A 131,368-nucleotide genomic window follows, 5' to 3' on the forward strand; every position below is an offset into this window, starting at 1 on the left:
CTTTGGGCTGAAATAAAAGGACTCTTGAGAGTAACTTGAATCAACATGGCATCAGTAAAGATAACTACATAAGTAAGTGTGGAAATGACAACATAAATATAAATGCTCTGTGTAATTATATTTTTCCTATTTGATTTAAAAGACAAGTGCATAACACAATAATTATAAATCTGTATTGATGGTCACAGTATGTATAAAGATTGATTCGTATAATAATAACAACATAAAGGAGAGGGGAAGGAACAGAGCTTATATAGGAACAAAGTTTTTCCACATGGCTGAAATTTAGTATTAATTAAAATTATTGATTGTTGGGAATTCCCTGGCTGTCCAATGGTTAGGACTCCACACTTTCATTGCCGAGGGCACAGGTTGGGGAACTAAGATCCTGCAAGTCACATGCAAGGTAAAACAAAATGTTAGATTGTTTTAAATTAAGATGCTAGTTTTACTACCCAGAGAAACATTAAGAAAAAAGATTTTTTAATATCGTAAACAAAATGACAAGAGAATTGAAACAGAACACACTAGAAAACATCTACTTAATACAAAAGAAGCTGATAATAGAGGAACAGAGAAATGAAAAAGACATGGAAAATAAATATCAATTAGTAGATGTAAATCCTACTTCAGAAATCATTACAACAAATGCTAATGAATTAGGCATTCCAATCAAAAGAGAGAGATTGACAGAATGGATTTTCCCAAAAACATGATCCAATTATAAGCTGTATACAAGAGAGTCTCTTTAGAAAGTTAAAAGATGAGAAAAGATACAGAATGTAAATAGAAACCAAGAGAGTCAAGTGGTTATACTGGTTTGAGTCAACATAGACTTTAAGACAAAAACTGTTACTGGAAACAAAGGACACTTTATAGAGGTATTTAAGGAAATAAATAGGACAATCCAATAGGAAAAATGATTATACAAACATATTCACTTAACAATAGACGTCTATAATACAGTGAAACGAAACCAGACTTAAAACTGAAAGGAGCAACACATAATTCAACAATAAAAGTTGAAAACATCATGTCCCACTTTCAATAATAAAACAACTAGGCAAAAGAAAAGCCAGGAAATAAAAGACTAGAACAACACTAAAACACGGTTAGATCCAGCAGACGTCTGTAGATAGCATGTGGTCTCTTCCTGGACCACAGATTGAACCTGTGTTCCCTGTACTGCAAGGCAGGTTCTTAACCACTGGACCACCAGCAAGTCCCCGTGATTACTGTTTTAATGATTTTTTTAGAGGAAATTTAAAAATTTTAGAACAGTTTTAGATTTACAGAAAAATCGCAATAATGCAGCTTGCACATACTTCAAAACCCAGTTTCTTCTATTAACATTTTGTATTTAGTATGGCACATCTACAATAATTAATAAATGAATGTTGACACATTATTATTGACCGAAGTCCATACTTTATTCAGATTTCCTTAGTTTTTACCGAATATGTTTTTTTCTGTCCTAGTATTCTAAGATATCAAGTTCTCTTTCATTGTCATGTCTCTCTAGGCTCCTCTTGGTTATGGGCTTCCCTTGTGGCTCAGCTGGTAAAGAATCAGCCTGCAATGCAGGAGACCTGGGTTCGATCCCTGGGTTGGGAGATCCCCTGGAGAAGGGAAAGCCTACCTACTCCAGTATTCTGCCCTGGAGAATTCCATGGACTGTATAGTTCATGGGGTCACAAAGAATCAGACACAACTGAATGACTTTCACTTGGCTATGGCAGTTTCTCAGACCTTCCTTGTTCTTGATGACCTTGCCAGTTTTGAGGAGTGTTGTTCACCTTTTTGTAGAATGGCCCACGTTCGGGATTTGCGTCATGTTTCCTCATGATCTGATAGAGATTATGGGATTTGGGAAGGAAGACAACAGAGGTAAAGTGCCATTCTCTCCACATACTAGTACTATCAGCACGGCTTATCACTAGTAATGACCTTATCTCTTGACTGAGGTGGAGTCTTGTCAGATTTCTTCCCTGTATAGTATTTTTCATTTGATTTCACTTGATTTTCATTTCAGATGAGATGGGTGAATGGCATCACCAATGCAATGAACATGAACTTGGGCAAACTTCGGGAGCTAGTGAGGGACAGGGAGGCCTGGCATGCTGCAGTCCATGGGATCACAAAGAATTGAACATGACTGGGCCACTGAACAACAACAATATAGTCTTTTATTAACTTTTCATATTGTCCTCTTTGACAGTATGACACGACATACAGTCAGCAGTTAAAAAGTGGGGAGCTATTCACGTACTGGAAAGACAACAACTTACAGAAATGAAAATATGTAACAGGGAGAGGGAAAGAGGAAGGGAAAGGAAAGTCCACATGTATTACAGGGACTCAGCCACACCATATATCACTAAAGTTTAATTCCCTTTAATTGTAGGGTCAAAAAAGATACTTAGGAATTGATTGATAGCCTAGATCCTGCAAAATCTGCTGTTCTGAGGGGAAGAGGCATCTGTAAATTTCAACAAAATTCCTGGAAAGAATTAATGTGAAATTTTCTGAAGCCACAGAAAAACATCAAAAGAAGCATTAAAATAACCCTAATATTAGGGTTATTTTGTTATCACTAATATTGTGATAGTGTGGCTGACAACAAACTGTGGAAAGTTCTTAAAGAGATAGGAATACCAGACCACCTTACCTGCCTCCTGAGAAATCTGTATGCAGGTCAAGAAACAACTAGTACTAGACATGGAACAACAGACTGGTTCCAAATTGGGCAAGGAGTACGTCAACGCTGTATATTGTCACCCTGCTTATTTAACTTCTATGCAGAGTAAATCATGAGAAATGCTGGGCTGGATAAAGCACAAGCTGGGGTCAAGATTGCCTGGAGAAACACCAATAACCTCAGATATGCAGATAACAGCACCCTTATGGGAGAAAGCAGAGAAGAATTAAAGAGCCTCTTGAACAAAGTGAAAGAAGAGAGTGGAAAGTCTGGCTTAAAATTCAGCATTCAGAAAACTAAGATATGGCATCTGGTCCCATCACTTCATGGCAAACAGATAGGGAAACAATGGAAACAGTGAGAGACTTTCTTTTCTTGGGCTCCAAAATCACTACAGATGGTGATTGCAGCCATGAAATTAAAAGACTCCTGCTCCTTGGAAGAAAAGCTATGACCAACCTAGATAGCATATTGGAGAAGGCAATGGAAACCCACTCCAGTACTCTTGCCTGGAAAATCCCATGGACGGAGGGAGGAGCCTGGTAGGCTGCCATCTATGGGGTCGCACAGAGTCGGACACAACTGAAGTGACTTAGCAAACAGCATATTAAAAAGCAGAGACATTACTTTGCCAACAAAGGTTCGTCTAATCAAAGCTATGGTTTTTCCAGTAGTCACGTATGGATGTGAGAGTTGAACCATAAAGAAAGCTGAGTGCTGAAGAATTGATACTTTTGAACTGCGGTGTTGGAGAAGACTCTTGAGAGTCCCTTGGACTGCAAGTAGATCCAACCAGTCAATCCTAAAGGAAATCAGTCCTGAATATTCATTGGAAGGACTGATGTTGAAGTTGAAGCTCCAATACTTTGGCCACCTGATTCCAATAACTGACTCATTGGAAAAGACCCTGATGCTGGGAATGATTGAAGGCAGGAGGAGAAGGGGATGACAGAGGATGAGATGGTTGGATGGCATCATCGACTCGATGGAAACTAGTTTGAAAAAGTTCTGGGAGTTGGTGATGGACAGGGAAGCCAGGTGTGCTGCAGTCCATGGGATCGCAAAGAGTCGGACACAACTGAGCAACTGAACTGAATTGAACTGAACTGAAGGAAGATATACCAAATTGTGCAGAAATAAGGAATAGAGTAACTCTATGGCATTGATATTTTTAGAATAGAATTTAAACATGAATGAATTTAAATTTCATGATAAAATGTTATAATTATTGCAATTGTTTATATTTTATATGTTGTTTAAGGTCTTTGTAAATGTGTTGTTGCCATATAAGTTACTTGAGAGAAATTAACTGGAATCATTACTGATGTTTACACGTTTAAGAAAATGAACTTTCATAGTCCAACTCTTTGCTATCCCATGGACTATAGCCTGCCAGGCTCCTCTGCCCATGGGATTCTCCAGGTAAGAATACCTGAGTGGGTTGCTATTCCTTTTTCCAGGGGATCTTCCCAACCCAGGGATCAAACCCAGGCCTCCTGTATTGCAGGCAGAGTCTTAACCATCTGAGTCACCAGGGAAGCCCAAGGTATTTGAGAGAAATTAATCACAATCATTACTGATGTATACAAGGTTAAGAAAATGAACTTTCATAGTTTTATCTTTTAGATAATTTAATAAATTGAAACTTAAATTACAAAAAAAAAAAAAGTGGGGGGTTATGCTGCATCTCCTGAGAGCAGAGTACTTGCATAAGTTATCTGGAATCCTTCTGAATAGGATACTTTCTATTACCCTTTATTTATTTATCATTTATTTATTAATAGTAATTCATGGATATTTATTTTATACTTTTGGTTATAACCCAATACTACATCCTTGTTTTCCTGGTCAAATTGTTTCAGCTTTGGAAATTGGAAGCTCTTTCTGTTGGCTCATGTGCACCTTATTTTTTCTTTTTTAGCAGTTTCTTGTTTTCTGTTTTAAATATTATTTGTGAATACACTGAGAAACACTTCAAATAACACTATAATTTTTTTGTTTTTAAATACCAAGCATAATTTCTTGATAAAATCCCAGTGGGAGGATAATCTATTGTCCTCACCAAAAAGTAACTGCTTCTCTTACTTATGTATTTTTAAACTTATTTTTGGCTGCTCTGGGTCTTCGTTTCTTCGAGGGCTTTTTTCTAGCTTTGGCGAACTGGAGCTCCTTTCTGTTGCCCTGCACAGGCTTCTCTCATTGTGGAACATGGAGCTGCTAAGTCACTTTAGTCGTGTCCGGCTCTGTGTGACCCCATAGACGGCAGCCCACCAGGCTCCCCCGTCCCTGGGATTCTCCAGGCAAGAACACTGGAGTGGGTTGCCATTTCCTTCTCCAATGCAGGAAAGTGGAAAGTGAAAGTGAAGTCGCTCAGTCGTGTCCAACTCTTCACAACCCCCATGGACAGCAGCCCACCAGGCTCCTCCATCCATGGGACCCTCCAGGCAAGAGTACGCGCTTGGGCTCAGTAGCTGCAGAAGCTGTGGCTCATGGGCTTAATTGCTCCTCTTCCTGTTGAATCTTCCTGGCTAGGGATCAAACCTAAATCCCCTGCATTGGCCAGCGGACTCTTATCCACTTCACCAACAAGTCCAAATATTAACCCTTTCTATTCCTCTTTTTTGCTCCTGACATTCCATGTTTCCTTCTGTTATCATTCTCCTTCTCCTTTCAAGAACTTCCTTTAGCAATTTTTAAAATTAAGTTCACTAAGAACAAATTCAATTTTCCTTCATCTGAGAATGGCTTCACTTCATTTTCATTCCTAAAGTATATTCTCACTGGATATATAATTCTGTTAACAGTTCCTTTCTCTTAGCACTTGAAAAATGTGCTGTTTCCTTCTGGCCTCTATGGGTTCTAATGAGAAATCACAAGAATTAGAGACATTCTGCCCCAGTAGGCAATGTATCATTTTTCTAGGACTGCTGGGCACATTCAAGAGTTGGTTTTTTTGTTTTTTTCTTTTAGTTTTCAGTAATTTGATTTATGATGTTTTAGGGCATTATGATAGTTTGGGGCCTATTCTTTTGGGATTGACTCAACTTCTTCAAACCGTAGGTTATACCTTCCCCCAATTCGTGAAGCTTTCAATCATTATCTATTCAAATATTTTTTTCAGCCCTGCCTTCTTCCACCTCTCCTAAATTTTAGATCTACTCTTAATGTCTTACCAGCCTTTCAGATTATGTTTATTTAAAATTTTTTTTTTTTAATTTAAAAAGGCTTAATTGTGGAAAATAACATATACAATTTACCATTTAAACAATTTACCATCTGAACAATTTCTAAGTGTACAGTTCAGTAGTGTTAAGCATATTTACAGTACTGTGAAACCAATATCCAGAAGTTTTCATATGGGAAAACAAACTCTATACCCATCAAACAACAGCACCCCATTTCTTCCTTCACCCATGCCCCAGCAACCATCAGTCTACTGTCTGTTGATATGAATTTGATTTCTCTCCATACTTCATATAAGTGGAATCATACAGTATTTTTGTTTTTGTGACCAGCTTATTTCACTTAGCATAATGTCCTCAAGGTTCACTCACATTGTATCATGTGGCAGAATTTTCTTCCTTTTTAGGAAGGAATAGTATTCCAGGACTTCCTTGGTGGTCCAGTGGTTAGGACTCTGTTTTTCCAAAGATAGGGGCACAGGTTCCATCCTTGGTCAGGGAACTAAGATCCCTCATACCACGCCATTGAGGAAAAAAAAGAGTAATATTCCATTGTAGGTATATATTGTATTTTGTTTATCCATTTATCTCTCCATGGACACTTGGGTTGTTTATTCCTCTTGCCTACTGTGAACAGTGCTACTATGAATATGGAAGTGCGAACATTTCTTCAAAGTCTTGCTGTTAATTCTTTTGATATATACTCAGAAGTAGAATTGCTGGATCACATAGTAATTCTATTTTTAATTTTTGAGGAACTCCCATACTGTTCTTCATAGCAGCTGCACCGTTTCACATTATTCTGTGTCTAGTCTCTTTGAACATTGTGCTTGAGATTCATCCATGTTGTTGCAAATAATAATGTTTTGTTTATTCTCATTACTATGTAGCACTCCATTAGGTGAAAAATCCTGCAATTTATTTATTCTACTATAGACTTTGGGGTTGTTTCCAGGTTTGAGCTATTAAAAAGAGTGCTGTTATCAACATTCTTCTGTGTTTCTGGTGTTAAAAAAAATGTGCGAGTGAGTGCTAAGTCACTTCATTCATGTCCGACTCTGTGCCACGCTATGGACTATAGCCTGCCAGGCTCCTCTGTCCATGAGATTCTCCAGGCAAGAATACTAGAATGAGTTGCCATGCTCTCCTCAAAAAAAAAAAAAAAAAAAGGCATGTATACACATTTCTGCCAAGTCAAATTCCTAGGAGTGGAATGATATTCTGGTGATTATTATATTATGGTTTTGACTTAAAATTTCCTGATGACTAGTGGAATTAGCAGAGAACTTTTCAAATGTTTATGGGCCATTTGTGTATCTCCTTTTGTGAACTGTCTATCCTATATTTTGCCCACTTTTCTGAAAGCTTGCTTCTTATGATTTTGCAAGAGTTCTTAATAAATTCTGCATATGAGTTCTTCGTCAGATACAAGTGTTACAATATTTTCTCCTTTTTGTGGCTTTGTTCTTCACTCTCTAAATGTAGTTTCTTATGATAAACCGATGTTCTTACTATTGACAAAGTTCAACTTTTCATTTTTATTTGTCTTTTAACATTTTCTGTAACCTCATTTAGAAAATCCTAACTAAAAAGCCTCTTCATGAAAGTGAAAGAGGAGAGTGAAAAAGTTGGCTTAAAGCTCAACATTCAGAAAACTAAGATCATGGCATCTGGTCCCATCACTTCATGGCAAATAGATGGGGAAACAGTGGAAACAGTGTCAGACTTTACTTTTGGGTGCTCCAAAATCACTGCAGATGGTGACTGCAGCCATGAAATTAAAAGACGCTTACTCCTTGGAAGTAAGGTTATGACCAACCTAGATAGCATATTCAAAAGCAGAGACATTACTTTGCCAACAAAGGTTCGTCTAGTCAAGGCTATGGTTTTTCCTGTGGTTATGTATGGATGTGAGAGTTGGACAATGAAGAAAGCTGAGCACCGAGGAATTGATGCTTTTGAACTGTGGTGTTGGAGAAGTCTCTTGAGAGTCCCTTGGACTGCAAGGAGATCCAACCAGTCCACTCTAAAGGAGATCAGTCCTGGGTGTTCTTTGGAGGGAATGATGCTGAAGCTGAAACTGCAATACTTTGGCCACCTCATGCGAAGAGTTGACTCATTGGAAAAGACTCTGATGCTGGGAGGGATTGGGGGCAGGAGGAGAAGGGGATGACAAAGGATGAGATGGCTGGATGGCATCACCGACTCATGGACATGAGTTTGAGTGAACTCCGGGAGTTGGTGATGGACAGGGAGGCCTGGTGTGCTGTGATTCATGGGGTCGCAAAGAGTTGGACACGACTGAGCGACCGAACTGAACTGAACTGAACCCAAAGTCATTAAAATATTTTTTTTTCTAAGAGCTTCATTGTTTATCTTTTATATTTAGGTCTGCAGTCCATCTGGAATCAATTTTTGTGTATAATTTGAGATCTGCGTCAATAGACAGTTCTTCCTCATATGACTTTCCAAATGACCCAGTACCATTTTTTGAAGACCATCCTTTCCCATTCCACTGCTGTATTTACCCACACCATTTGTAATAGCTGTAAAGCATTCCATTCTAAGGCACTCTCATAACTTATTCACCATTCTTCCATGGGATATTTGACTTATTTTCTAGCCTCTGCCATCATCAAACAGGGTGAATATATCTGTATAGACATCAAGGCCTTCTTCTGAAATTGTTAAAGCAGAGTACAATTTATGAGCCAGAAAAATATTTATTTTTTTGAAGAATTAATAAATTATACGGTTCACAATTTCAAAAAAATCCAAAGAGGCCCAGTGAAAAGACCACCTCCTACCTTGTCCCCAATCCTTCTGGTCCCTTCACCAGGTAAGCACAATCATGAAATCTTGAGTATTTTCCAGACACCTTGTAATGCATGAACAAGCATTATTTATATTACTTTCTTTTCTTTTTACACAGCTAGTGGCACTCTATATACTTTGTTCTTCATCTTGTCCTTTTGACTTAACAATGCATCTTAGAAATCTTCCCGTTAGTGTACATAGAAAAGCATCCTGGTTCATTTTAAAGGTAGCGTAAATGATGTGTGTCACTGACTCGATGGACGTGAGTCAGTGAACTCCGGGAGTTGGTGATGGACAGGGAGGCCTGGCGTGCTGCGATTCATGGGGTCGCAAAGAGTCGGACACGACTGAGCGACTGAACCGAACTGAAATGAATTGAATTGATGCGTGTATCACAATTTAGACAGTCTCCTATCGATGGATATCAATGCCGTTTCTAAGTTTTTGCAATTCATCTGTGCTTCAATGCCTGAACTTACACGTGTCATTTCACATGAGTGTAATGTATCTGTTGGAGGAGGTTCTAGAAGTGGGTCAAAGAGGATATACAACTGTGATATGATTATTTTATTATTATTTTAGTTGTGATTAGATTATTTTACGGTTTATCTCATCGTGTATGAGATTAAACACTTTTTCAGAAGTTTTAAAAAGCTACTTGCTTTTATCAACATCCTTTGACGGCATGCACTTCTTTAAAATCCCCCAGTCTGCAAATTCCTCCAGTATTTCCTCATTAGAAGTCCTCAGACATTGTCTTTCTGTGTCAGAGTTTGCACTTTTTAAAAGTTGTCTTTAAATACTGCCATTTCACGCTCCCTCCACAACGCAGACCGGAACCCGTCTCGCTTCCATCATCATTAAGTCTGGGGCTTAAAGGCGGAATGGTACCTGTATGTTTTCCTAGGTGGAAGCTGGCACCTCTAGGTAAGGGGGCGGAGGGACCCTGGCCTTCTTGGGGAGGAGCCCGCCCCTCCTTGTCACTTTTCGGCCACGCCCTCGGCGCCGCAGTCACGCCCCTGGGTGGACGGCCCCGCCCCTCCCTGCCCCGTGCTCGCCTCCTCCCTGAAGAGCGGCTCCACCCTCCCGCCAATTTAGCGCCTTCCCACCGCCTCTCGGCTTTGCCCTCGGGCTAAGTGGCCCCGCCCGTTGCGTAACCCGGCATCACTGGTCACGTGGTGCTCGGCAGAGGCGAGAGGGATCGGCGGCCATCGCTCCCGCCCGCACGGATGACTTCTGCTGAGTGAAGCGCACTGAGGCGTGATGGCGAGGTCCTAGGGAAAGGCACTGAGAGGCCCGGACGTCACCCCTAGTTGCCTTCGGCCTCCAGGCCCGGGCGCTCGTTTCTGCGTCGTTGCTAGGCAGCCGCGTCTGGGGCGGAAGCCGGGGCGGGCTAACGCGGAAGGGTCCGGTGCCAGCGAGGGGCTGTAACTGCGGAGGGTCAGGGTGCCGGGCAGAGGGCCATGGAGCAGTACTGCATCTTGGGGCGCATAGGGGAGGGTGCGCACGGCATCGTCTTCAAAGCCAAGCACGTGGAGGTGAGCATCCAGCCCTTCCTCTTCGGTTTCTTTGAGATCTCCCCGTCTTCCTGACCCATGCTTGGGCCATAGCTTCTGCCTCCCGGTAGTTCATCCTGGCGTGCGCCCGCCTCTTTTGCCCGCGGAGGGGAGGGCTTCCAAGTTGCGGCCAGCTACCAACGGCGCTTTCAGCGAATTCCCCTAGGAGCCTGGCGTGGATATCTGAGTTGTTTGCCCAGCTCTGCGCCGGTTGGCCCTGATTTCCCTCCAGCACGGGTTGGGGGGCGCGTTCCACCCCCACGAGGACCTCAGCCCTCGGCGTCGCACCCCTTTTCCCAGCTGGGACGGGCTGGTAGTGTCTGCGTTCTGTCCCAAACAGACTGGAGAGATCGTTGCCCTCAAGAAGGTGGCCCTGCGGCGGCTGGAGGATGGCATCCCCAACCAGGTCCTACGGGAGATCAAGGCCCTGCAGGAGATCGAAGACAGTCAGTATGTGAGTGGGGCTGGTGTTCTGAGGGGCTGTCCCACCCTCCTTGCTCACTCCCACTCTGAGGGCCTGCGGTCACTGTGTTTCCTTATTTGCATCCTCACCCCTCAACTCACTGCCTTTCTTGTCCACATTCATTCACCCAGTTATTTCATTCCTCACTCATTCCCTCTTGTTCACGCATTTATTTCTTGCCTACTTGTTCATTCATTGACTGACTTATCCTTTTTCTCAAATCATATAATGATTTCTAATGATAATGATTATTGCCACCTGTTGAGCTCCTGTTACGTTCTGCAGGCTGGGTTAACTGCTTTATGTACACTGTCCTGAGTTTTCTCCTCCATACTGCAAGGCGGGTTTCAGGCTCTCCTTATCTCAGGCCAGGGCCTGCTCATGGGCACTCAGCTGGCTCAAGCTTGTCTGTGGAGGCTTTGGCCTGATTGCAGAATCAACGTTTTAGCATTAGGGTCTCCCATAGGCTCTGCCCTCTGCTGGGCACTGGAGACATAGCCCCTAACCTGCTTTTGAGAACTGAAGTGTGGTAGGGGAGACAGACAAAGGCTACAGGGTCCACTTGGCGTGATTTGTATGTGACAGGCATGAAAGGGGCTGTGGGCGCATGGGGAGAGACACCTCCCACACCCAGGCTCATTGCGTGGTTTTCTCTCTTGTCCATGTCCTTCCTGAGTGGAGAATGTACCTAACTTCCTGGGGAGTGACAAGGCTAGGCCCACCCACCCAAGAGTAGGCAATACTCTGACTTGCTTCTTTTTTTTTTTTTTAATTTTATTTTATTTTTAAACTTTACATAATTGTATTAGTTTTGCCAAATATCAAAATGAATCCGCCACAGGTATACATGTGTTCCCCATCCTGAACCCTCCTCCCTCCTCCCTCCCCATACCATCCCTCTGAGTCGTCCCAGTGCACTAGCCCCAAGCATCCAGTATTGTGCATCGAACCTGGACTGGCATCTCGTTTCATACATGATATTTTACATGTTTCAATGCCATTGTCCCAAATCTTCCCACCCTCTCCCTCTCCCATAGAGTCCGTAAGACTGTTCTATACATCAGTGTCTCTTTTGCTGTCTGACTTGCTTCTTATTCTCTAGAGATGTCCATGATATTTTGGTGACAAAAGCATGTTTTAGAACTGCATGTGTCATCCTGGTTTTGTATAAGAATATTAAGTGTATGTATATATATATAGGCTTCCCAGGTGGCTAAGATGGTAAAGAATCTGCCTGCGATACCTGAGACCTGGGTTTGATCCCTGGGTCCGGAAGATCTGCTGGAGAAGGGCATGGCAACCCACTCCAGTATTCTTGCCTGGAGAATCCCATGGACAGAGAAGCCTGGTGGGCTACAGTCCATGGGTTCACAAAGAGTCAGACATGACTGAGCGACTAACACATACAACACACACACACACACACACACACACGTATGAATATGTGTCTGTGTGTACCATGTCTCTTGTAAAGTCTGGTGGGATAGACTCCTACTGTTGACTATAGGTGGTAGGATTTTACTTTTGCTGGGGTTTTTTGTTATAATTTTGTGTATTATCTGAATCTATGTTTGTCACAATTTGTAAAATGACTGTATGCTACCATCAAAATCAGAAAAACAGCACTATGGCCATTCTTGTTTTTTGAGGACAGTAAAAGGGCTTACAAACAGCTTGTGTGAGCTGGTTGGAGGGCCCATGGGAAGCTGGTGATACAGTCCCATGTCCTGTGTAGCAGGCCTGAAGGGTCTATCTTTAAAACACTGCAGGTATTCCCCTGGCCCAGGCCATCCTCACCTCTCATCAGAACTACTGCAACAGCTCCCCCTTCCCTCCTCCACCTTCCCTGCCACTACTCCCACTCCACAGTCAAAAACTGTAGATGAATCCACTCCCCAGCTTGAAAAGCTCCAGTGTCTTCTCTTCATTCTGAAAGAACTATCTCTATCTGCTCTGTCTCATGCCAGCCTCTTCATTCATTCAGCAAAATTTCTTCCATGTCTCTCTGAAAACAGCACTATCGAGACTCCAGGAGTATAGAACAGAGCAGCCTCCTTCCTGTTCTTGCCTTCGGGCCTTGTGTTTGCTGTCCCCCTGCCCCCAGCTCCTTCCCAGATCCCTATATAACAGACCTCGCCCCATCTGTTCTCTTCTGTTTTCATCAGAATACCCTATAGGTTTGTTAGTTTCTGTCATTTGTCCCCTCCTTGAGAACCCACTGGCCCTCCCTCCTGCTCATTGCTGTGCAGCCAGCCCTTGTGGGCCCTCGGTTTATATGGCATGTCTCCTGCGCCCAGTGCTGGGAGCTGCGATCACCTGTGTGGATGTGTTTCCAGATGACTTTCCAGTTCATGGGCTGGGTGGGGGATCAGACACTGCCCTACGTGGCCTTTCTTAGACCTCCTTTCCCCTGAGGGTTTGCTAGAACTAAATCACTTCAGTAGTGTCTGACTCTGCGACCTCATGGACTGTGACCCGCCAGGCTTCTTGTCCAGGGAATTCTCCAGGCAAGAATACTGGAGTGGGCCGCCATGTCCTCCTCCGGGGGATCTTCCCAACCCAGGGATCAAACCCACATCTCTTAGGTCTCTTGCATTGGCAGGCGGGTGTTTACTACAGGATTCCAGTAGGGACTTGCCTTCTTCTGGGAGAAGGGAGCGAGAGAGCACCCAGCTCCCTGATCCTGAGCTCAGGTCTCTTTTCAACTTCTCTGCCTGCCTGGTCCTCTGTTGGCGCAGGGGCTGGGGATCCGAGAGAACGTGAGCCATGAGAGTCTGGAGGCTGACGGGGTACCATTGCAGGTTGTACAGCTGAAGGCCGTGTTCCCACACGGCGCAGGCTTTGTGCTGGCCTTCGAGTTCATGCTGTCAGATCTGGCTGAGGTGGTGCGCCACACCCAGAGGCCACTGGCCCAGGCGCAGGTCAAGAGCTACTTACAGATGCTGCTCAAGGGTGTCGCCTTCTGCCATGCCAACAACATCGTGCATCGGGTCAGTACCACCATGGGCTGGGGTGGGCCTGTGGATGGCTGGGCTGGGAGTAGGCCAGCCCTTGATAAAGGGCATGGTTTGGGAGGGGACAGAACGGGCAGGGCCTGGGGACAAGTGACTGGAGTTGTGGCCCTGGAAGAGACCAGGTCCTGAGCTCACCCGGGTGCCCAGCCTGCCAAGCCCTCCTGTCCCGAGGTCCGCTAGAGGAACTGATGCTTCTTTTGGTGCCCTCAGGACCTGAAGCCAGCCAACCTGCTTATCAGTGCTTCAGGCCAGCTCAAGATAGCAGACTTTGGCCTGGCCCGGGTCTTTTCCCCAGATGGCAACCGCCTCTACACACACCAGGTGGCCACCAGGTAGGGAGGACCAGTTTCTGGGCAGGATATGGCAAAGGATAGGCCCCCAGCCTACCTACTGGGGAAGAGATGATTTTGGAAGAGATGTTCTGTCCAAACAAGTTCTACTGGGGCTGGTGTGAGGGTCAGGGTGACCTTCCAGGGCAGCTTCCTGACAGACCAGTGACCTACCTGTGACCCCGTGCCCTCCTCTCATAGGTGGTACCGAGCCCCCGAGCTCCTGTATGGTGCCCGCCAGTACGATCAAGGTGTTGACCTCTGGTGAGACTCCTATGGGCTAGACAAAGGGGGGATGTGGGTAGCTGAGTCACCTCTCCTCCTGGACATTGAGGTCTCTAAGCCATTTGGGGGTTTTCCCTGCTGTGAGCTCTAGGTTGCCTTGGGAGTGTCTCCTCTGGTTAGAGTATTTCTGAGGAGTTTGGAATCAGTGATCCTCCCCATGAGTTTTGAGCTGGGAGGGGTCAAGTGGGATTGGAGTGATTGTCCCTGTAGGAAGCTTCTGGGCTGAGGTTGGGAAGGCGGTCCGAGGCATGGGATGTCTAAGCCGGTATGCAGGGGATGACATCCCAGGATGTAATGTCCCTGAGTTATGCAGAGGCCTGGGTCCCTGGATATGAAGGCCCTGGACCTTTATTTGGAGTTGGATGCATGGCATCTCACTCTAGTATTCTTGCCTGGAGAATTCCAAGAACATAGGAGCTTTGTGGGCTACAGGCCATAGGATCTCAGAGTCAGACATGACTGGACTCACCTGGTAGCTCAGTTGGTAAAGAATCTGCCTGCAATGCAGGAGACCCTGGTTTGATTCCTCGGTCAGGAAGATCCCCTGGAGAAGGGATAGGCTACCCATTCCAGTATTCTTGGGCTTCCCTGGTGACTTAGATGATAAAGAATCCTCCTGCAGTGAGGGAGACCTGGGCTTGATCCCTGGGTTGGGAAGATCTCCTGGAGAAGGGAAAGGCTACCCACTCCAGTATTCTTGCCTGAAGAATTCCATGGGCAGAGGAGCCTGGCAGGCTACAATACTTGGAGTTGCAAAGAATCAGACACGACTGAGCAACTTTCACTTCACAAGAGTTCGAGGTCTGGGGGCTGTTTTGGGGGTCTGTCCCAGAATGGGAGGGGGTTGCTCTGTGTCCCAGAGTATGAGGTTCTGAGACGTTCCCCAAACTGGGTTGATGTGTGTTTCAAAGTTGAGGCCTAAGACCTATTTAGAGAATGGGCTATGCTCTGTATTCTAGGCTTGAAGCTTTGGACTGTGTGAAGCTGGGGATCTGTAGGCTACTTTGTGGGTTTCTTGACCACAGAGGGAAGTGTGGGTGCTGGTGTGGGGAAACCTGTGTCCCTCGTGTGTGATCTCTGAGATGTTTGGCTTCTGTACCTGCAGGGCTGTGGGCTGCATCCTGGGGGAGCTGCTGAACGGGTCCCCCCTTTTCCCAGGAGAGAATGACATCGAACAGCTTTGTTGTGTGCTTCGAATCTTGGGCACCCCCAGTCCTCAAGTCTGGCCGGTTTGCAGGGGCCTACCATTTGGGGGGGGAGGGGGTGTCCTCTCTTCCCCCAGCAGCTCATAACTCCCCTGCCTTGCATCTTCTGTCTTCTGCCTCAAGGCCCCCACACCTCCTAGACCCTCCCAGACCTTGGTCCTGGCCCAGCATGGGATCTCCTCCATCCCTGATCTACTGGAGGGTGGAGGACCAGAGCCCAGCCCCTACCCCTTCCTGCTAATCCCCAGCACACACGCAGCCCTTACCAAGCTGGGCATGGAGCAGGCGCCTGAGATGTGCATGTGTTCACTCACATCATGCTGTGAGCGCATGATGTCATGAGTGATGTGGTGCGAGCAGGGGCAGGTGGATGGGGGCTCTGTGAGTGAATGGCAGCAGGTGGGTGACAGAAAGCAAGAACTGACTCCTGAGGGGGCTGACAGGGTGGGCGCCAGCCGTGATGAGCCCCCTTCTCCTCCAGGAGATCACTGAGCTGCCCGACTACAACAAGATCTCCTTTAAGGAGCAGGCACCTGTGCCCCTGGAGGAGGTGCTGCCCGATGCCTCTCCCCAGGCCTTGGACCTGCTAGGGCGGTTCCTCCTCTACCCACCACAACAGCGCATCTCTGCCTCCCAGGTAGGAAGACGCCCATTGCCCTGACCCTCCTTGTTCATGCCCCTGTGACCCAGCAGGTTGAGGTCCTCAGAACCTGTGATGGGCTGGGAACAGCACCCCTGGAGACAGGGGGCATGGAGAAGGCGTACCTCTCTTGAGCAGACCCTTGAGAGGCAGCAGGTGGCTAGGAGTGGCCATATTAAAAGGGCATGCCCACCTCGCTGAAGAGTGCATCTCGCTTCTTCATCCCTTCATTCCTTCAAGAAGAATTTACTAGCATCTGGCACATGCCCAGCATTGTCTTGGGTCCTGATCCCGCGTGAACAGACGTGACTTGTTCCTCTGGGCTCTCCACCCTGTGGTGGGGCAGGGCAGCCAGTCTGTGGGCATCAAGGGGAGGGATGTTGGGACTGACTCTGGGGTCATGCAGGTCTTCTGGAGAAGGGCGGGGGGAGCGGGGCGGGTCTGTTATCCCAAGAGAAATGATGAGCAGAGGCCTGGAGAGGAGGACCCAGAAGGGGTTGTGGCTGTAGGTGAGGGAGGAGGGGAGAACCATGGGCTGATGGCTTATGGAGTCAGGCCTCTGTTACATGTACCTGTCCATCTGGCCTCATGGCAGCCTCACTTCCCTGCCCTTGGAGCAAGCAGTGTGTGTTTACATACACCCCTATGAGCTCCAATGTCAGCAATGCCTTTAGGATGTACTGAAGCCAACCGAGGCTTCCCAGGTAGCGTTAGTGATAAAGAATCTACCTGCCAGTGCAGGAGACATTAAAAAAAAAAAATGCAGGTTCGATCCCTGGGTCAGGAAGATCCTCTGGAGAAGGGAATGGTACCTCACTCCATTATTCTTGCCTGGGAAATCCTAAGGACAGAGGAGCCTGGTGGGCAAAGAGTTGGACATGCCTGAAGCGACTTAGCACGCGTGCACAAAGCCAGCCGACCACTTCTCAGCCCCCCGCTGCTGCCTCCAATCTAAGTGCCTCCTGCCTCCCTGCAAGTCCCCAATTGCTTCCCAGAGTTTGCTTCTCCTCCTCCCATTCGATCTCTCCTCCACCCGGCAGAGAGAGGGACCTTGTCCAGGCAGGCTGTCACATCTTCCCCTGCAGGGCTGTCTCCTCAGCTGAGAAGCCCAGGTCCTAGTGACCCACAGGCATCACACACGTGGGGCCGTCACATTTGTGACCCTGCAGCTCCCTTCCCCTTGCTCACTCCCTGGGACCCCAGGCCTCCTCCAGGTCCTAAGGTCTGTGCACTTCTGTCCCAGAGCCTCACTCATTCAGCTTCCAGATCTCTGCTCAAGTGCTACCTCTCGGGGCCTACCCTCCCGTTCTTCAGGCCTGCAGCTGCCCTAGTTTTCCTTGTCCATGCTCTGACTTTCTTTTTCCCACAGCACCAATCATCTGGTGCGCTGTTTATCTTACTTTACCTTGTTATCGCCCCCTGTGCTGTGCTGTGCTTAGTCGCTCAGTCGTGTCCAACCCCTGACTATATGGAAGACTTGAAGGCAGAGCTCTTTGTTAGTTCACTGCTACATCTCCTGTCTTTGGAGCAGTGCTGAAACAGTGAACACTCAGAGCTATTGGGATCATCTTGAATGGAGAATGCATGAATGAGAAAATTTCTTCCAGGGTATTCTCGGGTATTCACATCCCCTGCTGCCCCCCAGAGGGAAGTGAGCTGAACCTGGAAGGCTGCAGTGACCGGTTTCCTTTTGCTGTCTCTTGCTTGCTCCCCTCAGGCCCTCCTGCACCACTACTTCTTCACAGCTCCCCTGCCTGTCCACCCCTCGGAGCTGCCGATCCCCCAGCGCCCAGGGGGACCTGCCCCGAAGGCCCACCCAGGACCCCCCCATGTCCATGACTTCCACGTGGACCGGCCTCTCGAGGAGTCACTGTTGAACCCGGAGCTGATTCGGCCTTTCATCCCAGAGGGCTGAGATGCAGGGCCAGGCCCAGTTGGCTTGTCCCCCCAACTTCCTGCCCCTCCCAAGGACAACCCAAGCCACTCGTTCTGCTCCAGCCTGATTTCAACCACAGTGGCCCTGGTCCTGGCCAGACGATGAGGCCATCCAGCCCCAGCAGAGGGCGCCCTCAACCTGTGCTGTCAGCTTCCAATTTTGTGTGCTGCCGAGGGATCCATCAGGAGGGGGCAGTGAGCTCCACTACCATGCCTGCCATCATCAGGGATTCCACCAGGCAGGGATTGTCCCAGTAGAACCATCCAAGGGAGCACTGAGTTTAAGATGTCCTCATGTTGGAAACCCAAGTGAGAAGGAAAGTTTGGTTTGATTTTTTTCTCAGACATTAAACACTAGTTCAATTTTGAGATTTATTATAAAAACCCTGAGTAGTTCTATGTGACGTAAGCCCCTCTTCCGTAGTTCATATAGAGAGAAGTGGCTGAGGTGGCATCATCTCTTGGCCCTTGTTTCTGCTCACTTGGAAAGTGGCCCCACTCATGGCTACTTTATAGTCTTGGGGGCTTCCTAGGTTCTTCATGTAACAGAGCTCCCATTTAGAGGTAAGGTGGCAGAAGTCAAGGGCCAGGGATGGCTCAAGTGGGGGACCCGGTAGTGACCCTCCACACCTTAAACTGGTTTACCAGCATCACCCTCAGGATAAGGGTAGGCTGGGATCAAATGAACCTCTTCACTCAGAGATACCTTGCAAATAAGAGACATTCCTGGAATTCACTTGTTAATTCAGTAAATACCAAAACAATCCGAACTTGCTCTTGTCTTTCTTATTTAATAACTTGGTAAGCCAATTCTAAAATATATATGTGGAAATGAAAAGGTTAAGAGGAGGGAGAAGAAGAAAAGGAGAAAAGCAATAAAAGGATTTACCGTATCAGATACCAAGACATATAGGGTATAGTAAATAAGACAATGTGCTGTTTGTTCATGGATAGATTAAAAACAGACAAGTGAGAGAAACTAGTATTTTAAGAGAAACTTAAAATACTAGCAGTATGTTATTCAAAATATACATTTTGTGCTCATATGTATAAACTTCTGCAAGCGCTGAGGTTACAGAGGTGACTAACTGCCACCATCACTGCCCTCTAGGCTCTTTGAGGGTAAAATACAGTAAACTCAGTTGTTGCTTGCAGGGATAAGTTTAAGTGTCTCATGTGACTTTAAAGGTGTTTTAAGCATCTAGCCTCTGCCTGTTTGTCCAGCCACATCTGAAGACTAAGCTTCAGTCTAGCTCAATTTCTGGTATCTCTCACCTCCATATGAATGTGGGTCTGGACCCAAACCCTGATCACTGACACTCAGCCAGTTCTGCTCACAAAGACTCTATAAACCTTACCCCCACCCCCAACACAGACCCTAGCCTTGACCTTGAGCCTTACATTTAACCTGACCCTATTACCCTGACCCTGGTACATACCCTCACTCTCACCTTCACTTAGTTCTTTGGCAGCCCCTTCCCCATCCCCCCGCACCCCCCCCACCCCACCACTGGCTTGGCTTTGATCTTAGCATTGACTCTGACCCTCATCCAAACTCTGACCTCATTTGACCTAGAACTTACCCTTGTCCTTGAACTTGGCTCTCCTTTTCACCTTAACCATGACTGTCTAACTGGTATTTATCTTTGTTTCTCATGTTGACCCTGGGATCGAACTTGGGTCTCCTGCATTGCAGGCAGATACTTTACTGTCTGAGCCACTGTACTCAAGCTGAAACTGAAACTAGTCTGCACCCCATACCTGCTCATGACTCTGGTTCTGACACTCATCTTGCCATAGACTCACACTTGGCTGACACCACTGACACCCTAATCCCATCATGACCTTGAACTTGACCTAGACCTTAACTCTAAAATTGAACTTCAGGGTGACATAGCCCTTCATGATTATGATGACTCTGATCCTCAGCCTGATCATCACCTCCATCTTGACCTATTCTCACGTTGAAACTTAAGCCTGATTTTTACTACAAGCCAAACGCTGACCCTCTGTGGTAAGCAGACTAATGTTCCCTTTAAAATGCCCATGTCCTAAGCTATGAATATGCTGTTTTACACACAGAAGGGATTTTGCAAATGTAATTAAAGGAGTGAGATGTAAAGAGTGTCCTGGATTATGCAGATTGGGCCAATGTAATGGGGGGAGGGGAGGGAGAGTTGGAGGAAAACTTAATTCCTGCCAGCAGGAGTAGAAATGGAACCCCACCTTGACTTTTAATTGACCTTGACTTTCATGCTCACCTTGACACTAACATTATCCTCACATTGATCTTGACCCTGAATCCAACACTGATTCTAATTCTGAACATCAACCTCACCCTCAACTTGACCCTGAATCCTACTCTGAAATGGCCATGCACTGTCAACCTGAACCCAACTTTTACTTTCATCCCCCAAATACCATCTTTCTTATCCTGACATTCATCCTCTCACTGACCCTCTGCAATGGAGGCACAACTTGATCTTGACTTTCACACTGATCTCAAAGTTGAACTGGATCTTGAACCTAACCCTGAATCTAAAATTTCCCTCACACTGATCTTGTCCTTGAACCTGATTCCAATGACACAACCCTGACCTTTTTCTTATCTTAACCCTTAACCTGACATAGAATTTTACCTTGAACTGGACACTCACCCCAATTTCTGATCTTCATCAATCTGTCCCTGATCTTACCCTCATCCTGACTGTGACCCTAACTGCTCTGACACTGAGCTAGATCATGATCCTCACCCTTACACTAACTCTGATCTTTGGTATGGTCATGACCAAGTCCAGAGTGAGCTCCGGGGTCAGGGCCAAGGCAGGGGTCATGACAAAGGAGACACTAGGTGAGGGCCAGTGCCAGGGTAAGAGGGAGGCTGGGGGTCTCTGTGAAGGTGATTGTGAAGGCAAGAGTCATGGCTAGGGCAAAAGTCAGGGTGAAGGAATGTTAGGGTGTGTCAGGATCAAGTGAGGGTAAGAATAGGGGTGGGGTAGATGTCAGATGCTAATGAGGTCAAGCGCGATGATTAGGGTGAGGCTGAAGAAAAGGTACAAGGTCTGGATAAGGGCCAGCACCAGGGCAAGGGCTCAGGAGGTACTTGGTGCAGGGGCACCACAAGTTCCAGTGTAAGGGTCAGTGCAAGGGCGAAGGTCAGAACGAGGATGAATGTCAGTATAAGAGGGTGAGCGAGGTTCTGGGCTACTGTCAGGACAAGAGCAAGTGCCAAGGGGAAGCTCAAAAGCCAGATGAAGACTAACAGAAGCGGATCCGGCGTGCTATTACTGTAAGGAGCAACAGCACCGCTGCTCGGCAAGAATTATGCCAGCCGGGCGGAAGCCGGCGGGCTGGGCGGGGCGCGGCCTGCGGAAAGAGGTTCAGCTTGAGGGGCGGAGCTCGGCCGTGGGGGGCGGAAGCACAGCGAAGGCGTGGCCCAACCCGGCGTCCTGGGCGGCGGGCGCCATGGAACCGCAGTTGGGTTTGCATGAACTGTTGCACGTCTTTTCCTTCTTGGAGGCTCGCGACCTGCTGTGCGCCGCCCAAGTGGACAAGGTAGTGAGTCCCGTCCCAGGTGGGAGGCAGGGCTGGGCTCATGGTCTCTGGCGTGTCCACGGTTGGTCCGTTCCCTCTAGGCCTCAGTTTCCCAAATCTGGGAGGGGGCGTGCGGCGGTCCTGAATCCGCCCGGAATTAGCAGAGGACGCTCGTGGCCCCCGGGGTGATGACCTCCTCAGCGTTTTAAGGGGTCGCTCAGAAAGCCTGTTACTCCTCCGTCCCTCCATCTGTCTAGAGTGTGTCCAGAGCTCCTGTTGGGTTGACCTGCGCTGGGTACCTGTGAACAGAGTTCACCCCAAGATTGACTTAGAGATCCCGCCTCTTCTGGAATGTTCTGAAAGTTCCCTTATGGGGCCTGCCCGGAAATCCTTGCTCTCCTTGTGAGTGGCACCTCCTCCTGCAGGCTCGGGCTACCCCTTCTCAGCCAGTCGAACTCTCATTCTGGCTGTGTTCCCTAAGTGCCTGTTGAATGTGGTAGTCTGGTCTGCGCTTCTGCGCATGTTACACGTGTTCTGAGCGCTTTCTCCTCTGTGCGCTCCATCAGCACAGCTGTAACCACATGATCGTACAGTGTTGTTTGTTAAATATCTGCTCCTCACCCCCCACCCCCACTAGACTCATTTCTAAGAGTGGGGAACTTGTTTCTTGCATCACTGTGTATAAAATCACTGTATAATCATTGTGTGTATACACTCAGTATATGGCTTGATATTTAATTGTTGTTCAGTCACGCCAAGTCGTGTCTCACTCTTTACGACCCCATGGACTGCAACACGCCAGGCATCTCTGTTGCTGACCATCTCCCAGAGTTTGCCTGAATTCATGTCCATTGAATCGGTGATGCCATCCAACCATCTCAACCCCCTTGATATTTAGGGTCCTCAGTAAATGTTTGTTGAGTGAAATAATTTCTTCACTTTTAAAAATACATTATTGTATCAGTTTACAAAAGGTAAACAGACAGACCTTTACCTCTTTGTGTAATTACAATTTAAATGTGTAGAGTAACAATCCTGGGTTGTTATCCCCAGTTGTACCAGTAAGGTATTAGGCTTCCCAGGTGGCGCTAGTGGTAAAGAACCCGCCTAACAATGCAAGTGACTGTACTTGGTCAGGGACGTGGGTTTCATCCCTGGGTCAGGAAGATCCCCTGGAGGAGGAAATGGCAACCCACTCCAATATTCTTTTGGGGAGAATCCCATGGAGGAAGGAGCCTAGTGGGCTATGGTCCATGGGGTCACAAAGAGTCAGACGAGACTGAAGCGACTTAGCATGCACACACACCAGTAAGGAAAATGAGTATCAGGTAGTGAGCACGTTGGCTGAGGTCACCCAGGTAGTCCCCCAACAGATTTAGAAAGGGAGGTGCCTTTTACCCTTTGATAGTAGCAGATTCTCTAGGTTCTGGTTCCCCTGTTAGGTAAAATGAGGTCAGTAGACCCTGCCTCACAGTGTCATCATGAAGGTCAGGTTCTAACAGAGAGATTCTCAGAGGACTTGAAAGTGAAAATGTTAGTGAAAATGTTGCTCAGTTGTGTCTACTCTTCTGCGACCCTATGGACTGTAGCCTGCCAGACTCCTCTGTCCATGAAATTCTCCAGGTAAGAATACTGGAGTGGATAGCCATTCGCTTCTCCAGGGAATCTTCCTGACCCAGGGATCAAACCCAGGTCTCCTGCATTGCAGGTAGATTCTTTACCATCTGAGCCACCAGGGAAGCCCAAAGGTGGGTAGCATCTATTTTGTAGGTTTCATTACATTTTATAATTATTAGGGATTATAAATATTAGGGAAATAAGATCTCAGTTGGGTTTTGAACTGGGAACTGTGTAAAAGGAGAATGGATAATCTTGTCAGGTTTGATCTTTGCAAAATATCAACTTTACATTCCTTCCAGCCAAAAAAACTTCCTTTTTTTTTTAATTTGGCTAAACTGGTTCTCAGTTGTCACACACAGAATCTTCCATTTTCATTGCAGCATGCAGGATCTAGTTCCCTGATCAGGGATCAAAGCCAGGCCCCTGCATTGGCAGTACAGTGTCTTAGTGCCTGGACTACCAGGGAAGTCTCCAAAAGGACTTGTTAAAGGCTGAAATTTTTGAACTTGGATGAGTGAGGGCGGCAGAAGTAGGAGCCTGGGCTCAGACAGGAAGGTTGTTACTTCTACCAGGGCCTGGTAAGCCACATATCTGGAAGGGAGCCTCAGTAGGTCTCGGCCACAGAAAGCTCCCGAGTGGTTTTCATGAGGATGGGTAGGCTCCTGAATCCAGGGTGGCCCAGCTAGAGAGGCCAGGAGGTTCCAGGATGCAGGTGTGGCCTGAGGGAGAGGGAAGCATGGCACTCTGATCCTGTCCGGGGCCACCTGAGCCTCTTCCAGACATTTCTGCAGATAGCAGTTTGTGGGAATAGGGCCTATGTACCCTCCCCAGATAGGAGTCCATTCTGCCACCTTGACATCTCTGGGACATCTCTTTAGCCAGGGCCTTAATTTACTCCATTGCAGCAGCCTTCTTATGGGCCCTGCTGCTCTGCGTTCTTCAGTTCTTCCTTCTCATAGCATCTAGTGACCTTCCTGAAACAGTTTGGCATGTCGCTCTGCCATTTACAATTCTCAAGTGACTTCTCACTGTTTTTGCCCTTCCAAGAGTTGGTCTAAGCCTGTCTCCAGCTCCTTTCTCTGTGTTCTGATGAAGGCAACCTGCTCATCATCTTTTTCACACTTGTGAATCTTTGCCGAGGTGGATGGCTCTCCCTGAAATTGCTTCAGGCATTTTATTAGAGGACAGCCACTTAAGAGGACATCCTTCAGGGCTTGATCCATCATTTCTTCTGAACCTCTTGGCCCCAGTTGAGTTGGTCATTCTTTTTCCTTCCTCATTCATCATTTGGTGGGTTTTATTTGATTGTCTGAATATGTCACCTCAGGGTGAGTGTTCTTGAATGCCAGCACTGGATCTCATTCAGCACTCTGTCACCTCCACAGGGCCTGGCAGGCTAGTCACTGATTGCTTGCTGACTGAACAGATGACTGTCTTCTCTCTCCTCCTTTTCTAGGTCTGGAATGAGGCTTCAAGGACCAAGGAACTGTGGAGGTGAGTGAAGGAAAAACCAGGCCTCTCAGGAAAGAGTATGCCTTGAAGAAGAGAGGGGTGGCCCTTTTTAGCACTCACGGCATTTCTGTTAAGGAGACAGGAACAGACAAACCACAGCCCCTACCAGCAGGAAACTCCTCCCTACTTGGAGAATAAGACTTTTCTTTAATAGTATATTGAAATAAAAGAGAGTTTATTAATCAATTGGAGGTTAATCTTAGGGGCGGGGGTACCAAACTCAGGGGCAGATGTGTATAACAGATTGAATGCAGCTGGCTGATAGACAAATTGATGGACAGATAAGCCATTTTGATTTCATCTTTGCTGTAATGGCATTGTTCAAATGTGTATGTCTTTCCTTTTCTTCTTTGCTTTTTACTTCTCTTCTTTTCACAGCTATTTGTAAGGCCTCCTCAGACAGCCATTTTGCCTTTTTGCATTTCTTTTCCATGGGGATGGTCTTGATTCCTGTCTCCTGTATAGTGTCACAAACCTCTGTCCATAATTCATCAGGCATCATCAGGCACTCTATCAGATCTAGTCCTTTAAATTTATTTCTCACTTCCACTTTAGTATAGTCATAAGGGATTTGATTTAGGTCATACCTGAATGATCTAGTGGTTTTCCCTACTTTCTTCAATTTAAGTCTGAATTTAACAATAAGGAGTTCATGATCGGAGCCACAGTCAGCTCCCAGTCTTGTTTTTGCTGACTGTATAGAGCTTCTCTATCTTTGGCTGCAAAGAATATAATCCATCTGATTTCGGTGTTGACCATCTGGTGATGTCCATGTGTAGAGTCTTCTCTTATGTTGTTGGAAGAGGATGTTTGCTATGACCAATGTGTTCTCTTGCTTCATTCTGTACTCCAAGGCCAGAATTGTGTGTGGTTTATTCTGTGTGGATCACAATAAACTGTGGAAAATTCTGAAAGAGATGGGAATACCAGACCACCTGACCTGCCTCTTGAGAAACCTGTATGCAGGAAGCAGCAGTTAGAACTGGACATGGAAATTCAGACTGGTTCCAAATTGGGAAAGGAGTACAGCAAGACTGTATATTGTCACCGTGCTTATTTAACTTCTATGCAGAGTACATCATGAGAAACGCTGGGCTGGAAGAAGTAAAAGCTGGAATCAAGATTGCCGGGAGAAATATCAATAACCTCAGATATGCAGATGACACCACCCTTATGGCAGAAAGTGAAAAAGAACTAAAGAGCCTCTTGATGAAAGTGAAAGAGGAGAGTGAAAAAGTTGACTTAAAACTCAACATTCAGAAAAGTAAGATCATGGCATCCGGTCCCATCAGTTCATGGTAAATAGATGGGGAAATGGTGGAAACAGTGAGAGACTTTTTTTGGGCCAAAATCAATGCAGATGGTGACTGCAGCCATGAAATTAAAAGACGCTTGGCTCCTTGGAAGAAAAGTTATGACCAACCTAGACAGCATGCTAAAAAGCAGAGACATTACTTTGCCAACAAAGGTCTGTTTAGTCAAAGCTATGGGTTTTCCAGTGGTCATGTATGGATGTGAGAGTTGGACTATAAAGAAAGCTGAGTGCCGAGAAATTGATGCTTTTGAACTGTGGTGTTGTAGAACACTCTTAAGAGTCCCCTGGACTGCAAGGAGATCCAACCAGTCCATCCTAAAGGAAATCAGTCCTGAATATTCATTGGAAAGCCTGATGCTAAAACTGAAACTCCACTACTTTGGCTACCTGATGCGAAGAACTGGCTCATTAGAAAAGACCCTGATGCTGGGAAAAATTGAAGGTGGGAGGAGAAGGGAACAACAGAGGATGAGATGGTTGGATGGCATCACCGACTCAATGGACATGAGTTTGGGTAAACTCCAGGAGTTGATGATGGACAGGGAGGCTTGGTACGCTGCAGCCCATGGGGTCGCAAAGAGTCGGACAAGACTGAGCAACTGAATTGAACTGAACTTGTAGTACAGTGCTCACAACTGAAATGGGTAGAATGCCAACCCTAAACCCTAGTGTTTGTTTTCATTTTTACTGATAAGCTGGGGTAGAAATTTCCCTTTGAGTAACACAAGTAAGTATATTTCTTGCAGCAATTCAAAAAATCTTTGCAGCAGCTTATCACCTGACCCCCACATATGTGTCATGTGTCACCATATTGTATGCATCTCCAGGTTCCTGAAGCAGATTGTTCAGCCTTCTGCAAGCCAAGTCACAGATAGGTTTTCGGTTGATGATTATTTTTCAGTATCTGGTGTTAACTCTTTGTAGCATAAAGTCATTGCTTAAGATTATACCTATGTTCATATAAAAACACTGGGTTTCTGTTTCTGGGACAACACATTCCAGGAGCATTGTCACATGCACATATCATTTCTGATGCTGTGCCTGTGTGGGTACCAGACCCCAAAATTCCTCAGGCCCAGTGAAATTCTTATGGACACAGTAAATGAATGTGACTAACTGATCATGTGTTTTTAATATGTACTCCAATTCTAATTTAAAATACTTCATGGTATTTCTTTAAAATGCTTCATGACCTTTTTTTCCCCTTTGACCTTTTAATTAAATTGTGCCATTTCTTTAACACACTAAGCATTAGTTTTTTGGTTAAAAGTAAAACTGCAGACATTTCCTTTTGTTTAAGGTATGTAATTTCTGTTGTGCACATTAGATTGTTTTGCTGTCAGCTGGTATCTGAAAGGTTTTGATGCCAAGGGTTTTGATTTTTTCACTTGATACATCTTTGTATTTCAGAGATGTATATACTTATATGCACACTTCAACTGTATTGACAGTGTGCCCTTTTTTAGTCAGATCATTTGGTTTTATTTCTTCTGAATATTCCTTATGGTTCCTACTTACGGTTTTATGTATAATGGCCTTAACAATGTAGAAACAGGCTTCACTTCCACAAAGAAACATGCTTTCTCCCTTTTTTTCTTAAAACTACGTTGTCTTCTTGATCTAGTTTTTATTTTCAAACTGTTTAAGTTGACATATGTGTACAAGAAAGTCCCCTTTCTGCTTATTTCACCTAAATGAAAATCAACAGCATGAGAGTAATGATGTGAGGCAGCTGGTAATCAGCTTCTTAGTCCAGGAGATGACACAAGCGGTGAAGGCTGTGGTGGAGCTGATTCTTTTTTTTTTGACGGTGCCATTCAGCTTGTGGGATCCTCGTTCCCCAACCAGAGACTGAAGTAAGGTCTTCAGCAGTGAAAGTGCAGAGTCCTGACCACTGGACTGCTAGGGAATTTCCTGAAAGCCCATTCTTGTCTGAAGGGGACAGTTCTCTGTGGCCCCAGACAAGTTTTATCAGGTGGTAATTTGATTTCAATATAGCTAAACCTTCTTTTACCTGATTTGTGTGTGAAATTTGATTTTTAAGTGTGCGCAACTACTTCATGTAGGCCAGTCCTATTGCAAAGGGATTCCCTAGTGGCTTAGATGGTAAAGAGTCTGCCTGCAATGCAGAAGACCCGGGTTCAAGCCCTGGGTTGGGAAGATCCCTTGGAGAAGGAAATGGCAACCCACTCCAATACTCTTGCATGGAAAATCTCGTAAAGGAGCCTGGCAGTCCATGGGGTTGCAAAGAATTGGACATGACTGAGTGACTTCACTTTCGCTTTCAGTCCTAAGCAGACCAGACAAGGTAATCTGGATGCTCATTCTGCCCACAGGCTGTGATATGCTACTTCTGATAGAATAAGCAGAGTTTCAGTAAGTATAGGAAAACCTGCATCCCACCTCAGCACTGGATTCCTCAAAGGAAATTGAGGCCTACATAGACAGAATGAGTTGTCCAGGCTAATGTTAATAGATGCTAAAACTGGGAATTGAAACTAGGCCTCCTGATGCCAAAGCACCTTGTAATGACTCCTCTTCTGCCTGGGACTGGGGCCTGTGTTTCAGGCAGCTGTGTCTGAGACGCTGGTCCTCCTGTAAAGCCTCCCAGATGACCCTGGGCACACAGACATGGAAACAGTACTATCTCCGCCGATCTGAGCTTGAGTTCCGAATGGCATCTGGGCGGCCAGAGGACTTTACCTGCAGAGCCCTTGCTGGGCACAAAGGTATGGGGTGACAAAGTGGTAACTCTACATTCCCACGGCTTCCCTGGTCACGTCTCCAGGGATTTGGTCTTTCAGCCAGTTAGTTGGAAAGGGCTACTTAATGAGGATATGCCCTTGTTGGTTTCTATACTTGTTCTATATAATTTGATCCTCACAGAGATCATTACATCTGTTTCAGAGTAGAAAGAAACTAACATAAGGAAATTGTTGACAGTTACATGACCAGTGGGATGGTAGGCAGTCCTGGGCATGATACCCGGGTTGTAAGTCTGAAGCCCTAACTCTGTGTGTCCACCGCTGTGCCCTGAATCAGCACTGCTTCTGAGAGAGAAAGAGGGATGACTGTCCCACCTACCAAGCTGAGTGTTCATATCCTGAGCACCCATATGTGTGCTCAAGGCAAGTCTGTGTTCTTCTTCAGGAGAGATAGATGATCTGGCCTACATCTCAACCAGCGAGTACCGGTTTGATGGTCAGGACAAGTCCGTGGTGTGCACCGTGTCCTCAGATGGCACCGTGCGTGCCTGGGATCTGCATGAGGTGAGCTGCCTGGGAGGGGGCCAGGATGAGCGCTGTGGATTCTGCTGTGTCCTCAGTCTTGCAGCCCTTTGCCTTTATTCTCTTTCTCTTTAACCATCACAGTCAACTTGTGAGGTGTGGGAGTCCCATTGTACAGTGGAAAGTGTGAGCTACAGGAGGCTCAGTCACTGTGCCAGGTCACTCTTCAAGCTTGAGTCTGATTGATCGCAAATGCCCTTGACTGTCCTGCCCCGCCTCAGGGAGATGGGCATTTTTACAGTGCCTGATGGAGTCTGTTCATGCAAGGGGATGGCAGCTGGCTTGCCCAGTTTTGTGATGTGCATATTAGAGCTGATGCCAGTTTTGCCCAGATAATGCAAACTTTACTCACCCATTTGCAAACTAAGTGTTAAAAACTTTGATAACTATTAGTAATTTCAGACTTGGTTGGCACTTAAAAAGCTTTCCTATCCATTTTCTCATTTGATTCCCACAGTAGCCGTTATTATTCACAGTATTCATTATTATTATCATCCTAATTTTATACAGGTTTAGACTGAGACAGAAAGGAAAGGCATCTGAGTTGAACCACGTGGTCCCTAGCAGATCCAGGGCTTCTGCCTGGGCCCATGGATCTTTTCCTGGAAAACTAGATAGCTTGATGTTTTCAAACACCCTAGACAAGGAGGTCCCTCTAGGCCTTGCATTATTGGTAGACAGACTTGGGGAGGTGGTTGCTCATCTTGTGCTGTTGTTCGGGTTTGCTGGACATGACAGTTTCCTTCCACGGGAACTTAGTGCAGAGCGAGCAGAGGGCAAACTCCTGAGTAGGGCACCAGGAAGCCCTACCTAACATCCCGCAGATTGCCCCCATGAACAGGGCACGGTGGTCAGAGACCTGACTGATCTGTGGGCTTGACTTCTCAGTCCGTGTTGTAGCTGCATTTTTGAGTCCCTGTTCCTGCCTTGGGGGTTGCTCCTCTGCCCAGACTTCATGGTAGAAGCCATGAGAGAGAATGGTGTGAACCATGTTAGGCGATGGGAGTGCTTGGCTGCCAGTGAATGAGTAAGTCCGAAAGCCCTAGCTGGGCTCCAGCCCAGGATTCTGACAGATGCCAGATGACAAACTAGGCCGTCTGAGGGACTTCAGAAACTGGGATACGGACTCAGAAAGGGAGGAAGGTTGGGGGCACTGGATGGGAGCAGTGAGAGGGCAAAGGAGCAGAGCAATTTGGGAATGAGTTTTGGGTAGTTACAATTTGCTTTGATTTTCATAAAACACTATCAAGGCTTTTATATGAAAGGAAAAATGGGACTAAAAGATAATTTATAAGAAGTAAAAAAAATTGCCCTTCCTTCCAAAGGTAACCACTTCTTTATTGATTTCTGGTCTTATTTTATATTTTATTAATAGATTCTGTTTCTTGGTGTGTATACTTTAGAGAGCATCTGTTGACTGCTTTACAGAAACATTTTTAATTACTAGGAACCCTTTCATATTTTCTGATTATAATTATTATTTTTGTTTGTTTAAAGGATACAGTTATTTGCATCGTATGTCTTTCCTCCATAGTCAGTTTTTCAGTTGTTTATCACGGATTTTTCTCTTCCATGTGCTTTTTTCCCTCATATATATGCCATGATGTTTGACATAATTCCAGGTGAAGGTCTCTGGTGACCATGGGTGCATGTAGCTGGTTTCTGTCTCACTGCAGTTGTGTTGCCCTGAAAGAGGCCTGCCTCAGGCTGTGGACAGGAGACCTTGCAGGCTTAGTAGGTTAGGGATCTTGGGCAGGAATGAGACCCAAAGGCTGGGAGGTTCCATAGTTGCCAAAACAAAAAGATCTTGACTTGAAAGAGCTTTGGTGCAGGGGTCGACAGACCTTTCTGTAAGACCTTTTCTTTGTCTGGCCAGCAGACCAGAGAGCAAATATTTTAAGCATTGTAAACCATGTGATTCTGCAACAACTTAACTCTGTGGCTGTAATGCAAAAGCAGCCATAGATAACAGATAAACAAAAGGGAGTGGCTGTGTTCCAATGTAACTATTTATGGACACTCAAATGTGAGTTTCATGTTGTTCTCAAGTGTCATGAAATGCTCTTTGTTTTTTTCCTTTAACTAAAATTCAAAAATGGGTTTGGGTATAGGCCGTGGTTGAACTCTACTGTGGTCTGTTTTATTATAGGGCTAGACCACTCTGCATCCATTCTTCCTGATTCCCTATCTTAATCCCTCTTGTGAGCACATCTCCAATTTTACTTTATTTTTTTAAAAGTTCAGTCATTCCGTTGGAGTCATGCAATATGTAGCCTGTTTCCATGCTCTCTTCCCCTGGTCACTGCTTTCGATTCTGACATGAGAAGGGGAGTTTCACTGCTGCTTTGCCTACTTCATACCACTGGCCACTGGGGAGTGATGTGTGGTCTCCGAGACCTATTTGACATGAGCCAGTCACCGGTGCAGAGTTTCTACTAGTGATGGTCTTATTAGCTGTTCCAGCAACAGAAATCAACTGTTGATATGTTGACATGAGGGGAAAGAAAGAAAAGAAAGGAAGAATACTGGGATATCATGACTGGGAAAAGATTGTGCTAACAAGATAACACCTGATACAAAAAGGACCATAATAACTACAAATTGAAAGAAAAAGAAAAAACTTTGTCGCAGCTCTGGAAAACTCTGAAACAATGGCTAGAGGATTGGTTCTCTGATGCCCTTTGTTAATGTGCCATGGGCCTGCTCTTTACCTCACTCTTCTAGCTTTCAGAATCCTGGAAGAGACCGTGGAGCTGGGAGTCAGCCCATCTCAGGCCAGTTGTTCTCCTCTATGCTAATGGCCATGACAGGGCATGGACCTTGGCCAGGCTCGGCCCGTGGTAGCTCCACTGGGCACCCCAGTGGGAAGGGCATGTTCTGAGCAGGGCAGCTGCAGTTACTCAACAGAAACCGTTTGCATCCATGAGCCTAAAGTAGCTTATCTGTAAACTTGGGCTTCCTGGGGACCAAATGGGATGCTCTGTGTGGAAGTTCTCTGTATGCAGCCCTCTGGAACTCAGGTCCTGAGTACAGCTCCAGTCCAGGGCAGGGTGGAGGGTAGCGTTGGTCCTGCCTCCCTGCCCAGCCTTCCTCAGTTAAGCCATAGTTGACCACTGGTAGTGCTTCAGACATCCCAATGTGCACCCCAGACCCCACCTTCAGTCCTTCTGGCCATGGCTCTAGCCCCAAGCAGTCTCCGCACCCACGCTCAGCCACTGCTCTCCTCTAGGACAAATGTGTCCTTTGTGGTAGAATGTTACTTTTTTTTTTTTTTTTTAATGAATTTTATTTATTATTTATTTAGTTTTTGGCTATGCTGGGTCTTCAGAGCTGCATGATTTTCTCTTGTTGCCAGGCAGGCTCTAAGGGTGCACAGACTTCAGTAGTTGGGGCACGCGAGCTTAGTTTCTCTACGGCATGTGGAATCTTCCTGGACCAGGAATCAAACCCATCTCCTCTGCATTGGCAGGCAGATTCTTAACCACTGGGCCACCAGGGAAGTCCAAGGGAACATTGCTTTTGTGTTGTATCCCATATTGTGCTGTGCATCCTGTGAGGATGGGGATCACACCTCTCATCCTGCATGTCCCCAGTGTGCCCTGGGTGATGGTTGAATGAATGAAACCAATAAGTGTTTAGGAAATAAATGACCCCTGTGTGAGTTGTTATATTCATTTTGTTGTTGCCCAGGGCATGGAGCTCTGGTCGAGCCCTGTACAGTCTGCTGCTCTGGTGAATCTGGTGGCCTACCCTCGACTGCAACTGGTGGTCACTGTGGATGAGCGGGGACTGATCAAAGTATGGGAAGCAGAGAATGGGTGTGAGAAAGCCGCCTTCTTGCTGCCCATGTATTCATCTGCATTGGAGGCCTGTGACATTCCGGAGGGTCCCCTCTTGCTGGTGAGTAACCTGGCTCCTAGGAGCCTCTCCTGTTTCCCGGCATCTGTGGGCCTGGCACCGGACCACCGTGTCAGGTGGCACCTCAAGCCAGGCCCTCCACGTGGCAGACCAAGTGACCTCATTATTCTGCTTGGTCCCCCCGCTCCTCCTTGCCTGCCGTGTGGAGGGCAGGCTCCACATCCCCCTTCAGTTCTAACATGCCACAGCCTGCTCCCTGGACCTGTCTCTGCAGCCTCTCACCCTCTCACAGTGAGGTCCAGCCCCATGGGCTGCCGGTGCTTTCTTGTCCACATGCCCCTGCTTTCCTGTCTCCCCGTCCTGCTCATAGTCTTTCTTTCCCTTCTGGTTACTTCTCATTACTGCATTCTCACTCTTCTCTCCCCCTTTCAAGTCTCAGCAAGGGCCCAACTCAAAGGAAAACAGGCATGTTCGACAGAATGCAAGCATTTGCCTGAGATGATAAAGGCCTTCTGTTGCCAGGACATTTGGTTTGGAGGTGATTCTTGAGTATTGCAAGGGAGCATTTGGCCAGAGAGAAAGGGTGAAAGTGGGTGTAAGTTGGCAGGTCGAGGATGTGGCTCTCACCTGGCGGCAGTATCCTCCTCCTGGAGGGAAGGAGGTCTTTGAGAGTGTGAACAAGCTGGCCTCCCAAATACCAAGATGAGCACACCCCCAGGAACAGCTTCATATGTAAACAGGACTAATTCTGTAAAGGAACTAAGTTCATGAACAAAAACAGTAAGACCTGATGAAACATATTTCATATAAATAACTCTGTAGTTATTTAAAGGAGACTTTGGAATAAGTGTAATTAATACCTCCAGAGCAATTTGAGAATATATTGTAAAGAGGAAGAGGAAGCCACTGTAGTTCTCTCCGGGGAATGAGAGACCACATGATTCACACTTCATTGTTGGTGAAGGACAGTTAGGAAAGTTAGAATATATATTAAATCAGAGAGCTAAAAATAGCAAACAGTTTCTAGGCCAAGATTCAGAAGATGGCAGAAAGCAAAGTGCTGAGCCTAACACTGGGGCTGCTTTTGTTCTGGAGATGTTTACTCCAAGGCCAAGGAGCTGAGCAGGGAGATAGCCAAGTAGATAAAGGTTGGAGTGCAGGGCCATCAAGGGTTGGAGCCCTGTGAAGCCTCTTACATTGGGTGTGTTATCGAATGTTGGAACCTGAGAGTTGTGGGGGAGGGTCTGAAAATAAACAGTGCCTGCAATGGCTGCAGTCCATGGGGTCGCTAAGAGTCGGGAACGACTGAGCGACTTCACTTTAACTTTTCACTTTCACGCATTGGAGAATGAAATGGTAACCCACTTCAGTGTTCTTGCCTGGAGAATCCCAGGGACGGGGAAGCCTGCTGGGCTGCCGTCTCTGGGGTCACACAGAGTCAAACATTACTGAAGCAACTTAGCAGCAGTAGCAGCAGCAATGGCTGCAGCTGCCCAGTTACCTGGTGGTACTAAATTGGAGAAGGAAATGGCAACCTACTCCAGTATTCTTGCCTGGAAAATTCCATGGACAGAGGAGCCTGGTAGGCTACAGTCCATGGGGTCGCAAAGAGTCGGACACTGAGCGACTTCACTTCTTCACTAAATGAAAATCCTTTCTAGAGAAAGATAAGACTCACCATGCCTCTCTTTTCAAATATAGTGTTTAGCACTCCCTTAGAAATAAGGGAGGGAGTGGTTAAGACAATGGGCTTCCCTGATGGCTCAGAGGTTAAAGCGTCTGCCTCCAATGCAGGAGATCCGGGTTCGATCCCTGGGTTGGGAAGATCCCCTGGAGAAGGAAATGGTAACCCACTCCAGTATTCTTGCCTGGAGAATTCCATGAATGGAGAAGCCTGGTAGACTATAGTCCACAGGGTCGCAAAGAATTGTACACGACTGAGCGAGACTTAACCTTCACCTTCACCTTAGAGATAAGTAGTGATAAGATAACAGGACCTACCCAAGGCAATCTACAGATTCAGTCCAGTCCTTACCAAACTACTAATGGTGTATATTCTTGGGCTTCCTTTGTGGCTCAGCTGGTAAAGAATCCACCTGCAGTATGGGAGACCAGGGTTCTATTCCTGCGTTGGGAAGATCCCCTGGAGAAGGGAAAGGCTACCCACTCCAGCATTCTGGCCTAGAGAATTCCGTGGACTGGATAGTTCATGGGCAAAGAGTGGGACATGACTGAGCAACTTTCACTTTCAGAGATAAGTAGAGATAAGATAATATGACCTACCAAGGCAATCTACAGATTTGGTACAATCCTTAGCAAACTACCAGTTTTTCACAAAACTAGAGCAAAAATTTTTTAATTTATATAGAAACATAGAATATCTTAGAATAGTCAAAGTAATCTTGAAAAAGAAAAAGGGAGCTGGAGGAATCAGATTCCCTGACTTCAGACTATACTGCAAAGCAACAGTAATCAAAATAGTATGAGACTTGTACAGAAACAAGAATATAGATTAATGGAACAAAATAGAAAGCCCAGAGATAAACCTATGCTGCTGCTGCTGCTGCTGCTAAGTCGCTTCAGTTGTGTCCGACTCTGTGCGACCCCATAGACGGCAGCCCACTAGGCTTCCCGTCCCTGGGATTCTCCAGGCAAGAACAAACCCATGCACCAATGGTCAGTTAATCTATGACAAAGTAGGCAAGAATATACAGAGGAAAAAAGACAGTCTCTTCAATAAAATAATGAAATTAGAACAGTCCCTAACACCATACACAAAAATAAACTGAAAATGAATCAAAGCCCTAACTGTAAGGCCAGACTCTATAAAATTCTTAAGAGGAAAACAGGCAGAGCACTCTGACATAAATCGCAGCAAGATCCTTTTGGATTCAGCTTCTAGAGTAATGAAAATAAAAACAACAGTAAACAAAAATTAAACTTAAAAGCTTCTGCACAACAAAGGAAATTATCAACAAAATGAACAAAGAGCCCAAAGAATGGGAGAATAATCCCCCAAATATGCAAACAGCTCATGGAGCTCGCTCTCTGTCTCTCTCATATATATATATAAAACAATCAGAAAATGAGCAGAAGACCTAAATAGACATTTCTCCAAAGAAGACATTCTAAAGGCCAAAAAGCACATGATAAGGTACTCAGTATCACTAATTATCAGAGAAATATAAATCAAAAGTAGTGACATATCACCTCAAACCAGTCAAAATAGCCATCATCAAAAAGTCTACAAACAATAAATGCTGGAGAGGGTGTGGAGAAAAAGGAACTCTCATACAGTATTGGTGGGAATGTGAATTGTCACAGCCACTATGGAGAACAGTATGGAGGTTCCTTAAAAAACTTACAACTTAAAATACGATCGAGCAATTCCACTCTTGGGCATACACCTGGAGAAAACCATTATCCAAAAGAACACATGTATCCTAATGTTCACTGCAGCACTGTTTACAATAGCCAAGACATGGAAGCCATGGGTGGTGATATGAGTATTTACTTTGTAATAATTTACTGAGCTCTTATGTTTATGTTTGGTGCAATTTTCTGTGTTATGTACATCAATTAAGAAGTTAAGATTATAGAAGAATTAGTGAACTGGAAGATAAACGTAATTCTGTAGAATGCAATGGGGATATCAGGAGTGGTAAATGTGGAAGAGAGGCTGAGAGACAGAGACCAGTGCTTCTCAGACTTGAATGGGATGTTATTTGCCTGTGGACCTTGTTGAAATGAAGATTCTGATTGAGTGGGTCCCTGGGAATACCTGAGATTTCTGAGTTTTTTAGGAGCTTCTTGAGGATATTGATGCCGTCAGGTCACAGACCACACTTGGAGTAGCAAGGCCATAAAGGACCCATGAAAAAGTTTAGTATTTGTTCATTTGATATCTTAGGAGTAGGTGAGTCAGGGTGAAACCATGTAGTGCCATTTCATGGGGCTCCAAAGAGCCCTGATCTTTTATGTCTCCACGTGGAAAGAATCCAGCGAAGGGTGAAGTGATAAGTGATTTATTAGAAAAGGGTGCTTGTGAGGCTTACAAGCAAATGGGCAAGAGAGCGCTGTGTCCTGAGAACTTAGTGGGCTAGTTTTATAATCAAAGGAAAAGTGAGGAGGAGGAGATCTTTGTCTTTCTTGATAGATGTCACGCTTCCATCATGAGTTCCTCCTCCAGGTTGAGCAGGGGAGTTTTCTTGTCCCTATGTGGTCCATCTAAGTCCACAGGTACTGTTTCATGTGTGCAGAGAGCATGCCCTAGGCATCATCAGCTGACTGAGCTCCCTGGGCAGGATGTGGTCTCGTGCCACCAGTGGTTTGCAGTTTTGGGGCATGTCATGCTTCTGTCGCTAAGCAAGCCAACTTGGTTTTGAGGTTATCCAAATTTGCTTTCTTGAGTGATCATTAACTCCCAGGGGTCTCCCCAATTTTTATTTATTTATTTATTTTTTCCAGTAAACAACTTAGTCTTTTATTTGCCCAAGGCCAGCTGTTGCAGGCACTGAGGCCCCAAGACTTCCAGAAGGGATGGGGGTGGGGGGAGTCACCCTGCCTCCCAGGTCCTGCCTGCCCCATCCTGCTTCCTGCAGGAGATGGGAGAGTAGAGAAAGTGTGCCCTTGCACCATCAAGTATTTCAGTTGTGTGTGTGTGTCAGTCGCTCAGTCATATCCGACTCTTGCGACCCCATGGACTGTAGCCCACCAGGATCCTCTGTCCAAGGGATTCTCCAGGCAAGAGTACTGGAGAGGGTTGCCATTTCCTTCTTCAGGGTCCAATTTTTAAAACTTACAATCCCCTAGTGGGAGTTAACTATTTTATGACCTACGTTGTCCCTTTACTCTTTCCCTATCAAGCTGGGGGGTGGGGTGGGGGTGGGAGCATAAGAAACATTTGACAAGATGGTAGACATTTTTCCAAAATAGACTGAGGACATTAATCAATGAAGGTCAAGAAGGTCCCGCAAACCCCGAGTAAGGTAAATAAAAATAAATTTGCACATAGACCTATCAGAGTGAACTGAGATAATTGAAGACTAAGACAGATCTATTTAATAGCAGTGAGGGGAAATAAAACTACCTTAAGTGTAATAGTAATGAGACTGCTTCAGGCAGTGGGAGAATGATCATAGGTGAACTTTCAGAAGGAGCAGGAAAGAATTTTGAGCAAGAACCATGGTAAATCTTAGGAAATCTAAACGAATATCCTGTATAAAGCAGCAGAAACAATGCCTTGTGGATTTTATATGTAGAAATAAAATGAATGACTTCACCATTTAGGTTAGGAGAAGGTTATGAGGAACTAGGTCTACTAAGCTCCTTGAACTGTCCGAGATTAAATGTACGAAATTAGTCATATACTTTATGAGGCAGTTTGCAAACAGTTATCTCTCACCTAATTCCCAAAATAGTATACAGCAAATAGCTTCTAAATCATAAGAGGAAGATCAATGTGTCTTGTGGTTTCCCTCTAGGGGCAGGATCAACCCAACCCAAAGTTTGGCTTGGTTATTGTCAACTGGAAAAGAAAAACAAAAGCACAACCTAGAAGCTGAGAGTTTTGTTTTATTCAGCAGGACTTTCTGAAGATAGAGCATTTCAGATAACCTTAAGAAAACTGTTCGGAAGAGGCAAGGGTGGGGACCCAGGATATATAGGATTTTTTTTGCAATAAATGACCAGGTGGTTGGAACATCAAAAGATTACTGTTAATTAAAGAAAACCAGATATGATATCTCAAGTTAAGGAATTTAACACTCTTCCATGTATGGGAAAATGCAAGAGTCTGGGCTTACTGAATTGTTCCTTTGATACGTACTTTCTTTTGATGTGGGCTTCCCTTGTGGCTCAGCTGGTAAAGAATCCGCCTGCAATGTGGGAGACCTGGGTTCGATCCCTGGGTTGGGAAGGTCCCCTGGAGAAGGGAAAGGCTACCCACTCCAGTATTCTAGCCTGGAGAATTCCATGGGCTGTATAGTCCATGGGGTCGCAAACAGTCGGACATGACTGAGCAACTTACACTTTCATTTTATGAACCTTCACTGTCTGGGGCCAGTATCCTGTGTTTTCACATCCCGAGTCCCCTCAGAGCTCACCATTGCGGGTGGCGGTAATGTGATGCTTAATGGCTGCAACATCCTTTGTTTACATATATGGCAGGCAGCATTTTTAGTTCTCATTATCATGAGAACTCATGATGCCACACATGCTCTGAGGGGATGTAAAAAGATTCATTGGTTTCATTATCAGACCTCCCTGGGAGAGCAGAGCGGGCTTCTAGGAGTCAGCTCTGGAAATGGCTTGAGGGAGTAGGGAGGAATGACTGGCTCTGGTCTTCCTTCAGAGGAAGCAGAGCCCTGCTGGCATCTTGATTTGGGGCCTCTGCTGTCTAGAACTGTGAGAGAATACATTTTTTGTTTTTATAAGCCACCCTGTCTTACTACTGCACCCAAAGGAAACTAATACAAGACTCCTCTAAAACAGAACACTTAAGGAAGGGTTGGAATTAAAATGATGGGAAAATGATAGGCATTAGAGATGTTACCAGAGGCAAGCTGATACAGCTAATTATGTTAGACGAGAAGACTGGAAGATGAAAGTCTTTCCTGGATCTTAGGGGTCTTATATCAGAATAAGAATTAGGTAAGCCTCCTGGGAAGATACAGCAAGACTAATTTTTTTTTTTTTGGCCTCGTGTTTTTGGAGTGGCTTTCGGGATCTTAGTTCCCCGACCAGGGATCAAACCTGTGCCCCCTGCATTAGGAGTGCAAAATCTTAACTACTAGACCACCAGGAAAATCCCAGGGCTAATTTTGAATGCATTTTAGAATATGGTCTAAAATATATATTGAAAAATAATGTGTAGAATTTCAAGGAGAAATGGTCAAAGCTACATGCATCATGAGACATTGCTGTTACCTGGTTAAAGAGAGATGATCTGGGCGGGCCCACTCTAGTTCCGTGGGCGCTTTAAAGGCCAAGCATTTTCTCTGGCTGGTCACAGAAGAGGAAGTCAGAGACACAGAGGGTGAGGGCATGGGGGCCTCCTGTGCTGGCTGCCAGGTTGTTGGTGGGCCTGGAACAGGGATGGTCTCTGCTGCCAACCAGTGGGCAGGGAAACCTCAGTCCTGCAGCCACAGTGACCTGAATGGGCCCTGAAATGAGAATCCAGCACCCTGACACCTTGACTCAGCTTTGTGTGACTTTTTATACATTCCACGGTTTATTTGGAAGTGGTTAGGTCATTGGCTCATTTCAAGTTAAATTACATTTGTGTGCAGGGTCAGCATCAGGGTTCATTTTTACTTAGAAATGGTCATCCAAAACTCACAGGAAAGACCATACTTTCTTCATCCAATTACATTATCACCTTCGTTTTGTCAAAATATCAGCTGACCAAATGTGTCATGGGTGTTCTATGTCAAACTTGTGGGTCAGTCTCCACTGATCTGTATGTCTGTCCTGATGACAGTCACATGGGATCTTGTTTCCCACAGCTTTTAGTTAAGTCATGACCTCCCACATTTCCTTTCTTTGAAAATATATCTGTTTCCATAAAATTTTTCCAGTGAGCTCATCAATTTCTGTAACACTGCTTCCTGGGTTTTTGGTTACTTTGAATCTGTACATTAATTTGGGAACAACTAACACCTTAGTATTCAGTCTTCTAAGCCATGAATACGGCATCAGTTCAGTTCAGTCGCTCAGTCATGTCCGACTCTTTGCGACCCCATGAATCGCAACACCCAGGCCTCCCTGTCCATCACCAACTCCTGGAGTTCACCCAAACTCAGGTGCATCGAGTTGGTGATGCCATCCAGCCATCTCATCCTCTGTCGACCCCTTCTCCTCCTGCCCCCAATCCCTCCCAGCATCAGGGTCTTTTCCAACGAGTCAACTCTTCACATAAAGTGGCCAAAGTATTCGAGTTTCAGCCTCACACCAGTCCTTCCAATGAGCACCCAGGACTGGTCTCCTTTAGGATGGACTGGTTGGATCTCCTTGCAGTCCAAGGGACTCTCAAGAGTCTTCTCCAGCACCACAGTTCAAAAGCATCAGTTCTTCAGCGCTCAGCTTTCTTCACTATCCAACTCTCACATCCATACATGACCACTGGAAAAACCATAGCCTTGACTAGACGGACCTTTGTTGGCAAAGTAATATTTCTGCTTTTTAATGTGCTATCTAGGTCAGTCATAACTTTCCTTCCAATGAGTAAGCATCTTTTAATTTCATGGCTGCAATCACCATCTGCAGTGATGTTGGAGTCCCAAAAAATAAAGTCTGACACTGTTTCCACTGTTTCCCCATCTGTTTCTCATGAAGTGATGGGACTAGATGCCATGATCTTCGTTTTCTGAATGTTGAGCTTTAACCCAACTTTTGCATTCTCCTCTTTGACTTTCATCAAGCATATATGTCCATATATATATATAGGCCTTCATTTATTTTCCTCAACAAAGTTTTGTGGTTTTAAGTGAACAGCACTTGCACATAGTCTGCTACAAGCATTTTCATACTGTTTAAATATTATTTTAAAATATTCATTCATTTTTGCCTGCATCAGGTCTTAGTTGCTGCACTCGGGATCGATCATCATTGCTGGGCACAGGCTCTTTGTTGTAGCACAGGGGCTGCTCTCTGTTAGTACTTGTGGTGCACAGGCTCCAGAGCTTGCCAGCTCAGTTGTGGGGCACGGACTTAGTTGCCCCGAGGCATGTGGGATCTTATGGCTTCCCTGGTGATGCAGTGGTTAAGACCACATCCCAGTGCAGGAGACATGGGTTCGATCTTAGGTTCAGGAAGATCCTCTGGAGCAGGAAATGGACACTCTGAGTATTACTGCCTGGGAAATTCCATGGACAGAGGAAACTAGCAGGCTACAGTCTAATCGCTTCCCAAAGAGTGGGATGTTACTGAGCATGCATGCGTGTGGGATCTTAAGATCTTCCCCAACCAGGGATTGAACTCACATCCCCTTCATGGGGAGGCAGATTTTTAATGACTGGACCATGAGGCAAGTCCCTTAATGTTATTTTAAAATGTACTTTTCCAATTTTTTCCATTGCTAGTATACAGCATATATAGAACATAAATGTGATCATGCTACCCAAGATGGCTCTTCTCCTGCTGTCTGTACATCCTTTGCTCGACCAGTCCCTTCTTCACCTATACCCTACTCACATGACCAGCCCCTACTCACATGACCAACCCTTAATACCTACTCCCCCCTAATACATACTTGCCCCCACCTCCAGTTAGTGATTATTCTAATCTTTAGATCAGAGCATCTTCTCCATGGTAGTTTATCAAAGGGGTGGTGAGGGACGGGCTCCTCTGCTGGTTTCCCTGGTAACTGACAAGCCAACCTGATGTCAGTTACCTCTGTAATTGGTCTCCCTCCTATACATGGACGTCACCAGATGGTCAATACCGAAATCAGATTTATTATATTCTTTGCAGCCAAAGATGGAGAAGCTCTATATAGTCAGCAAAAACAAGACCAGGAGCTGACTGTGGCTCAGATTATGAACTCCTAATTGCAAAATTTAGACTTAAATTGAAGAAAGGAGGGAAAACCACTAGGCCATAAGGGTATGATCTAAATCAATTCCATAATTCTGACCATAAACTGGACTACAGATAGGAGGAGTTACAGGAGTATCAAGGGACAGAAGCAGGCTTGAATGAAGCATGAGCCTCCTGAGCAGAGAGCACACAGGCTGATAATAAAGCCCTTCCTGGGAAAGCACAGTCTGCAGTCTGGAGGAAAAAAAGAAGAGGGAAGGAAAGAGCAAGAAGTGGGATGCAAGAGGCCTGGAAAGCAGGGAAATGAGTAAACTGTATTATTTAGTCTGAATAAAGACAATCCTGGGCTTCCCCGGTGGCTCAGACAGTAAAGAATCTGCCTTCAATGTGGGAGATGCGAGTTCGATCCCTGGGTCAGGAAGATCCCCTGGAGTAGGAAGTAACAATTCACTCCAGTATTCTTGCCTGGAGAACCCCATGGAGAGAGGAGTCCAGCAGGCTACAGTCCATGAGGTTGCAAAGAGTCTGACATGACTGAGAGACTAACACTTACACTTTAAATCAAATCCCTTACAATTATACAGTGGGAAGTGACAAATAGATTCAAGGGATTAGAGCTGATAGAGTGCCTGAAGAACTATGAACAGAGGTTTGTAACATTGTACAGGAAGCAGCGATCAACACCATCTCCAAGAAATGAAATGCAAAAAGGCACAATGGTTGTCTGAGGAGGTCTTACAAATAGCTGAGAAAAGAACAAAAGCAAAAGGCAAAGGAGAAAAGGGAAGACATATCCTTCTGAATGCAGAGTTTCAAACAATAGCAAGGAGAGATAAGAAAGCCTTCCTCTGTGAACACTGCAAAGAAATAGAGGAAAACAATAGAACGGAAAAGACTAGAGATCTCTTCAAGAAAATTAGAGATACCAAGGGAACATTTCATGCAAAGATGGGCATAATAAAGGACAGAAATGGTATGAACTTAACAGAAGCTGAAGATATTAAGAAGAGGTGGCAAGAATACACAGAAGAATTATATTAAAAAGATCCTAATGACCCAGATAACCATGATGGTCTGGTCACTCTAGATCTAGGCATCCTGGAGTGTGAAGTGGGCCTTAGGAAGCATTACTATGAACAAAGCTAGTGGATGTGATGGAATTCCAGCTGAGCTATTTAAAATCCTGAAAGATGATACTGTTAAAGAACTGCATTCAGTACGCCAGCAAATATGGAAAATTCAGCAGTGGCCACAGGACTGGAAAAGATCAGTTTTCATTCCAATCCCAAAGAAGGGCAACGTCAAAGAATGTTCAAACTACCCCACAATTGCACTCATCTCACATGCTAGCAAAGTAATGCTCAAAATTCTCCAACCTAGGTTTCAGCGGTATGTGAACCGAGAACTTCCAGATGTTCAAGCTGGATTTAGAAAAGGCAAAGGAACCAGAGATCAAATTGCCAACATATGCTGGATCATAGAAAAAGAGAATTCCAGAAAAACATACTTCTGCTTCATTGACTATGCTAAAGCCTTTGACTGTGTGGATCACAACAAACTGTGGAAAATTCTTCAAGAGATGGGAATACCAAACCACCTGACCTGCCTCCTGAGAAATCCGGATGCAAGTCAAGAAGCAACAGTTAGAACTGGACATGGCACAACAGACTGGTTCCAAATGGGAAAAGGAGTACTTCAAGGCTGTATGTTGTCACCCTGCTTATTTAACTTATATGCAGAGTACATCATGCGAAATGCCGAGCTAGACGAAGCAAAAGCTGGAATCAAGATTGCTGGGAAAAATATCAGTAACCTCAGATTTGCAGATGACACCACTGTTATGGCAGAAAGCAAAGAGGAACTAAAGAGCTTCTTGATGAAAGTGAAAGAAGAGAGTGAAAAAGCTGGCTTAAAATTCAACATTCAAAAAACTAAGATCATGGCATCCAGTCCCATCACTTCATGGCAAATAGATGGGGAAACAATCAGAGACTAGTTTCTTGGGCTCCAAAATCACTGCAGATGGTGACTGTAGCCATGAAATTAAGAGACACTTGCTCCTTGGAAGAAAAGCTGTGACCAACCTAGACAGCGTATTAAAAAGCAGAGACATTACTTTGCCAACAGTGGTCTGTGTAGTCAAAGGTATGGTTTTTTCCAGTATTCATGCTATGTGAGAGTTGGACCATAAAGGCTGAACTGCAGAGATTAATGCTTTTGAACTGTGGTGTTGGAGAAGACTCTTGAGAGTCCCTTGGACTGCAAGGGGATCAAACCAGTCAGTCATAAAGGACATTAATCTTGAATACTCATTAGAAGGATTGATGCTAAAGCTGAAGCTCCAATACTTTGGCCACCTGATGAGAAGAACCAACTCATTAGAAAAGACCCTGATGCTGGGAAAGATTGAAGGCAGGAGGAAAAGGGAATGACAGAGGATGAGATCGTTGGATTGCATCACTGATTCAATGGATGTGAGTTTGAGCAAACTCCAGGAGATGGTGAAGGACAGGGAAGCCTGGCATACTGCAGTCCATGGGGTCGCAAAAAGTTGGACACAACTGAGCCACTGAACAACACCAACTGCCCCCTCAACAGTGAAGACTGCTGCTATGTCCTGCCTGCTCCCTGCTGCATATGGTAGAATGTCACTTAAGGGCCTTGCTTCAGACATAAGGTCCCCCATCCATTAAACTGTTGTTGACTCCACACTCTTCTGTCTTGAGGCTACGTGAGTGGGTAGGGTGCAGACCAAGAGTAATAGGAGAATGTATGGTTTTGTATTTATAAAGAAATTGCCATGCATGCACTATGTAGCATACATAGAAATAATTTCTGTATAAATATACAGAGACTTGCGTTTGACTTCTGTATAGTTACCTGTATCCAACAGCCTTGCTAAATTTACCTATTAATTCTTTGGTAAAAAAGAAAATTTTTTTTATTATTTTTTGCCCACACTGTGCGACTTGCGGGACCTTCCCCACCCAGGGATTAAACCTGTGCCCCTTGTACTAGCAGTTCAGAGTCTTAACCACTGGCTCACCAGGGAAGTTCAACCTATTAATTCTAACTGTTTTGCAGGGGAGTAGATTAGTAGAAACTTTTCAAAGGTAACAATTTCTTAGGACTCACAAAGGACTAGCTGTGTAATAAAAAATAAACAAATTCGATTTCATCAAGTTCAGAACTTTTTAGAAGACATTAAAGAAAATAAAAGGCAAGCTTCAAACTGGAATAATGTATTTCCCATATATAAACATGACATAGGACTGCGTCGAGAATATATAAAGAACTGGTACCACTCAGGAAAAAGGACACAATGCAGCTTTTAAATTATGCAAATGATTTGAACACTCCTCAGTTCAGTTCAGTTGCTCAGTCGTGTCCAGCTCTTTGCGACCCCATGGACTGCAGCACGCCAGGCTCCCCTGTCCATCACCAACTCCTGGAGCTTATTCAAACTCATGTCCATCAAGTCAGTGATGCCATCCAACCATCTCATCCTCTCTCGTCCCCTTCTCCTGCCTTCAATCTTTTCCAGCATCAGGGTCTTTTTCATTGAGTCAGTTCTTCACATCATGTGGCCATAGAATTGGAGTTTCAGCTTCAGCATCAGTCCTTCCAGTGAATAGTCAGGACTGATTTCCTTTAAGATGGACTGGTTGGATCTCCTTACTGTCCAAGGGACTCTCAAGAGTCTTAACCAACGCCAGAGTTGTTTTTTTTTAAGCAGGGCATTATATGCTTCTCATATATGACAACCTGCTTAAAAACTCGTGACGGTGGGTACTGTCCTTCCCCCTTTTGTTGGAGGCTCAGCCAGGAGTCCACAGGCTGCAACTCTGAAGTGCCTCAACTCAGACTTGGTGCAGCCAAGTAAGGACTTCCCAGGTGGCGCAGCGGTAAAGAATCCATTTGCCAATGCAGGAGACACGAGAGACTTGGGTTTGATCCCTGGGTTGGGAAGATCCCCTGGAATAGGATCTGAACAGGGATCAAAGCCAGGCCCTCTGCATTGGGAATGGGGATTCTTAGCCACTGGACCACCAAGGAAGCCCCGGTCTTCTTTACCTTAACACTTTCTTTCTCCTTTTTCCTTATTTGGGCCTGTCACCTGTTTTATTTGTTGTCTTTACTCTTTACTCCCATGGCAGTCAGTGAGTTATTCTATTTTGATCCTCCTCACTTTTTAAAGATATATTATTTCCAGCTTTTTGAGAACATAAAATATTTACACCCTGTTCTTCTCTTGTGTCTACCTTTTTTTTAAATTAGCTCTTTGATTTACGGTTTAATGTATTTCATAACAACACTAGTTCTTTTGGTGACATATTCGTTGTATCTTGTGATTTGATGAAGCCCATCGCCTGGTCAGGTCCCGAGGAAGGACCCATGAATGCAATTCTTGCATTAGCATTGTGGTTCTGTAGTCTGGGGGTTGAAGAGTGACCTGGCTGGCCACTGCATCCCTGGCTCATGCTTTCCTTAAATTTTGTGAAAATATTATGCCACAGTGTTTCTGTTGGAAATGTCTACTGCCACCCTTATTTCTCTTGTTAAATACTGGAGTTTTAAAAAATCAAAGGCCTAAAGGATTTTTTGAAAGATTTAAAGCCTAGTAGTTAGTTTTATTGTGATGTGTCTGTGGTGACCATCCCAGCTCAACTTCCCCAGGATTTATCGCCGGAAAGTTTTTACATGAATTTTGTTTGTTTGTTTTGACTGCACCACGTGTTTGTTGCAGCACGTGGACTCAGTAGTTTCGGCGCTCAGGCGTAGTTGCTTAGTGGCGTGTAGGATCATAGTTCCCCGGTCAGGGTTCAAACCCACGTCCCCTGCGGATTGGAAGGCAGATTTTTTACCACTGGACCACCAGGGAAGTCCTTGAACATGGATTTTCAGTGTTAGTCTGTTAATTAGTTGACTTTTCTTCTGTAGGAACTTCATTTCTGTGTTTCTTAGACCTTTGCTTATCTCCTTGGACACTTTCTGATTCTTTTTGGCTCTTGATCCCATTTTTGATCCGTTGCTTGCAGGCCGCCTGTGCTGAAGGGGCACTCTACACACTTACGGTGCCCTGGCTGCAGCTGCTCTCCAGAGTCAACGTGTTTCCCGGCAACCCCACCAGTCTCCTCTGCTCACCTGACCGGCAGTGGGTGTTCGCGTCAACCCAGAACTCAGACCTGAGCCCGGAGGTCAGTGGTGGGCTGTGTCCCTTGCCTCAGGTGGCTGGCTTTGTGCACAAGGGTGGTGGATCCTATGCCCTAGGCTTTTGGGGTGCATCTGTGGGGGCAGCTTCTCATGTAGGACCAAACCTGCATGTATGGGTGGTGATGAGTCATCTGTGACCTTTCACAGTAGGGACTGCCTTCGCAGGGCCACCAGCTGAGCTGATGGCCATGGCAGCCTCACCCAGGAGTCTCTGTTCTTTCCAGGCTCCCGTGTTGCCCACAGGCTGGAGGGGGTCAGCTACCTGACTGGAGATGACAGAATTCAGTTTTGAAAAGGTTTGGGACTTCCTGGTGGAAATGCTCATGAGGTATTAGTGGCCTGAGAACAGGCTTCAACAAGATTAAGGAAGACAGTGTCTGGGCCAGCATGGAGGAGATGCTGACAGCATAGGGACTGTATCCATTACTTGGAGGCCCATACACAGCTTGCCTGTGAGAATGGCTGCCTCTGCCAGTGAGGGCCCAGAGATGCTCAGGCTGAGTGCCAGGGTGTGAACTGGAAAAGTGTGTGTGTGGGTGTGCACGCGCAGGTGCACCCATGAGCTCTGTCATTCAGTCGTGTCCAACTCTTTGTGACACCATGGATTGTAGTCTGCCAGGCGCCTCTGTTCATGGGATTTCCCAGGCAAGACTACTGGAATGGGTTGTCATTTCGTACTCCAGAGGATTTACCCAACCCAGGGATCAAACCTGCATCTTCTGTGTCTCCTGCATTGGCAGGCGGATTCTTTACCACTGAGCCACCAGGAAAGCCTGAATTGGAAAATTAGACTGGAGTAAAAAGCAGGCAGCTGGAGCGGGTCTTGAGACATACTGGGGTTGGTGAGCAAGGAAGGACAGAAAAAGAGAATCAGTGGCCTAGCTGGATGGAAGTGGAAGTGCCGAGACCTGGGAGTCAGGGGAGGCCAGGGGTCAGGGAGGGCAGCCAAAGGAGAGAGGCCATAGGATCGGTGGGCAGCCTCAAATCAGTTCCAGGGACCAAGAAGGGGTTTGGAGCCAGACTGCAAGAAGACAGGAAAGGAATATGGAGGAAGACATTGGAGGCAAAAGCAAGATGGTGATAGGCGCTCAGGAAAAGAAAATCCATTTATTTGATTCACCCATTATGCTGACCTCACTGGGACTGGTGTGCCAAGATCTTTCCAGCAGGGCCAGACATGGTGTGGGGTTAACCTCTTTTCCTTGGTAAGGGCGTTTGAGAAAGGCGGGTCCACATGAGGCACCCTGTGAGACCCAGTACAGTCACCGTGGATGTGGTCTTTCGGAGGGCTCCTGGTTGGAGAAGTCTCCTCCCTCACCAGCGATGAGACGTGCGGTGCTGTTCCCCAGGTGTTCTACACTCAGTCCTTGCTCTGCCGGTCAGAAGATGAGACTCCTGCCTCCACCACTCTCCCCATCTGGCTGACGTCCAGAGCCTGCTGGACCCCCGACGAGGCAGCCAGGCTGATGGTGATGCACAGAAATGACAATGGCATGCAGTTGGTCATCACCACCTATGAGCTAGGGAGCAGGAAGTCCAGGGATAGAGTGGAGGTTCTCGGTAAGGATCCCCGTGTCACCACCACTACCTTACAGTGCTTCTTCATGTTTCCTTTGGGGCACTTTTTCTTTCCTCTCAGTGAATCATAGTGACCCCACAGATGTCTTCTAGTTGTGCTTTTGTGTGCTGGTGGAGTAGTTGAACATTTGCTGTGTGTTGGGGCCCTCTGCATGGCCGTGGGATTCAGAGGTTAACTGCTGTCCACTCTTCTCCCTTCTCTGCGTCCATTCATCCCCACCTCTCCTTTTACAACTGTGTCAGAGTCACCACTCTCAGCACTGAGTGCCCACAGAGATGAATAAGGAGCTCTTCCCTAAGGAGCTCCTAGTCCAGTAGGAAAATAAGACCCACATTTTTGTCTTTTCCTGTCTCCTCTGTTTTCCAAACCCCACACCACCCTGATAGGCCTTTTCTTTGTTCCTTAGCGTTTTTTCCTTTGTATTATATTCATTTGTTTTCCTGTCATCATTTGACCATAAATTTTACTCTGAGCTTCCTGGCAGCCGAGGAAAAAAAGGGAAACAGGATGTGTAATATAATCCCTTGTCTGATACGAGAAAACGCATGAACTCTTCAAAAGAGGTAATTTTGTTTTCCTGGTGCTAACTAAATTCCATAAGGAAATGATCGAATTAATTTTTTTTTTTAACAAGGAATGCTGTACAGTATAAAAGAATCTTCAACAGTAGTTTTCAGCAGATGTCATAAATGTCATAGTTCTCTTGTGGTCATGTCTTACATCCCCCTGTCTTAGATGGGGAAGGGTAGAAAGCAGGGTGGAGGCCGCACCCCTGGATAGTACCATGGGCCAGATACTGTCACTGCCATGTGCATATCGCCTTGAACCTCACAGTCTCCCTATAAAGCAGCATGATCAGCGTTCGACAGCTGATGACCAGTAGACTAGGGGAGTAAATGCATGGGTCAGGATTGATTGCAGATGCAGCACAAAGCTGTTGCTCTTTTCATTATTCCACATCCTTGTAGGTGAGGCATGTCTATTCCAGACCCCCAGCTGCTACTAAGACATGACAATCTGTGTGCCTTTATTTCAAAAAGTACGACAGATTGCGAGCTTCCTGCTGCCAGACACCATGATGCCTCCTCACCTCATGAAGGGCCACGGCTCCCAGGTGATCCTGCTGGTGTCCGGCTCAGAGCTGGTGCTCTTCACCATTCACGGCCTGCAGCTGGTGGCCTTTCAGGACCACCAGAGGCCCATCACGTCCATGTGGGTGGTGAGTGTGGCCCCTTGCCCGCCTGCTGCCAGCCTCATGGCTCCGTGCCTTGGAGCCCACATTCCTGCCTCACTTGGTTTTTCATTTCAAGGACCAGACTCGAGTCATCACCTCTTCCTTTGACCTCTCCCTGCGAGTCTACATGTGGAACAAGGAAAATAAATTTCCCGTCCTCAAGAGCTGCTATCATTTGCTTGGTGGGTCCCACAGATGGGCCAGGTAATTGCTTCTGACTTTTTAAATGTTAGCTACACAATGGCCTCTCATGGCCTCCCAGCAAGAGGATACCATTGGCAAGAATGTGAATAGGACTTGGGGTCTTAGCCCAGCCTGCCCCTCCCTATATGGGGACCTGAGGCAAGTCACTGTTCATATTTATCCTCTGGTTTTAAAAAAAATGCTACACTGTGCATCATTTGCATTATCTCCTTTAATATACAAAGCCACCACCTGCAGTTAGCATCACCCATGTTTCCCAGATGAAATCAGCGATGTGGGTTTTGCCCAAAGGCCCACAGGGATGCACAGTGAAGCTGGGGTCAGCCTGGATGCAGCCCTTACCCCACCTCTGTAACCTGCACAATGCCAGCTCCATTTACCAAACCTAGGTGGCCATAGGGGCAAGACTGTAAAAGTTGAAGAGAATATGATTTTTGTGCTCTGATTTACAATTAGAATTGGGGATGCTATGCTTAGTCATTCAGTCGTGTCTGACTGTTTGCAACCCCACGGACTGTAGCCCACCAGGCTCCTCTGTCCCTGGTGATTGTCCAGGCAAGAATACTGGAGTGGGTTGCCATGCCCTCCTCCAGGGGATCTTTCAACCCAGGGATCAAACCCAGGTCTCCCGCATTGCAGGTGAATTCTTCACTGCCTGAGCCACCAGGGAAGCTCAAGAATACTGGAGTGGGTAGCCTATCCCTTCCCCAGGGGATCTTCCAGACCCAGGAATGGAACTGGGGTCTCCTGCATTGCAGGTGGATTCTTCACCAGCTGACCTACCAGGGCAGCCCAGAATTGGGGGATGACATGTTTTTTCTTATCAGAGTAAGTCCTGCAAAGTAAGGACAGGGCTTCCAGATTGTCTGTTTCACTGGGTTACTTATGGTAATACCTCCTGCTTCATAATCATCAGTTACTTGTCATGAGTTATGGGATTAATTCAGCCTCCTGTGGCAAACATCTTCCAGTGTTAATTTAAAAAAATGCAATGCCCCAAACTAAATATTTTTACAATTAAATATTTCTATTAACAAACCTGCTTCCCTAGCAGCTCAGATGGTAAAGCTTCTGCCTGCAATGCAGGAGACCCAGGTTTGATCCCTGGGTCAGGAAGATCCCCTGGAGAAGGAAATGGCAACCCACTCCAGTATAACAAACCTACCTAGTTGCTGAGTTTAAGAGCCATAACATTCCATCTCCACACTGCAGGCCATGAGGGGCTGTATATTTCCTACTGAAGACCCTAATATGTTGTTATCTACCCTCCCCTGTGCTCGGGAGAGGTGGCCTTGCTCTGTTCTGTCTGTACCTGGGCCGCAGGCCAGCCATTGTGAAGCAAGCCCCTCAGGCCGATGGAGGCCCTGATTACACACCCCACATCCACTCATGACCCCTCAGTAATGATTTTTTCCCTCCAGTGGCAGGAGATGTATGTGCGAACAAACACTTGTTGCCACTGGAAGGAGGCCACTGAAGAGCTTGCCAGCGATGTTGGTCTCCCAAGATGTGCTTTTTTTTCCTTTCCGTTTTTATATGTGCCTTTAAAGAATTCCCTGTATCATTACTGAATGGTTAGAACATCTTTTCACTGAAAAAACACTGTTGTCAACTTAGTAAGCAAGTAGCACTTCTAGAAACTTTTTTACACATTTTTAAACACTGCTCTACATGCATCACACAAAGCAGAACACATTCATTCACTGAAATATTCATTGTGCACTATTAGAAACTTATTTTTTAAATTACACTTTATTTACTTACCTCTGTGCTAGGTCTTCATTGTTGCATGCAGGCTTTTTCCAGTTGCGGTGGCTTCTCGTTGCAGAGCTCAGGCTCTAGAGTATGGGCTTAGTAATTGTGGCACATGGGCTTTGTTGCCCTGTGGCATGTTGGATCTTCCTGGACCAAGAATCAAACATGTGTCCCCTATATTGTTGGCAGGCATATTCTGAACCACTGAGCCACCAGGGAAGTTCCAGAAACTTCTGTTTTTTATGTGTTTTTAAACTGTGCTATTCTGAGGCTTCCCTGGTGGCTCAGATGGTAAAGAATTCACCTGCAGTACAGGAGACCCAGATTTGATCCTTGGATCAGGAAGATTTCCTGGAGAAGGGAATGGCTATTCTTGCCTGGAGGATTCTATGGATAGAGGACCCTGGGGGGCTACAGTCCATGAGGTCACAAGAGTCAGACATGGCTGAGTGACTAACACACCCATTTTATAGGATGGTAAACCTTTTCACTGAAATGACATTTTCTCAATGAGCATAGCACACTTAGTAACATAAATGTGCTTTAATCAGAACCCTGGAATGTATTACAACCTTGAATTCTGCTCTTTCCTAATTCATAACAGATTCCTCAGAAATCCTTATTTGATGCAAGTGGTAATTTTTCTCTTTGAGGGCTTCATTGGCAATCATAAACCCAGCAACCTTGCTCCATGCTGATCCCCACAGGATGGGCAGCTGTGGACTGCATTTGATCTATCTTTTCATTACTTTTTAGGAGCTTTTCAGTTTCCTAAAATGTTATAATCTGTGAACACATACTCTGATTCTCCAAAGAAAACGGGTGTGGTAAATAAAAATGTAATAGCAAACGTAGCAGCATACCCCTAGGAGAAATAAAACATGTCTACAGAGACTTGTACTTGAATGTTCTTAGCAGATTTATTCAGAAAACCCTAAAGGTGCAAACAGTGCATATGCCCATCAGCTGGTAAATGGATAAATCCACTGTGGTGCGTCCATACAGGGGAATGTTATTCAGCCGTAAAGAGGAATGGCATATGACATACACGTGGGTGAACTGCCAACATGTTGTGCTGGTGAAAGAAGCAAAATGTGTAAGGTCACATATTGAATGATTCCTTTAATATGGTACATATAGAAAAGGCAAGTGTAGGAACAGAAGGTTAATTACTGCTGCCCAGGGTTGGGGGTAGGATGGGATTTACTGCAGATGGCTACAACAGATCGTTTGGGGCCAATGGAAATGTTCTTAAAACTGGGTTTTAGTGATAGTTACAGAGTTCTGCAAATTTACTAAAGATGAGTTGAGGGCGTGGGGGAAGATGAAGAGGAAGTCTATAAAGAGAAAAAGAAAGAAGATAGGTGCTAGTTCAACCTTATTTGCTAACAAACCAAGGAGACTGCTGGCTGACTGCTTGTATCAGGGAGCAGTTGTTGCCCTGCTCACCCCACACAGACCAGCCAGTCCTGCAATTTTCCAACCCAATCTCGCAGTTTTCTGACACAGTCTGCAAACTGCCACATTCCACTCTTGTTATTAATCTCTGTTGTTGTTGTTTGCACAAGATGCGTTTTTTAAAATTAATTTATTTTCATTGGAGGCTAATTACTTTGCAGTACTGTGCTGCTGCTGCTGCTAAGTCACTTCAGTCGTGTCCGACTCTGTGCGACCCCATAGACGGCAGCCCACCAGGCTCCCCCGTCCCTGGGATTCTCCAGGCAAGAACACTGGAGTGGGTTGCCATTTCCTTCTCCAATGCATGAAAGTGAAAAGTGAAAGTGAAGTCGCTCATACTGTGGTGGTTTATTAATCTCTTAAGTTGAGTAAGTCAGCATGGCATTTACTCTAAGCTGAAAGTAGTTCATGAAAGCCAAAGCTCGTTTCAGAAGCAATCTATAGACAAAAACTGGGCTTCTTTGGGAAACTCAGCAAGTTCCTTCTGTTTTTGTTTGTTGGTTAGTTCTTTTTTTTGTTTGTTGGTCTAGACTTGCTCAATTTTTCTATAATGCAACAGAGCAGCATTGTGTTTTTGTGGAAACCGAAGTCCCCATTGGCTCCTGTGGTTACATCTCCTTCACTAAGACTGGTAGGAATTGATAGTAATTCTAAATTCTGGAGAAATGACTCTGACTTGCCCAGATTGGATGAGGTATCCCCCACTCCTGTATCAGAAGTTTCTAGAGTAGCTGGAATCATTGTGATTCAGGCAGCTACCATCAGGAAGACCTCAGACTGATCATAGTCAAGAATGTGATGATTTTTGCTACTTGTTATAAATGAACGTAGGTCCTCAAGTCAAAGCCTAGCATACTCACAGATGGGGTGGACTGGGTGGAGAACGTACAAGGCTGAGCTCCATCTTCGTGTAAAAGCTTTATGACTTAAACGTTTGTCCTTTTCCAAAGTTAACATATAGCGTGTCCCTTCCTTCACAGTGGATTCACTCATGTGGAGAGTGACAGTATGAGCATTGTAGGCGTGGAAGCCAGAAACATCGGAACTAGTATTCTGAGGTCATATTACTTCCAAGTGCGCTGTGGCTAAGATGACTGCATCAACTGAAGATTGTCACCACAGTTGTGAGGGGCTTGTCTGCATACAGAGACTAAAGTAATTATTGTATCAACATCGGGAAAAGAAGTAATGATCCTCAAATACCTACTATGGGCCACACAAGTGTGTGAGGTGACCTTATTTTTAAATCCTCAGCAGAAGCCCTGAAGTGTAGATATTACTGTCTGTATTTTTCAAAGAAGTTGAAATGTAGTAGAAGAGTAGTTAACCCACCGTTGGTCCATTTTCCAGCTATCAAACTGTCCAAGGTTATTCAGATAGTAAGTAGCCAAGAAGAATGAGTGCAAGACCTTGGGTGCTAGAAAACCCAGGTTTAAAGTACTCAAGATTGTAACATAATTGTTTTTTGTTGTCCAAATATGTAATTAATGGAGTAAATATTTTTATCTTCCTAGTCTGTGTTACATGCTTTAGACACACATTAATAAACAGCTCTGGGTGTCCTACAGATGTTCTGTGGCACAACGTTGCATGGCTGCAGGGCACCACTCTGTGCCTTGTGACAGCGATGCCTCCAGAGTTGGTCCATATGGAAGCCCTGACTGGGTTAGCAGGTCTGTCTTTAGCATTCTTAATTGCAGGCAATAGGAACAGCAGGCTGGATCACTAACACCAAAAAAGGAATTTATTAGAAAGAAATAGAGTAGCATAGAGGGGCAGTGTGCATGCTTGAGGAGTAGGCCTGGCACCATGGAAGCTGGCAGCAGGTGACAACCAGGGCCGGCTCCAGCAAGGCCTGGCTTCCCGGCTCTGCTGCTCATATCCCTATTTCCCCTCCGGCTCCACCACATCGCTGCCACCATGCTCCCATCGCTGTCACTGAACAGGCATCACTGCCATTATCTGAAAACTTCCCTAAGGAAATGCGACTCTTTGCGACTCAGTGGAGTGTGCGTATGGGATTTACTGGCCTGCGTCACAAGCCCACACCATCAAGTTCAGGATGGGAGAGTCTGGCCCATTCAGCTTTAATAGTAGGTACTCAAAACCAAGATTCATACAGTGAAGAACTCCTCGAAAATAGAAAATAAAGATTAAAAAGTTCTCTACTACATTCTGCTCTTGTGGCTGCCTAGTTCCCAATATACCCTACTTCTATATTTGCCTTTTAACAATAGTTTTTTGGCCTAACACAGCACCTATATACTATGTAGCCAAGACCACATGCAATCATTTCACCCAGAGGAGAAAATCTAAGGTTTTCCTTTCTCTTTTTTAATCTTAAGGTTTATTTTGGAGTTATTTTAAATTTACAGAACATTTGCAGAGATAGTACAGAGGGTTCCCATACGCCCTTTACCCAGCTTTCCTAATGCATTAAATCTCGCATAACTGGTACACTTAAAAACCCAAGGTCTTTGTTAGCTGTGTGAACCGGTTTCAAGTCAGAACTCTTAGGGCTGTGAATCTCTCTTTTGGTTCTATCACGATTTTGCTTGATGTTCCAAAACTCATGAACTAAGTACTAATGCATCGTATATACAGCAGTGGGGAAAGGGGAAGGAGATGAGAAATTAGCTGAAATAAATATGCACACACACACATGCGACACAGCAGGAAATAGCTGTTCAGAGATGAAGGGAAAACTTCAGATAAATTGAGATATAGGAAGGTTTTCTGAAGACACAGGGAAAGGGGTTGGGGTGTCAGCAAGAGATTGGAGATCAGACAAGGGAACTCTTGAGTGTGTGGATCCACCTAAGAAACTTGGACACGTGATGGCTAGGAAAGCGGTCCTGGTCATTTCTTAGGGGAGGCCAGCTAATCAGGTCCAGGCACTCTGTCCTCAGGTGCTACATTAGGTATCATGTCTGGGAATGGCAGCCCTACCCAAGAACAAGTGCAGTTCTGCTTTGGTTGTGTGTAGGAAGTTTGTAAGGGAGTCTATGGGAACATAGGGAGCTCTGGGGATTTCTGTGAGTCTTGACAACGGTAGGTCCTGAGTCTGGCAGATGGGCTTTTGTCAGGAAAACATGGTCTGCTGGGGTGTGGTGCCATGGCCCCAGGAATAGGCACTTAGTATGTCATGCTCTAAAGTCCTCTAAGTCCAAGTCCTGACGGCTTGTTTTACAAGGTGCAATGGGCACTGTTCCAGTTAAGGAGCGTGAGTGGTCCTCCTCGAGTCCTACAGAAGCATGCAGATCTCTGTGAGACCTTCCAGTAACTCCTGGTGTAGGCATATGTATTCTGTATTACTTTTTAAAAATTCCCCTAATCATTGGCTACAGGTCAAGTCTTAACAAACTACAAAATACTGACTGCTAACCGTGTATTCTTGAGTGTGGCTATAGTCACACTCAGTCATAAAGTTCCCTAGTCATTGGCTACAAGTCAAGTCTTAAACTGCAAAATACCAATTGCTAACCGTGTATTTTCCCTATAGTCACATTACCAGTCATTGGTTCAGAGCACACACCATATCTTGTATTGGAAGATTGTATCCAAACCTCACTAAGTATTGTCTCCCCAGCCAGCACCTTACCTGAGCCTTCAGTAGGCCATCCTGTATTGCATCAGGCCAGTTACTTCCGGATGATGGATACATGACAAGATCAACGTATTGCACAGTCATGAGCTCATTGTCACCCCTCTGGTGTAAAATAGGTCCTTCATTCTGAGGCAGTGTTGTCCAGGATGTCTGGATAAGGCATTCAGCAAGTTTGGGAGATGATGCTGACAGAACTGTGGGCAATTATGACAAAGTAGGCAAGAATATAGAATGGGGAAAAGACAGTGTTGTCAATAATTGGTGTTGGGTAAACTGGACAGTTTCATGCCAAAGAAACGACTACTTTCCCACATAACTAAAAACCTCAAAATGGATTAAAGCTTAAGTCTAAGACTTGAAAAAACAAAACTTCTAGAAAAGCATAGTACCTTCTTTGACATTGGTCTTAGCAATATTTTTTTTAATATGTGTCTTTAGGCAAGAGAAAAGCAAAAATAAACAAACAGAACTACATCAAACCAAAAAGCTTTTGTACCAGAAAGGAAACTTAACAAAATGAAAAACAGCATGCTGAATGGGAGAAAGCATTTATTTGCAAATAATATATCAGATAAGGGGTTAATATCCAAAATACACAAAGAACTCATAGAACTCAACACCAAAAGGACTAACAGTCCCACCAAGGAACTGAATAGACATTGTTCCAAAGATATAGATACATATGACTAAGACACATGAAAAGATGCTCAACATAAAAAAGCTCCCATTATAAACATAAGGGGAATGCAACTGAAAATCACAATGAGATAACACTTCACACATGTCAGAATAGCTATTACAAAAAGATAAGAAATAACAAGTGTTGGTGAGGATATAGAGAAAACCCTTGTGCACTGTTGGTGGTACAAATTGGCTCAAGCATTATGGAAAACAGTATGGAGATTCCTTAAAAGTAGAACTACCACCAGTTCAGTTCAGTTGCTCAGTCGTGTCTGACTCTTTGTGATCCCATGAATCGCAGCATGCCAGGCCTCCCTGTCCATCACCAACTCCCGGAGTCCACCCAAACTCATGTGCATCAAGTTGGTGATGCCATCCAGCCATCTCATCCTCTGTCATCCCCTTTTCCTGCCGCCAACCACTCCGAGCATCAGAGTCTTTCCAATGAGTCAACTCTTCGCATGAGGGTCAAAGTACTGGAGTTTCAGCCTTAGCATCATTCCTTCCAAAGAACACCCAGGACTGGTCTCCTTTAGGATGGACTGGTTGGATCTCCTTGCAGTCCAAGGGACTCTCAAGAGTCTTCAACACCACAGTTCAAAAGCATCAGTTCTTCGGCACTCAGCTTTCTTCACAGTCCAACTCTCACATCCATACATGACCACTGGAAAAACCATAGCCTTGACTAGATGGACCTTTGTTGGCAAAGTAATATCTCTGCTTTTTAATATGCTATCTAGGTTGGTCATAACTTTTTTAAGATCTAGCAATTCCACTTTGCATATTTTTTACAAAGGAAAAAAAACACTGATTAGAAAAGATGTATGCATTCCTATGTTTATTGCAGCATTACTTACAATGGGCAACATATGGAAACCACCTGAATGTCCAGCAATAGATGAATGGATGAAGATGTGGTATATTATATATAGTGGAATATTAGCCATAAAAAGAAAAATCTTTCGTGATTTCAATGTGACAGCATGAATGGTCCTAGAGGTTATTATGCTAAGTGAAATAAGTCAGAAAGAAAAATGAAGTGTGATTTTAACTTATATGTGGAATCTAAAAAACAGCAAATGAAAAAAGGAAAACAATAGATACAGAGAAGAAATAGTGATTGCCTTAAGGGAGGGAGTGGTGGATTGAATGCCATAGGTGGAGGTACAGACTTCCAATTACAATATAAATGAGTCATGCGGATGAAATATACAACATGTGGAATATACACAGTAATACTGTAATATCTTTGTATGGTGACAGATAACTAGACTTAGCATAATAAACATTTTGTAATGTATAGAAATATTGAATCACTATGTTGTGCCCCTGGAATTAACATAGTATTACAGGTCAGTTATGCTTCAGTTAAAAAACAAAAGATAGTTCTTTGAAAATTAATAGAATTGATAAGCCTCTAGTCAAGCTAACTGAAGGAAAATACAAATTAGTAAGATCCAGAGGGACATTACTACAGATCCCATGGATATTAGAAGGATAATCAGGAAATACTATGAACAACCATATGTCTACAGATTTGGTAACCTAGATTAAATGGAGCAATTCCTTAAAAAATACATCTGCCAAAACTTACACAAGAAGAAAAAGACTGAATAGGCCTGTATCTAATAAAGAAATTGAGTCAATAATTAAAAACCTTTCAGAACAGCAGCAGGCCCAGATAGGTTCACTGGTGAATTAAAACATTTAAGGAAGAATTTATGCCAATTCTATACAATCTCTTCCAGAAGATAAGATGCAGAAGGGAACCTCCTAACTCATTTTATATGAGGCCAGCATTATTCTAAAACCAAAACCAGATAGTCTTTAAAACTATAGAGCAGTCTCTCTCATGAATACAAATGCGAAAGTTCTCAACAAAATATTAGCAAATCAAAACCAAAATGTATGCAAAGAATGTATTCCAGGTATGCAAGTTTGGTTTACCATCTGGAAATCCATTAATCTACCACATCAACAGGCTAACAAAAACCACATGATTGTATCAATAGATACAGAAAAAGTATTTGACAAAATCCATCACTCATTTTTTATAAAACTAGCAAACTAGGCATAGAGGGGAACTCTCAACTTGATAACATCTACAGCTAACATCATACTTAATGGCAAGAAAATAGAAGCTTTTCCACCAAAAGCAGGAACAAGGCCAATGTCCTCTCACCATTCCTTTTCAACATCATACCAGAAGATATAGGTAATGCGGTAACAACAAAAAAGGGAAATAAAAGTTACACAGGGTGGAAAAGAGGAAATAAAACGTTCATTTATTACATGATGGTCTATATAGAATTAACAAAAAATTTCTGGAAATAAAGTTATTACAGCAAGTTTATAGGATACAAGGTTAATGTACAAAAGGTTATTAACACTTTTATTATACCAGCAATAAACATGCAGAATTTTAAATTTAGAATGTGTTACCATTTACATTAACACTCAAAAAATTTAGTTATATGTAAATCTAAGAAAATGCATATAAGATCTATATGGGGAAAACTACAAAACTCTGATGAAAGAAATTTAAAAAGAACTATAGGTAGATATTCATGGATGCGAAAATTCAGTTTTGTCAAGATGGTCATTCTTCACAACGATTTATAGGTTCAATGCAATTCCTATTAAAATGCCAGCATGTTATTTTGTGGATGTCAACTACATAATACTAAAGTATATCTGAAGTGATAAAAGACCCAGAATTGCCAGTACTGAAGTTGGAGGACTGACACTGCCTGACTTCACGACTTACAATAAAGCTACAGTAACCAAGTGTGGTATTGGATGAAAAAAGTCATATAGATAATTGGAACAGAATAAAGAACCCTGAAAGAGACTCACATAAATATCACTGTATTTCTGTGAAAATATCACTGATCTTGATGAAATACAAAGGCAGTAAAATGGAGGAAAGATGTGTGCTACTCATTTCAGTCGTGTCCAACTCTTTACGACCCCATGGACATATGTACAACTTAAAAATATAAGCAACTTAAAGTATACATGAAGGTATACAAATAGCTGACTGTGGCTCAGATCATGAACTCCTTATTGCCAAATTCAGACTTAAATTGAAGAAAGTGGGGAAAACCACTAGACCATTCAGGTATGACCTACATCAAATCCCTTATGATTATACACTGGAAGTGAGAAATAGATTTAAGGGACTAGATCTGATAGAGTGCCTGATGAACTATGGGCGGAGGTTTGTGACATTGTACAGGAGACAGGAATCAAGACTATCCCCAAGAAAAAGAAATGGAAAAAAGCAAAATGGCTGTCTGGGGAGGCCTTACAAATAGCTGTGAAAAGAGAAGTGAAAAGCAAAGGAGAAAAGGAAAGATATACCCATTTGAATGCAGAGTTCCAAAGAATAGCAAGGAGAGATAAGAAAGCATTCCTCAGTGACCAGTGCAAAGAAATAGAGGAAAACAACAGAATGGGAAAGACTAGAGAATCTCTTCAAGAAAATTAGAGATACCAAGGGAACATTTCATGCAAAGATGGGCTCAATAAAGGACAGAAATGGTATGGACCTAACAGAAGCAGAAGATTTAAGAAAAAGTGGCAAGAATACACAGAAGAACTATACAAAAAAGATCTTCACAACCCAGATAATCACGATGGTGTGATCACTCAAACTCACCTAGAGCCAGACATCCTGGAATGTGAAGTCAAGTGGGCCTTAGGAAGTATCACTACAGACAAAGCTAGTGGAGGCGATGGAATTCCAGTTGAGCTATTTCAAATCCTGAAAGATGATGCTGTGAAAGTGCTGCACTCAATATGCCAGCAAATTTGGAAAACTCAGCAGTGGCCTCAGGACTGGAAAAGGTCAGTTTTCATTCCAATCCCAAAGAAAGGCAATGCCAAAGAATGCTCAAACTACCGCACAATTGCAGTCGTCTCACATGCTAGTAAAGTAATGCTCAAAATTCTCCAAGCCAGGCTTCACCAATACATGAACCATGAACTTTCAGATGTTCAAGCTGGTTTTAGAAAAGGCAGAGGAACCCAAGATCAAATTGCCAACATCCGCTGGATCATTGAAAACACAAGAGATTTCCAGAAAAACATCTATTTCTGTTTTATTGACTATGCCAAAGCCTTTGTGTGGATCACCAAAAAACTGGGAAATTCTCAGAGATGGGAATACCAGACCACCTGACCTGCCTCTTGAGAAACCTGTATGCAGGTCAGGAAGCAACAGTTAGAACTGGACATGGAAAAACAGACTGGTTCCAAATAGGAAAAGGAGTACGTCAAGGCTGTATATTGTCACCCTGCTTATTTAACTTCTATGCGGAGTACATCATGAGAAATGCTGGGCTGGGGGAAGCACAAGCTGGAATCAAGATTGCTGGGAGAAATATCAATAACCTCAGATATGCAGATGACACCACCCTTATGGCAGAAAGTGAAGAAGAACTAAAGAGCCTCTTGATGAAAGTGAAAGAGGAGAGTGAAAAAGTTGGCTTAAAGCTCAACATTCAGAAAACTAAGATCATGTCATCGGGTCCCATCCCTTCATGGCAAATAGATGGGGAAACGTGTCACACTTTATTCTTTGGGGCTCCAAAAACACTGCAAATGGTGATTGCAGCCATGAAATTAAGAGACGCTTACTCCTTGGAAGGAAAGTTATGGCCAACCTAGACAGCATATTAAAAAGCAGAGACATTACTTTGTCAACAAAGTTCCGTTTAGTCAAGGCTATGGTTTTTCCAGTAGTCACGTATGGATGTGACAGTTGGACTATAAAGAAGGCTGGGCACTGAAGAATTGATGCTTTTGAACTGTGGTGTTGGAAAAGACTCTTGAGAGTCCCCTGGACTGCAAGGAGATCCAACCAGTCCATCCTAAGGGAGATCAATCCTTGGTATTCACTGGAAGGATTGATATTGAAGCTGAAACTCCAATACTTTGGCTACCTGATGCGAAGAGCTGACTCATTTGAAAAGATCCTGATGCTGGGAATGATTGAGGGCAGGAGAAGAAGGGGACAACAGAAGATGAGATGATTGGATGGGATCACTGACTCAATAGACATGGGTTTGGGTAGACTCCGGGAGTTGGTGATGGACAGGGAGGCCTGGCGTGCTGTGGTTCATGGGGTCGTAAAGAGTTGGACATGACTGAACAACTGAACTGAATTTGCCTAGTATTAAACAGTAATATCTGGCAGAATCTATGTCTATTTCACTGTAGAGCCTAAAGAAGTAATAAAGACATGCAACTTAATCCCAAGGGCTTTCAAGAAGTGAGGTGCATTTGCTCTGCCCTCACCCAGTGAATATATCACATTTGAATAGCATGTATCTTTAAACATAGGATTGGTAGATAAGTCAGGGCTAAATAGGAAAATATATCCAAGGTCATGAAGTCACCTTGATATGTTTTCTGATTGCTGGATCCTTTTTCTGTCCCACAAGCACATTTCAAAGTAGAACTATGGAGTTTTAGTTTCAAAGAATTTAAAGTTGAAACGGACCTTAGAGATGATTCAGTCCAGTTTTCACATTATAGCCTTGAAAAAACCAAGGCCTAGGAATGGAAATGGACTTGTTTGGAGACCTAGGATGTTAGTAGAAGAGCTAAGAAGAGAATCTGAGTAATAATTTAAACAAATTTAATTATTATATAGTCATAAAATAATATTTAAAACAAAATTAACTACAATGCCATATATTACCACTTGGGGGTGTCTGCAATATCCCCTGTACGTATATTGTCTTATTTAACCTATATATAGATTGTCTTGCTAAAGCAGTGTTTTGATATAAGTGTTATTATCTCTATCTTGGGTAAAAGAAAAGTTTCTAAATCCAGGATTACACAGGTAATGCATGGCCAAACCTTACCAACAAAGATCCATAAATCAAAGTTATGGTTTTTCCAGTAGTCATGTATGGATGTGAGAGTTGGGCCATAAAGAAGGCTTAGCGCTGAAGAATTGATGCTTTCAAACTGTGGTGTTGGAGAAGACTCTTGAGAGTCCCTTGGACTGCAAGGAGATCAAACCAGTCCATCCTAAAGGAAATCAGTTCTGAATATTCACTGGAAGGACTGATGCTGAAGCTGAAGCTCCAATACTTTGGCCACCTGATGCAAAGAGCAGACCCTGATGTGGGAAAGATTGAAGGCAGGAAGAAAAGCAGGTGACAGAGGATGAGATGGTTGGATGGCATCACCAACTGGATGGATATAAGTTTGAGCGAGCTCCGGGAGATGGTGAAGGACAGAAAGCCTGGTCTGCTGCAGTCCACGGTGTCACAAAGAGCTGAACATGACTGAGTGACTGAACAACAAACAACTAAAGAATCAAGATTCTAAGTTTTTCCTACTATATCATTATTTTAAAAAATTATTCTGTTGTTCATATTTAATTTTATTTTCTGACCCTGCCACGTGGTATGTGGGATCTTAGTTCCCTGCTGCTGCTGCTGCTAAGTCACTTCAGTCGTGTCCGACTCTGTGTGACCCCATAGACGGCAGCCCACCAGGCTTCCCCGTCCCTGGGATTCTCCAGGCAACAGCACTGGAGTGGGTTGCCATTTCCTTCTCCAATGCATGAAAGTGAAAAGTGAAAGTGAAGTCGCTCAGTTGTGTCCGACTCTTAGCGACCCCATGGACTGCAGCCCACCAGGCTCCTCAGTCCATGGGATTTTCCAGGCAAGAGTACTGGAGTGGGGTGCCCAGGGATCAAACCTGCATCCCCTGCATTAGAAGCATGCAGTCTTAACCACTGGACCATCAAGGAAGTTCCTCAAACTAACTTTTATTCATGCTATTAAAACTATAGAAAAACAATTGAAAATGACATCAATGAGAAAAAAACAGAATTAAGACAAATATATGCATGCTACCGTCAATATCAGAAAGATCTCTACAATGCCTAAGCTTTATTCTGGTCTCAAGGAAAAGTTTGAACGGAAATAATATATGCACTGCATATTACCACTTCAAGTTGTAAATATATGGAATCATCTGGAAAAAGTAATGCTCTAGTCTCTCTTTTGTAGGAGATATTTGTTGATTTTCTTCTAGGCATTTCATTTTTATGTTCAATTGTATAGTCTTTTTTTTTTTTTCACTTGTCCCAATGGTTTTTTATAATGCTTTCTTGGGTCACAGCGATAACAGAAGGAGACACAGGTGTGTTTTGTATTGGACTTTTCACGGAACTCCTCACCTACAGTGGCACTGGTCACCAGAAGGGCATTTGAGGAAAATACCCAGTTGTCTTCTGAAGCTTAACCAAAAACTTCTTCAAGGCTGCTTTCTCTTTATCGATCTCCCTGAACCGCATATTTAAAGCCTGCTGAAGTTTTAGAATGTGGATCCTGGTTCTCTTCTCCTCTCCGAGGTTGTACACAAGGGCCTTCCGCAGGTATACAGGATCTCCTGTTTTTATTGTGCCCTTCTTCACTGTGTAGCTCATTCCACCCATGTTCAAACTTCGGTAGAAGAAGTCCAAAACAAGAGAGTAGGACTGCCTGTTAATGTCTCAGTAAAATGATTCTCCTCTGGTTTGGAATATTAGAACCATGGCACCATGGGAACAGAGGCTCACAGAATCTTGGAGCTGAGTGGCATCAGAGATACACTTAGCTCAAACCTTGTATTTATTGATCAGAAGTTTTTAAGCTTGCATATATTCTTAGTTTAGAAATACAAATGAATACTTCAGTAGACCAGAATGGCAACAGGATGGCTGCTGTTATTTTGCGCTTACACTTAGGTTGAATGGTAAGTGCCTTTTAGTTCAGTTCAGTTCAGTCGCTCCGTCGTGTCTGACTCTGTGATCCCATGGACTGCAGCACACCAGGCTTCCCTGTCCATCACCACTCCTGGAGTTTACCCAAACTCATGTCCATTGAGTTGGTGATGCCATCCAACCATCTCACTGCTGCTGCTGCTGCTGCTGCTGCTGCTGCTAAGTTGCTTCAGTCGTGTCCGACTCTTTGCGACCCCATGGACTGTAGCCTACCAGGCTCCTCCACGCATGGGATTTTCCAGGCAAGAGTACTGGAGTGGGGTGCCATTGCCTTCTCTGAACCATCTCATTAGGTGTTTCCTAATTAGGACTTTAGGGCTTCCCCAGTAGCTCAGTGGTAAAGAACCCTTCTGCAATGCAGGAGCTACAGGAAACATGGGTTCGATCCCTGGGTCAGGAAGAGTCCCTAGAGGAGGGCATGACAACCTACTATAATATTCTTGCCTGGAGAATCCCATGGACAGAGGAGCCTTGAGGGCTACAGTCCACAGGGGCGCAGAGTCAGGCACAATGGAAGCAACTTAGCACACACGCCATCAGGACCATGATGTTCGTGGACAAAGGAAAAAAGGAGAGCACAATAATTCAGTTTAGTTTCTGAAGCTATTTGTCATTTCTTTATATACCCACTTGAAGTTGCTAAATAACTGAGATTTTATCATTTGTTTAGGTATTAGATTAGACTTAAAGATAAGAACTTCCTCATGAACTGTCTACTTTTAATATAAGGACAAGAAACAGCAAAATATACATATGTGCCACAAAAAAACCCCACAGAAAATATAAACTAAAAGTGAATGAGGTGACAGAGATGGGAAGGGGTAAGTGGAAAGGATGGGGAAATGGTAATAGAGGAATAGGAGTAGGAAGAGAGGCACTTTAAATGTAAGTTTAATTGTTCTTACATTTAGAAATGTGTTAACTTTATGTGTTCAGAAATAATTTAAAAAGGGCTGGGGGTGGTGCCAACATACGTGTATTCTAGGAGTGAGTAAGAAGTGAATATGTTATGGATAAAGAACTCATTCTCTCTGTAGGAGAAACTAAAAATAAAGGAAGGCTATAATGTACTCTGTGATGCTGGATTAAGAATTAGAGATGGCAGTATAAAATTATGGTTCTATCACTCAGTTTGAATTTATGATCCTATGAATCAGATGAATCCATGCTTCTGTGAGTCACTATGAATTCATGGTTTGATGAATTAGCTGAATTCATGGTAGAAAAACTCTGGTCTCCAAACATGTCTTAGAGACTTGGGACTTTGTGACCCTCTCCAAAATGACTTGAGCCTCATTTATCCCTAGCCTCAAAATTCTGGAATTTTCAGATAACAGGTTACATGTCCCCTCTCTTTCTGTTTTAGCTATGATTTTTACCTAAGACTTGATAAACTATTTTATTCTTTTTAACCTTGTTATGAGCAGACACATGCATAATTCTTGCAGACTTGTTTAGTCAAGAGCAGAAAACCTGAACAATGTGGAATGGTCCTAAGTAAGAAAGCACATTTTTTCCCAACAGGAAAATTTTACTAGTTTTCTTTTTAAAATTGAGGTATAATTGACATATAACATTATACTAGTTTCAGATGTACAACATAATGACTTCATATTGGTGTATATTGAAACACAATAAAAGTCTAGTTAATATCCATCCCCATACTAGTTACAATATTTTTCTCTTGTGATGAGGACTTTTAAGACCTACTCTCTTACCAACTTTCTAATACGCAATACAGTATTATTAACTATAGTCACCATGCTGAACATTATAAGCCCATGGTTTATTAAATAACTGTGGTTTGCACATTCTGATCCCCTTCACCAATTTCACTCCTGTAACTTCCTGACTCTGCCAGCCACCATTTTTTGGTCTGTATTTATGTGCAAAAAATATCTTAAGGACCCAGATAACCATGATGGTGTGACCACTCACCCAGAGCCAGACATCCTGGAATGTGAAATCAAGTGGGCCTTGGGAAGCATCACTATGAAAAAAGCTAGTAGAGGTGATGGAATTCCAGTTATCTATTTCAAATCCTAAAAGATGATGCTGTTAAGGTGCTGCACTCAATATGCCAGCAATTTGGAAGATTCAGCAGTGGTTACAGGATTGGAAAAGGTCAGTTTTCATTCCAATCCCAAGGAAAAGCAATGCCAAACAATGTTCAAACTACCACACAATTGCACTCATCTCACATGAGTAATGCTAGCAAAGTAATGCTCAAAATTCTCCAAGCGAGGCTTTAACAATACATGAACCAACAACTTCCAGATGGTCAAGCTGAATTTAGAAAAGGCAGAGGAACCAGAGATCAAACTGCCAACACCCAGTGGATCATAGAAAAAGCAAGAGAATTCCAGAAAAATATCTATTTTTGCTTTTATTGATTACACCAAGTTCTTTGTGGATCACAACAAACTGTGGAAAATTCTTAAAGAGATGGGAATACCAGACCACCTGACTTGCCTCCTGAGAAATCTGTATGCAGGTCAAGAAGTAACAGTTAGAACCAGACATGGAACAACAGACTGGTTCCAAATCAGGAAAGGAGTCCATCAAGGCTGTATATTGTCACCCTGCTTATTTAACTTATATGCAGAGTACATCATGAGAAATCCTGGGCTGGATGAAGCACAAGCTGAGATCAAGATTGCCAGGAGAAATATGAATAACCTTAGATATGCAAATGACACCACCACCCTTATGGCAGAAAGCAAAAAAGAACTAAAGAGCCTCTTGATGAAAGTGAAAGAGGAAAGTGAAAAAGTTGGCTTAAAACTCAACATTCAAAAAACAAAGATCATGTCAGCCAGTCTCAGAACTTCATGGCAAATAGATGGGGAAACAATGAAAACAGTGAGAGACTTTATTTTGGGGGGCTCCAAAATCACTGCAGATGGTGACTGCAGCCATGAAATTAAAAGATGCTTGCTCCTTGGAAGAAAAGCTATGATCAACCTAGACAGCATGCTAAAAAGCAGAGACATTACTTTGCCAACAAAGGTAGGTCTTGTCAAAGCTATGGTTTTTCCAGTAGTCATGTATGGATGTGAGAGTTGGACCATGAACAAAGCTGAGCCCGAAAAACTAATGCTTTTGAACTGTAGTGTTGAAGAAGACTCTTGAGACTCCCTCGGACTGCAAGAAGATCAAGCCAGTCAATCCTAAAGGAAATCAGTCCTGAATATTCATTGGAAGGACTGATGCTGAAGCTGAAGCTCCAATACTTGGATCATCCTGATTCTGGGAAATATTGCAGGCAGGAGGAGAAGGGGATGACCAAGGATGAGATGGTTGGATGTCATCACCAACTGAATGAACATGAGTTTGAGCAAGCTCTGGCAAATGGGGAAGGACAGAAAGCCTGGTATGCTGCAGTCCACAGGGTCGCAAAGAGTCAGACATGACTGAGTGACTGAACTGAACTGAATTGAATTTATGTGCTCAGTTTTTGGTTTTGTATTGTATCATTTTTAGATTCCACATATAAGTGACATTTTATAGTATTTGTCTTTCTCTGACTTACTTCATTTAGCAAAATGTCTTTAAGGTCCATCCAGTAGTCTCAATAGTCAAAATGGAGAAGGAAATGGCAACCTACTCCAGTGTTCTTGCCTGGAGAATCCCAGGGGCAGGAGAGATTGGTGGGCTGACATCAATGGGGTCACACAGAGTCAGACACGACTGAAGTGACATAGCAGCAGCAGTAGTCTCAAATGGCTTCAGTTCAGTTCAGTTGATCAGTTGTGTCTGACTCTTTGTGACCCCATGGACTGCAGCATGCCAGGCTTCCCTGTCCATCACGAACTCCTGGAGCTTGCTCAAACTCATGTCCATTCAGTTGGTAATGCCATCCAACCATCTCATCCTCTGTCACCCCCTTCCCCCCCTGCCCTCAATCTTGCCCAGCATCAGGGTCTTTTCCAATGAGTCAGTTCTTCACATCAGGTGGACAAAGTATTGGAGTTTCAGCTTCAGCACCAGTCCTTCCAATGAATATTCAGGACTAACTTCCTTTAGGATTGACTGATTGTATCTCCTTGCAGTCCAAGGGAGTCTCAAGAGTCTTCTCCAACACCGCAGTTCAAAAGCATCAGTTCTTTGGCACTCAGCTTTGTTTATGGTCCAACTCTCACATCCATACATGACCACTGGAAAAACCATAGCTTTGACAAGACCAACCTTTGTTGGCAAAGTAATGTCTCTGCTTCTTAGCATGCTGTCTAGGTTGGTCATAGCTTTTCTTCCAAGGAGCAAGCATCTTTTAATTTCATGGCTGCAGTCACCATCTGCAGTGATTTTGGAGCCCCCAAAAATGAAGTCTCTCACTGTTTTCATTGTTTCCCCATCTATTTGCCATGAAGTGTTGGGACTGGCTGCCATGATCTTTGTTTTCTGAATGTTGAGTTTTCAGGCAGCTTTTTCACTTTCCTCTTTCACTTTCATCAAGAGGCTCTTTAATTCCTCTTTGCTTTCTGCCATAAGGGTGATGTCATCTGCACATCTGAGGTTACTGATATTTCTCCTGGCAATCTTGATCCCAGCTTGTGCTTCATCCAGCCCAGGATTTCTCATGATGTACTCTGCATGTGTTAAATAAGCAGGGTGACAATATACAGCCTTGACGTACTTCTTTACCAATTTGGAACCAGTCTGTTTTTCCATGTCCAGTTCCAACTGTTGCTTCTTGACCTGCATACAGATTTCTCAGGAGGCAAGTCAGGTGGTCTGGTATTTCCATCTCTTTGACATTGAAACATGTAAAATATCATGTAAGAAACGAGTTGCCAGTCCAGGTTCGATGCACGATACTGGATGCTTGGGGCTAGTGTACTGGGACGACCCAGAGGGATGGTATGGGGAGGGAGGAGGGAGGAGGGTTCAGGATGGGGAACACATGTATACCTGTGGCGGATTCATTTTGATATTTGGCAAAACTAATACAATTATGTAAAGTTTAAAAATAAAATTAAAAAAAAAAAAGAATTTTCCACAGTTTGTTGTGATCCAGACAGTCAAAGGCTTTGGCGTAATCAATAAAGCAGAAGTAGATGTTTTTCTGGAATTCTCTTGCTTTTCCTATGATCCAATGGATGTTGGCAATTTGATCTCTGGGTCCTCTGCCTTTTCTAAATCCAGCTTGAACATCTGGAAGTTCACGGGTCATGTACCGTTGAAGCCTTGCTTGGAGAATTTTGAGCATTACTTTGCTAGCATGTGAAATGAGTGCAATTATGCGGTAGTTTGAACATTGTTTGGCATTGCTTTTCCTTGGGATTGGAATGAAAACTGACCTTTTCTAGTCCTGTGGCCACTGCTGAGTTTTCCAAATTTACTGGCATATTGAGTGCAGCACTTTAACAGCATCATCTTTTAGGATGATTTCCTCAAATGGCATGATTTTCTTCTTTTCATGGCTTAATAATATCTGTATTATATACACACACACATACACACATACATCACATTTTCTTTATCCATTCATCTGTTGAGGGACACTTGTCCATGTCCTAGCAACTGTGAATACCATTGCAATGAATATGGGGATGCAGATATCTTTTTGGAATAGTGAGTTCACTGTCTTCAGAAAAATACCCAGAAGAGGAATTGTCAGATCATATGATAGTTCTCTACTTAACTTTTTTGAGGGACCCCCATACTGTTTTCCATAGTTGTTGGCATAGAATGTACCAGTTTACATTCCCACCAACATGCACAAAGATTCCCGTTTCTCCATATTCTTGCCAACATTTCATACTAGCCATTCTAATAGGTATGAGGTGATACTTTGGAGTTTTTCAAACTTCCCTAGTAATTAATGATGTTGAGCATCCTTTAATGTCTCTCTTGACAATTTGTATGTCTTCTTTGGGAAACTATTCAGGTTTCTGTGCATTTTTAAATCAGATTACTTCTTTTCGCTAGTTGTATGAGTTCCTTATATATTTTAGATATCAACTCCTTATCAGATAGATGATTTGCAAATATTTTCTCTCATTTTGTAGGCTGCCTTTTCATTTTGTTCACTGCTTCTTTGGCTGTGCAAAAGCATTTTAGTTTCCACGTTTTTCCGGGTTCAATTTAATCAGTGTGATGTTGCTGCTGATGCTATGTCTCCTCAGTCATGTTTGACTCTTTGCAACTCTATGGACTATAGCCCGCCAGGCTCCTCTGTCCATGGGATTCTACAGTCAAGAACACTGGAGTGAGTTGCCACGCCCTCCTCGGGATCTTCCTGATCCAGGGATCAAACCTGTTTCTCCCACATCACAGGCAGATTCTTTACTGTCTTGAGCCACCAGGGAGAATAGTCTTAAATGTAAATCAATCTCAAAACCAACGTTCCTTTAGATACTGAATATTGTGCATTAAAAATCACATGTTTTAATAAATTAGGGTGCAGAGAAAAAGGAACCCTCTTACACTGTTGGTGGGAATGCAAACTAGTACAACCACTTTGGAGAACAGTGTGGAGATTCCTTTAAAAACTGGAAATAGAACTGCCATACGACCCAGCAATCTCACTGCTGGGCATACACACCAAGGAAACCAGAATTGAAAGAGACACGTGTACCCCAATATTCACCGCAGCACTGTTTACAATAGCCAGGACATGGAAGCAACCTAGATGCCCATCGGCAGACAAATGGATAAGAAAGCTGTGGTACATATACACAATGGAATATTAGCCATTAAAAAGAAGGCATTTGAATCAGTTCTAATGAGGCGGATGAAATTGGAGCCTATTATACAGAGTGAAGTAAGTCAGAAAGAAAAACACCAATACAGTATACTAATGCATATATATGGAATTTAGAAAGATGGTAACGATGACCCTATATGCAAGACAGCAAAAGAGACACAGATGTATAGAACAGTCTTTTGGACTCTGTGGGAGAAGGTGAGGGTGGGATGATTTGAGAGGGTAGTGTTGAAACATGTATATTATCATATGTGAAGTGGATCGCTGGTCCAGGTTCGATGCATGAGACAGGGTGCTCAGGGCTGGTGCACTGGGATGACCCTGGGGGATGGGATGGGGAGGGAGGTGGGAAGGGGGTTCTGGATGGGGAACACATGTACCCCATGGCTGATTCATGTTGATGCATGGCAAAAACCACTACAATATTGTAATTAGCCTCCAATTAAAATAAATAATTTTTTTTAATCACATGTTTTCATGTGAAAAATGTAAAAATCAAAGGACTTGTTTTGTTATGTTCTCCATTATCTTATTTTTATATCCATTTCTGTTTTGTATATATAAATGGCAAAACATAAGATTTACACACAGTAGGTGAATCCTGTTAAAATACGGGTGAATGTAAAGTCTGGAAATACCAACAATATTTTTAAAATAGATAGAATCCCCTTGATTGTTTTATCTAGGGCAAAGGTGCAAGTTTATGCTGTGGAATTTGGACACATAAATCATCTGAGACAACATATGAAGATGCAGGTGCAGTGACTGACGGGAACGTTGCTTTAGTGCTCGTTGCTCATTGCAGTTTCGCACTATGCATTACTAATGAGGGGCAGTGCAATCACACATCATTGCAATAAACTATTTATTATTATGTATGTTTGTCTATGTTTTCAGTTTGTTCAACTTAAATTCAAAGGACTGAATAATAATCAGTCTAAGACAGTCAACTTGAAAAGGGAATAATACATTTTGTAAAGCATTTCCTGTATGGAATTTTTCTCAGTTGGCCCCATTTCGTTATGAAACCTACCTGCGTAACTTTCACTACAAAAAAAAAATCACATAATAGAATACAAGAGGACATCCACAACCATATTCCATCATGTTGTGATTCAGTAAGATTGTAAGAAGTAAGGTAGAAAATTAGTTATAGATTTGTAATCATAAAAAAATACAAGAAGGGAATTTTTGTTGAAATAAATAGGCCAGAAGAACCCTCACATCAGCTCTGTTTCTCTTAGAAACAGACTGTGATACTGTCATCCTGAGGGATAATCTGACTTAACCAATGATTAACACTCGACAGCTGTCACTAAAGTAGATTTTAACAAGGCAAGGAAACGTAGTTGCTTATGAGCAACAAGAAATATGTATGTAGTTTCACTAAAGTGCCAACTTTGGAAAGGGCTGAAAATACAATGTGAGGGTTTTGATGATTGATGTACATTCTGTGTACATTAATACATTATTTATTTATGTACCCTATCTTCAATTCAGATGTAAAGAAGTCCCTTCTGGTCATTTTATCATGCCATGTGTATATATCAAGCACAGATTAAATGATCTTTTGTAAAACTCCAGACTAGTTGAAGCAGAGTCCTTTTTTAGCCCCGTGCTTGGCTGCTCAGTCGTGCCTGACTCTCTGCTACCCCATGGACTGTAGCTCACCAGGTTCCTCTGTCCAGGGTGATTCTCCAGGCAAGAATACTGGAAGGGGTAGCCATTCCCTTCACCAGTGGATCTTCCAACCCAGGGATCAATCCTAGGTCTCCCTCATTGCAGGCAGATTCTTTACCATCTGAGCCACCAGGGAAGCCCAAGAAAAGTGGAGTGGGTAGCCTATCCCTTCTCCAGGGGAACTTCCCAACCCAGGAATTGAACTGGGATCTCCTGCATTAGAGACAGATTCCTTACCAGCTGAGCTACCAGGAAAGCCCCCTTTTAGCCCTAAAATGATATAATGAATAAAAAATGGAGCCTACCAGAGTCTTGGAAATTTTACATTTTTAAAGAATTATTTAAAAAATGATTCCTCCTAAATATTCATCAGTTTCAGCTATGTTACCTGGATATTAGGACTTTGTCATATCTTGGAAATATGTATAACACCATTTGAGGGCATTACCAGATTTTAAGGAAAAAGAAAAATCCCAGTGGACAAAAAAGGAATGCTGCTGCTGCTGTGTCGATTTAGTCGTGTCCGACTCTGTGCGACCCCATAGACGGTAGCCCACCAGGCTTCCTGTCCCTGGGATTCTCCAGGCAAGAACACTGGAGTGGGTTGCCATTTCCTTCTCCAATGCATAAAAGTGAAAAGTGAAAGTGAAGTCGCTCAGTCGTGTCAGACTCTATCGACCCCATGGACTGCAGCCTACCAGGCTCCTCCGTCCATGGGATTTTCTAGGCAAAAGTACTGGAGTGGGGTACCATTGCCTTCTCCACAAAAAAGGAATATTGCCAAATATATAATTCACCTGAAAAACTTCACGTATTAGCTTGTTTCATTTAAAAATAAAACCAAACCCACAAACCTGACACAAGCTGTATGCACAAAATAGTGTGTTAGCTGCACAGCCCCCTGGGAGGTGGGGGAGACTTCACATGCCTTTTTGCTGGTTTATTCCTTGAGCCCATTTGTTACTTTGTTTTCAGAGTAAAGAAACCTGACATCTTGAGTTCTCATCTTGTCCACAAGGAAATTAATATGATATTGACACCATCCGACTGGAAGATAACTAAAATGGGAGAAATTTTTATACTTTCTCTCATTAGAGTTTGGCAGCATTTTCAGTTCAGTTCAGTTCAGTTCATTTCAGTCGCTCAGTCATGCCTGACTCTTTGCAACTCCATGAATTGCAGCACACCAGGCCTCCCTGTCCATCACCAACTCCCAGAGTTCACTCAGACTCATGTCTATAGAGTTGGTGATGCCATCCAGCCATCTCATCCTCTGTTGTCCCCTTCTCCTCCTGCCCCCAATCCCTCCCAGCATCAGAGTCTTTTCCAGTGAGTCAACTCTTCGCATGAGGTGGCCAAAGTATTGCAGTTTCAGCTTTAGCGTCAGTCCTTCCAATGAACACCCAGGATTGATCTCCTTTCGAATGGACTGGTTGGATCTCCTTGCAGTCCAAGGGACTCTCAAGAGTCTTCTCCAACACCACAGTTCAAAAGCAATCAATTCTTTGGTGCTCAGCTTTCTTCACAGTCCAACTCTCGCATCCATACATGACCAGTGGAAAAACCATAGCCTTGACTAGACGGACCTTTGTTGGCAAAGTAATGTCTCTGCTTTTCAATATGCTATCTAGTTTGGTCATAACTTTCCTTCCAAGGAGTAAGCATCTTTTAATTTCATGGCTGCAATCACCATCTGCAGTGATTTTGGAGCCCCAAAAAATAAAGTCTGACACTGTTTCCCCATCTATTTCTCATGAAGTGATGGGACCAGATGCCATGATCTTAGTTTTCTGAATGTTGAGCTTTAAGCCAACTTTTTCACTCTCCTCTTTCACTTTTATCAAGAGGGTTCCTCTTCACTTTCTGCCATAAGGGTGGTGTCATCCGCATATCTGAGGTTATTGATATTTCTCCTGGCAATCTTGATTCCAGCTTGTGCCTCTTGCAGCACAGGGTTTCTCATGATGCACTCCGCATATATTGCCAACATCTGCTGGATCATGGAAAAAGGACGAGAGTTCCAGAAAAACATCTATTTCTGCTTTATTGACTTTGCCAAAGCCTTTGACTGTGTGGGTCACAATAAACTGTGGAAAATTCTGAAAGAGATGGGAATACCAGACCACCTGATCTGCCTCTTGAGAAACCTATATGCAGGTCAGGAAGCAACAATTAGAACTGGACGTGAAACAACAGACTGGCAGCATTTTACTGATGTTTAAAATTTGTGATTCTCTAAGCAATGAGCACTGAAGAATTGATGCTTTTGAACCGTGGTGCTGGAGAAGACTCTTGAGAGTCCTTGGACTGCAAGAAGATCCAACCAGTCCATCCTAAAGGAGATCAGTCCTGGGTGTTCACTGGAAGGATTGATGCTAAAGCTGAAACTCCAATACTTTGGCTGCCTCAAGCGAAGAGTTGACTCATTGGAAAAGACCCTGATGCTGGGAAGGACTGGGGACAGGGGGAGAAGGGGAAAACAGAAGATAAGATGGCTGGATGGCATCACCAACTCGATGGACATGAGTTTGGGTGGACTCCGGGAGTTGGTGATGGACAGGGAGGCCTGGCGTGCTGCGATTCATGGGGTCACAAAGAGTCAGACACAACTGAGCAACTGAACTGAACTGAACTGAAGCAATGTGGCAGAGCTCCAGGTAATGAAGACCTGTGGAGGAAAGACATTTGCAAGTCTGCACGTGGAAAGTTATAATTCTTCTGTTCAGAGGCAATGTTTGCAAAAGTACAAGAAAGCAGGAGCATTTCTCCAAGCAGAGAAACCCATCTGGGGACATGCTGACAATGTCTGGATGTCTTAAGAGTTTTGGACAAGGGGTGGGGGGCAGTTCGGGACACGGCCACTGGTCTTTCTCCCATGCTGCAGTTCGTTAACTGATATCAGACCCACCATGAAGGACCTGTCAGTGGGGGGATACTCAGATCCTAAAGAACACCAGTGAGGTGTGTTGGGGAGGTCTCAGAGAGAGAGGTCTCTGGGATTTCTCAGAGTTGGGGTGAGAGGTCCATGTGTGGGGTCGGTGTGGGTCAGCGTGGGGACTCTTAGTGGGGAAACCTCTGTTGCTGGTCTTTCTGCCCCTCGCGGCAGAAGGACACAGAGACTTGCTGCTTCTTGTTTCTTGTGTCCGTTCTGGTTCATTCCTCTGGATACATGCCTAGGGGGTCTACCTCCCCCATCCCTTATACTCACCTCTTGGTGCCGCTGAGAGGACCAGGTGGCAGCCGGCCTCAGGGTCTCAGCTCTCTGTGTTCCCTTCTGCTGAACTCCAGAGGTCACTGTCTGTCCTGGGCCCCAGCTCGTCCCTCAGCCCTGGATAAGCCCTGAGTTCTATGCTCACCCCAGAGGATGGGGCCCAGAGGGCACCTGTCTCTAGGGAAGAAACACAGCACAAGCAGGCCTGTGCCCGCTGCCCCTGCAACCCTGATCCTGGTCCCACTTGTGGGAGTCCTGACAGCCGTGCGGCAGGACTATTCTTCCTGTCGCCTGCATCGGGGCCCCTCCTGGAGCAGGTCTCTCCACTGTGGGAGTGACTGTGACACAGGGCCCCAAGCTGTTCCAGAGAACTGCTCCTATCTCCCCACTTTCCCCTGTGGATGGGTCCAGGGAGGAAAGCTGACAGCATACTTGTTCCCCACAGGTCACCCCCGCCCCCACCCCCCGCCATTGGGTGACACATCCCGTCTGCTAGTCTCTCCCCTCCCCCGCCCCGGGCTCAGGTCAGCAAGGCTGGGGGCAAGTGAGACTTGCTATGACCCCTGCACAGTCCCTGGGCCTGTTAAGTCCCGTCTGTCCTCTGGGAGCCTCCTTGGGCCACACATGTAGGTAGAGGTCACAGACCGCGAGTCTGTCCTGAGCTTCCCGTCCTGTGAAAGCTGATTATTTACACTGTGGAAAAGTGAAGTTTCCATTCTCAGAGGCTCCACTGTCTCTGGGAGCCTGGCCCTCTGTGGAGGAGCTCCAGGTAGCCCCACTCTGTCTGGGCTCTGGGAGCTGGAGTAGGGGGAGACTCTGGGGTGGAGCCACCAGAAAACACTGGACCCCTAACTTCTTTCCTCTGGGCCTGTAGATGGTGGTGGGACACCAGGGGCTCCTTGGTCACTGCACCGTCTACGGACACCTCTGCCACTGCCTCTTTTCCCTTCATCCCACCCCAGGGGCACAGCGTCCCACCCTCAGGCAGTGCGGTGACTGCACACGCAGTGACACCCCTGCTCCTTCCCCAGGGGAGGTGGGTGCTGTGAGCAGGGCTGTCCTCTCCTCTAGGGCCGGGGTGGATGGGCCCTCAGGGGCCTCCATGCTCCACAACACACATTCTCAGAGCTGGGAATGTGGTCCTCATTGTCGCTTCTGCTCCAGAGCATGAGAAAGGCAGAGGAAGGGTGATGCTCCTGGTTCATCTCAATTCAGCTCCATCAGGGAGAGAAGGGGCTTCCAGGACACTGTCATCTAATCCCACCAAGATGTGGGGATGAGGTTTCTCCCACCTCTGGACTTGAGGCCAGCACTGCCCCTAAACTCCCCGCCTTATTCTGACATGTAAACTTGTCTCTGCCACTTTCTGGGGTCTGAGGGGAATTTCAGCCTCTGCAAACCCCTCTGCTCTATAGTCCCACAAGCTCAAGGTAGAGAGGGAGGTAGAGAGGACTGAGTCGGATCCTAAAAAGTGGGAGGTCTTTAGGTTTAGTTCACCTTGACATGTACTGAATGCTGTCGCTTGTTTCTGCAATGCTTCGATCATGGAAACTGAAGGTGCAGTGAGGAAACGGGGTGGCGGTGAGCATCCACGCCGGGGTCACACCCTCCCTCCGTGGCCCCGTCCCATCTGGGAAACAAAGCAGGCACCTGGCAAGAGTGGACCCTGCTCCCTTCCCTTCCCCTCAGCAGGGTACAGACCACCAATTCTCATGAGAAAAAACATTTCTTTCAGGAAACAATAAAATTTGTGGTAGGAAGAAGTCATTAGGACACAGAAGATGTGTTAACATGAAAGAAAAAGTTTTTCTCTGCACGATATGCAATTTCTTTTTTCTTGGAGAAGAGTTTTCCTACCAGGAAATCTGTGACAAGCATGTTCTGATTGACCAGAAGAGGTATATTTCTGAAGGAAACAGTGCCTTAGATAGTGCATCGCCTGGGACACTTGTTACTCTTGATCCATGCTGGAAGGCTCTCACAAGGGGAGATGAACACACATCCTTCTACTGTGTTAGCTTGGACCCTCTTACCTTACCTTTTTGTTTGGAACACAGTCCTTTGTTTCTTTGATTTCCTTCACTGTCTGTTGGTTTTAAACATTAGAAAAGACAGCCACCTTTCCCAGTCTTGACAGAGTGGTTTCACACAGAAGATGAAACTTATTAATCAGCTCACCCTGGGTTCTTGATTGCCTCTCAAATCTTTGACTGTTTAAGCCACACTCTTTGTCCATGGTACTTCTCAGTCATTGAGGATGTTCAAGGGCCCATCAGCGTCCCAAAGGGCAGGATCACATCAGGCCCTGGAGGTAGGCTGACTGGAAGCTGGCAAAGTATGTAGTTAAGGCCCCTCCAGTGATATGCTGAAAGACTGACATTTTTGCCTGTTCCTTCTGTGCTTGTATAGTTGTGAGGAAGAAGGAGGGGCTGTCCTGTGCCCATTCAGAACTACTACTTCACTTGCTCCGGTTCTGTGGGACTTATGAAAGCAAACCCCACTGGCTGTCAAAAAATCCAGTGGCCTGTGACGTGGGCAGTAGCCGAAAAAGCTGGGGAATACGTGTACAAGCTTCTTGTAAGAGATACTAGCAACTTCAAGTAGGCTTGAGGAAGAGGGCAAAGGGTGGGACACAGGCTCTTGGAATTTTGGGGAGGCTCTGATTCAGCCCATAGAAGGATGCTAAATTGGAAACTTGATACTTGCAGTGAATTTTAAAATATGCAAATAGACCCTTTTCAGGAAAAGACTAAAAGATGTGTATTTCTGTTTGCTCCTTCTGCTCCTGAGTCCCAGGAGGACAGCCAGTGAAAACTACTTCTTTGTTTGCTACTGTCCTATGGGACCAGTGAATGCAAACCCTGGTGGCTATCTGAGCCAGGTAATCCAAGGACCCACCCCTCAGCAGCAGCCACTGAAGCTAGGACATAGACCTGTGCCCAAGCTTTGTCCAGAGACGTAACATGATTGGAGTCAATTAGAGGGATAAGCTGGAGGAGACCAATTTGGGTTCTTTAATCATACTTAAATAAGTGCTTTGAATTCTAAGTTTGAAAAATATATCTGAGACTACTTAAAGACAATTTTTACTAATTTATTTCCACACTAGTATGAACACATTTTCCTGCTTCTTTTTATGTCTTATAACTTACTATTAAACACTAGACATTTTAGATAATTTACCATAGATATCTCTGCCCAAATATTTTGCTTGTTTTATTATTATTCTAAAGTTTCCAGACACAATGCCTTTTTTTCTCCTTTTTTAGTATATTTACTTATGTTTCTTTTTTTTTCTTCCAGTTTTATTGGGATATAATGGACATACAGCACTGTATAAGTTTAAGGTGATTACACTTACATACATCATGAAATGATTACGATAAAAGTTTAGTGAACATTCTTACCTCATGTGTTACATATAACTAGAGAAACAAAAAACTTTTTGTGTGATGAGAACTCTTAAGATTTACTCTGTTAAAACTTTTATATATAAAATATATCAGTGTTACTTATATTTATTTGTAAGGTTTAACTATTTCAACTTGTTTTATACTTCATAACTTTGTAAATTTCAAATAATTGTTTCAGTCCCTGTAGCTGAATACAGTTAAGATTAACATAAAGTTTAAAATTTTTCTTTAATGTTTTCAAAATTCACACGGCTAAGTATGAGACAAATTTAAGTTCTGTGCCTGGGTGAGGCAAGGCATAAACATACTATGTGGGAAACTTGGAATTACAGTCAAGGGCATCATGGGAATAAAAATTCCTGGGATTAACCAAAACTACAGGGACAACTCCAGATTTTTCAGAGCAACTGACGGGGCTCAAGTGGAGATCTCAAAGGAATCAAGTATTGTCTGAGTTCCAAGTGGAATTAATTGAAACTTGACTTATGTCTCTCTAACAGGATGAAAAGGTAGGATGGGAAGGCTCAGAGAAGGAGATGGATGGAGCTGTGGGTCTGGATGGTTAGAGAGGGGCGGTGGTCCAGCCCCGCCCTCCAGTACTCCCTCCCACTTCAGGAGCCCACTGTGACCAGACCACAGCTCTGTGACAGGGACCTCGGACTTGAGTCCCCAGTGCACACCCTGTGCTTAACTGCCTGAGGGCAGCAGTGTGATTCAGATGCTGGAGAATCCTCTGTTCTCTGAAAAGCACTTTTGATACTCAGCTGAACTCCAGTTCTACTTTGGAGGTGATTAATGATTGATCAGGAGGGTAAGGAACCCTTGGCCCAGACTCACAAACACATGATTCCCTCTTCTTGTGTATTATTATTTCCATTTTCTTTTTTTTTTAATTTATTTATTTTTTATTGAAGAATAAAAATTCTTTACAGAATTTTGCTATTTTCTTTCAAACCTCAACATGAATTAGCTATGGATATACATATATCTCCTCCCTTGTAAACATCCCTCCCATTTCCCTCCCCATCCCACCCGTCTAGGTTGATACAGAGCCCCTGTGTGAGTTTCCTGAGTCATACAGCAAATTCCCATTGGCTGTCTATTTTACATACGTATTTCCATTTTCTGAATCAACTAGGGAGACTCCTGGGATGGAAAAGAACACAATAACTTTCTCAAGGAAGAACAGAACATCATCCCTCTAGGGACAAACCAGGCTGGGCAGGGGATACAATGAACACTAGGATTTCTATCCAAAGTTATCAGACCAGTTGACCAGCTGTAGCAGAGGGCTCCAGGAGTAGTCCCCAGCATAGTGACCAGAGTCTGAGGACTGGATACTGAGTTCACTCTCAGCCAGAGGAGAGGCCCTTGAGCATCTGTTCACCAGACCTGACCAGGTATCTCAGACCAGGACTAATCTGAGGGCACTGCTGAGGCCCCCAGAGCCTCAGAGCAGGGGCTGGAGGAGGGCCTGGTCTCAGGAAGCAGAGACCTACCGGATGGAGCTCGGATTCACCCACAGGTCTGAGAATGCGTGTGTTTCTTGAGCAGAGAAACAGTGACAAAAGAAATTCAGGGTGAATCTCACACTGAAAATCCTTTATGTTCTTCAAAGAAGGAAAACAGAAAACACTTTTATCTTCTTTAAAAATGAGTGAAAGGAAGGAAAACCCACAGAGCTGTTAGTAAAACATATGAAGTCATATTATGTATGGCCTCTGAGTTATGCTTGTCTCGAGAGGGAGAGTGAGACTTGGTCCCAGGTCCTCATTTTTTTCTCTCTCAGCATCAAATGGAGCTGAGGGGAAGAAGCAGGAGCAGGAAAAGAAACAGAGCTTTGAAAGGCGAGTTCTGCCATTCAACCCTGTGTGCCCCAAACATTAGCCCCCTCCTCTCCCTACCCTGAGGGCCCAGGTCCATGGACTCCGAGGAGGCCAGTGGCAGTACCTGTCACTCAGGAAACAGAAGCCTCAGGGAGACTCCTGGGATGAAGAGCAGAACACAGATACTTCTGAGATTCCACGTGGAGAAGGAAGCCGTGAGGGGCCTGGAAAAGGGTGTGGTGAGCAGGAGCCTGTGGGCAGCATTGAACCAATAGCACCTGGATTGGGAGGTGGGACTCCAGGTCCAGCTATGGACAAATTGTTGCAGTTGTTTTTTAATTGGAGTACGATTACTTTACAATGTTGTGTTAGTTTCTGCTGTACAATGAAGTGAATCAGCTGTATATATACATACAGACCCTCCCACTTGGACCTCTCTCCCACTCCATCCCCATCATACCCACCTAAGTCACCACAGAGCATTGAACTGAGCTCTCTGTGCTCTATGCAGGTCCCCACTATCTATCTATTCTGCACATGGTAGTGTATTTACATCAAACCTAATCTCCCAATTCACCCCACCCTCCCCTTCACCACCCTTTGTGTCCACATGGCTCATTCTCTAGTTCTGCATCTGTATCCCTGCCCTGGAACTAGATTCATCTGTAACATTTTTTCTAGACTGCTGCTGCTGCTGCTAAGTCGCTTCAGTGGAGTCCAACTCTGTGCGACCCCGTAGACGGCAGCCCACCAGGCTCCCCCGTCCCTGGGATTCTCTAGGCAAGAACACTGGAGTGGGTTGCCATTTCCCTCTCCAATGCATGAAAGTGAAAAGTAAAAGTGAAAAAGTCATGTCCGACTCTAGCGACCCCATGGACTGCAGCCTAGCAGGCTCCTCTGTCCATGGGGTTTTCCAGGCAAAAGTACTGGAGTTTTCTAGACTGGCCATCATCAAAAAATCTACAGATAATAAGTGAAGAAGAAAGTGTGGGAAAAAAGGGAACCCTTTTGCACTGTTGGTGGGAACGTAAAGTGATACAGCCACTTCGGAGAACAGCATGCTAAGTTGCTTCAGTCGTGTCCATGAACACCTCCCATGAATCTCTTGTCCTCAAATCCTTATAATCAACAAGAGTTGGAAGCACATAGAATAAGGTTTCAAGTGATCTTTCCAGGTGGCACTAGTGGTGAAGAACCCACCTGCCAATGCAGGAGACATAAGACGTAGGTTCAATCCCTGGGCCAGAAAGATCCCCTGGAGGAGGAAATAGCAACCCACTCCAGTATTCTTCCTTGGAGAATCCTCATGGACAGAAGAGTCTGGCAGGCTACAGTCCATGGGGTTGCAAAGAGTCAGACACAACTGAAGCGACTTAAGCACACACAGGTGAGGTACAGGTGGGGTGTACCTCTAGAGTTACTCAAGTTCATACTTAGCTTAAAGGTGAAAAAGGCTCAAGTCCACCTTGAAAGTCACCTGTGACTCTGGGGACCACTCAAAATCCCAGTTAATCAAGATCTTGGAAAAGCCCCTCCAGGCTCATCTGGGAGAGAAAGTGATAACAACAAGGGCAGTTTCCCCTCTGAAGAGTCTCTTTCCTGCCCCCTCACAGGTGAGTGAAGAAACCCCAGGGCCCCTGGGAGGACCCCCACCTGGTGACATCCATAGGCCCTCAGAGGTCCCTCTGACTGGACAGGAAGACAAGCCACATTCACAGGCCCCCTCATACAACTCTGTGGGCAGAATCTGTGACATGAGTCTGTTGCGGGGACTGACAAAGGCAGCCTGGAGCCCAGTCCAAGTCCGGCATTGGCTAGGAATGAACCACAGGAAGAAGCTGGGGGGCAGGCCTCCCCAGACACCTGCTCTGTCATGACAGTCATAGACCTCGACACATGGTCCCAATCTTCCAGGGTCCAAGAGGTCATGGAGGGGGACCCTTCTTGGAAAAGTACTTTCAAACCTAGTGTGCTGATTAAATTCCAAATCTGCAATATGGATCTGAGGAGATCGTGGTCCTGAAGGCCCATAAAAGCCCCTCGTTGAACAGAGTCCACAGCCGCAAGTCCAGAAGATCTACACTTTGAGGCCCAGTGTTGCAAGCCTGAGTTCCAAGGGTTCAGAGACCAGCAGAAACAGGCTCAAGGCTGCGTCACTACTTGCTCCTTCAAGATGGCGCCACCAAGACGTTTCTCAGACTGTTACTCAGATGTTTTCATTGCCCCAGACATCTTGGTTTCTCAGGAATCTCTGTCTGGCTTCCAGCCCTTGTCCTTTGGAGACTCATCCAATTCCCAGAAGCTCCATGACCTTGAGTGGAGGGAGTAGGCACGGCCAGCAGGAGGCCCCAAGACAACAGCCCAAATATAAGAGCCTGAGCAAGATGTTTGTCCCCACTGCCGGGAGACTCACAGGAGGCCCAAACTAGGACAGCATAAAAGGGCTGGCAGTACGGAGGGCCGACCAGGCCAGCTCGATAGCAGGACTGCTGAGGTCCAGGCTCTTGGGACAGCTGTTGGCCGGATCCTAAGGGAGAAGGTGGCACTTCACTGTGGACCTCGTGCCTCCGAGTTTAACTGGTTCAAAGGAAAACTCTGGGCCCCATTAGTTCTACGTTACTACTACCACAGGTTTCTCTCTACCAAGTTAAGAGTGAGGCAATATACATGCCGGGATGACCAACCTACCCCATGGGTCATGGCTGCCCTAGAAAGAGTAAGTGGACCAGCCCCAGGGACAGCAGGTGGACCTTCCCACCCCCACCAGGCAGAACCTTCATCATGGATCAAGAATGACAAGTGTCCCAGGCCATCCTCTCCACTGTCCAAGGTACTGCCTCTTTCAGACATAAACCTCTTTTGGTCAATCAGAACATGCCTGTCACAGCTTTCCTGGTAGAAAAACTCATCTCCAAGAAAAAAATGCATAGTATGCCATGCAGCTAAAACCTTTTTTCTCTCATGTTAGCACATCCTCTGTGTGCTAATGGCTTCTTCCTACCACAAAGTTTACTCTTTCCTGAAATAAATGTTTTTTCTCATGAACAATGGTGGCCTCTGCACCCTGCAGAGGGGAAGGGAAGGGGTCAGGGTTCACTCTTCTCAGGTGCCTGCTTTGTCTTCCAGATTGGACAGGGACACATAGGGAGGGTGACCCCAGTGTGGATACTCACCCTCACCCCAATTCCCTCATTGCACCCCAGTTTCCACAATACCAGCATTACGGAAACAAGCAACAGCATTCAGGACATGCCAAAGTGAACTAAACCTAAAAACCACTCCTTCTCAGGATCCAGCTCAGTTCTCTCCTGCTCTCTCTCTACTTTGAACTTGTACGGCTGTGGGTGGGGGTTGGGTTGCAGAGGCTGAAATTCCCCTCAGGTTCAGAAGGTGTCAGAGAGAACTTCTCATGTCAGAATAAGGACAGGAGCTTGGGGCCAGTGCTGGCCCTGAGTGAGACGTGGGAGAAACCTTGTCCTTGTGTCATGGTGGGATAGATGACACTGCCCTGGAAGTCCCTCCTCTCCCAGACGGAACTGGAATGAGATGAACCAGGAGCATCACCCTCCCTCTGCCTTTCTCATGCTCTGGAGCAGAGGCGAGGATGAGGAGCACATTCCCAGCTCTGAGGGTGTGCAGTGTAAAGCATGGAGGCCCCCAAGGGCTGGTCCACCCTGCCCGAGAGGAGAGGACAGCCCTGTTCACAGTGCCCACCTCCCCTGGGGAAGAAGTAGGGGTGTCACTGCGTGTGCAGTCACCTCACTGCTTGAGGGTGGGACGCTGTGCCCCTAGGGTGGGATGCACGGGAAGGAGGCAGGTGGCAGAGGTGTCCATAGATGGTGCAGTGACCGAGGGATCCCTGGCGTCCCACCACTGTCAAGAGGCCCAGAGGAAAGAACTTAGAGGCCTGGTGGCTCCTGGTGGCCCCACCCCAGAGTCTCCCCCTACTCCAGCTCCCAGAGCCCAGACAGAGAGAGAACACCTAGAGCTCTCCACAGAGGGCCAGGCTCCCAGAGACAGCGGAGCCTCTGAGCAGGGAAGCTTTCACAGGACTGGGAGCTTGGGACAGACTCATGGTCTGTGATCCAAGGAGACTCTTAGGGAACATGTGGGACTCAACAGGCCCAGGGACTATGCTGGCGTCACAGCAAGTGTCAACTACTATCAGCGTGTCAGAACCCTAACTTGTAGGACCAGAACCTGGGAGTGGAGGGCAGCGGCATGGGCCTGCTTGTGCTGCGGTTTCTCCCTGGAGCCTGGTCCCTCCTCTGGTCCCCATCGTCCAGCGTGGGCCTAGCAGTGGGGGCTCAGGGCACAGAGTGGCCTCCAGAGCTCAGAAGAGTGGGGCACAGAGTGGGGACCTCGAGCCTGGCTGCTGCTTGGTTCTCTTAGGGGCACCAAGAGGTGAGTGCTGGGGCGCCCCATCGTTTCCTGTCTGGAGGAGTGACACAGAAGGGATATTGACAGAAAAGCAAGAAACCAGGAGGGGAAAAATCCCTGTGCCCTTCTCCTGCCCTAAAGTGCAGAAAGGACACCAATGTAGGGCCCCCCACTGTGTGTCTCCACATGGAGACACAGTGTCCCACACAGGGATCTCCCACAAACCCACACTGAGTCCACAACACTGACCCCACACATAAACTCCCCCTAGTCCCACACAGAGACCTCCCACAGATAAAAAGTGACCCCACACAGAGACCTCAGACAAACCCACACTGATCTCCCATAGGGACCCCACTAGCCCCTCACAGAGGCCTGGCACAGAGCTACAATGACCCCACAAAAGGGCCTCTCACAGACCCATACGAGTAATCTCCCAGTGACCTCTCAAATCTGTCTCTGAGACCTCCCACACAGACCTCACAGGCGTTCCTTAGAATCTGAGTATCCACTCACTGACAGGGCCTTCACGGTAGGTCTGACGTTAACAAACCTTGTGCATTGGTGTTCGGAATGTAAATTGGTACAACTAATATTTAAAACACTGTGGAGATGCTTCAAAAAATAAAATTAGAATACTATGTGATCCAGCAATTTCACTTCTGGTCATTTAGCAAAAAGAAACAAACATTTTTATCTGAAAAAGTTATCAGTGCTTTTCTATGTTCTCTGAAACATTAATCACAAAATAATGGTACAGAAAGAAACTTCCTGTTTGTGGTAGATAAATGGATAAAGAAAGGTGATACACACACATACATAACATACAAAATGAGATATTATTCAGCCTTACCAAAAGTTAACCCTGACATTTTCAAGAACACTGAATGAACTTGGAGAACATTATGCTAACTGAAATAAGCCTGACAGTATCACTTACATGTGGAATCTAAAAGAAAAAAAAAAGAAATCATAGAACAGAGTAGAAATTGTTGTCTGCAGCTGGTTGTGGGGGAAATGAGAACAGGTTGGTAAATGGATACAAATTTTTCATTATAAAATGAGAAACAAAATGAAGGAATAAGACCTGAGGAGCTAACACACAACATGATGTCATTAGCAGGCGGGTTCTTTACCACTAGTGCCACCTGAGAAGCCCCTGAATGTGCAACCTGGGTTGCTATCACACATGTAAATTTTTAAATTGGGTGATTGGTCTGATTTAATAAAATGTATCTGAAAAAAAAATTAATGAAGCCCTTCCCCTCGGCTGCTCCTTCTGGGTAGAGCATGACTGATCAGCATGGACTTTGAACTTAACATAGCTCCTCCTAGATGCCTGTGGGCTTCGAGACCAAACAGCTACTCTCCACACCTACTACATTCCCCTAGCACATCAAATCCTGGTCACTTAGCGGGCTTTGTTACAAACAGAAGCCTTCATGGGATGAAGATTATTCTCTGGCAAACTCACATCCCTATTATATCATGGATAAGGGCTTCCTCCTAAGAGTGACCCAGCATGGCCACAAATGCCACTGGGCTAAAACAGAAATAGTACCATTATGAACAGGCTAAACCTGACATGGTAAGGAAAGACTCCCAAAGTCATTCTCTGAAGCTACCATCATCCTGATGCTAAAACCAGACAAAGATGCTACCAAAAGAGAAAATTACAGGCCAATATCTTTTATGAATATAGATGCAAGAATCCTCAACAAAATACTAGCAAACCAAGTCCAACGACACTTAAAAAGGATCCTATACCATAATCAAGTTTGATAAATCTCAGGGTCACAAGGATGGCTCAATATATGCAAAACATTTAATCTGTTACATCACAACAAATAACAAAAACCACATGATCATTTAAACAGATGCATAAAAAGCATTTGATAAAATTCAACATCCATTCATGACACAAATTCTCACCAAAGTAGATACAGAAGGAACATATCTCAGCATAATAAAAGTTATTTATGACAAATGCCCAGCCAACATAATACTCAATGGTGAAAAGCTGAAAGCTTTCCCACTAAATTCTGGAACAAGTCAAGGATGCCTACTACACTACTTCTATTCAACATAGTATTGAGAGTCCTATCCACAGAAATCAGACAAAAAAATAAAAATAAAAGGTATCCATTTTGGAAGGGAAGAGATAAAACTGTCATGTACAGATGACATAATACTCTATAGAAAACCCTAAAGCCTCCACACAAAAACAATTAGAATTGATAAATGAATTCAGCAAGGTAGCAGGATACAAGATTAATATACAGAAATCTGCTGGATTTCTTTACACTAATAATGAAATATTAAAGAAAGTAAAAAAAAAAATTTCTGTTTAAAATTATGTCAAAAAAAATAAAATGCTTAGGAATCAACCTGACAAGGACATGAAAGATTTACACACTGAGAACTATAAAAACACTGACAAAGGCAAATGAAGATTATTCAAGGAAATGGAAAGATATCCTATGCTCTGTGGTTAGAAGAATTAATATTCTTGAAATGGTAATGCTATCCAAAACAATCTGCAGATTTAATGCAATCCCTATCAAATTACCCATGATATTTTTTTTTTTTTCCCCATAGAACTGCAGTGACTAATTCTGGGCTTCCATGGTGGCTCAGTGGTAAAGAATCTGCCTAACAATGCAGGAGATGCAGGTTTGATTCCTGGGTTGGGAAGATCCCCTGGAAAAGGAAATGGCAACCCACTCCAATATTCTTACCTGGGAAATCCCATGGACAGAGGAGCCTGATGGGCTGGACAGGACTTAGCAAATAGACAACAAAAATAAATAATCCTAAAATTTATACGGACCCACAAAAGACTCAGAAAAAGAACAAAGCTAGAGGCATAATGCTCCCACACTTCAGACAATACTACAAAGCTACATTAATCGAAAGACTGCAATATTGGCAGAAAAATAGACATACGGATCAATAGAACAGAATGAAGAGCCCAGAAATAACCCCACATTCCCACAGTCAATTAATCTTTGACAGAAGAGGCAAGAATATGCAATGGACCAAAGACCATCTCTTCCACAACTGGTACTGGAAAAGTTGGACAGTCACAAGCAAATCAATGGACACTCCCTCACAACATACACAAAAGTAAACTCAGAATGTCCTAAAGCCTTAAATATAAGACATGAAACCATAAAACTTCTATAAGGGAATATAAGCAAAACATTCTTTGACATAATTGTAGCAATATTTTCTCAGGTCATTCTCCAAGGCATAAGAGATAAAAGCAAAAATAAAACAAATGGGACCTAATCAAAATCACAAGATTTTGCACAACAAAGTAAACCATAAACAAAATGCAAAGACAATCTATAGTTGGGAGAAAATATCTCGAAATGATACAACCAACAAGGGCTTAATTTTCAAAATATACAAACAGCTTATATAGCTCAGTATCAAAAAAAAGCAATCAAATCAAAAAATGAGCAGAGGACCTAAATGAACATTTCTCCAAAGAAGACATACGGATGACCAACAGGCACATGAAAATATGCTCAACACAACTAATTATTCAGTTCAGTTCAGTTCAGTCGCTCAGTCATGCCCGACTCTTTGCGATCCCATGAATTGCAGCACGCCAGGCCTCCCTGTCCATCACCAACTCCTGGAGTTCACTCAAACTCATGTCCATTGAGTAGGTGATGCCACCCAGCCATCTCATCTTTAATTATTAGAGAAATGCAAATCAGAGCTTCAATCACTTCACACTGGTCAGAATGGTTACCAACAAAAAGTCTACAAATAATAAATACTGGAGAAGGTATGAAGAAAAGGGAACCCTCCTACACTATTGGCAGGGAATGTAAATTGTTGCAGCCACTACAGAGAACAGTATGAAAGTTCCTTAATAACCCAAAATAGAGTAACCAACCATATGATCCTGCAATCCCACTCCTGGGCACATACCTAGAAAAGATGAAAACTCTAACCTGAAAAGATACATGCACCCTGATGTTGACTCCCGACAGTGCAAGCATACCCTTATCAGGGCCCTATTAGACCCCTTGGTCACTCAGTTCCCCTCCTCAGCGGCTCCCTGGCAGAGCCACTATGTTGGGAGCCTCTGAGATGGCTCCCCTCACCTGAGACAACACTGGAGATGCAATGCTATAGCCCACAAAAGTGCAGGACATAACAGTCTGAGAGAAGACAACATGGATGGATTGGGACATGAGGATTCATGCTATAACACCCCAGCCCATGACATGACTGGACACAACTTCATCCTGAATGCTGCCTCCACAACCTTCCACTGTACCCAAGATGACATCAAGGGACACAAGCACTGGGACTTGGTTGCTAAATTGAATGCTTGCTTATCTAAATACCCTGCCGATGACACTTCAAATAGCATTTTGCAGAGCTAACTATATGTCTACACCAAGGCCTCCTTGCTTGCTTACTGTATATAACACTTGCTGCTTGAGTGTGAGATGGTTGCTACGATTGTCAGGCTGCTCTCTGCTATGCCTTTGAGTTTTGGAAAACCAAGGTATGTGCTGAGTCTCATAACCTTTTTTACACCCTGAACTTAGAATTCTTGCTCCAAGTTCAGTTTTACTTTTCCTGGGACACCTTTTAAAGTAGCCACTTACAGTTGAGCCCACCAAAGTTTAGTGACCTCCACCCCAAACACCTAATAATTAATAGATGCATGCTACCCTGCTTTCTACCTCTTGCTGGCTCATAACCTGGGCAGAGGATTGCCTTTCAAAGCTCCTTGCCCAACCCAACCCCCACTATCCCCCAGTTCCAGGGTGTGACACTAATAACTCTTGTGACTTTACCTCCTTTGTGTGTATGTACTGAAACTATGCCTTCAATCAAAACAACACTTAGGGCTTTCATTTCCTGAACATGGGAGCTTGGGTGCTGAGGAAGCTGCTTGCCAGTTCCTTGTGGGGCTTGTGCCTCCTCACTCAGCAGGTCATAATCTACATATTCTTAATGTAACACACCAGATATTGCCCTGCGAACACACCTCACCCCAACATACAAGGGGCCATTCCAACTTCCCTCAAACATAAGCACAACCCTCCACACTCCCTGACTTCACACATACAAACCATGTTTATGCACATAAACACAGCCCCGACACACACACACAATTTCCACCACCCTAAAGACACAACCAGAGAAGGCAATGGCAACCCACTCCAGTGTTCTTGCCTGGAGAATCCCAGGGATGGGGGAGCCTGGTGGGCTGCCGTCTATGGGGTCGTACAGAGTCAGACACGACTGAAGCGACTTAGCAGCAGCAGCAGCAGCAAAGACACACCCACACTCAGAATCCCTGTAAAGAAACAGCTGCAAGCTGTAAAGGGGATGAATTTGGTGACATGGACGTGGGCCACCTGGATTTCTCTTCAGGAAAGGCCTTGTGTCCTGAATTGATGAGGGTATAGTTGGGAGGCAGTGTCAGCTCCCAATTCCTTCAGGGACTGCTGAACTAGAGAACTGCCTTGCCTAACAGTCATTCCCCTTCCAGGAAAGTTCATATCTGATGGACTGATGGAGGCAGAGTTAGAAATGCCTGGCCCACTCCTTCCAACTGACCACCTCTCTGAAGAGACAGTCTGGCTCCTCAGGTCCCATGGGGTAGGGGGAAGATGTTTTGGAGTTTGAGTCACTGTTCAACAGCCCCTCTGCCCAATCCTTTCTGTTTCTACTCCTCACAGGTGTTGCTTGGTAAATATACTGTTCCCTAAACTCTTTCTCTGATTCTGTGTTCCAAAAAATCCAAACTATGACAACCATAATCATTTCTTCATTCAATTATTCATCAGGCATCAATGAACACGGCAAAGACCGCTCTTATAGATTTACAGTATGTGGAGGAAATAGACAGGAAACACATAGCTCCATCATAAACATGCAGGGTATTAGAAGATATCCAGTTAGCAACTGAATTAAGGGTGCTTGATCTACCTGGCTCTGCAGGTAGTAGTAGAAAGTGAAAATGTTAGTAGCTCGGTCATGTCCAACTCTTTGCAACCCCATGGACTGTAGAGGCCAGGCTCCTCTGTCCATGGGATTCTCCAGGCAAGAATACTAGAGAGGGTTGCCATTTCCTTCTCCAGGGGATCTTCCCAACCCAGGAATTGAACCCAGGTCTCCTGCATTGCAGGCAGATTCTTTACCATTTGAGCCACTAGGGAAGCCCATGGTAGTAGTGGGGGAGGGTACAAAGAGACTTGTGAGCTATTCAGAAACGGCCTTTCTGGTTAGGTTTCTGGGCTGTTCCCAGAGAAGAGGGCCTGAACTTTCTTCCTTATATACTGCAGTTCTAATCTGGGTACACCATGCTTATTGTTTAACGTATGGGAGAGCTACAGGAAGAACCTGGACCCCTGCCCTCCAAGATAACACTCCCTCTATTAGGGAGTGTTACTTGCAGCCACAGGAAGTGAGTCTGGCCATGGAGTGAGGCGGAGAGGACCAACATGTGTACAAGCTGAGAAAGATCTAGCAATTTGGCCCTAAAAATGACTCTAAACTCTTCAAAAACTTTTGGGGTTCCTCCTTAGGTTTAGAGAATTCTTTGCCTAGAGCTCTCAGTTCAGTCTTTAACTAAGGGAGAGAAGATATCTGAGGAGGTTTGCCTACAACCTCAGTTAGTTTTATTTTAAATAGCAATTGTTGAATATTCTCTTTGGAATAGAAAAGTAGTTCAGTCAAAAAGTTAATAAAACATTAAGTCAGTCACTCAGTCATGTCTGACTCTTTGTGACCCTATGGACTGTATCCCACCAGGCTCCTCTGTCCATGGGATTCTCCTAGGCAAGAATAGTGGAGTGGGTTGCCATTGCCTTCTCCAGGGGATCTGTCTGACCCAGGGATTGAACCCAGGTCTCCCACATCGCAGGCGGATTCTTTACCGTCTGAGCCACCAGGGATTGGAAAAGGATATGGTAGAATAGTAGGACTTGAGTCTACAGTCATAGCTGTCCTATGATCTTCTGTTTCAGGTAACTTTATCTCTTTAATTTTTCATTAGCTTTTTGTACTGAGTTTTTAAATGAAGATATTTTGGAATCTTGAAGGCTTGTAAGTTTTCACATACCCATTAAAGTAGGCATCTCATTCTCCCTGTTCAAATGGGATCCTTTGCTCTAGTGTTTTCCTTAAATGAACAATCTTGTCTGATTGGAACACACCCCACAACGGCCACTGTAATTCTAGACCAATATCACTAAAATTTTGCCATCCTTCTAGGTCTCTACAGCCTCCAGGACTACAGTTCTTAAATATAAAATAAGCAAGTGTGCCAGAAGGTAGCATAACGAATTGCGATAAAGGCTCCCATTTCCTTTGCTAGTCTTTGTCAACCCGAAACAAGGCAAATACACCTGGGCCTTAATATATGAGCAGTAACCAAGAGATGCTGCTATGTCTCAGCCGAAAGAAGGCCTGGCCTGTACCACCACCAATTCCCAGGGAATGTTGGAATGGGGGAAATGGTCAAACTAGCAAATTCCAAGAAATTGGGACTACAAACTAATTCCAAACAAAAAGGAGAACTATGGCTGTCACCAATAGTTCCCAGCATGGAATCTGGGGGCCACTGCTGATTCCAAACAGATGGGAAAGTACAGACTAAACTGTCAGCAGTTTCCAGGGAACGGAATTAGGGGCTAGGATTTACTACTCAAAAATAGATTGGCAATAACCAAGAGATATTACTGTGCCCTGGCAATTTTGATCTGAAAGGCTAGGGGTTTGGCCTTAGGAAGAATCCCCTACCAGCCAAGCTGACCTGCCCTGTAAAGGAAAGCCATCAGACTGGGAGCACAGATGCAAAGAGAATGGAGCTCAAACCAAGAGGAGCTTACCAACAACCTCCAGGAATGGCAAGAAAGACAGTGAATTCAAAGGATTTCTAGACATCACACCTGTTTCTCCTTGTCCCCAGATATCATTCCATCACTGCCACTAATATATTAAAAAAGCAATATTTAACTGAGTAAATTGGAAGATTTACTCGGAATTTGTAACATACTGACTCTAGTAAATGATTCATGAATCAGATGGCATCTCGTGGAAGACAAGGAGATACTCCAAGGGGCTGCACATCATGGAATGCTCTTAAAATAAGAAAGGTAGGACAAGGAAAGGAAGCGATGAAGTTCCAGTGGGGAAAAGTGGCTTCTGATGGCAAAATTTTCTATTAGCTGAGTTTGTTGTTGGCCAAAAAGGAAATCTTCCCTCCTCCAGCTGGGGTAGTAATGTAGCTGCACTTCCTGTTTGGGATTGCAATGTATCAGTCTTCCTGCTGGGATCAGTAATGACCTCTTCCTGCTAGGGTATTTGATGATGAGTGACAGGAAATGGTAGCTCCCTCTACAGGCCTTCCAGACTCCAGTTACAGTTGAGTTATCCTTTTATTAAAGTTCACAGCATGTTTTGTTGGCAGGAGGATTCACAATGAGGGAGAAAAGGCCAGAAGACTCACCATTAAGAAGGTTCAGAAATTCTTAGGAGGATGCAAGGGAGGCAGAATGTGACTATGGGGTCAGCTGGTGGCCACACTGATCACATGGCTCCATCTGATGACTTTGCAGCTTGCTGTGGAATATTAAAAAAAAAAAAAGTCACTTTATCCTATCAGAGAAACATGAAACTGAGATGAGCTTCCCACTGCTAGAAGCATCCTCAGCCTTCAGAAAAGACCAGAGAACATGACTAAAGGATTTGGGAATATCAGAGCCATATTTCTCAGAGTGGGACTCCCCAGTCTCTGCAGGTCTCAGTCCTCAACTGTCCCTCAGGGACAGTCTCCCCACCTCCATCCTTGTCAGCTCATTGATCCCTAGAGGTCCTGCCTTACCCTGAGAACTTAGGTTTCCATGGAGCTAGGTTGGTTGAGACCTAGTGATACAGCTGACCAGCCTGATAATAGTCCCCATCACCCTGGGGCAGTTGGGCTTAGGGATACATGGCTTTGTAGACTTTCAACACCTAGACCCAGTGTGGAGGGTGTGCTTGCCCATCACCTGTGTCACAGAAGAGCCAGCAATACTTGGAGCTGTCCAAGCAACTCTCAGGGGGTTTTCCTGGGAGAGCACTTGGTTATCTGACTTCTTATCCAGGAAGCCCTATGACTTTTGACTGCTGCCTGTCACACCAACAACGCACCTGTGAAGCTTCTCCTCTACAAGGCCATCTGCCCACCACACCCACCCTTCTAGGGGCCCAGATGCTAGGACCATACAAATGCTGGAGTGTCTACTGCCTAAAGTACAGACACCCCTCTATCCATCTGCATGATTTCTGCTGGGAATCCCCAACATTTACGGGAATTCTTTGACCAACCTGATAGGAACGATGCAATGATTCAGAATGACAAGGATCCATTCACACTTACAACCCCAGAAGCCCCACTGATAACCACGTAAGTGTCCCATACATTCCCACTGATGCCCAAATATTCTTGTGTCATACATACATACATCTAAACACACACATCAGTGGTGTGCTGATAAATGCTTAATAAAAACCTCTCTGAGAAAGGTAGGAAAGACTTCATTTATGGTGTCTACATGGTATAAACATTCCCAGCATGATCAGTTTCAAGCTACCCAGTTGACATCACTGAACACAGAACTGGGAGGAGATATGCACCACTGACTATCCCAAGCTAGTATGAACCAGTTTCAACACATCCCAAATCTTTTCATATGAGTATGTGCACAAAATCCACTTATACCCAGAGTAGGCCCCTCGACTCCCAGCACAGATATATAAGCAAAAGGACACAACATACATATTCATATATATGTGTATGTATGTATATCCATACACATATATATTCTGAACACACATGTACATTTCTACTCTCACCTTGAAAAAATATACACAGAGACCACCTCTTACTACCTAAATTTTTATAGATGAAAACCTACTCACACTGAATATTCACATGCCACTCTTACAACTATATACATATATACACACGACATGGGCCTGAACACAAACATATGCAACCAATATACCACTCATATGTACACACTGTATACGTATACACACAGGCTCACAAGGTACACAACTGTTTGTTTCATGAGCAACTCCCAAAAGACCCACATGCAATTCATAGCCCTAAAATACATATACTCCAGATTTCTGAACATACACATAACCTACTCCATCTACTGAACTCTCATATCTGCCAGAATACTTAATTCATAGCCCCAGGGACTCAAATACACACAGCCACAAACAACCTACACTTATCGAATACAGCTGAACCTTGAACAACTTGGGGATTAGGGTACCAAACTTCCATTCAATGCTTCTGTATCCATGGATCATGTAGTAGCACTGTAGTATTTACTGAAAAAAAAAAAAAATCCACTAGGAATGGACCCGTGTGGTTCAAACCCATGATGTTATAGAGTTAACTATACTTATATAAGTCCAACTTACCAGTTCTGAGAACACACAAGCAACACTGCTAAATTCTTCAGGCATTACATTTTGAAATAAACACAAAGAGGACACTAAGCCTCCTTTACGCACAAATCACAAATACACACATCCATAAACTTCTCTTGAGTATACATCCCAAATGCTAAGACACACACAAAACACAAAAACACCGACAATTTCTGTTCTCTAATATACACATGCAATTCTCACACACCTATGGACACAGATGTGCAAACATTCCCAACCTCTGAACATAGAGATCCCCCTCAAACACTACCTCTCCAAATACAACCTCCCCACTGCTCCCCAAACATATAAACAAAGGACACTATATACATATATCTAACCTCATGCTAATATACACAGACCACCTCCTACTATCTACTATCAAACACATGTATAAACGCACTCAGTTCAGTTCAGTTGTGTCCGACTCTGCAACCCCATGAATCGCAGCACTCCAGGCCTCCCTGTCCATCACCAACTCATGTGCATCGAGTCGGTGATGCCATCTAGCCATCTCATCCTCTGTCGACCCCTTCTCCTCCTGCCCCCAATCCCTCCAGCATCAGAGTCTTTTCCAATGAGTCAACTCTGCATGAGGTGGCCAAAGTATTGGAGTTTCAGCTTTAGCATCAGTCCTTCCAATGAACACCCAGGACTGGTCTCCTTTGGGATGGACTGGTTGGATCTCCATGCAGTCCAAGGGACTCTCAAGAGTCTTCTCCAACACCACAGTTCAAAAGCATCAATTCTTTGGCGCTCAGCTTTCTTCACAGTCCAACTCTCACATCCATACATGACCACTGGGAAAACCATAGCCTTGACTAGACAGACCTTTGTTGGCAAAGTAATGTCTCTGCTTTTCAATATGCTATCTAGGTTGGTCATAACTTTCCTTCCAAGGAGTAAGCGTCTTTTAATTTCATGGCTGCAGTCACCATCTGCAGTGATTGTGGAGCCCCCAAAAATAAAGTCTGACACTGTTTCCACTGTTTCCCCATCTATTTGCCATGAAGTGATGGGACCAGACACCATGATCTTAGTTTTCTGAATGTTGAGCTTTAAGCCAACTTTTTCACTCTCCTCTTTCACCTTCATCAAGAGGCTTTTTAGTTCCTCTTCATTTTCTGCCATAAGGGTGGTGTCATCTGCACATCTGAGGTGATTGATATTTCTCCCGGCAATCTTGATTCCAGCTTGTGCTTCTTCCAAGCCCAGCATTTCTCATGATGTACTCTGCATAGAAGTTAAATAAGCAGGGTGACAATATATAGCCTTTACAGACTCCTTTTCCTATTTGGAACCAGTCTGTTGTTCCATGTCCAGTTCTAACTGTTGCTTCCTGACCTGCATATAGGTTTCTCAAGAGGCAGGTCAGGTGGTCTGGTATTCCCATCTCTTTCAGAATTTTCCACAGTTTATGGTGATCTACACAGCCAAAGGCTTTGGCATAGTCAATAAAGCAGAAATAGATGTTTTTCTGGAAATCTCTTGCTTTTTACATGATCCAGAGGATGTTGGCAATTTGATCTCTGGTTCCTCTGCCTTTTCTAAAACCAGCTTGAACATCAGGAAGTTCACAGTTCATGTACTGCTGAAGCCTGGCTTGGAGAATTTTGAGCATTACTAGCATATGAGATGAGTGCAATTGTGCAGTAGTTTGAGCATTCTTTGGCATTGCCTTTCTTTGGGATTGGAATGAAAACTGACCTTTTCCAGTCCTGTGGCCACTGCTGAGTTTTCCAAATTTGCTGGCATATTGAGTGCAGCACTTTCACAGCATCATCTTTCAGGATTTGAAATAGCTCAACTGGAATCCCATCACCTCCACTAGCTTTGTTCGAAGTGATGCTTTCTAAGGTCCACTTGACTTCACACTCCAGGATGTCTGGCTCTAGGTGAGTGATCACACCATCATGATTATCTGGGTCGTGAAGATCTTTTTTGCACTGTTCTTCTGTGTATTCTTGCCACCTCTTCTCAATATCTTCTGCTTCTGTTAGGTCCATACCATTTCTGTCCTTTATCAAGCCTATCTTTGCATGAAATGCTCCCTTGGTATCTCTAATTTTCTTGAAGAGATCTCTTGTCTTTCCTATTCTGTTGTTTTCCTCTATTTCTTTGCATTGATCGCTGAAGAAGGTTTTCTTATCTCTCCTTGCTATTCTTTGGAACTCTGCATTCAAATGGGAATATCTTTTCTCCTTTGCTTTTTGCTTCTCTTCTTTTCACAGCTATTTGTAAGGCCTCCTTAGACAGCCATTTTGCTTTTTTGCATTTCTTTTCCATGGGGATGGTCTTGATCCCTGTCTCCTGTATAATGTCACAAACCTCTATCCATAGTTCATCAGGCACTCTATCAGATCTAGTCCATTAAATCTATCTCTCACTTCCACTGTATAATCATAAGGGATCCTAGCAGTTTCCAAAGAAATGCACTTAGAATACTCTTAACAACTCCATACCTCATGAACAAACTTGGATAATTCATACACCCTTTGATGACATACACACAAATTACTATTCACAAGTAACATGCATAGAAATATCTACAGGAAACCATTTATGAAATAACTTCCACATACCAAATGATCCCTAGCTAGTAGGAGCCAGCTCATATATCTGCAAATACTAACAAAAAACCATGTCACATATTCCTAATACATATAAGTGCAATTCTCCAACTCCTGTGTATAAACCTGGAACCTCACCGTCTCATCAGGTACACATATACTCACTTCTCAAAATATATAAGCCTAAGAGGTCCCTACTGAAAAATACAAATACATAGCACTAGCAGATATTCCTCCAAATGGCTATGCCCCTTGAATACACACACAAACTTACTTTACATACAACTGTCCACAAGCTCCAAATAGAACAATTACCCGCTGCACTAAAAATAAGCAAACATATAACTGTATATACTCTCTGTTTCAAATACACATCCTACACTACCTGCATATGCATAGCCCCACATTCCCAAACTCTCACACAGAATTAACTCTTCCATCTTCCATAATACAGTATTATACAAACACAACATACCTACATCTATCAGTTCCATAAAATAGCCACAGACTTCCCCTACACAGCAACAGATATATACACAGCTCCTGAAAATACACACACACAAACCACATAAGCCCTACAACACACACAATGCACAAATGATATCCTGAATACACAAATGATCATCCTACATTCATCAAATACACAAAACAGATAGTATACCCAAACTAATACACATCAGTCCTTTTCCTAACACTGCCCTTATGCATATGCAAATCCATCATGAGACACAAAGAAATTCCCAAATTCATGGGTGAAAAAGACACATGTAAAAATATTCCCCAAATACCAAATTACAAATACCTAACCACTAACTACAGAGAAGGTGATGGCACCCCACTCCAGTACTCTTGCCTGGAAAATCTCACGGACAGAGGAGCCTGGTAGGCTGCAGTCCATGGGGTCGCAAAGAGTCGGACATGACAGAAGCAACTTAGCAGCAGCAGCAGCAGCAACCACTAACTAACTCCTTGAGTATGTCTCCGTTAAATCTCAACACCCTTCAAATATCCTTCAAAGATTTACCTTACACATTCTCACAAAAACATAACTTCCCCTTAAACACAAATATTCACAAACAAAACCAACCCACACATTTTATTACATATCAGATTCCCACCAACCGATTACACACGAATCCCATCTATGCTTGCAAATCAATACTGAATTGATATCAGACTATGAATCAATGTTTATTACTACATTCAGCAAAGTTTCTTCTATCATGGACAAAAGAGTGCAGTTTGAACATTTGTGTCCAAATCAATTGAACAATCGATTGATGCCTTTACGTTAAAAATGAAGACACAAGTGAAACTATGGTTTCACTCACTTTCCACTCATTTTCCTATAACCTGTGCTAGTTTTTGGGAACCTGATGAGGGCTTTCAAATCGGAAGAACTTCCGTCTAGCTTTCGTACTCTTCAGAACACGTGGACAGAATGGCACCTGTTTAACGGCTCTCACACACTATTTATCCCACAACTTACTCCCACAGTCACCGAACCGTTCTTGCAGCCTGCTCCCCCATGGCCAATAACCCTAGTGTAAACGCAGCAAAGGGAACTAAGTAAGCTCTATACGGGCATGAATCCACATTGTGAGGAGTCTCCCCTACAGCTGCTACTGCTAAGTCACTTCAGTCGTGTCCGACTCTGTGTGACCCCAGAGACGGCAGCCCACCAGGCTCCGCCGTCCCTGGGATTCTCCAGGCAAGAACACTGGAGTGGGTTGCCATTTCCTTCTCCACTCCCCTACAAACAAAGACACAAATACCCGACAGGGTGAACAGCAGTCAGAGAGTGACACCCGCAGGTTGAAGGGTCCCTCCATCCCTTACCTCCATGTTGACTCTGGAGGCGGCCTTAAGAGGTTCGGCCCTCTGCTGAGGCAGCCGTTGGGGCCCCACCCTCCAAGCTCGCGCGTGCGCTCCTGTTTTCCTGAGCAGACAGCCTCAACAGACCCTTGAAAGAGCCATTAGACTACCGCACTTCCAGTGCTCTAGAGCCCCTGGAGTCCTGTGCGTCAGGACTTGTGGGAAACTGTCCTTTTAAGTCCCTGCTGGAGAGGAGAGAAATGGAGGGTCGGGGTATCCTGAGGAGCTTCTCTGGCTAAGTCTCCTTGCTGGAAACTTCGTGGTGCTCTCTTAAAACTAGCTCTCGTGAGAAGAGCACTTGTGATTTTTAAATTGCATACGTGAAGTCCTTGCGCTTAGATGCAAAGGGTTTTGTAGAGCTCCATCCTTATAACAATATCCTCAAATTGGAGCAAGTGCTTTCATGACCTTCAGACTGCAGTTCCTTGCTTCTTGTTTATGCCTGTCAAAACCAGTAGGTCTTTTTCCTAGCAAGGTGGACGTTTCTGTTAAAGAACAATTTTAGCAAAGAGTTTCAGACCTGGGAACACTCTTAAGATGCTTTCTCCTGATTCCATTCCTAGAGTTCTTCCAAATGCATATACTCTACTAGAATATTTTTCTGTAGTGTATTTAATACATGGAGTTTTTTTCAGTAAATATTGAGTGTTTCCTTTGTAAAGTTTTTGTTGTAACCCTGAGTAAGACAACAATCTGGTTCAATTTAAACACAACAGGTATTAATACTATGGGAACAATTTTACTCTCCCCCTTTTTTGGTAATATATTGCAAAATTTCTGTTGGCAATAAAAAAATAAATAGTAGCAGAATCAACTTATTAACCTGACTATGTAATGCTTGCCAAAGAAACCTCAATCAGCAAATCCTCTTTCTGGTCAATTGCAAGATTAGAGCATTTTTTCACTCAACAGAAAGCTTCTGAAGATCCCTCATATTTAACAGTACTAAGAGCTTCAAGTGCACAGACTTGAAAACTCCACAAGACATAAACATTGTATCTCTTTCTGTCTTTAATGTTCCATAGTGATGTGGAAGATGAACTGTCTTCTGATGCTTGTGATCCATGTCCAGAGATACTTTTTCTCTGTAATCAATGCCTGCCCCCAGCGTCTGCAGGAATAGTCAGAGATTGTGATCTAAAGGAATTTTAGATACTCCTTCCTTGTCTGGTCTTCCCAAATCATATTTGGGCTGATTTGATTATATCTGTCTCCGGGGTGTAGTATTTTGAAGCAGTACAAAAATGATTGCAGAATTGATAACTTTTACATAATGCAATTTTTGTATCAGTGGCCCTGAGAGGCCTCATTCAAATACTTTATCAGAGTTATGAATGAGAATCTTGTAATTGGTTGAAGGACTGAACAAGGGGAGGAAGCAACAAGAAAGCTTTCCTTTCTTGTATTCTGCCTCACCATCCCTCTAGCATCAAGTCTAGCATTGGTTGAATATCATTTAAGTTTTCCTTCATGATAGGAGTCCAAGAGCTGAGCCATATTTCCAAGTTATTTTTTCAGTCCCCAACAGGAGTTTATTGATATAAAGTTCACCATGATATTACTTTAAATACTCTCACCTCATCTTCTCACATTCTTTTGAGTCCATTTTTCCTTGCAAGGTGCAAGGAACTTCATAAGCACCAACAGAAGTCTTTTTCACCGTATGGAACTGTCCTTCTAAATCTTTCTTTTCCCAACACCCCACAATTCCTGCTATAGCAGGGAGTGACTCTTGTCTCCCAAGAGATCTGGTTGTAGTCCTCTGAAGTTTTCACCCTTCATATCCCTTGACAAGATACCTAAATTCCTTTCTTCTCACAACACAAAAGGCAAACATTCTTTCATATCATTTTGATAGTGATAAACTGACATTGATTCTCAATATGAAAATGAGAATCAGGCAAATTACTAAAAAAAAAAAAAGAGATGCTCCCTTTATTTCATGCAGGTGGGTCCATATGCAATGATGAGCTTAGGTTCTAAAGAGCAAGGGTATGTAATGCAGACAGGAAATTCATAAGCTTATAAGCAGTATTTGCAGGCTAGGATTTAGATGGAAGTGGATTTGTGTGAATGGGGATTGGACATTGCTAGATAAACTTTTGGCATTTTTCTCAAGGTACACGTCCATTTCATGGGTAATAGATTTTTAACATCTAGAAAAACCAGTGCTCTGGGATATTTAGTCCTTTAAACACAAGGAAAGAGAAGATTTTTTTACCTTCTCATTCCTTATTTCTGTCCTTAGTCCTACTAAGCCTAAACTTTCAATGCCATGTGATGGCTCTTCGAAATCCATTTCATCCAGAGTCTGCAGATTTTGTGTGTTTGCAATTGTGTTTTGTGTTGGACCCAAGATGCACACGTCAGTCTCTTTACTCCCAGTTCTCTTTCTCATAGTGTAAACTGTAGTCACTCAGTCGTGTCCGACTCTTTGCAGCCCCATGGACTGTGTCCTCCAGGCTCCTCTGTCCAGGAATTCTCTAGGCAAGAATACTGGAGTGGATTGCCATTTCCTTCTCCAGGGGATCGTCCCAACCCAGGGATCAAAACTGAGTCTCCTGCATTGCAGGCAGATTCTTTACTGTCTGAGTCACAAGGGAAGCCCCTCTTTCTCATAAGAATGATGAATAATAGCTTACTATGTTATACTTTTTTGGTAGTACTGCCAGATAAAATACAGGTTTTCAGTTAAATGCAAGTATCAGATAATGAGGAAATTAATTTGCATAAAGCTATATCAGAAATATTGCATAGGGCACAGCTAGACTAAAAACTAATCCATTGTTTATGCAAAATTCAAAAAATCAAATTCATTTAGGCATTTGTTATTTTTATTTGCTTGATCTGGTCATCCTACCTTTTCAGGTAATTTGAAATTTAAAAGACTGTAGAAATTCTTGTTCTAGGAATTAAGTCCAGAAACAGAGGAGCTGTAATACAAAATACAAAAACAATCATTGAAAATATACTTGGATATATTAAAACATATATGAATTTTCAACCAGAAAAAAAAAAACAAAACTGGAGACATTTTTAAAAATGAATATCAATTACATTTATTTTTAGTTGCAAAACACATCTCTGGAAAGATTTTAATGAAACAGATAACTCTGGTTTTCTCTGGGAAAGAAGATTGAAGTGAGGAAAGAGGTGGAACTATGTCACTGCATATTCCATTTCTCACAATTTGATTTTGAACCATTAGAAGATATTACTTGTTTAAAGTATTATACTAAAATCATTTAAAAGATAAAAAACTAAATATTTAACAACAATGTAATGCTATGAGAAACACAGTGAATTCTGGTCTTAGACGTGTGGGTTGCATGATGGATTTTTGATAGATGGGCTTTTTCCAGCAAAAGGGATTGTTAGTAAGGAAAAGTCCTGCTGAATGTTGGTTGGGGCACAAGGACTGCTTCCTTAGGAGTGATGTACATACAGCAACCAAACACCCTGCATCTACTGAGACAATCCTAATTTCAAACCCTCAGTTCCATGTAGCCATTAATACCCAAGGGTTTATAAGACTAAAAGTTCTTCTGAACTTGTTCTGAAAGTCTAGTCTCTGTTGAAGTAAGTCAAGATCCAGTTAGGAAGCAGAGTGAGTTGAGGGACACAAAACTAGGTTGATGGAAAAAGAAGTGAAATAGGTGGAAGATCAAGTCCAACTTTGGTGCTGTGAAACTGAGAAACAATTGATAAGTTGCCTAAAGAGGCAAACACCAATTGTGTCACCGCTATGTAATGTGGAACGAACTTCTGGTTCTCGCCTTCCTGCCAGAGCTGTTCATGGAATGTCTGCTCACCCCACCCAGGTCCACCTGCCTTCTGCCCCTCCCCCGCTGCAGAATGTTTCAGTTCCACATTCTACTGTTTGAATTCAAACATTTCCCTCCTTTACCTGGATGCTGAGCATCTGCTGGAGCAGGTCCCTCTCTGGGTCTTGGTCTTGACTTTTCTCATTGAGGCTACCAGGCAGCAGTGGTCCATGTCCAAGCCTATGGGAATGGCTTCAGAAGGAGGTAAGCCTGTAGGCTGCGGTCGTGTTCCCTGCCATTTCTCAGACCTTTGAGTCCACATGTGACATTTCACTGTGGGCACACGGTTGAACTGAAGTTGAGGAAGGAGAGAGCACTGGACCCATAAGGACATCTGGGGAGACTGAAAAGCCTGAAGAAACCTGAGGCTGCACTGGGGAGGAGGGTTCATTGGAAGTGGATCAAGGGAAATTGCCCTGGTTATGGAGAAAGGATGGCAGCAGGCAGGCTTGATTATTTCTAGAATGAAGATAAGCCGCTTTGAAACATGTGTGTAGGAAGTGTGGGTGATCTGGTGGTGACACAGGAAGGGTCATGAGGAGGCCCTAGCCCCGTATTGTGTTTCTTAGGTACCCGAAGCTTGTCCCACCCCATGTCTTTCTGAGGGGTTTGGACTGGGGCATACTGTATCTAACTGGGCCATGGGGAGAGATAGTCTTATTAGAAAACTATTCAATGGGACTGTGTGTGGTCACACCTGAAGTGAAATTTCCTCTGAGAGCTAGGCAGGAAGTTACTCTAACTGCTGCAGTCCAGACCGTCTCCACTCCTTCCAGCTCACAGCTGACCTCTCAGTTCAGGTAACAGTTGCCTTGGCTTTGACAGGGATGGGTGTCCATGTAACTTCAACCAAGACAGGCCTCAGTTTCCCAAGATGTCCTAAACTGTTCTTCCTTTTGTGGAAAAGCAGCTCTTTAGACCGACTTCATCTTGTCCAATATCTCATGGTGGACCTTCGGCATATCTTGAGACGAAGAGTTTCTTCATTTTTCACGTCACTCCTTTGTGGACAGGGAACAGATGTGGAGGGTGGTTAGTTCTGGTGGAATGTCAGTGAAAGCTGATTTCCTCTTTAAAGGGGGTAAGGAGTGTAGCCCAGAAGCAGGCAGACAATCTTCTCTGTTCTGAGTAAAAGTCCTACGACACCTGTTCTGATTAATTAGGTGCACGTGGCATGTAACGTGTTCTCCTGAACAGGGATGTGTTCCAGACAACTTTATCACAATGGCACCTGGATCATGCCTGTTTCTCAGTTTGTCTTCACTCTCTGTTATTGGGAACTCAAAGGGGAAGTACCCCAGGCAGTCTATACTCCCACAACCAATGTAACATGACCATTCCCTGGTCCTTGTCTAATCCTCTACAGCCATTCACTGGCTGTGAAATGACAGAATTTAAGGGACAGATGCCCACTTCTCAGACTCCCCACAGTTCCTACAAAGAGAATTCCTAGAGTGATGACATGGCTCTGGGCACTGGGAAGGGGGTGGTATAACCTGGCTCATATTAACTGTCTGCTGTGGTGATTCTGATGTGCATGCTGAGCCAGTGTGTTATGGGTTTTTGTCAGAATTCCATTTGAGTGATAGTTTCCATTATTTTTGTTTTGTGAGGCTTGAAAAGAGTGAGAGGATTTATACTGAGCACCAGGAAAAGAAAGACTGAGGTGGAGGTAGGCCCCTAATGTTTTAAACACTGCCTGTCCACAAAGGGTCTTTGGGTGCCTAGAACTTACCGTGGAGAAGGTCCTCACCTGCTAGTGGACCTGCTGAGGGGCATTTCTCACAGAGCAGATGTTCACCCAGTTCCGGGTCTGGGAGACAGCCTGTGACGTTTGGGTCCCAGAGAGTGCCTGAGGGAGGCTCTCCGAGTCAGCACTTGCTGAAGAGATTTCTTCTTGGCAGACAGGGCTCAGGGACCTTGGAGGCTAGGAGTGAGGTCACCAGTGGAATAATTCTCATCCAGAGGTCAGATCGTGAAAATCATTAGAAGACATGTCCATGCTGCACACACTGTCCAGATGTCCTCATGTGTGGAGATTTACACTCTGATTCTCTCCAGAGAGCCTCAGTCCCAGTGAGAGAGTCATTTCCTAGGCAGGTTGATAAGAAGTCTAGGGGTCTCCAAGGAGAGAGGGGTCTGAAATTCTCAAGGAGGAAGAAAGGACAAAAATTTTTTTCCCCTCTACATTCCTTAGGATTATATAACAATAATGTATCCTGCCTGAGGACAATCTCTCGATTAAACCTTCTGGCTAATCCTGTTATCTTAACATGTAAATTATGGGAGTAGATCTGGTGAGGTCTTTACAAGAATTATATAACAATAATGTATCCTGACAGAATGTGGTCCACTGGAGAAGGAAATGGCAAACCACTTCAATATTCTTGCCTTAAGAATCCCATGAACAGTATGAAAAGGCAAAATGATAGGATACTGAAAGAGGAACTCCCCAGGTTGGTAGGTGCCCAATATACTACTGGAGATCAGTAGAGAAATAACTCCAGAAAGAATGAAGGGATGGAGCCAAAGCAAAAACAATACCCAGCTGTGGAAGTGACTGGTGGGTGATAGAAGCAAGATCTGATGCTGTAAAGAGCAATGTTGCATAGGAACCTGGAATGTTAGGTCCATGATTCAAGGCAAATTGGAAGTAGTCAAACAGGAGATGGCAAGAGTAAACATTGACATTCTAGGCATCAGCGAACTAAAATGGACTGGAATGGGTGAATATAACTCAGATGACCATTATATCTACTACTGTGGGCAGGAATCCCTTAGAAGAAATGGAGTAGCTATCATGGTCAACAAAAGAGTCCAAAATGCAGTACTTGGATGCAATCTCAAAAACGACAGAATGATCTCTGCTCATTTCCAAGGCAAACCATTCAATATCACAGTAATCCAAGTCTATGCCCCAACCAGTAACGCTGAAGAAGCTGAAGTTGAATGGTTGTATGAAGACCTACAAGACCTTTTAGAACTAACACCCAAAAAAGATGTCCTTTTCATTATAGGGGACTGGAATGCAAAAGTAGGAAGTCAAGAAACACCTGGGGTAACAGGCAAATTTGGCCTTGGAATACAGAATGAAGCAGGGCAAAGGCTAATAGAGTTTTGCCAAGAGAATGCAGTGGTCATAGAAAACACCCTCTTCCAACAACACAAGAGAAGACTCTACACATGGACATCACCAGATGGTCATCACTGAAATCAGATTGATTATATTCTTTGCAGCCAAAGATGGAGAAGCTCTATACAGTCAGCAAAAACAAGACTGGGAGCTGACTGTGGCTCAGATCATGAACTCCTTATTGGCAAATTCAGACTTAAATTGAAGAAAGTGGGGAAAACCACTAGACCATTCAGGCATGACCTAAATCAAATAGTCACAGAAAAACATATATTTCTCCTTTATTTACTATGCCAAAGCCTTTGACTGTGTGGATCACAACAAACTGTGGAAAATTCTTCAAGAGATGGGAATACCACACCACCTGACCTGCCTCTTGAGAAACCTATATGCAGGTCAGGAAGCAACAATTAGAATTGGACATGGAACAACAGACTGGTTCCAAATAGGAAAAGGAGTACGTCAAGGCTGTATATTGTCACCCTGCTTATATGCAGAGTACATCATGAGAAATGCTGGGCTGGATGAAGCACAGCTGGAATCAAGACTGCTGGGAAAAATATCAATAACCTCAGATATGCAGATGACACTACCCTTACGGCAGAAAGTGAAGAGGAACTAAAGAACCTCTTGATGAAAGTGAAAGAGGAGAGTGAAAAAGTTGACTTAAAGCTCAGCATTCAGAAAACTAAGATCATGGCATCTGGTCCCATCCCTTCATGGGAAATAGATGGGGAAACAGTGGAAATAGTGTCAGACTTTATTTTGAAGGGCTCCAAAATCACTGCAGATGGTGATTGCAGCCATGAAATTAAAAGACGTTTACTCCTTGGAAGGAAAGTTATGACCAACCTAGATAGCATATTCAAAAGCAGAGACATTACCTTGCCAACAAAGGTCTGTCTAGTCAAGGCTATGGTTTTCCCAGTGGTCATGTATGGATGTGAGAGTTGGACTGTGAAGAAAGCTGAGCACCGAAGAATTGATGCTTTTGAACAGTGGTGTTGCAGAAGACTCTTGAGAGTCCCTTGGATTGCAAGGAGATCCAACCAGTCCATTCTAAAGATCAGTCCTGGGTGTTCATTGGAAGGACTGATGCTAAAGCTGAAACTCCAATACTTTGGCCACCTCATGCAGAGTTGACTCATTGGAAAAGACTCTGATGCTGGGAGAGATTGGGGGCAGGAGGAGAAGGGGACGACAGAGGATGAGATGGCTGAATGGCATCATCGACTCGACGCACATCAGTTTGGGTGAACTCTGGGAGTTGGTGATGGACAGGGAGGCCTGGAGTGCTGCAATTCATGGGGTTGCAAAGAGTCGGACACGACTGAGACTGAACTGAACTGAACTGAATGTATCCTGCCTGAGGACAGTCTCTGGATTAAACCTTCTGGCTAATTCTGTTATCTTAAAATGTAAATTATGGGAGTAGGTCTTTACAACCTCCAGACATTCTTTTGATTCATTAGTGAGTATATAACTCCACTGCTAACACTAGCAAGGGGGTACTCTTTCTGCCCCCTTCTGATGCCTATGTCAGAAGCTTTCTCTATCGCCTTTAGACTTTAAAAAACTTTATTACACAAAAGCTCTGAGCAATCAAGCCTCATCTCTGGCCCTGGATTGAATTATTCTCCTCCGGAGGCCAAGAATCTCAGCATCTTTTCGTGGTTCAGCAACAACCTTTCATCTGTTGCCCGTTCTCCTCCTCCATTCAAATCTTTCCTTTGTCTCAACAGCATCTCCAGAGCTGGGAATGGATGTGGCCGTGACCCCTGGTGCCTCCTTGCCTCCTTTCAGGACAATGCCCTTTCCTCCACCCATTCCTGGCCCCCAACACTGGCCACCCTGGGAGCAACACCTGCCACCTTCCATGACCCCATCATTCCCTCCTGGTGGCACTCAGCTGCTGCCAGCTTTTCCAAGGACACCTTTGGTGCCCAATGCTGGCTATGGCCCCAGTGCCCCTGGGGCTTGCAACATCATTGTCCAAGTCAGGTCAGAAGGAAGGCCAGCGGAGCACCCGCAGACTCAGACCTTTGTCCTTACTCAGGCTCCCCTCAACTGGAGCACTCCAGGGCCCCTCAGCAGGAGTACTGCATGTCCTGTCCCCCTATTCTTAACAACCCCTGCGATGGAGACCATTGTGACTGCCCCAGCTGTTGGAGTAGCTCAGTCTGGCAAGGGAAGCTGGACCCCAGGCTTTCCACCTCAAGCTCCACTACCAGCTGCCCAGCTGGCCCCCATCATTCCCCAAGTGAACTTGGGGCCACAGTTACATGGCATTTCCAGGGAGGGCAGCCTGGCCACCAACCAGTCCAAGGCCTCGCAGGATGACTCCTGCAACCCCAAGAGCGTGTATGAGAACTTCCGACGTTGGCAGCGCTTCAAGTCTCTGGCCCGGAGACACCTTCCCCAGAGTCCTGATGCTGAAGCTCTTTCCTGCTTTCTCATGTGAGTGAACAGCCAGGCGGTCATGAGGTTATCAGAGCTTTTAGATAAAAAGGAACTGGGGGTGGATGCTCAGATTAGGTTTGTAGGGATACCAGGAAGAAAGTCTGAGGGTGATGTCCCTGCTGTGAGAAGGCACATTTTGGTCCTACACATCACCATGCAAGTTCCTGACATCCTTTCAGTACCTTATCTCAGTTATCTCACTGCCTTGTGAGTACAGCCAACTTGACTTTCCATGATGCTCATGGTGATGTTGATGAAGACTTGTAGCCAGGGAGGGTTTTGGTGTGAGGTGAGGAGCCACAGATGGGATGCTGCACTCCTTTGTGGTGCCGTATCCTTTCACACAGGACTTGATTGTCCATGGTCAGGGGATGTCCCTTCAGAAAGGAGAGGGAGTGCAAGGTCCAGGATAGAGCTCTATGCATGCCTCAAGAACAAGAACCTCCTTGTTCTGGAGAATTCTTAGAACTGGGTGGTGGTAGAGCTCACAGGGCATGGGCTCTCTCCTAGAGCTGGGAGCCTGGCAGGCATTTCCCTCCTAAACCTCAGTTCCCTCGTAAAAAAAAAAGGTGGTGGGGGGGACAATTGCACTTAACTCAGAGAACTGTGTAGAAGACTCTTTAGGCTAATCTATGAAGTGTTAGCAGACTGCCTGGCACATGCCATGCCTCACTGATGATAGGGATTTTTATAGTCAAAAGGCAATCTTGCAAAGGAAGGAGCCCTCACAAGGGTCCCTGTCCCAGCCTTAGCCTGGGAATGGATGGTCATCCTTCAGTGAGAGTGAGGCGGTGATGGCAGTAGCGGGAAGGCTTGTCCTTGCTCTCTCAGGCCTGTCTCTCACCTTCCTGATGCTCAGTCATGCTATCTTGGGTTATGTGGTCCAAGTTGCTGGGTGGAATCAGATGAGTGGAGACTGGGCTGGACTCTGAAACAGACCCTGATGGCTTACAGCCCAGTGCTTCGGTCCCTGGCTCGCCTGAAGCCCACCATGACACTGGAGGAGGGACTGTGGCGGGCTGTGCAGGAATGGCAGCACAGAAGCAACTTTGACCGGATGATCTACTATGAGATGGCCAGAAAGTGAGTCAGCATCCTGGGCCCTAGAGCTGTGTGGTGGGTAAGAGGAGTGGGTGAGGGTTAGACCCCAGGTCAGGGTCTGGCTGTGGGCATGCTCATCAAGCAGGATAGAGGAGGGCTGTCACTCAGCACAGGGCCCCCACAGCCCAGATGCCCTACTCCCCTCCAGAACCCTTCCCTCATCTTGAGAGCGTGGGTCTTCAGTACTTCCTCCAGCAGCACCTCTGATCTCCCCTGATGGTGACCTACCTTTGGCTTGACATGAAGGTCTCAGGATGGGGTTGGGTAAAGCTTTGAGCCCAGGAGGGGTCCAACCCCAGCCATAGGGGCTATGCAGGGGCATGTTCTCCACCCACCAGCCTGCTGCTTCCTTAGTGGTGGGTGGCTGGCAGCCACTGACATAGACTTTGGGACCCCCTCTTCTCATGAAAAGTGGCTGGAGTGGGTACCCTGATCTCCCTGAAGAGGCTGGGGAAGCCAGCATGTCATCAGCCCAAACGTCTCTGGCCATTCCAGTATTTTCTCCATGGCAATCTTTTTAGTTTAAAAATAGAACCAAACAAACAAACACCTCTCAGAGGAAAGGAAAGCCTCTTCTCTAAGCTTAGCGGCCAAATCCTCCAACCTTTCCTGGGCCCTGTCTCCAGGCTTATGTTCCAGGACTCTCAGCCCCTGTCCAGGGTCCTGGATTCAGCAAGGACCGCTTTGGGGACATGTGCCTGATTCAGCCTCTGGCCATCAGCCCTTCATATAGTTCTGGACGGGAATGGGGGCATGAGGAGGGTCCCCTGTGGGTCTGCCTGTGTCCTGAGGGCCTGGTTCAATTCAGCAGCCTCGGTCTATGCTCTTGAGTGCCCTTCAAGTGCTGGTGGGGCAGAAAGAGTCCCAGATGTCCAGTCAGTTCCAGGAGAGCCCTCTGCTGGGAATAGTACCTCCCAGGGGCCTGTCCACCCCAAGACACACTCTCTCCCAGGCCCTCATTCTCTGTTGCCTTTGTTCCCGGCTCCAAAGCCCAGGCCTTTTTCTCAGTGTGCCGTATGCCTCCATCACTCCCAGGTTCATGGAATTTGAGGCAGAGGAAGTGATGCAGATTCAGAAGTTACAGTGGATGCAGGGGGTGCAAGGCCTGCCTCCTCCAGTCCCACCGAAGCTGGATCCTCAGGGGTCCTCAGCCCCGACAGTGTGCCCTCAGCCAGGCACCCACGTTCCCACTGGAGTTCCAAGCAAAGGTGACATGGGCCAAGGGATGACCGCTGGCCCCATGTGGATCCTTTTCCTTCAAGAGGGTCATTGGTCTTTCAACCAGAACAGCCAGTGAGACAGGGTCTCAGTTGTCCTTTGTCACTGCTGCTGCTGCTGAGTCGCTTCAGTTGTGTCCGACTCTGTGTGACCCCATAGACGGCAGCCCACCAGGCTCCCCCGTCCCTGGGCTTCTCCAGGCAAGAACACTGGAGTGGGTTGCCATTTCCTTTGTCACTACAGGGTATCATCTCCATCAGTTTAATAACTCCTCTTTCACCTCCCTGTCAAAAGACCCCACACAGAGTGGGCTTGTTAGGGATACCCTGAAGAATCAAGGTTCCACATTCCTCACAGGACTGTCTTAGATGGCCCCCTCCCCCTCCCACTGTGCATGAGGCTTCAGGTGGTGCTAACCCTGCCCACACCTAAGTCACTGACCCCCAAACACTGCCCTCACCAGCGCGTGCTCAGTGGTCAGGAGGTGGACGCAGAAGCCCCTCACCTTCCTTCCCTCTTTCCTGCTCTGCCTCAGCCAGTGCTCCCCGGAAGGCCGGGCCCCGGGCCCATCCCACCCGCTCGCAGCCACACAGAGCCCAGCGGCACCCGGGGACCAAGGCCCCCAAGGAGATTCCCCCTGAGGCTGTGAGAGAGTATGTGAACATCATGGAGGTGCTGGTGGGGCCCATCCACTTGGCCACGGGCAAGTCAGAGGCAGAATGTGGAAAGGATGAGGATGAGCTGAAGCAGGAAGAGGACGGGACCTATGCAGACCCAGATCTCCTGAGCTACATTGACAAGCTGTGTTCCCAGGAAGAGTTCGTCACCAAGGTGGGCTGGGCATGGAGCCTGGGGTCCACAAGATTCCAAGGCATGGAACTCTCAGCACCCCAAGAACTGGGTTCTGCCCAGGCCAATGGGACTGAAGCTCTGTTCATGTGCTTTGTGTGTGTGTCCATATGTGTGTGGAGCGTGTGTACGCACATGTATGAGTGCTCATGTCTGTGTCTGTCTGTGTGTATGCCTTCATATGTCTGTGTAAGTAGGTGTGTATGTGCTTTTTTATTGGAGTATAATTGCTTCACAATGTTCTGTCAGCTTCTGCTGTACAACACGTGAATCATCCATATGTATACATATATCCCCCACCCCTCACTCTTGAGCATCCACCCCACCCCCACTAGAGAACAGGAGTGGGTCTCTACTTTTCACTTTCCTCTAGGTCTTCTTGGCTCCCAGGCCATTCCTGGCCAAGAATGCTCACAGCCTTTTCCTTCTGTTCTAGGTAGAGGCAGTCATTCACCCTCGATTCCTGGCAGACTTGCTTTCCCCAGAACCACAACTGGATCCCTTGGCACTAGCTGAGGAGCTGGAACAGGAGGAAGGCCTCACCCCTGAGGAGGTGAGCAGGAGAGGGAGGGATACTTATGGAGCCTGTGGGTGGGGACCCCTGTGACCCAGGGGAGCCAGGGGAGGGAGGGACCCCAGGTAGAACAGGGGAGACAAGAGTCTCCCAGGTAAACCAGGGCATGGGGGACCCTGGTGAGCAAGGGAGACATAGAACCCCAGAAAAGGAGGCTTCCATGGCTCTGTCCATCCCTCCCCTGCCTGGGACATCTGGCCTGGAAGACAGCCTACTCTGGGGTAGGTGCAGTGCTGGGTGATAGGAGGGAGAGGATAGGGAGCTGGGGCGGGTTATGAGGGAGGAAAGGACACAAAGCTGGGAACAAGGTGCAGGAGGCCAGCAGGAACACCACAGTGTCTATATTTGGATTTGAGTCTCAAGGTCACCCCTCCTCTCCACCCCACCCAGGGCCATGTCCCACTGCCCACGGCTCCTCCTCTCACATGTGGGTGTGCAGAGCAGTCACTGCCCTCTTCTCTCCTACCAGCTGGTGCAGAAACGACTCCTGGCCTTGAAGGAAGACAAGGGAGTGCGGACACCCAGCAGTCAAAGTGTACCCCAAGTGGACTCAAGTCCTTCTGAGTCTGACGCCAGCAAAGATGCCCAGAGATATGATCAAGGCCCCCAGCTAGGGGTCAGACATGAAGCCGGCCCACCAGAGGTTGATTTCGAGGCTGTTCACAGGTTCAGCCAAGCAAACACTGGCCTATCCAAGGCCAAAGACCTTGTTCCCTCTCTGGGACAGCAGGAGTTGCCTCCATTCCAGCCAGGACAACCCTCCCCTCCCCAGGGTCAGAGGTGCACTGGCCCTCAGCCAGGACCCAGGGATACCTCAGTTCTCAGAACGGTCTTTCCAATTCTGGGGGCCCGAGGGCCCAGGGACGGGTCCAGCGAGGACGAGGAGGAGCTCCCCAGCCTGGCCTTCCTCTTGGCCTCGCAGCACAGCCTGCTGCCCTGGAGGCTGTCCCAGAGTCCTGTCCCTGCCTCAGGCCAGGCCCCCTCCTCTCAGAGAATAGGCCTCAGCCCAGCTCCTCTGGCTGCTGCCAAGTCTAGGAAGCGGGCTCTGTGCGGAGGCTCAGCTGCTGTTGAGATGCTGCCTGGCCTGGGGGCTGGCCTCGGGGTCTCTGAGACCCCAGCTCTGGCTCTGGGACTGGTTCGCTCCTCACAGCTGAGAAAGAGAAAGTGTGACCCATTTGTCACAGGAAGGAAGAGGAAGCGGCTCTGCAGCCAGTAGGGAACAGCGGGCCAGCCCCAAGGGGAGCCTAGGGCTCCTCAGCTCGTGGGTGATCCTGGCTGCTGTTGGAGGAAGGGACTCCAGGGCAGGGAGGGGATTGGGCTTGTGGGAGCTTCGAGAGGTGGGGGAGGTGGATCTGGGTGGGCGTGGGTGGCAGCAGGATCTTTGGAGAGATGTATGTAAAATGTGAATAAACGTAGTTTTGTTGGGAAATGCTCTTGGGTCACCATCTTCTTATTCGTGTCTGCTCTGCTCTACAGAGAGGGGTCCTGACAGGAAGGAAGGACCAGGGAGGTCACAGGTGCTGTGGGCCTCCAGTGGCCAAGTCTTGCCTCCACACAGACAAGGACTCCTCAGGCAGCTCCTGGGAGCTCTCAGCTCTCATCCTCCACAGGGACCTCCTCATCATCCCCTTCTCTAAAGCCAGCTTGGCTTGAGACCTTGGGGACATCTGTACCATCATCTGCATCCCTGGACAATCTAGGGATGGAGAGCTGCTGTCCTGCTCTCAGCCCTCTGGACACTAAGCAGTTTCCAGAATGGAGCCTGGTGACAGCTTTTGTCTTTAGGGAGCTTCTCTCTGCTTCCTGAAGCAGCCAGATGAAGGGGCTGGGCTGATTCTCTGCTCATCCAGGGTTTCCTGTGTGGTGGCCTGACCAGAGAGGAAGAATCTCAGTCATAGGGTCCAGATTGTCTGCCTCTCTGCCTGGCTGGAGGGTGAGCACCCTCTAGTCTCAGAGGGATTACTGCAGTGTGGAGAGTGGTGGAGGCAGCTACCTCTTAGTCCCAGTGAGGATGAAACAGGGGAAATGGGTGAGAGGAAATTCATGGGATGCCCACTAAAGCTGTGTATAAGGAAAATGACAGCTGGGCCCCTTTCTGGAATTTATGGGAATTTTGTGCAGGAGTGTCTTGTTCAGGGGAGGGAGGGGACCCATCTTACTGTGGCTATGGGGACTGACCTTAGGGGCCCAGAGTTCTGCAAAGACATCCCACAACTACTGTCTCTTCCCTTCCCACCCATGGCTGAACATGTGTGTGTATTGGGGTCAACACTGATCTATATTCAAACATGAGACAGTTCCTCCTAACAACATATGGCCCAGGGAATCTGGCCTTGAAGGCCAGCGGAATTTGATTATAGGACTTTCACAGGCCTGGGACAACAGACACTCCAGTCTTGGAAGGCATAAACAAAATCTGGCACGCACCAAGACCCAGAGGAAAGGAGCAGTGACCCCACAAGAGACTGAACAAAAACTACCTGCTATTGTTGGAGGGTCTCCTGCAGAGGCATGGGTGGTAGGGGCTCCACCATTGTATCATTACTGGTCAAAAGAAAAATAATGGAATTCTATATCATCAAAACTACCATTTAATAGAAAAACCTGTAATGACTTTTTATAATCCAGATGCATATCAGAATTATCTTGGAAATTTTTGAAAAATACAAATACTCAAGCATTGCTTTCTTAAATTTTTTGCCAGAGCTTCAGATATGTTTCTAATGAACATTCAGTTCAGTTCAGTACAGTCGTTCAGTCGTGTCTGACTCTTTGAGACTTCATGGGCTGCAGCATGCCAGGCCTCCCTGTCCATCACTAACTCCCAGAGCTTACTCAAACTCATGTCCATTGAGTCAGTGATGCCATCCAACTATCTCATCCTCTGTAGTCCCCTTCTTCTCCCACCTTCAATCTTTCCTAGCATCCGAGTCTTTTCAAATGAGTCTGTTCTTTGAATCAGGTGGCCAGAGTACTGGAGTTTCAGCTTCAGCATCCATCCTTCCAATGAATATTCAGGACTGATTTCCTTTAGGATGGACTGGTTGGATCTCCTTGCAGTCCAAGGGACTCTCAAGAGTCTTCTCTAACACCACAGTTCAAAAGCATCAATTTTTCGGTGGTCAGCTTTTTTTATAGTCCAACTCTCACATTCATACATGACTACTGGAAAAACCATAGCTTTGACTGGATGGACCTTTGTTGGCAAAGTAATGTCTCTGTATTTTAATATGCTGTCTGCTACTGCTGCTGCTAAGTCGCTTCAGTCGTGTCCGACTCTGTGAAACCCCATAGACGGCAGCCCACCAGGCTCCCCCGTCCCTGGGATTCTCCAGGCAAGAACACTGGAGTGGGTTGCCATTTCCTTCTCCAATGCGTGAAAGTGAAAAGTGAAAGTGAAAGTGAAGTCGTGTCTGACTCCTAGCGACCCCATGGACTGCAGCCTACCAGGCTCTTCTGTCCATGGGATTTTCCAGGCAAAAGTACTTGAGTGGGGTGCCATTGCCTTCTCCGAATATGCTGTCTAGCTTGGTCATAATTTTTCTTCCAAGGAGCAAGCGTCTTTTAATTTCAAGGTTGCAGTCACCATCTGCAGTGATTTTGGAGCCCCCCAAAATAAAGTCTGCCACTGTTTCCCCATCTATTTCCTATGAAGGGTTGGGACCAGATGCCGTGATCTTAGTTTTTTAAATGCTGAGTTTTGAGCCAACTTTTTCACTCTCCTCTTTCACTTGCATCAAGAGGCTCTTTAGTTCTTCTTCACTTTCTGCCATAAGGGTGGTGTCATCTGAGTACATGAGGTTACTGATATTTCTCCTGGCAATCTTGATTTCAGCTTGTGCTTCATCCAGCCCAGCATTTCGCATGATGTACTCTGCATATAAGTTAAATAAGCAGGGTGACAATATACAGCCTTGATGTACTCCTTTCTCTATTTGGAACCAATCTATTGTTCCATGTCCAGTTTTAACTGTTGCTTCTTGACCTGCATACAGATTTCTCAAGAGGCAGGTCAGGTGGTCTGGTATTCCCATCTCTTGAAGAATTTTCCACAGTCTATTGTGATCCACACAGTCAATTGCTTTGGCATAGTCAATAAAGCAGAAGTAGATGTTTTTCTGGAACTCTCTTGCTTTTTCGATGATCCAACAGATGTTGGAACATATCTGGACTATATAAGGCTCTTTTATTTAGTTTGTTTAACTTTTTCCATTTCATATTCAGGGCTTCCCATTTCATTTAGTCTATGTTTTCTAATTTCTCCATCTCTTCTTTTTTCTTGGTGTTCTTCCTCAAGCCTTTATCAAGTGTAGTAGAAAAGCTCTTGTGTACATATATATAAATAATATGTATAATATATGTATTTTAGAAAACTTATTAATTTTTGCCTAACTAAAAAATTTACATTTTGATTCCACTTGTTTGACTTAGTGTAAATAGAATGCTAGTTTTCTAATTTAAAAAATAGATATATAATAAGCAGCAAAGGTTTACTATATAGCACAGGGAATTATAGTCAATATCTTATAACAACCTATAGTGGAAAACAATTTTAAAAATAATATATATGTATATGTATAACTGAATCACACACAAAAAATAATTCTACTTTTTGAAATTTAGTAATGTTTATCCTTTGTCCAGTTTTTCTAATCATCCTATGAACATCTAATAGCAACATGTGAGATACAAAATTTTAAGTATGTCTGTATAGGATATAAGGTTAATATAAAGTAATATAAATAGAAATCTATTATATTTAAATTATTAATGACATCATTCAAGATGCTTCTATTCTTATTTTTATGCACTTAATAAAATATTCTCAGAGAAATGTGAGTATGCCTCGCTATGATTATATTTATTTTTCTTTTCCCTTATATTTCTTCTAATTTTTGCCTTATGTATCTTTGTGTCTTTGTTGTTAGGTGCCAGATGATTTATGATGTCTATCTTCTTTGTGAGTTGTACCTTTTATCATTAAAAATATTCATCTTTGTTTCATCTAGAAATACATAAATAAATTTATGCAGTAAAAAAATCAGAACTTAGAGATTTGGAAAATTATCAGCCTATCCATATTTCAAAGTGAGCAAGCTTGTTCTGAAGAAAACTCTAAGGGTATAGCTGAGCAACCATTTGAAGAAGAGATCATGGATGTGGCTCATTAATTTAATCAGTCTTCTCAACAGAGGCCAAGAATAGAGAGGAATAAACCAGCAGAGACTTTCCTGTCACTTTGAACTAAAGGGGGCAGAGAAAGCCCCTGTGAAATGAAAATATCTCCTGCCATATTAATCAACAAGAATTGTCGCAGCCATCAGTAATTTCTAGCCTCCAAACGTGAATGAGAGCTCCCAGAACTGGGATCCAGTGATGCTGCCATCTCCACCCCCCGCCCCATGGTGATTGCTGAGGAGCTGGGGGAACGCAAGAAGCAGGGTGAGCAAGGAAAGAGGATTGGCCCCAGATAGCTGAGCTGTGGTGGTGATCAAAACCACCCCCAAGAAAAGGCAAAATGGCAACATGGCTGTCTGAGGAGGCCTTACAATAGCTGAGAAAAGAGAACCGAAAGGCAAGGGAGAAGAGGAAAGATATCCCCATCTGAATACAGAGTTCCAAAGAATAGAAAGGAGCGATAAGAACAGTGCAAAGAAATAGAGGAAAACAATAGAATGGGAAAGACTAGCTATCTCTTCAAGAAAATTAGAGATACCAAGGGAATATTTCATGCAAAGATGGGCACAATAAAGAATAGAAATGGTGTGGACCTAACAGAAGCAGAAGATATTAAGAAGAGGTGGCAAGAATACACAGAAGAACTGTACAAAAAAGATCTTCATGACCTAGATAACCACAATGGTGCAGTCACTCACCTAGAGCCAGGCATCCCGGAATACAAAGTCAAGCATAGGAAGCATCACTATGAACAAAGCTAGTGCAGGTGATGCAATTCCAGCTGTGTGATAGCAACTCAGCTTGCACATTGAAGGACTTCTCAGGATTGGCACCTGCCTGCCAATCCAGGAGACATCACGCTGTACATTAGCTCCTCAGACCTTAGTCCTTCGTTTTGGTTCTCATTTTATAATGGAAAATTTGTATCCATTTGCCAACCTGTTCTCATTTCCCCACAACTAGCTGCAGACAACAATTTCAACCCTCTGTTCTGTGATTCCTTTTTTTTTCTTTTAGATTCCACACATAAGTGATACTGTCAGGCTTATTTCGCTTAGCATAGTGTTCTCCAGGTTCATTCAATGTTCTTGAAAATGTCAGGGTTTACTGTGATTAAGGCTGAATAATATCTCATTGTTTATGCTATGTATGTGCACGTGTGTGTATCACCTTTATCCATTTATCCACTGTAAACAGACCCACACTGATCTCCCACAGGATTCCCACTAACCCCACACAGGGACAGAATGACCAGGCTCAGGGTCCCTGCTCTGTGCCTCCCTCGCCTGAGCTCTGGAGGTCACTCTGTAATCTAGGTCCCAGATCCTCCCCTCAGACCCTGGCTAAGCCCCTACTGCTGGGCCCACCCTGGACGATGGGGCCCAGAGGCAGGACGTGGCTCCAGGGAGAAAACACAACACAAGCAGGCCCATGCCTCTGCCCTTCCCTCCCAAGTCCTGGTCCTATGTGTTGGGGTTCTGACACGATGATAATAGTTGACACTTGCTGTGACACCAGCATAGACCCTGGGGCTGTTGAGTCCCACATGTTCCCTAGGAGCTTCCTTGGATCACAGACCATGAGTCTGTCCCAAGCTCCCAGTCCTGTGAAAGCTTCCTTGCTCAGAGGCTCCGCTGTCTCTGGGAGCCTGGTCCTCTGTGGAGAGCTGTAGGTGTTATCCCTCTGTCTGGGCTCTGGGAGCTGGAGTAAGGGGAGACTCTGGGGTGGGGCCACCATGAGCCGTGGGCCCCTAACTTCTTTCCTCTGGGCTGCAGATGGTGGTGGGACGCCAGGGGCTCCTTAGTCACTGCACCATCTATTGGGCACCTCTGCCACCTGCCTCCTTCCTCTACTTCCCACACTAGGGGCACATTTGGAAGTCAAAGCAGGCACCTGGGAAGAGTGGCCCCTGATCCCCTCACTACCCCCCAGCAGGGCACAGACAGAGGCCACCACCTTTCATGGGGAAAAAAAAAAAACACTTATTTCAGGAAACAAAATAATACGTGGTTGGAAGAAACCATTAGCACATAGAGGATGTGCTAACATGAGAGAAAAACTTTTGTCTTGGCAGAATATGAATTTTTTTTTCTGGAGAAGAGTTTTCCTACCAGGAATGCTGTGAAAACCGTGTTCTGATTGACCAGAAGAGGTGTATTTCTGAAGATAGCGCCTTGGACAATGGAGAGAAACAACCTGGGACACGTCACTGTTGATCCATGTTGGCAGGCTCTGCCTGGAGGGGGACCTGGCTCCCTGGGTGGGACGGTCCACTTGCTGTCCCTGGGACTGGTCTACTTACTCGTTTTTGGACAGATGTGGCCCATGGGGGTAACTTGGTGATTGCAGGCTGAGTTTCTCCTCACTCTCCTTTACTCTGGGTAGGAGAGAAACCTAGTGTAGCCGTAATGTGAACCTAATGGGGCCCAGAGTTCTGCTTTGCACCAATTTAACTCCAAGACATGAAGTCGATGGTGAAGCTCCATCTTTTCTTTGAATTTGTCCAACAGCTGTCATGAGAGTCTGATCCTTAACAGCCCTGCTGTCGGTAATCAGTCTGCTTTTGACTGGTTCCTGGCCCTGGGCGGCGGATGCTGCAAGCTTGCCTTTTTGCAGGGGCTGTTCTTATCCTTTGCATTTACTTGAGAAAATCCATTGCAGAACCTGCTTAATCTGTGTTCTGAAGTGGCTTTCTGAAGGACCCTGTCTCTTCTTCAGGTTTAACTGTCACAATTTGCTTCTCTGGGACTCTGCTGATATCTTTTGCTGGCCCAGGTTACTCATCCCTTAGGCCTCATAGGCCCTCTATTCTGCCAACCCTTTTTATGCTGTCCTAGTTTGGACCTCCTGTAAGTCTCTCTTCTATCAGTGGGGACAAACTTATTGCTCAGATTCTTATATTGGGTTTGCTGTCTCAGGATCTTCTGCTGCCCCCTGGGTGCTCCCTCCACTGAAGTTAATGTTATAGAACGTCTGGTAATTGGACACATCTCCACTGGGCAAGTCCTGGGAATAGGAAAGAGATTCCTGAGAAGCCAAGATGTTTGCAGCAAAGAACATATCTGAGTGACAGTCCTTGAGAAGCATGTCAGTGGCACAGTCTTGAAGGAGCACACCAGTTTCACAGTGTGCCCTTGAAACTCAAGCTTATAAAACTGTTCATTGGTGTGTAGATCTTCCTGATTCTAACTTTGTGTTTGAGGAGGGATTTTTATTGGACCTTGGAGATTGTGAACTCCTCATATCAACATTAATGACTTGGGATTTAATAAGTACTCTAGGTTCAAAATTACCTTACCATGCAGGGCCTCCTCCACAGATTCTTTGGTCCTGGCAGATTGGGGGCATTCGTTGAGGTCCATGACTGTCATGCTAGAGCAAGATGCTGGGGAGGCCTGCCCCCCAGCTTCCCTCTGTGGCTCATTCCTGGCTGTTTTGGGACTTTGACTAGAATTCAGGTTGCATTTGTCCACTCCCACCACAGGCTCACTGTGCCAATTCTGCCAACAAAATTGTCTGTGGGAGCCTGAGAGATGCCTTGACTTCCTGTCCAGTCAGAGGAACCTCTGAGGGCTTTGTGGATGTCCCCATGTGGGGGTCCTTCCAGCGCTCCCTTGGTTTCCTCACTTGCCTGTGAGCAAGCAGGGAGGGGACTCTCCAGAGGGAGACCTGTCTTTGTTGTTATCTCTTTCTCTCCCAGATGGCGCTGAGGATGTTTTCCCAAGCCCTAGGTTAACTGGGTTTTTGAGTGGTCCCCAGAGTCACAGGTGGCCTTCAAGGTAGATCCTGGAAGGAGTATGGGGTGAGCCCTTGTTAACTTAGAGCGAAGTATGAACTTGAGGACCTTAAGAAGTAGGTCCCACCTGCACCTCACCCGAAACTGAAAGCTTATGGTGAATCGTGCTGGTATTCCTGGTCTCTAAAGGCGAAAATTTCAAAACTAAAATTTCACAAAAATTTCAGTTTTGACTGAAATACAGTCTCAGTCACTCAGCGCTTTGTGTAACAAAGTTTTATTAGAGTGAAAAGTTTAGAGAAAGCCTCTAACAAAAGGGGGAAAGAGAGTTCCCACCGTCACTAGTTTTTAAGCAGGTTGTCATATGAGAAGCATATAATGCCCTGCTTAAAAAAAAACAACTCTGGTGTTGGTTAAGACTCTTGAGAGTTCCTTGGACTGCAAGGAGATCCAACCAGTCCATCTTAAAGGAAATTAGTCCTGAATATGCAATGGAAGGACTGATGCTGAAGCTGAAACTCCAATACTTTGGCCACCAGATGCAAAGAACTGACTCACTGGAAAAGACCCTGATGCTGGGAAAGATTGAAAGTGGGAAGAGAAGGGGACGACAGATGATGAGATGGTTGGATGGCATCACTGACTTGATGGACATGAGTTTGAGTAAGCTCCAGGAGTTGGTTATGGACAGGGAAGCCTGGTGTGCTGCAGTCTATGGGGTCACAGAGTCAGACACAACTGAGCGACTGAACTGAACTATATACTTCTCAACTGGCTGCTGAAAACAGATAAAAAGAATATCTCGAGGTTGTAAGAGTTCCACCAGACCCTTTCCCAAGTCACACATCCTGAGATAACTTCAGTACAAGATTAGCCAGAAGGAAGGAGTTCGGGGAGTTCCGGAGCACCATGTTTCTGGGTGAGATATATTGTTGTTGAGAAACAGACTCCCAGGCAAGATTTGTTACAATTATAATCATTAAGATAGAGTCTAAGAAAAGCAAACCCATGAGTAAGATATATTGTGCTTTGTAATGGTTAGTTCTGGACCTAAAGAAGGCCAGCTCTCAAGCAAGATATATTGTTGCAATACCAGTACAGGGCTTAAAAGAAACATGTCCTACCTGACTAAGGCAAAAGAATGGATAAAGGAATGTTTGCTGCCTCCTCCTTTAAGGGCCTTGGGCAACCTGCCTATGCTTTAACTCTCTCATTCTCCCCTTTTCTTTTAGGAGAATATTGTTGCTGATGGGAAAGGGGTAAAGAAATCTGTCTTTAACTGCTCTGTGTTGGCGAGGGGCACTGGCCCTAAGTTGCTGAAGCAACATATTCTTCTTACCCTTTTATTTAGTGTTTCTGATCCAGGGGCCCCAAGTAATAGCTAGAGGAGGCAGGAGAAATTGTAGAAGCACGAACAATCATTTGCAACTTAAATGCCTCAAGCTGCTTAGATACAAAATTCATTAGACAATGAAAGATACAGGGTGCAAATAGTAAGAATAACTACTGAAGTAGTTTCCCACCAGGTTAGGCCCACAGACTACACATTCCCAATAGTCTGTGAATTTTGGGAAACTATAATTCCAAATCAAGATTGGATCTATGACCAGAGAGGAACATCAGGGGAGTCCATCTTGAAGAGTGACCAGAATCTCTACATCACTATTACTTTGTCTGGGAAGCCATTGTATCATTTAGGAAGAACAAACTAGACAAGTAGATTTAAAAGGCAGAAACCAAAAATCAGTAAAAGAATTATTATAATCAACAGTCCAAGCAAGAATAAGAATCAGGTTACATTTGGCGGGAAATTTGATCCTGGTCTAGACAGAGTCAACACTTGGGTGGCCCTGTCTGTAAGAACGGAGCCATTTGGTTTGGTCGTATACATTTTGAATGTAGGTATAGCAAACCCTGTTCTCAGAAGTAGGTGAAAGAGTGACAACTTGCACTTTAACAGATGAAATAAATCTCATCATTTTTTTTAGGAGAATGCGTCTCAAACCCAGTGTAGACAGGTGCTTTATGTAAACTTATAGCCAGGCAGCCAGCTGTCCAGGTTTGTGCAAGTAGGCTTTAGCCTCTTACTGTGGTATTAACATATAAGCCATTGTAGTTGTCACTGTTAACAATTTTAGTGTTTTTCTAGGTATGAGAAGATGTAAGAATTTGGGCTCAAGAAAATTTTTACCTGACAATATTGAACTATCTGTTTGATAGAGAGGCCTGTTTTGTCCATTTTGCCAAGAGCACAGAGTGACTGCTTAATTTCTGATTTCTACTCAGAACTCCTTTCAGGGGATGTTAAAGGTCAGCAGCTATAATGTCCATGATTTAATATTTGTAGAGGAAGTTGGCAAGTGCCAGTTTCCAGTCAGCAGGGCCCCATTATGGCCATGAGTTTGACCATTGTTTGGGGCATTTCATGATCTGAGCCACAGTCAGCTCCTGGTCTTGTTTTTGCTGACTGTATAGAGCTTCTCCATCTTTGGCTGCAGTCTGATTTCAGTGTTGACCATCTGGTGATGTCCATGTGTAGAGTCTTCTCTTGTGTTGTTGGAAGAGAGTGTTTGTTATGACCAGTGTGTTCTCTTGGCAAAACTCTATTAGCCTTTGCCCTGCTTCATTTCATACTCCAAGGCCAAATTTGCCTGTTACTCCAGGTGTTTCTTGACTTCCTACTTTTGCATTCCAGTCCCCTATAATGAAAAGGACATCTTTTGGGGGTGTTAGTTCTAAAACTCATTGGAAAAGACCCTGATGCTGGGAGGGATTTGGGGACAGGAGGAGAAGGGGACGACAGAGGATGAGATGGCTGGATGGCATCACCGACTCTATGGACATGGGTTTCAGTGAACTCTGGGAGTTGGTGATGGACAGGGAGGCCTGGCGTGCTGTGACTCATGGGGTCGCAAAGAGTCGGACACGACTGAGCGACTGAACTGAACTGGGGCATTTCATCACCATCTTGTCCCATGGTGCTGGGAAGGCTCATTCCCAGGTCTGTCAAAGATTTCACAGATTGGCCACTCTCTGTGCTGTTATTGGACTAGGCCCTGTGAATAGCAAAAGTCTCTGGACCACACCTTTCTTACTAGCCTCTTGGTCCAGGAAAATATTTCCTCTTGTTGCTTCTTCTAATATAGAGAGTCACATTGCTACAATTATGGATTTCATATGGAACTGTATACCATCATTATATCAGTGGCTCAGTCACACAATTGATAATGTAAGGGACAACAATTTTTGAAACAGGTAATGTAGAAAACAATATAATTAGCACTAATAATAAAATCATAAGTAAGAACTTAAGTAAAGAACTTCCATTAGATATAGCCCCGGGATATTTCCAAGTCATCTGACTTAGTTTGTTACATGACTATAACCTGCTGTTAATCTCCTGGTTGTAGCTCTTGAAGGATCTGATCTTTATTCAAAGATTGGTTTAGAGATAAGATAGGCTTTAAAGATAAGCTTTAGAAACAAACTCAGAGAAACAAACTGTGTTCCCCAGTGGCTCAGAGGATAAAGCACCTGCCTGCCATGCGGGAGACTTGGGTTCGATCCCTGGGTTGGGAAGATCCCCTGGAGAAGGAAATGGCAACCTACTCCAGTATTCTTGCCTGGAGAATCCCATGGACAGAGAAGCTGGAGGGCTACAGTCCAGAGGGTCGCAAAGAGTCGGACACGACTGAGCGAGTTCACTTTAGAAACAAACTCAGAGTGTCCTTTTCAATAACTTAATTAAACCTCTTAGCAATTTAACATAGCCACAAGGAACTATCTCATAAATGAGTCTTAGTAAATACAGATCTTAAATAACAAAACTAGAACTTAGTATTCAGTGAAACAGAATATTTTTCTACAATTATCCCCATTTATATTAAATATAGTGAAAACTAATTTCCTTTCTAAAGTAAGTTTGGTCCATTGACTATAGATGCCATAGGACTGACATCAGTTTTTATCGAGGTGGATTTTTCTTTTAGAGGTCCCCTGTATACTTTGGGAGAAGGCAATGGCACCCCACTCCAGTACTCTTGCCTGGAAAATCCCATGGGCGGAGGAGCCTGGTAGGCTGCAGTCCATGGAGTTGGGCACCACTGAGTGGCTTCACTTTCACTTTTCACTTTCATGCATTGGAGAAGGAAATGGCAACCCACTCCAGTGTTCTTGCCTGGAGAATCCCAGGGGCGGGAGAGCCTGGTGGGCTGCCCTCTATGGGCTCACACAGAGTTGGACACGACTGAAGTGACTTAGCAGCAGCAGCAGCAGCAGCAGTATACTTTGAGATTTCTGTATATGTTGGGAGACAGTCTTTTTATTTACTTGATAAATCTGTTCAGAACCCAGTGTCTCCAATTTCTGGAAGGACAAGACAGAGAGAAAAAAGTTATAATTTTACCCACAGGTGTAAATTACTAAGTTGCTTTAAACCATCAGTAACTTGAGGAGAAGAGCCTCTTTATATCTGAAAACAAAGATTAAAAGCCAGCAGTATGACAGACAAAAAGTCATGAAAACTGTAATGCTTGTATGGTTTTCCAGTAAAGTGGGTGCCTTGATCACTGCAGATTGTAGAAAACATAGTTGAACCATTTTTTCTCCACTGTGAGACACTAACCCTACAGCCAGGAAAAGCATTATCTTATCAAATAAAAGTGAGGTTTGTCAGGGAGCCAGGAAAAGCCAAGCAGCCATATTGGATTTCCCGTGGCCCCAGCTGTTTGGTTTACAGCCATTGTTTATCCATTTTAAATTCCCTGATGAAGGATTAATTTTGTAGAAGCAGAATGAGCTTTGTCTATGTGTGACATAGCCTTCATAGAGCTTTGTGAAATAATATTCATTCATTTTATCAAAGTAACAAAAGATTTAAAAAACAAATACGAATCACTTAAAGGCAAAGAAATCTACATAGTCTGTTATCAAAAGCCATATTCCAAGAAAACTTTGTTCTTTTCATCAGGGAGAGAAAACCAAATTCCAGTTTGGTACCAGCTTACATTCACTGTGAAACAATAGTTATTTACTTAATCAAAGTAACAATAAAAGATTTCAAAGGCAGTTTAATGTCTTAAGAAACTTTTACCATGTACACAAAACTTTTTTTTACTTTTCATATTCATTACTTTATTGTACAGGAATATTCCCAGCAACTTTATTCATAATAACCCAAACTGGAAACAACCCCACTGTCTATTGACAGAAGAATGGACAAAGAAATTGTGGTATATTCATACAGTTGAATCCTACAGCTATATAAAAGAAGGGACGATTCATATACATAACAGCACACACTGTACGATTCCATTTATAGGAAGTTCAAGAACAGACAAAAGCAAGTTAAGAGATTACAATAGTGGTTGTGTTGTGCCATGGCAGGGAGTCAGGGGAGGGAGGGTTCAGGGCATAGGAAAACATGGAATTTTCTGAGGTGAAGGACTACAGACTGATAGAAAATTGCACAATATAAGAGTTGTGAGCTAAGTTTAATTTAGGGTCTTATTGAAGACTATAACCCGAGTGAGAGCCTTTCAGGAGCTCTGAGAAACTGCTCTGAAGAGATAGCTGGGGAAATTAATTTATATATGATTTTTGGCTGGGGAATACATGCAGTCAAGTATATTATATATCTTGGTAACAGATTACTGTTAGTCATCAAAAACGGATGTATCGAGCTAATGATTTTGGTGCTTTTCAATGCATGGAAAGTTGTAAGAAACTTCATTCACTAAAATTCTTCCTGAGACACATCTAACCACATAAGACCCTGCTTGTCCAAAGCATAGAGCATCCTGCTATCATTTTAATTTTTTCTGTCTGAAGCACAGAGTGCTTCATCCTGTTATCATCTTAATTTCCTGTGAAGTAGAATGCACTGTCAGTCAACAACTGCAGCAAGTTAATCTTTGCAGAAGTGGGTGAAATGCAATGCTGTCTGTCTTTCTTCTTTTACAAGTCTTTTCTTTATATTGATCTAGACGTTGGCTGCACAAGTATATCTGTCAAAATTCAATAAGCTTTACACTTAAATCTGTTCATTTTTTCATATATAAAGTATATATTACCAAAATACTGTTAGGATAAAGAGTTGGAAAAAAGGAGACAATACACATTTGTGTGATTTCTTTTTTTTTTTTTTTTTTCAATTATTATTTTTTTAAATCATAAAAAGAAATTTTTTTGGCCACAAGGCATGTGGGATCTTAGTGCCCTGACCAGGGATAGAACTTGTGCCCCTGCATTGGAAGCATGGAGTCTTAACCACTGGACTGTCAGGAAGTCCCATTTGTGTGATTTCTGAAGGTGAGTGCAAGACATGTTGATGATCTCTAAAAGTTGATGGCATTCATTCTTTTTTTTAAGTTAATTTTCTTTTGAAACTTTCTGATGTCCTTTTACTGTGTTCTATCACTAGCAATCATTTTACCAGATTAGTTCCATTTCCAGAACCAAAATAGGAGGAAAGGAGAAAAAAATGTACACGATGTACTATGATAAAGATAGAAATAGACATAGTTACTTAACAAAAAGCCTGTAATAGAATTAAGTGAGTTGTGGGTAGTGACAAATACAGGAAAAGAAGTATTTCTCTGGAGGGAAGGAAGGATGTCTTGGAGGAAGTCTTTGGAGGAGAGCATGAGCTGAGAGCCCTCATTAGCAGTACATGGCCTCAGCGAAGTCATTTGAGCCCTCTGAGGATGGTTCCGTACTATACATTTCCTTAATTGGAGAAGGAAATGGCAACCCACTCCAGTACTCTTGCCTGGAGAATCCCATGGAGGGAGGAGCCTGGTAGGCTACAGTCCATGGGGTCGCAGAGAGTCGGATACGACTGAGCGACTTC

The 131,368-nt window shown here is 44.7% G+C and overlaps 3 protein-coding genes, 1 long non-coding RNA gene and 1 other non-coding gene across 10 annotated transcripts; 4 read left to right on the plus strand and 1 right to left on the minus strand.

The window, feature by feature from the left end:
- The first annotated feature begins 9,843 nt into the window (after window positions 1-9,843).
- CDK20 (cyclin dependent kinase 20) lies at window positions 9,844-18,894 on the plus strand. Its single transcript, XM_019966643.2, has 8 exons — window positions 9,844-10,235; window positions 10,594-10,707; window positions 13,518-13,706; window positions 13,941-14,062; window positions 14,261-14,323; window positions 15,450-15,573; window positions 16,031-16,186; window positions 17,907-18,894. The coding sequence occupies exons 1-8, from the start codon at window positions 10,161-10,163 to the stop codon at window positions 18,102-18,104; spliced, it is 1,041 nt and encodes a 346-aa protein (XP_019822202.1). The 5' UTR covers window positions 9,844-10,160; the 3' UTR covers window positions 18,105-18,894.
- Window positions 18,895-21,433: 2,539 nt separating this feature from the next.
- Window positions 21,434-55,744, plus strand: LOC109562584 (F-box/WD repeat-containing protein 12). Of its 6 annotated transcripts, XR_011568166.1 has the most exons (11): window positions 21,434-21,682; window positions 24,735-24,772; window positions 28,674-28,834; window positions 29,256-29,374; window positions 33,083-33,292; window positions 47,827-47,985; window positions 49,351-49,561; window positions 50,621-50,799; window positions 50,891-51,018; window positions 51,658-51,846; window positions 55,212-55,744. XR_011568166.1 is itself a non-coding variant. In XM_070795196.1 (10 exons), the coding sequence occupies exons 1-10, from the start codon at window positions 21,449-21,451 to the stop codon at window positions 55,318-55,320; spliced, it is 1,548 nt and encodes a 515-aa protein (XP_070651297.1). In that variant the 5' UTR covers window positions 21,434-21,448; the 3' UTR covers window positions 55,321-55,744. The 6 variants fall into 6 exon arrangements, 5 of the variants coding, with proteins under 5 accessions (XP_070651297.1, XP_070651298.1, XP_070651300.1 ...); XM_070795196.1 differs by lacking the exon at window positions 51,658-51,846; XM_070795197.1 differs by lacking the exon at window positions 51,658-51,846 and having other exon boundaries at window positions 21,434-21,679.
- Window positions 35,003-35,074, plus strand: TRNAW-CCA (transfer RNA tryptophan (anticodon CCA)). The gene has a single exon. It is a non-coding gene; the product is annotated as a tRNA-Trp (tRNA).
- Window positions 51,841-102,495, minus strand: LOC139184623 (uncharacterized). The gene is made up of 4 exons (XR_011568167.1): window positions 102,410-102,495; window positions 96,022-96,134; window positions 57,833-58,032; window positions 51,841-53,848 (listed from the first exon to the last, which is right to left on the minus strand). It is a non-coding gene; the product is annotated as an uncharacterized lncRNA (long non-coding RNA).
- Window positions 102,496-106,364: 3,869 nt separating this feature from the next.
- On the plus strand, window positions 106,365-116,873 carry LOC109562585 (NUT family member 2D-like). The gene is made up of 7 exons (XM_070794322.1): window positions 106,365-106,473; window positions 111,145-111,859; window positions 112,817-112,945; window positions 113,999-114,171; window positions 114,717-115,012; window positions 115,467-115,583; window positions 116,074-116,873. Exons 1-7 carry the CDS (start codon window positions 106,440-106,442, stop codon window positions 116,818-116,820), a joined length of 2,211 nt encoding a protein of 736 aa, XP_070650423.1. The 5' UTR covers window positions 106,365-106,439; the 3' UTR covers window positions 116,821-116,873.
- Window positions 116,874-131,368: the final 14,495 nt, after the last annotated feature.

This window comes from Bos indicus, chromosome 8 (genome assembly GCF_029378745.1).
Source record: "Bos indicus isolate NIAB-ARS_2022 breed Sahiwal x Tharparkar chromosome 8, NIAB-ARS_B.indTharparkar_mat_pri_1.0, whole genome shotgun sequence".
Lineage (NCBI taxonomy): Eukaryota > Metazoa > Chordata > Mammalia > Artiodactyla > Bovidae > Bos > Bos indicus.

What these genes read in the sequence shown, in the direction of transcription:
- CDK20 (XM_019966643.2), top strand. Translation starts at nt 10,161, where the DNA reads ATGGAGCAGTACTGCATCTTGGGGCGCATAGGGGAGGGTGCGCACGGC. An exon ending in GATCAAGGTGTTGACCTCTG is followed by an intron (nt 14,324 to 15,449) that starts GTGAGACTCCTA and finishes CTGTACCTGCAG; the next exon opens with GGCTGTGGGCTGCATCCTGG. An exon ending in AGCGCATCTCTGCCTCCCAG is followed by an intron (nt 16,187 to 17,906) that starts GTAGGAAGACGC and finishes TGCTCCCCTCAG; the next exon opens with GCCCTCCTGCACCACTACTT.
- LOC109562584 (XM_070795196.1), top strand. Translation starts at nt 21,449, where the DNA reads ATGCCAGCCGGGCGGAAGCCGGCGGGCTGGGCGGGGCGCGGCCTGCGG. An exon ending in GTGCCTGGGATCTGCATGAG is followed by an intron (nt 29,375 to 33,082) that starts GTGAGCTGCCTG and finishes GTTGTTGCCCAG; the next exon opens with GGCATGGAGCTCTGGTCGAG. An exon ending in CGGAGGGTCCCCTCTTGCTG is followed by an intron (nt 33,293 to 47,826) that starts GTGAGTAACCTG and finishes CGTTGCTTGCAG; the next exon opens with GCCGCCTGTGCTGAAGGGGC.
- LOC109562585 (XM_070794322.1), top strand. Translation starts at nt 106,440, where the DNA reads ATGTCCAAGCCTATGGGAATGGCTTCAGAAGGAG. An exon ending in GGGAATGGCTTCAGAAGGAG is followed by an intron (nt 106,474 to 111,144) that starts GTAAGCCTGTAG and finishes TTGTCTCAACAG; the next exon opens with CATCTCCAGAGCTGGGAATG. An exon ending in TACTATGAGATGGCCAGAAA is followed by an intron (nt 112,946 to 113,998) that starts GTGAGTCAGCAT and finishes CATCACTCCCAG; the next exon opens with GTTCATGGAATTTGAGGCAG.